The sequence below is a fragment of the Gopherus evgoodei genome, chromosome 20 (genome assembly GCF_007399415.2).
Source record: "Gopherus evgoodei ecotype Sinaloan lineage chromosome 20, rGopEvg1_v1.p, whole genome shotgun sequence".
Lineage (NCBI taxonomy): Eukaryota > Metazoa > Chordata > Testudines > Testudinidae > Gopherus > Gopherus evgoodei.
In genome coordinates, this window is record NC_044341.1 from 899,359 (window position 1) to 1,022,245 (window position 122,887).

Consider the following 122,887-nt stretch of genomic DNA (forward strand, 5'->3'; position numbering starts at 1 on the left):
AAGGATATGTCAACTAACTGTCCCCATGTGAATTCACCCTCCAGGCACTCAGACTCCATAGCAACAAGCAAAGCATACACAGAACAGATATCCTGCTGCCCTGCCTCTGGGGCTGAATGGCTACCCCTGGTACATCTCAATCTGAGGAATGCCCATACTCAGGCTCACTGGGTCAGTTTGGGAATCTCCCTCAGAACAGGAAGGGCCCTTTTGGAAAGTTATGAGATACAAGAAACCAAAACACAAAAGCCAGCAAGTTCGTGTGACCCAGGTGCAGTTATGTAGCACCTATGGCTTTCTTGGGGACTGCACAGTTATTTACAGGGAAGAGAGGGATATTTCTGCCTTCACACTACATCACTCCTCCTTAACCCCACTGTATAAGCCTGTGGCCAGGGAAGAGTATTATTTAATAATGTGCCCTTATGCAATGCCCCTCACAAGTGTTATAGTACTGTAAAATAAATATGAATAGACAGAACAGAGAAGTCAAGCAAGAGGAAAAATGGAAGGAGATGCAATGGAACAGACAAAGTAGATGCTTAGAGTGATCCTAGACTTTTACCATCTAGAACAACAGGATGAGAGAGCTGGTATGGAGCCTCCACCAGACCTAGGCAGACCACCATCCCATAGCCACAAACTTTACTCCCCTCTCCCTGGTCAGGGCCCAGTCTCCCCTTTGTCTGTGTATTGTGCACACAAAATGCCTATCGAAATGTAGTTACAAGCTCAGCACTTCTCTCTTAGGGTTTTCACCAAAGTATGTGGACACCTCTTCTGGTGTTTCCAATGTGTAAATACCAAAACTGAAGCAGAAATCTTGGATTTATTAAATAGGTGTTATAGATACAAATACCCATAAGGCTTACTTTGACAAAACATTGAACTGCAGTGGAAGTAAGCCTGATACTGACAAAATGCCAGCACTTCTCCACAAGAAACATATTCGTTATGTCAATTAGATCTACACGAGGACGTCAAAACCTATTTCACAGGAAAATTAACGTTTCCGTTGGAATTTGAATTTGTAAACAGCTGGGCTATTTACGGTTTCTTTCTTCACCTTCACTTTGGAAGTTTTGTCCTGTAACGAAAACAAACATTTCTTTTCTTTTCTATCAAATGATAAGAGAAACATACCTTAACGGGAGAAAATGGAAGCACTGGTGGAACTGGAGGTGCAGATTAGGTTCAGTGGAAACTGGGCAATTCCTCATCTTTAGTGGGCAGAAGATATTTTCATCTGCTCTTTTCATCTCTAACTGTGGTGCTAGCCATACAACCTGTTCTTTGACTGGCAAGTCCCCACTGACACAGGAAATCTCTTCAGAATTTTGAGGATCTGTTCCTAACCCACAGAGACCACAACCTCCTTGTACCTCCCTCCTGCTACTTCACAGCTCCAACTTCAGATTTCCACAGCGCTTTATAATAGACTGAACAGGCTACACAGAGAACTGACTCTCTGCCTTAAATTTATGGACCAAAGGCCCAAATGGGTACAATATCATATAAACGAGTTATCTGTGCTATCATTACAGCTGGGATGTTTCTTGGTAACTTCTATAAGGAGCTACCTGAAATACTCCACAAGTAAGGAAATGTGCGCACCCGCACAGAACCTGTTCTCAGCAGTAAGACCCTCAGCAGGCAGAGTCCAAAAAACAAGAGTTACGTCTTTGCTCCCTCACCAAGAGATCTTTGCGTGCCTGGATTTTCTGAGCAATAACAAACATCATCTTTTCACGCTCAATGCGCTGTTTCAGGAGGCTGTACTGGTGCTTCCTTTGCTGGGCTAATTTCTGAAGGAGGAAAAGAGCATTTTTTAGTACAGCAAAAGAACTAGAAAAATATATACTCTCGCTCAACTCATCCCAGGCTGCTTGGGATCACACTTAAGGGTGACTAATTGAGTTTTTGATTAAACAAAAAGCCACACAAGTTCCACGAACAAAGAGTTCTATTAAAGCACCAAATACCAATTTTGTGGTTGCTTCCACAAGGCTCATTGTTTAACTCCTTGACTCTGAGAGCTGTGATTTCCTTGCACGTACCACAATCCTAGCAGGGACCTAAGGGTTAATATAGGCAAGATAATTAGGACAACAGGCCTCCAGGTCTTCTCCGATGATATGTGACTGGAACCTTGGTTTCACAGCTCACCCAAAAGTCAATATACCACAGCAGTAAAGGACGTCCTACCTGTTTCTTCTTGTCCTTTGTGACTGAAGATGCTGCTGACAGTTTGACAGCTTTGAAATGCAGTTGTGTCTGAGACCACCAGTGCATGAGCTGCAGTCCTTTCTGAATGAAGGGCAGAGCTTGCTCAATCCCGAGAGAGAGATTATAGTCTATACCTGCTGAGTCTGATGCAGTTTACACTCAGCCACTCTATGGATCTTGAGGCACGGAAGCTAATCTGGAACTGGATAATCTTCTAGCACCACGCTGAGCATTAGCTCCATATGATCCAGAGTGAAAAGGGTCACCAAGACCAGTTTCTGAAGTGAAAGCATTGCATGGAGACCTCCCAGCCAAACAGTGACCCACCTGATTCTACTTCACTTGCGAGAGCTGATGGGCTCAAAGCACAAGGTGTTACGGCTGCAGGTGTGGCCTCGTTAATATCATTGAACAGAACAGGTCCCAACATGTTTACAATGTGACTGAGTCTTTGGAAGAGGAAAAAACCCATCTGTTGAAACTAGTCCAAGCACTTTAACACCAAGCCAGAGTGAGAGAGCTGGCAGGAGGGAGGGGAGTGGGGAACGTTATCTGACATCTGATTTAAGAACATGCTGCAATCTTATCATGAGCAATTTTAAACACCTTTATTTTTACCTTATTGCACATACTGACTCAAGCTTACAAGACTGCCCAATATATCCAAGCTAATTAGGAGGCATTTATACTGCTAAACCCATGCTTAGCTGCTTCTGAGAGAGAGAACTGCTATGAAATTAAAACATCAGGAGCAAAGCTGATGCTGTCTAAGCAATTCAAGCTGGAGAACAGAGGTCTGGGTGAAACATTTTAAATTAAAGAACAGCTAGGAAATGAGAATTCAGCCTAAATAGCTTCACGGGGAAGAGGAGAAGGCAGAGTACTGGATCACAAACCCCACTGTGTTCAAAGACAGAAGGAAAGAGAATCCAAGTATAAATTTATTAATTAACCAAGAGCCATAGAAATAAGTGGAGAGAAATCTCTGCATATATCCTGGGTATTAGTATTGCCAGGTGCAAAGGTAAGAGGCAGAGTCTGTATATTTGTATCTACTAGAGCCATCCCTTTCACAGGAAGCTTCTCCTTATCCCCACTTAGGGCTACAAGGTTTTTTGTCTTGTTTTGTTTTAAATGCTCAGATACAGCATTTTTGCACTTATTTTATATATATCTAAAACAAACAAATGAATGAAGTCTCTCCATACCAAGGCTTCTTAAAATCCTGGAAACCCAATTAAACAACATTTCTATAAGGAACAGAGACAGCAGTAAAATACCAAATCTGCACATGGAGTCACCAATGGCTCTACCTGCACTTCAACCTGTACTTCCCAATATCACTTTTGGAGTTAATACTAACGACTGCCTCAGTGGAAGAGAACTAACAGGGCCATAAGAAGAGAGACTCCTAAGAAAAAACAAGGTCCACCATCCATGCAGGACTTGTGCTACATCTTACAAGTGCCCTTAGCATCAATTGAAACTGCCTCTTTTAGGGAGCAAAACCATCAAAAGATAATGAAGCTTATGCAAGAGACACACTCAGTAGCAGAGTGTGCACCCATGCTATGCCACCTTACTTCATATGCTCTGCCATCCATCTCAAGCCTGATGTCCAGCACCATTTCTAACTCCTGTTCTGGTAAGGAAAGGATACTTGTTGTGCCCACTGTTCAGCAGTGCAGACGAGTGCCCCTAATTGACCAGGATGTGACTAAACTGCCCCTAATTGACCAGGATGTGACTAAACTGCTTTTCTGCTTCTGGTCTTAGGGAAGATTTGACTACAAGAGTCCAGATATGAAAAGCTGGCATCATGAGGACCGATGCCGATCAGTCCCTGACTCTTTGCCAAGGTGCCCCTCAGTCCCTGGTACCACCAACCAAAAGCCTTAGCCTATAAAAGCAAATGTGTTCAGCCAGAGAATGCTCCAATGGACTCTTCTAGTGTCCATTACATTTTAAAAAGTAAAGTGTAAGGACCCCGTTTGCTAGTGAATGCTAAATCATACAGAGTGGCTACACAGTCTACCTTTAAATGGGCAGGGTGAGTGGCTCCTTTTACTGTTTCCTTCTGCAGGGTTTCAATGGTAGGTCGGTTATACACTCTGTCCACTAGCTCTGGGGATGTGTTCAGGTGAGTTGCAACATCAAATTCTTGAACTAAAATATTTTTTAAAAAGAATTTAAGATTAGTAATGTGAGTTCAGAAACTTTCTTGTGATAGATTGAGCATTTCATCCAAATACATGGCTTATACTCGCTATGAGATGGAGAGTACCAAGTCACCTTTTGCCCTCTTCAGGAGTGAGGTCCAGCCCAACTCCTGAGCAAGTGGAGCAATCCATCTCTTTCACTGTTCAATAATGAGCCCCCAGAGCCTCAGACAAGTCACCATTTCTGAGAGAGGATCTCCCTCACAGAGAAAGGTGTGAAGGAACAACCACACAATTTTAAAGATTTGGACACAGCCCAGAGATGCTGAAGGGAAGTTCTTTTCAATAAATAAAGCCCTAATCTTACCTTCTTTTTTGGTATCAAAAAAGAACACGTGCTTGTTTGATTGCATCCCCTGAGCATCCAGCAGGTGGAGCTCTGATTTCATCCTTTCGATTTTCTGTGGGGAGGAGAAAAAACAGCTTCAGCAGTGGGCAATGCTTCCTTTGTGTCACAGCAACAAATATTCTCTCAATAGCTAAAAACTCTTCATTCCTATTAATTCTTTTGTAAACAGATAACAACCAGACGATTAGTCCATTGTTTACATTTGTCTCTCTTTAAGACCTTGTCAATTCAAGAAGAATTTAAAATAATTCTAAGTACTATCCCTCCCCTAACTCCTTGGTTACGTTTGTAATTTTACAATCATTTTCCTATGTTTCTCTCCGGATTGTTGCATGAGAAAGCCACACAAACAAGAGGAAACTAACCACACAGAGGAAAGAATAGAGGTGACTATCCTCAAAGTACTAGCAATGACACAAAGGAAACAAACTCAAAGTGACAAACACTTTTGTTTCTCTAGTCTCATTACAGAGATGTTAGGTGCTATTGTAACAGACAGAGCTTGATCTAAATTGACTGCATCCCTTTAAAACTAAACAGTTATTTCAGAATCAATAATCTTCAATTCATGCTAAATGTCAGAAACAAGGCCAAGCATTTAATCTCTAACATCTACATAATGTTTTACGACAGTTTATCCAATATACCATGCATTGTCTAAGCAACGGAGCAGTCTAGGACACAGTTTTAATCAAAGACACCCCATTCCCCCATACAATTAAGCTGTATTGACATTTCCTTCTGTCATTTCTTGTATGACTGAAATCTAGCATTATCAAACAAATGCCTATCAGGCAATGGGACAAATGAAGTTAAAATGTATTCATTATGAACAACCTGGACAGTAATGAGAGGATCAGTAAAGGCTATTACCTTGGCCTCTGCCACTCTTTTCATTTCTACATATTTGAGATCCTGTGTCCTCATCACCTTCAGCTGTTCCTGGGTCACCTCTTCCTTTGGCTGCTTAATTAGATGAACTCCATCCTAAAAGCAAACAAAGTACATTAACTGCAGAGATCACTACACTCCTAAAAGTAAGGCCTTGTCTACACTACAAAGTTCTGTCAGCAAAAGATATGCCGTTTTAATTAAAACCGTTGCTGCATGTCCATACTAGTTCCTTGTGTCAGCAGAGTGCATCCACACTAACAGCTCTCGCATCAACACAGAAAGAAGTGCACTGTGGTAGCTATCCCACTGTGCAACTGGCCAGAGGGAGCTTTGGGAAGGGTTTGCAATGCTTCACGAGGCAGGTATAGCATCACATGAGGCAGGTTTCTCAATCCCATCGTTCAAGGGTCATCCTAGCAGATTGTCAGTAGCTTTTCAACTGAAGCACGTGATGGGAGGGAGAGAGGAGAGTGGTATGTCTGGACCGGGGAGAAAGCAGGCTGACTGATCTATCCTGAGGCAGGGGGAGGGGAACCCAACCCCCCCCCCAAGCCAGCCTCTATGTTTGCTCAGGACAGCAACATGCTCTGCCTGCAGTTGTGGATTCCCTCCAAGTTTTCTCACACCCTCCACAGCTGCTGGGAGCAGCATCCTGAGCAGCTCTGTGAGCTCTCCGCACTGAGGACCTCCCACCTCTGCCCGCTGCTGTGCTCCTAGCACAGAGCAGAACAAGAGCATTCCAATTATTTGCTCTTGGCACGCTCAGCTGTAAGATACTTTCTGGAGCTTTGAAAAGGGAGGAGCACATGCCTGCAGATCAAAACAGAGAGCATTGTGGGATACTGGCAGAAGCCAATTCTGTTGATAAAACATACAGCAGTATCTACACTGACCCTTTGCTGCTTTAAACTTTGCAATAAAAGGCTTTATGCAGCTTGTCGAGGTGGTTTTAACAGCAGAGTTTTGACACCAAAAGTAGCTTTGTAGAATGTACACCTCCCTTGTTTTGTAAACAAAAGCTGCTTTTTGCTGACAAAACTTTGTAGTGTAGACAAGGCCTAAGATACTAGGGCAGAGGAAAAGCCCCTCAATGCCCTACTCCTCTAATAAAGACTCCAGAGGGTAAAATTAGCATCTCCTCTGATATCAGGAGCAAGCCATGCTGCAGGCAGGCACAGTGGGTACCAGGCTACTTATTTAAGCATTCATAATTTTTTTTTTTTTTAAAAGAGGAAGGGGACAGAAGAAACCCAGGCACCCATTACCCAAAGCAGAATAAGGCCACCCTGTCTGAATACAACAAACCAGATTCTCACCTGGAGCTGCACACGGGTCATTTTAAAATAAACTCATCAGGATTTTTCTCCAGGGCTTTCTTGTGAAGTGCTTTGAGCGCATTCTCTTTCTTGTGATAGTCACTGAAAAACCAGACAATATATTCAAGACCACCTGCATTCAAATGAAACAGTAAATACTCAATAATGATGCTAAATCTGCAGCAGCACAAAAGGCATTACAAATAGAACCAGAAATCCACAGACCATTTACCCACTGGATTTATTCCTTTCACCAACCTGTCAATATGATCATCTCCACATGTTCAGTGCTAAGTAGCCGCTGAGGCTCCCTCACCCCCCCCCCCCAAGTCTCACTGAGACAGGAACCCACAGACCTGCCAGAAGCTCAGCAACTAACTCCTTCAAACACAGAGTTTTTTTAGTTTTTAAGTTTCGTGGTAGTCAGAAGAGTAATCTTCTCCATCCATCTCTCTGCGATCTTAAATCTCAATAGTCTGGACTCTCAAGTATTCACCGGTGGACCCTGGAGCTGGAAGGCTACTGATGTCGAGGTGGAGACTCAGATGAGTAAAGCTGTGCACATGCATCACTGTTTGCAGGATCAGGGCCTTACGGAATTCCTAGAGGTAATCCGGAAACCCTAATCCCTGCGTTTACTCGTGTTGCTGTCTCGTGTGAGGCGCTGCACGGCTGGATTGAGCGCGGGACTGGGGTGGGCGGACCGACCGGAGCCGGACACGGGGGTGAGACCAGGGCGGGCGGACAAGGCCAGGCCGAGGGCGGACACGGGGGAGGGACCAGGAGGGGCAGGCAGACACGACCGGGCGGACCGAAGCCGGACAAGAGAGCGGGCAGACCGGGGTGGGCAGACAAGACCGGGCTGAGGGCGGACACGGGGGAAGGCCTGGGAGGAGCAGGCGGACACGGGGGAAGGACCGGGGCCAGGCGGATGGAGGCGGGCGGACAAGGCCAGGCCGAGGGCGGACACGGGGAAGGGAAGGGACCGGGGGGCAGACCGAGGGCGGGACCGGGGCCGGACAAAGGGGCGGGCCGGGGCCGAGTGGACACGGGGGGGAGGGGGCGGACACAGCCGAACCGGGGCGGGCGGACACGGGGAAGGGAAGGGACCGGGGGGGCAGACCGAGGGCGGGGCCGGACAAAGGGGCGGGCCGAGGCCGGGTGGACATGGGGGGGGGCGGACACAGCCGGACCGGGGCAGGCGGACACGGGGGGGGGGCCGCAGGCCGAGCGGTCCCTCGCAGCCCCCGCGCGGCGCACTCACTCGGCTCGGCGCTTGTAATCCCTCTTCTTCTCCAGGAGGCCCAGCTGCCGGCGGAACCGGGGCTGCGAAAGCAAAGCGAGAAGCGGGGCTGAGCGAGGGGCGCGGCCGGCGCGTGGCGGACTCGGGGCTGGGCCCCGGCGGGGGGTCTCGCGGCCTCACCTGCCCGCGCTCCCAATGCTCCCGCTGCCCGGCCTTGGCCGCTTTCCGGAAGGTGGCCGCCATGGCGCTGCCTCCCTGCTGCACGCGGCGCTCGGGGACAGGAAGCTCCAGCTGCGCACGCGCAGATCCCACACTGGGCGGGGCCGCCGAGCAGGCCCCGCCCCCAAGCCCCAGCGCTGGGTCCCGACCAGTCATCGTGTAAGACGCACACTGAGGCGTGGGGCTCAGGGGTCACTGGGTGCAGGGACATCTGGGGGTCAGAGGCTACGGGGTCACGGGGTGCAGGGACACCTGGGGGTCAGGGGTCACAGGTGCAGGGATACTAGAGGGTCAGAGGCTACAGGGACACCCAGGGGTCAGAGGTCACAGGGTGTAGGGATACCGGGGGGTCAGGGGGTTAGTGGGGTCAGAGTCTCAAGGGGAACTTAACTGGTGGGGTAAAAAGGGTCACAGGGCTCAAATGCCCTTTGCCTTCCTGGGTGGCCTTGACTCTCTCCCCCCACATCCAGCTCCCTTGGGTGCTCTGCTCCTCCATCTCACAGAGGAAGGTACACCACCATCTAAATGCTGGGAGTTGGCGTTAGAGAAACTCAGACTGGAAATAAGTGTAAATTTGTAACAGTGAGAGTAAGTAACCATGGGAACAACTTCCTGAGGGTCATGGTGGAGTCTCCATCGCTGATCATTTTAAAATCAAGATTGGAAGTTCTCCTAAAAGATCAGCCCTAGGAATATTTTGGGGAAGTTCCATGGCCTGTATTATAAAGAAAGTCAGGCTAGATGATCCCAATAGGCCCATCAGGGCCAGGGGTGTTAAAGCCAGGCTGGGTGCAGACCCACAGAGTTCTGTGGAAGAGCCATCCCTGTACCCCAATGTGACAGTCTACACTGTTAAGTATCAGGGGGTAGCCTTGTTAGTCTGTATCCACAAAAACAATGAGGAGTCCGGTGGCACTTTAAAGACTAACAGATTTATTTGGGCATAAGCTTTCGTGAGTAAAAAACTCACTTCTTCAGATGCATGGAGTGAAAATTACAGAGGCAGGCATAAATATACTGATACATGAAGAGAAGGTCACCTTACAAGTGGAGAACCAGTGTTAACAGGGCCAATTCAATCAGGGCACATGTGGTCCACTCCCAGTAATTGATGAGGAGGTATCAATACTAAGAGAGGAAAATTGCTTTTGTCATGAGCCAGCCACTCCCAGTCCCTGTTCAAGCCCAAATTAGTGGTGTTAAATTTGCAAATGAATTGTAGCTCTGCAGTTTCTCTTCGAAGTCTGTTTTTTGAAGTTTTTTTTGTTGAAGTATGACTACTTTTACATCTCTTATAGAATGTCCAGGGAGAAAAGTGTTCTCCTACTGGCTTTTGTATGTTACCATTCCTGATGTCAGATGTGTGTCCATTTATTCTTTTACATAGAGACTGTCCTGTTTGGCCAATGTACATGGCAGAGAGGCATTGCTGGCACATGATGACATATATCAAATTAGTAGATGTGCAGGTGAACGAGCCCCGATTGTGTGGCTCATGTGGTTGGGTCCTCTGATGATGTCACTAGAGTAGATATGGGGACAAAGTAGGCTGTTATGGTCACCACTTTTACAAAATTATGATGAATCTTGAACAAAGTATGTCTTGTGAGATATCACTGGAAAAGTCATAATCTGTTACATACATTTCAACAGGAATGTGAATCATCATTGTATATGAAGTTATGAGACTTTGCTATAGATTTGTTACTGAAACATGTTGTGAGTCTGGGAAACATCCACAGACCAGCTCCTTAGAAATAAGGACTTGTGAACACAAACCTTACATGTCAAGCGTCACCTACACAAAGGATGTAACAAGAATTTTCAATTAATATGAATGCAGGGCACATAGGCAATGGGGCTATCTAACTACATGACACAGTGAGGATTTTTCCAGCACCTGGAGGAGAGTATAAAATAAGGGACAGTGACATCACCAGGCCACCTCTACTATGGAAAGTAACAAGATTGTTTGGAATACATAGAAACATTTGAACTGGGTGGGAGTGGTCCTAACTGGAAAAACTTTCCATTTGACACAGACTGCTGTAGGATTTTGGGTAAGAGAAACTTTATCCCTTCAAATTTGACTTAGCTTGGTAAAGTTTAGGAATTAGACTGCAATTTTATCCTTTATTTCTTTTTGTAATCAATTCTGATTTTCTATGCCTATACCACTTATAATCACTAAAATCTATCTTTCTGTAGTTAATAAACTTATTTTAATGTTTTAGCTAAGCCAGCGTGTTTTTGACTGAAGTTTGGGGAATCTACTCAGGTTACAAAGGCTGGTGCATATTCGTACCCTTTCACAGAATGACAAACTAATTAGTGAGCTTACTCTGATCAAGGGAGGCTTGAGCAAGGTAAGACTCACATTTCTGGGGCATCAGGCTGGCACTACGGATATGCAGGTGTGGCCCATTTGTAATTCTAGAGTGGCTAGGCATAGCGTTCTGGGTGTGACTTGCATACAGGAGGCTGGGGTGAGTGGGCAGAGTGGCAGCTCACACTGCAAAACAGGGCATAGTGCACACTAGACTGGAGAGTTAAGGGGGCACAGCCATTCCACAGTCCAAAATGTACTCTGGGGCATGTCACACTCAGTCAATGGACTTTCTGCAGTATTGCCAATGCCAAAAGTTCATAAATCTTGAGTTGGTCCCCAAAGTCACACGACTGGCTTAAAAATCTTTAGGTTATTTTAAAGTGGCATCTTTTTATTTGGCTTCTGGTTTTTAACCTGTAGGTCACACTGGAAATCACATTTGCAAGCTCTTCTCCTCAACCATGAAGGCTGCCAACTTAATTGTTTCTCTTAATCCTAGCTGAGATTCTCAAGTAGTCACTTATCTCCAGGCACTGGGACTTTAAATAGAATATCAAATATTGTGAGACTTGTAATAAAATTGTGAGAATGGGTAATAACACTGTTTCTGTGACCTAATAGGGCTTTTAATCTCAACTTCTGTGATTCACTGTGGAGTTACACATCTTTTGGGAGGTTGGCAAACACCCCAATCCTCAGTTCAGCATAATGACACAACAGCCTGATGCAAGCCCCTTCATAGTGAAATGGTGGTGGGGAATACAGAAGATTTTGCAGCATGTTAAGGTATTCATTTGAAAAAAGTCAAAGAAATGGATTTTTGTTTTGTTACAGTGACAATGCCTCCCTAAATTAATATTATGTTAATCTGTGATAAAATTATTTTATTCTACTGAAAATATTTGACTTTGAAACTGTGTTGCACAGCTGTTGAAAGAATTTAATAGTTTAAAACAACTGTGATTTGGTGTGCTGTTTTCTCAGCATCCTACAGAAGAGAGTTTCGGCTCAAAAAGTCTCCTGAGGCCAGTTTAATTCAGGTGATATTTCACTAGAACCCAGACTTGTCTATAGAGCTAAAGGCAGTATCTAGAATTCAATGGTTTAGACAGGCATTGAGGAGGAGAAGGGATCACATCTGGGATCTCCACATTTGCATCTGTCTTGAGACACCTTGGAAGTGCTTTTCTTGTTCACAGTGGCAGCAATCCGTCTTCTAATGAAAGGGTGGGGCCTCCCGCTGAACACTCCCCTTCTCTATTTCTTCCCGACAGTTCCCTGTAATGTGGAAAGTATGCGTGTTTCCCCATTGCAACTTCTTTGGCAAGCATTGCCACATTTAAAAACAGCCTTGTGTCTTGATCCAATTACAGCACTCTGGGACCTTGGAAATTTTACCAGAAACTCTTATTTGGCTGTACCACTAAGATTTATTTATGAAAATAAAACTTAGAATACTTGACTAAAACTTCTGCAGATATTTATCTATTCCTTGCCAAGCTGTGGCAAAGTCAAAAATACTAGAAATAAGTTCTTGCAGTGTTAAACAACATTCTTTTATTGATTCTATTACTTGCTGTACTGAGATATGTATCAGTCAAGAGTCTGATATTGGCTGTGAGTGTTATGACAACATAATTGCATGTTACTGAAAACCTGAATTTTGACTGGTAACAGATTTGTCACATCTCTGCAGGTTCCTGTCTTCATACCTGATCAATGGGAGACTGGGAGCCTGAGAAGCAACTGGAAAACCACAGGTGAAAATAGACCCTTGAGTTTCTGCTTCTCTATAAACAATACAAGTGTTCCCCATAGCCACAGATACCATGGGCTTAATCCTGCTTCCACTGAGGTCAATTGTAAAACTCTCACTGACATCAGTATGTGCAAGATCGGAGCCCTCAAATACATACATATTTTCTGCCATGGTTTACTGTGGCTCATACCTTTGCTCTGTCCTGCCTTTCCTCTCTTCCACTAGTTGGAAGCATCATCTGTTCTCCTGATGTCATGCATGTTGGTGAATTCCAGGCCTGATGTGGCAGCAGTTGTGAGCACCTTGTTTTCTTGTAGGGAAGTTTGTCTCTTGCCTATTAAGACTGTTGAGCTCTCTCTTGCTGATGAAAAGATAGAGGTTTTGTTTTCACACCAACAGCACACTCTCTTTATAAAAGTAGAAGAAATGCCTCTGTTTAAAAAACAAACAAAAAACCTTATTGACAAGTATAGAGGCTGGGTGGCTCATAGAAATGGGTTATGGAGACTTCATTTTTTTAATTTTAAGCTTGATTCTGACCTGGATCAGAAGTGAGTGAATATTGTTACCATTTTCTGGCTGCAGTTGACCTATGAGAAAGTGGACTCAACCGAGTTCCAAGTGGGCATAACTGCTTGTCATAAAATTCATCACCACAATTGGATCTTCTGGTTGGCAGTCTGAGCTCAGACTCAAGTACAATCATTTTGGCTACACTGTGCACTAAATAGCTTTATTTAGATTTGACTTTAAGTCTATAAGCTTCTTGGGCAGGGATTGTCTTTATTTTTCTGTCTTGAACAGGGTGGGGAACATAGTCAGCATTTAACAAATACATTGTATAATGAAACGTGAGAAATCTGTGCAGCTGGTGACCATGTGAATCACTTACTGTATCCTGTGCCTGAAGTCCCTATCTGTGACATATGGATAGTACTTCTCTATCTCACAAGGCCATTGTGATGATAAAACCCATTAATGATAGTGGGGTGCCAGATATCTTAGGTGATGAGGGCCAGATAAATACCCAGATGGAACAAAATCCCCAAATTACCATTTAACCTTGACTTGAGCTGTAGTTCCTTTAAAAATTACAACAGACTTTTACCACACTGAGGAAAGATATAGTCAATGACTTAATGATGGAAAAACAAACCTTTACTATGATCCAAGTGACCTTGCTAGTCTACACAAAGAGTGAGTCACCATGGAAGGAGTGACCCTGGGTGTAGAACCCTCATATCTCAATGTCTGTATTTTGACCGATCAACCTTTTACCCGCAATTGGGAATATTGCAGATTATGTATTCCTTATGTCACCCGATCTTAAACCCAATTTTGCACCCTCAATAATCTGTATGTTATTCCCTGATAACCACAAACTTCTATGCTTAAACTCTGTACCGTTAATTTTTTTTTAACATGATCTTAATAACATTTTTAAATCTGTGGAGTGACTTAAATCTGAGATCTACTCAGTACAGCTCCAAGTGACTCAACTGGTAAAGACAGAAGACTCTGACAAAAGAGAAAATGGGGGGCTGCACTCCAAACTGATCTAAACCATAAACTTTGAGCTGCACAATTGGACGCCACTCTTGAAATGGCTATTTGCCTCCAGTATCCTAGTTCCAGACAATTTGGCTGCGTGGTCTATTGTATGTCATGTTCCCAGTGTATCCTATATACCAGAGCTAGACATGTACTAGAAAAAAAGACTAATGTGGCAAAGATTTTCCTTTCTTGTTACAATCCATCCACTTTTACAATGTTACCTTCTCTCATGCTGTGAGGAGAAATTGAAAACCAGCAACGCACAAACCACACACAAATTGGAGGTTTGTTTCACAGACGCACCAAAAAGATACCTTAATTTTAGAGAAGGCATCCAGCTAGAATTGTGTGAACCTCTTAACCCTCTGGTCTTAATGAAAAATTCCACTCTGAGTGCTGACCTGGGAGTGGGTGGGTGTCATATCTGACTTGCTTACTGCATTCCATTTCTAATAATTCATTGGCCTTTCTGCAACATTCCTTTCTTGGATTTATACCTTTTTATGGTCTTGATATTCATCTGTGGGGTTCCCTTTCTCATGGAACTAATAAAGTTGTTTTCTACTCTTTGTATCTAGATCCTCACTTAGCACAAAATGGCGCTGCCAGACAGATTCCTTGTTTGATTTACTTAACTCCACTATTCACATTTGAAGGTTTCTACACTTCCTAAGCACCTCATGACTATAATTTCAGCTTACTATCTGATATGTCCTCTCTCAGAGGATTCTACCATGCCTTTGCAAAAGGCAGACTCAAGGATTTAACAGGTCTCTTCATCTCTAACTACTGAGAACTTAAGTCCATTTAAAGATTTGCTTTTATCTTATAAGACCCTTTTGGATCTTAGAAATTTTGTGGTGCATTTTGTTCTTTTGAAGTGATGTGTGAGATTTCCTGTCAGCAGGAATCTGCTTCAGTCTGGTCTGGATTTTGGGAAGGGACCCCAGCTCTAGGGCTAGCTAGGGCAGGCCCCAATGAACAGAAGATGAGGGGACAACAGTGTCTGGTAAGTCCCTAACATTAAAATGCTTTTGTGGCAACATCCTCAGCTGATGTAAATCACAATAGCTCTATTTAAGTCAATGGAGCTATGTTAGTTTACAGCAGCTGATGATCTGCCCATTTATGTTTTAAAAAGAGAAGAAAAATTCCAAACTCAAGCAAAATGTACCTTGTGCAGCCTGGCCTGTGGATGGTATCCTGGTTTGTGTCATGCTTGAGATGAACAGAATGCACAAATTATTTCTTTCATCTGCCTTTAAATGTCAAAAATGAGTAATAGACAAAACCCTTAAAACATAAACTAATATGTGAGAGACCTAATTAATTTAGAAAAAAGTGAGAAAATTAGGTTTTTTAAATCGTATCTAATTTAATTAGAATTTTACAGTCCAGTTATCAGCAAAAGAAGACTCTGTTGTAGAAGCTGTGGGTCTTTGTGAACTGACAGGCTATGTGGTGTGCTAAGGGCTAGAAATAATAGGCAGATGAATGATCCTTTCAAAGCAAAATCACACAGACCATCCAGGTCTGTCAGATATTCTGTCCTATTCGTTCTCAGATGCTCCTGTTCACTGTAAAGTAAAGCAAATGATGAAACAATAAAAGGCACCCAACACAAACAGCAATTCAGCAAAACAGGGAAACAAAGACAACTGAGGAACTGTCTCTGTCCATAATAAAGGGAAGAACCAAGGAGAAAGCAAGTGGCCAGACGCTTCTTGTACGAAAATTCACATTTTCTGCTGTGGCTCTCCCTACAAAATCCAGGATCGCAAGAGAGTACTGTGATTCCTGGCTTGATAAGCACAACAGCTCCCAGGAGGTGGTGCTCCAGGGTAAGAGACGGAGGAGATTGGTGTAGATGTTTTCAAACTACCTTTAAGAGAAAGGATTCAATGCAGGAAAAGTTTCACCAGGCTCGTTCCCTTTCCAGCAGCCACTGGCTGCCGCCAGGACTTTCCCAAAGTACAGCAGTTAGTACATCTCTCTGGTGACCTCAGAAAAAGAACACTAGGAAGAGCAGCTCTGACTGAAGCTATTACTACCGTGAAGCCTTATTATATGTTGTTGTAGGCTTTTTGTAGCCCTGTTGGTCCCAGGAGATTAGAGAGACAAGGCGAGTGAGGTAATATATTTATTGGACTAACTTCTGCTGGTGAAGGAGACAAACTTGCAAGCAACACAAAGCTCTTCAATATGTATTTTCCTGCCAATAAAGTTTAAATGAACTGAAACTGAATTAAATTAATTCCTTGGTTCATCTATCATTTTTATATCTGCCCTCCTCCCTTACACAATTCTGGGTTGAACTCTCTTCCTATTTAAACCAAAACCATTGGGTATTACACAGAACTGATTCCTCAGGCTCTCTATGATAGTTTGGCTCTTTAAACACTGGCTGTATGTCCAAACAGAACTTAAAGGATAAAAGGAGACCGTGTCCATTTCCTGACCCTTGGAAGGAGAGTCCTGCTCTGCAGCAGATACACTATGTACATGTCCACTCTTTTTTTATAGCTGTAAATTACATTAACATGGTTTGTAAGGCACGTTGGAGAAGTATAATGACAAAACTGGATTAAAAAAGACTGAGACTAAATGAACTCATCGTTAAGGGAGTTTGAAGGACCCTAATGTAACCTGAATTCCTCCTATGGTTTAGAGAGAGCTGGTTTTGGCCTTTTGCTGAACTGAATTTCTTTGGAAGATAGTTGGAATATTTTCATAACGGTTTACGTCCATGCTTTGCAAATAATGCCAGCTGAGCCTCTGCTCTCACTCACTCGGGGCTATTTATGCAGTGTGGTAAGCCTATCTACTTGGCTTGGAGCAGGGACTACTTTAGGGAAACATCATAAAAGGCTGTGAAGGAACACAATATTATTAGCACCACAGATGTGGGGGGCACGATGAAATCAAAATGTAGGCATTTGAGTGCTTCACAGGCAATGGCAGTGCACACTTCACACACACTGCTCTCTACCAGTCCATCTATCTCTAGCCTTTTAGATGGTCACCCATTGCAATGGTATCTGAGGGGTTGCATCTAAACTCTGCTTAGAAGGGCCCCCTCAAGAAATTAAAAAGGGCAGAGGCTGAATGGCCCATTCAGTATCACTAGTGTGACTTCTCAGTGCAGGGGCATTCTGTTGTAAGGTGGATACCCACACACTAGGAATTGGCTGAGATGGAAACATCAATTTACTAGGCAGGAGGGGACGCAGACTGAGCACAATCAGAGGGTAACAACCTTCACTCACTCCTGATCTTGGGCAGATTCAAACCCAGGGTCTGGAGGTGACAAAATGCTCTTCAGCTCATCCCCAGTCCCCTGCACAACCAAGGCCTGTCTGCTGGCCTCATGCTGCAGGGAAGGCAAACTGTGAGACAGTCAAGAAGATTTGGGTCATGGTTAGGCTGGGGCCTGGGCACCTCAGCGACTGCTCTGCTGCCGTCCCTTCAGTGGCCTTTTCCTAACTGCCAGTGGGTGCCCAAAGCCCTAGTTTGCCGAGACCGATCACAGGATTTCAGGAGGGAGCCCCTAGGGTTAGGCGTATTTGTGCAAATTAATACCCTTCCCCCAGGGCCCTTGCACATCCAGCATCCCCCCTCTGGCCCTTCTCCACAATTCCCTGCCTCCCGCCCCTAGTTCCCTGCTTCCCCCCAATGCCTCCCGCCCCCAGGACTCTGCTTCCCCCCAATGCCTCCGGCCCCCAGTACCCTGCCTCCCCCCAATGCCTCCGGCCCCCAGGACCCTGCCTTCCCCTGCCCTTCCCCCAGGACCCTGCCTCCCCCCAATGCCTCCAGCCCCCAGGACCCTGCCTTCCCCTAGGACCCTGCCTCCCCCCCAATGCCTCCCGCCCCTAGTTCCCTGCTTGCCCCCAATGCCTCCCGCCCCCAGGACTCTGCTTGCCCCCAATGCCTCCGGCCCCCAGGACCCTGCCTTCCCCTGCCCTTCCCCCAGGACCCTGCCTCCCCCCAATGCCTCCGGCCCCCAGGACCCTGCCTTCCCCTGCCCTTCCCCCAGGACCCTGCCTCCCCCCAATGCCTCCCGCCCCTAGTTCCCTGCTTGCTCCCAATGCCTCCGGCCCCCCAGGATCCTGCCTCCCCCCAATGCCTCCGGCCCCCAGGACCCTGCCTTCCCCTGCCCTTCCCCCAGGACCCTGCCCCCCCAATGCCTCCAGCCCCCAGGACCCTGCTTGCCCCCAATGCCTCCCGCCCCCAGGACCCTGCCTCCCCCTGCCCTTCCCCCAGGACCCTGCCTCCCCCCAATGCCTCCCGCCCCTAGTTCCCTGCTTGCCCCCAATGCCTCCGGCCCCCAGGACCCTGCCTTCCCCTGCCCTTCCCCCAGGACCCTGCCTCCCCCCAATGCCTCCAGCCCCCAGGACCCTGCTTGCCCCCAATGCCTCCCGCCCCCAGGACCCTGCCTCCCCCTGCCCTTCCCCCAGGACCCTGCCTCCCCCCAATGCCTCCCGCCCCTAGTTCCCTGCTTGCCCCCAATGCCTCCGGGCCCCAGGACCCTGCCTTCCCCTGCCCTTCCCCCAGGACCCTGTCTCCCCCGACCTGCTCCGCCCAGCGGGCGGGGCGGGGCGGGTCCAGGGGCCGGGCTCCGGCTCACCCCGACGGGGACTGGGCGGTTGCCTCCGCCGCCCGACCCCGTCCAGCGCCGCGGCGGGCGAGGAGGAGCAGCGAGCTCGGTTCGGCCCGGAGCGTGCGAAGGAGGTGGGAACGGGGGGTGCCTGGGGCTCCGGCGGTGCGAGGGGCGCCCTTGAGAAGGGGGGTCCCTATGGGGGCGTTACGGGGGGCTCCTGGAGGGGGGTCCCCGTGGCCTGTGGGTGTCTGATCCCCTGCCCCTCCCCACCCCTTATCCCTGCGGGCGGGCGGGCGGACGAGCCGTGGCCCCAAGGGCTCTGACCGCCCCGTCCCCAGCCGCCTGGCCCCTCTGTTCAGGGCAGTGCAGCCCCACTCTGCACGGTGCCCCCACCCGGTCCCCAGCGCGGTCGAGTCCTCTCGCCGTCTCGGAGCCCCTGGGAGCAGAGCCGCTTTTTACAGATACTCGGATGGTCTGGTCCTGGCACGGGCAGCGGAGGCAGACTGGTACCTGCGTACACGGGTACTGGGGGCAAGGGTCGCACCCGGCATAGAGCCCTATCACCCAGCCATCGCTTTGCCGGCTTAGGTTGTAAACGCCTTGGGGCAGAGTCTGTGTCTCCTTCATATATTGTACAGCCCCGAGCATGCCATAAACTCCCTAAAGACAGAGACAAGCCCCTTCCTTGCAAAATACTTGAGCATAGGGCAGGAGCCAGTGGCTGGCGAGCTAGTGCCCCCCTTCCCGCTCTGTAAATTGGGGCACTGGCAACAAAAAATGCGAACTGTACCTAGGTACTGTATGTGCCTCCACAATGAGGCTGGTGTGAGTTCTTTCTGACTTGCAGAAATGCTGTGTCCTGGCTGTGAGCTGCCTCTTTGTTTTGGGACGCTGGGAACAGGGATTGGTATTTTTTTCTTTGTTCAGATTCCAGCCTTTTAGTCTTTGCCTAATATAGGTCAAATTTCATGTAGATGATGGTATAGGGTGACCAGACAGCAAATGTGAAAAATCAGGACAGAGTGTTGGGGGGTAATAGGAGCCTATATTAAAAAAAACCCAAATTGGGACTGTCCCTATAAAATCGGGACATCTGGTCCCCCGAGGATGGTAGGACTTTGAAAAATATATTCACAAGTTGCCCAGCACATGTGTGGGGTGAGGGGGGGCTAAGCCATCAGCTTCTGCAGAATCGAAGACTTTAGTTCATTCAAGGAGTTCCTTCCCCTTCTATGGTGAAGAAAACACTGTAAATATGACTAGAGGCAGTGCTGGCTTCCTGAGTCTACAGACCGCAACAGTGCCGCCACTGCTGCTATCTATCTTTGCCTGAGCTTTGAGTGAAATTAACAAGACTTGAGGCAGATTCTCTGCTGCTCTTCAGAACTGTGGTCAACAGTGAACTTGACAAGAATTTATGGCAATTTAATTGGGAAAGCAGCAGAGGCTCTAGGGAGGCAGATCACAAAAACCAGAGGCAGAGGGAGGGGTAGAATGTCAGAGCACCTCTTCTCCACTACCGAGCACCAGAGGTGAGCAGGGAAAGATGAGGATTTGATTTCAAATGTATCAAATACCTTCCTCCTGCCCTTCCCCCCAATGCCGTGCCTCCCGCCCCCAGTACCCTGCCTCCCTGCGCCTTTCCCCCCAACAATAGCCAACTCTGGGGATCTCTGCACCCTTTTGTTTCCCAGCAGTTGGTAAAGGGGACTTTGCTGGTGGATTGACTCTCCCCAGCAAGTAGCTCATGAATGTTGATGGTGCTCACCTCTTCCCTCTCTTTTCATATAGCTTCTGGTTAGTAAGTGTCTACTTAAAAACTTCAAGCTCTGTGTTTTCAGCATATTTCACAAGCGAGCTCAGTGGATAATTTTAACAGTTTGCAATATTCATGCACATCAACACTGGAGAAGAGAGTGTATGTTTATTTCCTGTTACACACATTTCTAATGCAACTGACTCTGGTTTTTCTTTTTCAACGGACTTTCACTTTAAAATCAAGCTTTGAATTTTATTCTTCTACATTTTTGCAACACCAGTGACTACCTGTGACACTCTTTTTCCTTGGAGCTTGAATGAACTCAGGAAAATATAACCAGGGATGAATTTGGCCCCAAATGTCTAATTCTTTAATTACAATCTGTGTTTCTATCCCAGGGTAAATTCTCAGTTAATAATTCACTTCTTATGAATTGTGACTTTGGCACTGCCCAGCCCTAGCAGGGAAAGTTTGGAAAGGAAAATCTTTTTAAGGTGAGTTCTCAGTGTAATTTTCTTAAAGAGAAAGTGGGAATGAAGGGCCAAGGAGATCACTATGCTTTAATTTTGTAATAAAAGGAAGATGATTACACTGGAAATCTGGATTTATTTTTTGGAATGTCCAATAAGCTTTGTGGCATTTTCTGAAAGGAATATGAGAAAAGAAAGTATCCAGCCACGGTTTCTCCCAAGAGTGCATGTGCCTGCTGTACTGTAATTGTGATTGTTAAAGTCCTGAGCCTTAAACTTCATCCTTAATGAAGAAGTCCTGAAACCAAACAGACACAGAAGCTAAATCTAAATCAAATGCTTAAACAGAGTTGCTCTGAGAAGGTGTTAGTAGTGGGGAGGCATTTTGCACACATCCGGACGGCACAGTGAAATCAAGAGGCTTTGGCCTTCCTATGACTGGTTATTTTGAGCCCTCAGTTATTTGGTTTTCTAAAATTCACCTTGCTGTTTCTTTTAAAATAAGATAACAGAGAATTTGCTGCTTTAAGCAACAGATCAGTATCTATCAAAACATTATTATTAAAAACCACTTAACCTCACCTACTGCTGTATTCTTAGCTCTTCAGGGAATGCTTTTGACTTGGGTCTGTCACCCCTTTTTCAGCTGGGAAGTGTTTCATGCTGTCTTTGAAATTACACATGTTACGATCCCTTTTCCAAGGGGAGTGACGGAAATCCCATTACCAGAGACATTTTAAAACCAGCCTGGACAAAGCAGCAGACGGCACGTTGTGAGGAACAGGCCTGCCCTGACCCGAGGCTGGCCTAGATGTGACGTAATGTTTTCCCATCTCTGACTTGTAGGCTTCTACACTGAGGTCTAGTTGTTTAGGTTTTTATTTGTTCTGTTTATCATTTTAATGCTTTTAAAACTGTAAGCCAAAGCCGCCAAATTAAAAAAAAAAAAATCAACTGCCCCCAACTGTTCATTTTTGGGAAAGCTTTTGATTGACTATTGCATGAGGAGTCTTTAATGTTAAAAACTTGCCTTCTACATGAAAACCTAAGTGATATGTTGAACTCGCAGCCCTCCGTGACTCTTTATCAAGGGACATTATAGCTTCTTGGTGGACCAGTGCAGCAGGCACATGACAGGAAAGAGGGAGTTTGTATTTTTGCCATCCTGTTCTTCAGTGGTGCAGTTTCCTCCACTTTGGGATGGGGACCATGTGGTTGCTTGCTCCATGCTCATGCTGGCTGGTTGCTTCCACGGAGCTCCTGATAGTGCTAGCTGCTAGCCTTGGTTTAACTTCTTCTTGTTTGGGAATCACACGGACAAAAAAAGTCACCTAGAATTGAGGAGTGGTGGAAGGAGGCTTCCGTGAGCTGTGAGCACTAGTGACTCTTTGAAACTTGCGCTGCCCGAGGATGCAAGGGGATTTGGGTTTTGGTCCACTCCGAGTGTAGGACTGCAGAGAATACAATTAATAGCTCTTCTGTGTGCAGAAGTGGCTGCTGGAGCTTTGGGAGCACAAGGCAAAAAGCACAAATGGGTGGGATGGACTCTGCTTCTCTAGGTGGGTAATGCTGGGACGATGCTGTGAAGACTGACTGGAGCTGGTGGGGCCTTAAGCTCCTTGCAGTGAGCATCCTGGTCTCAGTTGCTGGACCATCACATTCTCTCCAGCACCGATCACCAAGGTATTCTGGTGGCACTGGATGTTATATCTATGTGTTCTTCAGAATGTGACCCCAGGATCTTAGTGCTGACTGGTCGGCTAAAGGTCAGGCCGGTTCCCTGACCGCTGGCAGGATGCTGGGTCACCAGCCTTCCCTCCACCAGGCTGGCGATTGGCCCCCTGCAGGGTTTGTAGCCAGCTGCAGCATGCCTGCTGCCAGAGCTCTGCTTCCTATTTACACTGCAGCCCATTTCAGAAGAGATGTTGGGGTGGCCCAGCTGGCAGAGGATGCGGCAGGCAGCTGGAGTGGTTCAGTTCTCTGGAGTCATCACAGGCAGCAGTCTTCTTCCCAGTCTGCAGTACTGTAGTGTCTCTCCTCTTGCCTTTATGTTGTCTCAGAACGTTAGGCCTCTGCAGCTCTAGTGGTGTTCACTGATGGTCGATTTCATTTCAAAAGGGGTTTCGACATTTACAAGGTCAATAAGAAAAACATCCACCGTCACTCAGATAACCACTCATAAGGGCTATAAGTCTACCAGCTTCAATGCACAAGCCAACTCCAAATTGCTGGGGTCAAGAAGAAACTTCCCTACAGAGAAGTTACTGCTGAAGTGGCCGCTGCAGGGTTCATTGCACCTTCCTCAGAAGCATTTAATACTGGTCAAAATAAGACCGGTCTCCCTGCCACCTGGCTCGCCCGATAAGGTACTTCCTACCGCATGTTCCTAATTCCAGTTACATCCACCCCATTGAACGGCCTTCCACTTCCTGCATGCCTCAGGGCTCAGACTAACTCTTCCTCTTCTAGGGAAGATGCATTTGTGGCAGCCACAGCAGTGGTGTGGAAAATGTTTGTGGGACCAGCTGAGTTGTTTCTGTTTGTGCTCATGGGATTCCTGCTGTACTTGGCTTGCACAGAGCCATGCTTGCAGGGCCCTTGTCACCCCAGCAGCTTTGGGCAGAAGGACTGCAAGCCTGTGAATTGTTTGGCCTCTGCCTGGCCTTCCGTGTCAAGGATTCCTCAGACAAAGGGGTTATTTACCGACAACTGGGGACTGACTAATGGCTTTGAATAGATGCCTGCCCCTTCTGCTGAAGACGCCTGATTCGGCAGCTGTCCTAGTGACTCTTGTCGATTGCTCCAGTAAGGAAGCCATCAATCCTGGGATTGGGCTACTTTGGCATGTCTGCCATTCTTGACTTGCCAGAGCCCTCTCCCCCTCCCCCCCCCCCCCGGTCCCTATAGATTACCAGCTTGGGTTGGAAAGAGGGACGTGCTGGTGACAGTCACTGTTCCTTTGCCGATTGGAATGTCTCTCTCGTGTTTGCTGTATTTAGCTCATTCTGCCTATGTGAGACACTGCAATGAAACCAGACATGTTATCAGCTATCAAAAAAACAGCTATCAAAAAAACTTTAAACCAGAAACTTCAGCTCGGTTTTCTTGAATTTTGGAAAACATCTAAAAGGGGGCATCTGGGGTGGTGCAGCGAGAAAGGAGAGGTCTGCTGAGTCTAGAGCCTTACTGGGGTGAAAGGAACAGAGAAATCTACAGCAGCAGTCCCAAACAGCAGCTGGGAAGGGGAAATGCCAGTTGCTGCAGTGGCAATTAGAGAAACTAGTACCCAGGTTTGTGGCAGTTGGGGATTCCGTTTAAAGCCCGTTATTCAGTGTCCGAGTCCCTTCTTTAAAACCCAGAATCTTCAAGTAGGAGTGTTGAGACTTCGGAAGCTGGCAAGGCAGTCTGGTCACATGAGCTCTATCAATGTTAATAGGGGTTGCATGGCTAAAAGCCTTCGCTGATGTTGAAAATCTTTCTCCACTGAATAGTCTTAGTGAAGTAGCCATAATACTGCATTGGAGCTGCTGCCACAACCTCAGTGCTTAGATACTGCAGTGATAGGACCCCAGATAGTCACCCGAAGGCCATTTGCCTCCGTGACTCATAGCTGCTAGACTTTACCATCCCAAGCAAGCCGTGTCTTGGCTACAGTTCCATGGAGAAAAGCTCCACACTGGGAAGATGTACTTGCTGTGGGCAGGTCCTGGTTCTTTGTTCCTTCTTCCCCTTCTGACTTCTGTTGACGTTGTAAGATGTAAAATACAGTGTCAGCAGTTTACAAGGAGGGAGAGAACAATGTTTCCTGTTGAGAAAAATGTGGAGGGTCGGGTTGTGAAAGGAAAGGGGGAACTGAAGAATGTCACGTCTCCCACCTTCCTGTAACTCATCCTAAAGGAATCGCCTCTACTCGTGACTCACCATGTTGCTGGTGTCTGCTGATTTGGAAGGCAATTTAATTGATTATATTTTCCTTTATTCAGGCATCCCAGGGAGGGCTGGCAAAGGGCAACTGTTGTTAGCAGTTTCTGATTTACATTTCATGCCATTTAAAATCAAACCAAGTTACTTTTAAAATGATGCATTAAAACTGGATCCAAATAGCATTAGTTTAAATGCATTAGTATAGCCTCTTAGCCATAGAATCCAAATAGCAGTGAAACAAAGGAGCTGGAGTCCCTGCTTTTGTTCTTGGTGCAATCTCACTAAGCCTTTTAGTTGGTACTGTGCTCATGTTACCATTACATCCCTGGACATTTAAAGCTCACTCATACTATTTCTAAGCTAGCTGTGTATATAGCACCCTGTATCTTTCTCCCTTGTGGGAAATGGCTGTATTGTCCTCTGATAAAGTGTTCTGAGCTTCTCAGGTAGAAACCCAAAGATTTCTTCTTAAATCAGTGCCTTGAATAAACACCCAGAAACCCCAGACCCTTTTGTTTTTATCAGAAAGCTGACTTGAGTCATGGCGGGAGAAAACTTTATGTAAGTGTTCGTGCCCAGGCTGCCCAATGCCAGTTCTATTCAGGAATCCAGATCAACTTCTAGGCCCAAAGCTGGGAGCCAGAGCCAAGAACAAAATCTGAACCATTTCAAACTCCCTAATGTAGCTTTGAATGTCTAAGCAGCGAGCCAGAGCCGACCCGGAGCTGTTTGCAGCACCAACAATCCATAAATCCAGCCAGCAGAGACGCGTGTGCAGGTGACGGGACAGCTGGAGTTGTTCTCTCCACACGAGGGAGGAAGGGAACTCTGAATAACGCAAGGAAATGCCTAGTGCTGAAGCTGCTGCAGCCTGGTTTCCCTAGTGTTTCCTTTGCCACATGTTACACTTGACCCTGCCAGGACCAGCCAGTCAAGTAATTGTCTCCAGTGACAGATTAAACTTCATTGCCATTGTTAAGGGTCCAAGATTTTCCTTTTTTTCTCGGGTTAAAGAACTGCTTGGATGTGCAGCCAAAGCAAACATGAGCTAGTAAAGATGTGGCGCTAACCAACGATAAACAGTTCGCAAGGGCTGACCACTCCCGTTACAGAACGGAGATGGGACTTTTGCTACTAGGAGATGAGTAGAAGAAAGGTGGGAAGTGTGGGGATCGCCTTCCATCTGTTGCTATTAGTGGGAGTTGTAGATGAGCGTTAAGGGGAGAAGTGACCTCTAAGGTGACCTCAGAGTCTGTTGCTTTCATTGCATGATGCCATGCTGAGAGCTGGGGTCAAGTCCTGAGCTTGTACTCCCATTCCTGAGATTGGGAAGGCTGCCGAAGCAGCATGCTTGCTCTGGAGTATATCGGGACCCTCTCAGATGGGACCCTTGCTTGCTAAAAGGAAATGCTTTTTCACACAATACAGAGTTTGCCCACAGAATGCATTTATGCAAGATATCATTGAAACGAAGAGGTTAGCAGGATTCAGAAAGAAACTAGGCACTTCCGTGTGAAACATAAATACCTAGGATTGTAATAAATTAGAGGAAACACAAGAGTTTTGGAAGGGATATTAAACTCTTCTTCTTCAGGGAATGAGCCAACCTCTAGCTATTGGGGATTAGGAGGAAAACTTTCCATGGGGGTAGGTTATTCCATAGCTCCCTGCTGCAGGCTTTCTTGTACCTTCCTCTGAAGCTGCTGCTAGTGGCCACTCTCAGTGACAGGATACTGGACTACATGGACCACTGGTGTGAGCCAGTGTGGAGATTCTTGAGTTCCTTGTGCTACTTGCAGCCAGTGTAAAAGGAATCTGCACTGTAGATCAATGTTTCCCAAACTTGGGGCGCCACTTGTGTAGGGAAAGCCCCTGATGGGCCGGGCCAGTTTGTTTACCTGCCGCATCAGCAGGTTCGGCTGATCACGGTTCCCACTGGCCATGGTTCACTGCTCCAGGCCAATGGGAGCTTCAGGAAGTGGCCTGGCTGAGGAATGTACTGGTCACCACTTCCCGCCGCCCCCATTGGCCTGGAGCAGTGAACCGCGGCCACTGGGACCCACTATCGGCCAGACCTGCGGATGTGGCAGGTAAACAAACCAGCCCGGCCCACCAGGGGCTTTCCCTACACAAGTGGCGCCCCAAGTTTGGTAAACACTGATGTAGGGTCTTGGAGGTATTGAAGTGAGCATCTAGGAGACTGTACGGTGTTGGGTATATGTCCATCTGAAGACAGCTGAGCTGTACTGGCCCTTTGCATTCCTGCTTCTGTGGGTTGTGCTGGCAGGGCCCAGGTGCCCCCTTTGTGATACCAATCTTGAACATTTTGCCGTTCTCCCATAGACAAGGCTGTAGGACAAGCAGCAGATGAAAAGCAGCTGAGAAAAGTGATGTAACTTTAGAGGATTCAAAGGCTCTGGGTAGTAATTACTATTAATTATGCAGATACCTTCAGGACTGTGAACACTGTTCACACTTTTATCTCAAGCCAGCCAGGACTCATGTTGACAGCGCACCTGGAAATGAGGTAATTGAATACTCTGCCCACACTTCAGATTTTGCTGGGTTTGGGCACAGACATAGCATGTGTGTTCTGAGTTCCTGGGCAATGTTTGTTCCTCTGTAGCCAGAAAGTCTTACCATTGAAATGAGACAAGACAGAACACTTCTCTTCCTAGCCTGAGTAAGAGACTCTGGAAACTGCTGTGGTGTGGCTTTCCTCAGAAATTTCCTTTGCAGATGAGGAGGTTTTGCTGCCATTTGAAATACGGTTAGGAGATGTTTCCAGAGCTGTTCAAATCTGCTATTTATTTGAGTTGCTAGGGATGATGGTAACATTGATTGGAGAGGAACGTGTGTGGGATTGTGGCAGTTTGAGCTGGAAAAGGCTCATTAGGTAACATCCAGCCCATCCCTTACAATTTACTTTAGTGCTTTGCACTTGACTGCTCTTGGGCTGTTGCTGTTCTGAAGTGATTTCCACGGCGTGTAAGCTAACGAGGAGTGTGTGGAGTGGGGGTGGATACAGCACAGCCATTGGGATCACATTTGGTGGGTGAAGGCTGTTCAGTCCAATGCATGATCCCCTAAGACTCCCCCATGCACTCTCTTCCCCCTCCACCCCCCGTAACATGGCTGGAGCAGCCTGAAACTGACGCTTGTTCTGTGTTTTGTGCCCCTCCACATGTAAGGCCAAATGGGCTGGTTATGGTGAAGGCTCACCAATGAAAGCTTTCAGCCTCACACCACCCTCTTTCCAAACCCACCATGACTTTTCTCTGAAATGTGGAGGTTGGGAGAAGTCCCCTTTGTATCCACATCCACACCCCGGGGAAAATGCTAATCAAAGCCGTGCTCCTGACAACTTCCATTTTGGCTGAAACAGGTCCCCAGGAGCCTTGCCTTTGTGGAGATCGCCCACTGGTGGGAGTGCAAACCTAGGTGGTGCACACAGGCTGTGTAGATGTGCTCCGATCAGGGTGTAGCTGCAGCCGTGGGAGTGCGTGTCACCAGACGCAGGTATTGCAGGGTTGTTAAAGTAGCACCACCAGCCCTTCCATGATAGGACTGTGTCTGGATGTCAGCAGTGGTGGGAAATGTTCTAAAACTGTCCTCGTGTAGGCAGGGGTCAACCATGCTGAATTCCCCTTCCCAGACGAAGCAGCATGTGCTTTACACACTGGTCTCTGGAGAGTTGTGGGACTGAAACAAATTATTCAGATGCAGTAGAAAACACTTGGGTTTGCCTTAACTGATGAAGCAGTTTGCCAGCATTTAGCCTCGAGGTCCCCTGCCCCAGAAGGTTTCCCAGCATAAGGACTTGAGCTGGTTTCCCAGAAAGGCTCCTCTTGGATCTGTGATATTGGGGATGTTGTGGCATATCATTGGCCTTTTCATTTTTCCTGGAGCCAGCCCTTGTTAACTTCGTTCTCACACCATTGTTTAGTTTCTTTAAGATGCTTTTGCTAGTTCTTCCAGACTGTCACGTGGGAATTGCTTACTAGCAGGGATTTTTTGCTTTGACCCAAAGCTGCACACTGCTCCCTTCTGTACCACTGCCAACAGCATTTCCAGTCTCTTCTGAGCATATGTTTTGCAATAATACACAAACTCCTTGGCTCCCAAGAACTGCCTTATGGAAAGATTTAATATCTCTTAACAATGGAATTAAGATACTAAGAGTGAAAGCAAAGGCAATATCTTAGAGCCTGGAGGACTGTCCTGACCTTTCCCAAAGGCCTCAGTTCAGACACTGGTGTCTGGCTAGCAGATGGAAGATGTTTGAGTGGATTTTAGTCAGCTTGTGAAGTCCTCTGTCTGGTGACTGGGCTTACTATAAACGTGCTTTGCACATTACTGCCACTTGGTTTGTATCTTTCTGATCTGCAGCAGCCTCCTCTGGGAGCCTCTCCTTGCTGAGATTGCCTGTGCTGGAAGTCTCCCTACTTGCTTAGGTCTGGGTTCTAGCAGTACTTCTAGCATTAGCTGTGTGGGTTTTTGAGCATTGACAGCGATGTTCCTCGTAGGAAGGGTACTGGTTTCACAGATGGCTTCATCACTTCTTTTTGTCTATGACTGGAAAAGGAAGACACTCCACTTGCATCAGGGTTCAGCAGTGACCCCTGAAATTGTACCTTGCCTATTACCAGCTGTGGAGGACATCAGCATTAGTGCTTTCAGGACGATAGGAGAAAAATGCTCCAGGAAAGCGCAGCCCTTCGCAAAGGCAATTTAAGAATTATTATCCCTGCTTTACAATGAGGAAACTGAGGTACAGGGATTGGAAGAGACTTGCCCAACATTATGCAGCAAATTGGTGACACAGCTGGGAATATAATCCAGATCTTCTGACCCTCAATCTGTTATGTCAGTAGATCTCAGCCTTTTCCAGATTGGAACTCGCCTCCCACCTAGCAGCATGGCATGATCAGAGTCATTGTGTGTGCCACACTGAGAACCTCTCTGAATTAGGTCATAGCTGCCTATGCCTGGTGGAGATTTTGTTTGTTTGTTTTTTCTGTAGGGACAGAGAATGAATGATTAGCGAATTGCCTTCACTGCTCCTGGAGTGAAATGTCTTCCCCAGATCCTGATTATTGGAAGAGTGTTGCCCCAGTAGGGGTATAAATGAATCAAGAGATGCTGATACAGTTCCCAGTTGCTGCTGCTTTGTTCTGTTTATCCATAGTTTGAGTTCCTCAAGTTGAGTGCTTCCCTCTGGTCTAGTTAATAGTCCAAGTAACTCTTTGGTTAAAATGTTTTTCCGTTGTTGAGCTGCTGGCTGCAAGGCCCCGTGTTGGGGGAGCAGATGAGTGTAGTGTAGACATTATAGTGCTTGTTGGAGAAAACCATATGCACTTGACTTTCCTTCTCGTATGTGAGTGTATGGGGTATTGTGGTGACCCTTGATTTGGGGGCAGCAATTGCACTTAATGCCATTCTGAATGGCTCTGGCACCGTTTTTGGTTAGAAATATTTGCTGTTGTCCCTGTAGATTCAGAAACCTCATATACTAGACTGAAAATATTGCCACCAAAATCAGAGGCAACACATAACTTTTGATAGTGCAGGGGCACAATTTAAAGGTTTGGGGGGGGGGCACGTGTCACCTCTGGATGCTAACACACCCCTCCTGCATCTCCCACATCTGCTCCAAGCCAGCACTACCTTTCCCCCATTGTATCTACATCGCTCTCTACTGGGACAGGAATTCACCTACGGGGATAGATGCAGCAGCCTCTTCCCATCAGTTTGCTCTTTTCCAGGCTATGTGCCATGGGTTGAATGACTCCAATAAGTCCCCTGGAGCAATGGGAAAACTGCTGTTCAGAAAGGTGTGTATTTCAGAAACTACACTGGAAAGCAGTTGATATATATCAAGATGTGAATGGGGATTGGATGCAGGGGCCCAGTTTTGTCAACCTGCCTCTTCTTTTGGGGCCAGTAGCTCCCTTAGAATGAAGCTTAAGCACCACACATTCCCTTTGCCCTTCTCACGTCAGTACCCCAGGCAACCAGAGGAGAAATCCCCAGTCTCTGGTGTTAACAACTGAAGACCATCAGCTGGTTTGCTTGCTTGTGTTTGTGCTGCAATATCATCTCTTAAGTCCTGCAACTAATGGAACTTGTGATTTGGCAGGTAACATCTGACCTCATGGCAAGAGGAGACTTGGACTCACCCAGGCACGTGATTAAAAGAACTTTGAACATAATGTTTTAGGCCAGAGAATTTCAGACTCTTCTGAGTGTGCCCTACAGCCTGAGACTAGCGAGAGCCTCACACTTCCCAGAAAAATGAACAGCGACTGCTTTCCCCTTGTTGAAACTCCTGAGAGCCTCTTCCAGGCATCTGGGTCTAGATTAGCAAAATATGCAGTGATAGGTTCAGAATGAGTATTTGTTTGGTGTGTTTGGGCTTGGGGACCCCGTGTAATAATCTGAACAGTTGCTTCTGAGGATGTAGCCAGAGGAGCATCGTGTCTGTGAGATGATCCCCATGAAAATGGTGACCAGAGCACTGCTGAACCGAACAATCTAGTTCTTTGGAATTACGTTGGTTAGTACGTGGCCCAGGGCACCGCACGCTGAGCAGTGCAGATCCCCTAAGATGCAGTTCCCTCCAAGTTCCCCGTTATTGTTGAACCTCTGGAGAAGACCAAAGCTCCCTCTGAGTTTGAAACCCTCAGGATACAGGGCAGCTCCGAAGAGCAGAGAGCTTCATAGGTTGCTTCCTGGCTCCTGCTTGTGATTCTTGCTTCCCCTCCCCACACGAGTGTTTTCTGCATTACAGCCTAAAGAATGTGATTTTGGGATCTAGATACAAATAGTCTCGTTGCTTCTATCTGTGTGGAACTTCCTTCACTTCCACAAAGACCTGGACTGGGAACTAAGCCAGATTGCAAAGTCAAGCACTCAAAAGTTAGAAACACTTGAATTAAGGTTGCTCATGCAGTCTTACTTTGTCCCCCTGGTGTGTGTGCAGGATGATACAGTCTCCAGGTACACACCTGCTGTCTCATTTCTACACGTCCTCCAACTTCTGCAACAAAGGAGGCCAGGGTTGTACAGACAACAGCTTAATTCACTGCACAGCCCTTAGTTGTTCCCTGGGGACAGTTTGCCTCACTATATGGAATAAGTAAGGGTCCCATGTTAACAGTAGCCTGTGATCATGTAATTGAAGATTGCCTCATAATGTAAATCCACAAAAGGGCCAAATCAAGTGCATGGACATCTGTATTTCAAGCATTTCTGAACTTTTCAGTGCTTGACTTTGCAACCTTTCGGTTCTTTTAATGTGGGAAATTACATCCAATAAAACCAAAGTTTTAAAAAACTTAAAAGTTGAAAAAACAAAAATTCCATCGTGTGGAACCTTATTGATGCATCTCCCCTTTGCCCCCCATGGGTCATTAACAAGGTTGGGATCTTTAGATCCACTGCACAGTTTTCTGCAGCTAATGGACTAACTGGTAACAGTAGAATGTTGTTATCCTCTGTGTGTGCCTGCCATTCAAGAGGGATGGTGACAAATGCTTTGCCAGTGGGTTTCACAGCTATTTACTACTCAGGAAAGGAATGTTGAGGCTCAGGAATTCTGTATAGGTTTTATATGGCTATGATGAGTGCAGTATCCGAGCACTTTCCAGAAGTGCATTAAGCAACATGACTAACATCTGTCTCATGTCTGTTCTCTCATCCCCACCCCAGGGGAAGAAGTGTGTGCAGTGCAATGCCCCATTTTGGACATGTACACACAGATGTTGCTCTATGTTTGTAAGAGAACTCAAGGCCAAAGAAATTCACCCTGTGCTTGGAGTGGAAGGTGGTGAGGTTTGTGATGGTCCTTAGCCCCTAGGGAAGTTCATAGCACAGGCTCAGACTTGCCCTTGGAAAGATCTGTCCCCTGCAGAGAGACACTTTACCCTTGTTGTAGAAAGTTCCATTGTGCTAGAGGAGCAAAGTTGTTGACCATCATCTTCATTCAGGAGGAATAAAAGGCTCAATTCCAGGTGCTGAAGGGTAGTGTTCTCTAGGTGTTACACGCCCTTCTGCTCCTCTTCTCCTCCTAAGCTTCCTACCTCCCCAAGTACTCTTTCCCCTCCAGCTCCTGCCTCTGTCCCACTAGCCCCACATCTCTTCCCTCACTTGCTCTGCTCCTCTGCTTTTCAGCTGGGATGCTTCCTATGTCTCTAAGCTGCCTGTGCACGAGTGGTGGGTACTCGTAGATCCCTGAGTGCTGGGAGCAGCAATTACAGAGAAAGTCCTGCTCAGCTCCAGCAACCCAGGATGGAGCACACTCAGTCACCCTGGGGATGGCACATATGCCATATGATTGACATGTAGGAGCTGTGAGGGGCTGGAGTGTGTTCAGTGTAAACAGAATCTGCAAGCTGCAGGTTTTTTTCCCCAGAGACTTGTAACTTGGGACAAATTTATGTGAATTGTCCCAGGGACAGCAGAAGCCATATCCCTGACACCAGGGCACTCCCTGCTCCCCAGGCAAATTTCAGATCCTTGCTCCAAAACATGGCGGTGCCAGAGCTTACTGTTGTAAGAATTTTTTAGCCTATGCAAATCAGTGTAACATAAGAACGGCCACATTGGGTCAGACCAATGGGCCATCTAGCCCATTATATGGTCTTCCGTCAGTGGCCAATGCCATATGCTTCCGAGGGAATGAACAGAACAGGCCAATTATTGAATGATCCGTCTCCTATCACGCAGTCCCAGCTTCTGGCAGTCGGAGGTTTAGGGACACCCAGAGCATGGGGTTGTGTCTCTGCCCATCTTGGCTACTAGCCATTGAGGGATCTGTCCTCCATGAACTTATCCAATTCTTTTTTGAACCCAGTCATACTTTTGGCCTTCACAGGTTCACTATGCATTGTATGAAGAAGTGCTTCCTTAAGTTTGTGTTAAACCTGCTACCTAATAATTTCATTGGGTGATTCATGGTTCTTGTGTTATGTGAAGGGATAAATAACACTTCCCCTTTCATTTTCTCCACACCAGTCATGATTTTATAGACCTCGACCATATCCCCCTTGGTCATCTCTTTTCTAAACTGAACAGTCCCAGTCTTTTTAATCTCTCCTCATATGGAAGCTTTTCCATACCCATCATCACTTTTGTTGCCCTTCTCTGCACCTTTTCCAGTTCTAATATCTTGTTTGGGTTGGGGTTACCAGAACTGTATTCAGGGTATGGGCATACCATGTATATAGTGGCATTATGACATTTTCTGTCTCATCTGTCCTGTTCCTAACAGTCAGTTGGCTTTTTTGACTGCCACTGCACATCAAACAGATGTTTTCAGAGAACTATCCATAATGACTCCAAGACTTTCTTGAGTGATAACAGCTAATTTAGACCCCATCATTTTGCGTGTGTAGTTGGGATTGTTTTCCAGTGTGCATTACTTTGAATTTATCAACATTGAATTTCATTTGCCATTTTGTTGACCAATCACCCAGTTTTGTGAGATCTCTTTGTAAGTCTTCGCAGTCAGCTTTGGACTTAAGTTGGATCTGAAGAAGTGAGGTTTTTTACCCATGAAAGCTTATGCCCAACTAAATCTGTTAGTCTTTAAGGTGCCACTGGACTCCTTGCTGTTCTTGTGGATACAGACTAACACGATTATGCCCTGATACTTATCGGTAAGTTGTGTATTTTCCCCAGCCTCATTCTCTGAAATGGCTGAGCTGTTTTAGCTGAAACTTTACCCAAAAATTCAATGTGAGATAGACACATGGCATAGAAAATTTCAGCCTAAACTGTTTAAGTTTGGCAAAGTTACAAGCAACTGAAAACTGGGTCTTACCCAGCACTCTCCATTGTAACCTTAGCTATAGATGGCGCAGCTGGTGGAATTGTGGAAAGTCACTACAGTGAGTGGATTGCTGTGTCTGACTCCTCCCAGAGTTTTGATCCACTGTATGGCAGTGCAGCAAAGAGGGAATTATCTGGCATGCACAACAGTTTATTTGGGGCTGCAGATCTGCGCTGCAGCCTTTTCGGTGGCATAGGTGGTTTAGCAGCTCCTTGGCATAGTAAGTACACAGGGAAGGCATGCAGGGAGCTGCTCACAGTCAATAACCTAAACAGCGAGGCCAGAATTGTCAAAATGGGGGGCCTTCACTTAGGCACTAAAATCTCTCTCTTGACACCTAACTGTGAGGGCTTGGTCTTCAGAGGAGTTGAGCACTGACCCCTCCTGAAGTCAGTGCGAACTGTGGGTGCCTACCTTAAGAGCTCCAAGTTGGAAAGCCTTGGCCTGTAACCTTTCCTGGGCTCAAAGACATGTTTCAGATGTGCAGTGTTACAAGGGATGTGTTCTAGCTTGAGCCGCAAGTACCATAAACTGTGCCATGCTTCGGGGAGTGGTATGGCTCTGTTCCAGCCTCTCTCTCTGTGCCTTTTAATCTCTGCCATTTATGAGAGATGCATTTGCATTTTAAGCTATAGGATTCTGTGTCTCTGCCGTGCTTACGCTGAATTCTGAATGTACAGAATCTACTAGTGTGTTTCTCTGCCCCCCACTCTGTCTCACAATGTTCTGTCCCTTTGTATCCTGGAGTCCCAGTCTTTCCTCAGTTGGAGAACACGCCTCCTACACACTGCTAGGAACTCTTTGTAAAAGTGGCTTAAAACAAGCTCCACAGAGAATCTGCGTGATCCTCCCAAAAAGGCTTCTCTCCAAATCTCTCCTGCAACAGCTTTGTCCCTTCATTTCTCAGCCGTAAAGGCTGGCTGCTTTTTGTACTGTCTCTGGCTTAGCTGGCCAGTGCTCATTCGGCCACACTCTTAAGAAATCCTAGTAGAGAATTAAACCTGGCAGCTGCAGGCCTGTTACCTCACCCCACAAAAATGCTTTGTTATTGAGAAAATGGAAACGGTCTGAGGCTTCTGGGCTGAATAGAAATTATTGGGATCAGTTTTAACCTCAGCTTGGTCATGGCTGCAGAACATTCCCCGAGCTGAGCATTCTCTCTTCTAAACCCTCATCTTCAAGACACTGGAGAGCTGCAGGGGTTTCACTGGGTAACTGAGCAAACATTGGAGACCGTTACGCACTCTGCTGAAACCTCACTGAAATCTCAGGCTTTCTCAGCAAAGACAGCCGTGCCACCAGGTAACCCTTTGTAGCCTGTTGCCCAGAACACGAGTGTCCTGTAGAAATTATGCCAGGTTCATCTCCTATCTATCACCCAGACTGCCCCACTTGCTGGCATTCGCTTCCTGGAACGTTGGTCACTCTGCCTTTGTTAAAAAGGTGGGTGAAGGATATGTAAGCAGCCTTTAAAAAGCCTCAGAGAGAGGAGCTGTGGAAGTATGTGGAGCCTTCTGTGTTGTAGTCCTCTAGCACCCAGATCGAACCCACAGTTCTGAAGGAGAAGCTTTGCTGCTTTAGTAACCTTTTAGGGTCGGTCTCAGGAGTGTTCTCTGAACAGGGAGTTCTGAGGGGAAAAGAGGGAGAAGGAAAATTCAGTTTGAATTGTTTTCCTTGTATACAAGCTGCTTTCCCCCCATGTTGCTGTAAAGGACATGAAATGACTTTTTGGTCAATACTGGTTTGCAGGAGCAGCATTTATCTAAATACAGAACTCTCCTTGCTAACAGATCATACATACAGTTATACTGATAGCTTACAGCTCCTGTTGAGGAAGTTGCATACGCATTATTCACTTAATTTCCTAGTAGGACTGGACAAAGCAGCATTAATTCTTTGGATGCAAATTGAATACGTGATCCAGTTTTTTTTGTTTTTTTTTAAACCTAGTGAATCCTAGCAGGCCAAACAAATTTCTTCCAGCTGCTACAGATGTTTTACGTGACCAAATAGCTGAGTGCATAGAAAAACAAATATCCCTAAAATATTGCACCCATGATTAGCTATTTCATCATTTGATAGTGAAATGTAAATATGGCTTTGGTATTTTGAGAGTTTATTTACCCAAGCTTTTAGTGTTCCCTAGGAAATCCCATAACTAAAATGGCTCACAGCTTGTCATCTGGTGAGAACAGTGACTAGTCAGCATCTCCTCGAGACCCCTTGAAACTCAGAGTGGGTTTTAGAAATAGTAAATTTATTTAACTTGCGAACTAGGCCCAGCTGTTCAGGGCAGAGCCCAAGATCATGAACTGTTTCCATTCTAGACCCCTACTTTCTGTGGGTTTAAAATGTGGCCATAAAAATCCCTTCCAGGCTCAGCACTGGCTCTTGAGGTCTCTGGGAGATATTTGAAATACAAAATTCAAATGGTAAAAACAATTGGCAGTTTATTCACATAGAAGTATTTTACCCATGTGGCGTGGGTATGGTTGTGTGTGTGAGAGTGAGTGAGAGTCCGATAACTTTAAAGCAGCCTCAGTTCTGCAGGACCCAAGCCCACAATGTGGATTTTCCTCTCCCGGTTACGTTGCAAGTGAAGCTGTTTCTGCTGTGGTGCAGCCACTGGCAGTAGAGCATGCCCTTTACATACATTCTGCACCAGCAGTAAAGAGGGAGGAATGTAGGGTGACCAGACAGCAAACCTGAAAAATCAGGACAGATGGTGGGGGTAATAGGAGCCTGTATAAGAGACAGCCCAAATATCAGGACTGTCCTTATAAAATAGGGACATCTGGTCACCCTAGAGGAGCATTAACTTCCGAGTTAGCATGAAAATCTCTCTGTTCTAATGAAACAAAAGAAATTACATTGAAGTGCAGAAAGTCTCCCGAGTTAGGCAAACTTCAACTCACTAAAGCCAAGAAATTCCTCTCTAAGGTTTGCAGTTCTCCTATAACCCATTGTGCTGTTCTATACACAGGATGTTCCGCAGTCCCTTGGTAGAGTAAGAGGTAGGGGAGTGGCACTAAAAGCTTGTCTACACGTGAAAGTTAACCTCAGTTAAGGTAGGGTGTGAATTTATAGTGCAGTAGCTGTTCCTGAATAACTACATGTGTGGACGTTGTTGTTCAAGAACAAGAGAACCTTGTTTCTGTTTGGCTTAGCATGCTTTCAAAGCCCTAACTTTACAAGAAGCAGCTGGAGAAGATACAGTCACATATGAAAGACCCATGGCCCACAGTAACTTAGTTCTGTATGTGTGCGTTCCTCTTGCTTTTATATTTTATTTCTCTTCATGATGAGGGTTGCCTGGGTTTAGATCTGTAGCATATGTACATAGGGGTCTTTAGCAAAGGAGAAAATAGTCTATAGGCATTTTTTGTGATCTCTGTTTAAATAATTCCAGCAGGTTAGACTATATAGTGTATTTCTGGAACAGGATGGACAATGGCCTTGTGGTTTCAGCATTGGACTGGGACTCAGATCTGGGTTCAATTCCTAGTTTTGCCGCTGACTCGCTATGTTACGAAATCCCTCTGTGATTCAGTTCCACGGTCTGTGAAATGGAGACAAAATGCTCCCTGACCTCACAGGAGTGCAGTGAGGATAAGCGTGTCCATGCTTGTGAAACACTTGGATAGCACAGCAGTGGAAGCAATAATGTTATAAAGGGTGGAGAGATTTAAGAGCTGATTACATGTAGAAGCTGAGCCCCCTTGCACTTACATTCTTGAAATGGCCTGTGCTTGTATCAGCAGGGAGTTCCATACTTTTTAGTAGGGGAAACGCTCCTCAACTCAGCCTTCTCTGGAGGTTTGCTGCAGGCTTTGCCCACTCACCCATGTCCTAATGCTTGGTCCTGGAGGAGTAGAGAGCAGCATTGTTAACATTCCCGTATGCCACAATAGCAAATTATTCAGACTTACAGAACTACTGTGCACCAAGGGCTTTGAAGATCTTCGCATTTGTACTATACATCAGTTTAACCTGGGTATAGTTGAGTGGCTGCCATTAACTCAATGTATGCCTTGGTCCCCAATTCAGAGAGTTCTGGAGTATGCAGAATAATTGTGCACTCACTCAAGAGGCGTAATTAGTCTTGAGTGTACAATACACTGCAAGGAATTCCGACCAAGAGAAGCTACATTGTGTGTGCATTTTCCAGCCCTACACAAACCCATCATGTAAGCCAGTGAGAGATGAGCACTGAGCTTGAATGGACACATCGTGCACATCGCTCTGAGCAGCTGAGCGGCCCTGGGCCGCATGTGGGAAATCCCAAATGTAGTTCAGTCTGTTGAAGAGATTAGGCTTTACGTGTACAAACTTGACTCTTGCCACAGGCAGTGATGGAACTAAAGTGAACAGGACCATTATGGCTTCAGATCTTCAACATGTGGAAGTCTGAATTTTGAAAGAGTCTGCAGAGCTCTGGTTCTGGACAAGGGTCACTGGCTCTACATACCCCTCTGAAGAACCAGGTCCCAGGTAGTGCCTTCTGTTGAAATAATATAGGGCCTGATCCGGCGCCACTGATGTTAGTGGGAGTTTTGCCATTGACCTCACTAGAATGAGGCTCATTAGGTTAGTATGATGATTTTTGTTAGCAATTCATTTTAGATTAGGGAACCCTTCCTGTTTGCTCTCTCCCTCTTGTCTGAGTGCTAGTGAGAGATGAAAGGGGTTCAGAAACCCCCACAAAACCAGACCCACGGACTTTGTCTAATGTGGACACTTTTAGAGGAACTTTAACATCCAGCCTCATGTAGTGAAACCTGAACCTGGGGAGGAAACGCTAATCCTGTGTTGATGTCACCCTCTGGTTTGTGATGTGACTGCTTTTGTTTCTGGGCAAGCACTTAAATGTTTTGCTAGTGAAGTGGTGATTTACCGGTGAGCGGTTTTTCTCACAGCACCTGCTGTAACCGATTCCAGTATGAGTCATTGAGAGAGTCAGTCTGTCCGTTGCTCCTGAGGTCGTTGTGGCTGTTGGGATCGTGTTGAGTTTTAATCAGATCCATTGCATTCAACAAGCCAGCGGAACTTTCTGCTGCAGTGAGAGTATTGGTCTGGCTGAGTTATTGTTATTGTGGATGGCTTGCCACAAATACTGCATTCAGATAGTGTGTTCTCTGTTTGATGGGAGAACAGAGGGCTGGTTATTAGCATGCTGGGATCTCCATTACTCCCAGTGTTGAACTGGAGGTCCTGATCCTACAAACATATGAGCAAGCAAATAAACTTGGGAACTTTTTAACTGTAACCAAACTGCCTTGCTCTGTGGCCGTTCTCCACTGGCTGTTGCACCATGTGCCTTGCCGTGAACAGAGGAGGCATTGTCGTTTTCAATGTGTGAGCACAGCACGTCGTCTTTACAAATAAGAAAAGGATCATTTCTTCACCTCACAGGGTGTGAACCCTTCCTGGCCTTTACCTTGAGAACATGGCGAGCTGCGTCTCTCCTAGATAAAATGTTGCCCTATACATATCTCATTGTCCTGAAAAGTAAATCTGTTTCATACACATTTCCCTTGCTGCTTTTTACTACTACCCCTTTACATCTCAGTAAACACCAGGTCTGTACCATTGTTGTTACCTCAGTGTGAGAATGTAGTGCGGGAAACAGGCAGCCGTAGTGCGGGAAACAGGGAGCAGTCTGCTTTTCTGTTTTCATAGCTCTGCAGGGCACTTTAAAGAGAGATGAGAACATGGTCCCTGCACCAAAGATCTCTGAAAGAGATGAAGAATCAGTGCTAGATGCCGCTTGTTGCCCAAACACAAATGCTTTCTGTGGGTGTGGTGGCAGGTGGCTCTACTTCTGTGAGGTCATGCAGCATCTGGACTGCAGAGGAGCAGATACTGGAGGTTTGAATTCCAACTCCTTAACGTTAAGTGCAGGCACCTGGATATTTGTTGGTCTCTAAGGTGCCACAAGGACTCCTGTTCTTTTTGTGAATACAGACCAACGTGGCTGCTACTCTGAAATGTGTCCATAGTGGCTGTGTAGTTTTGCCTCTCAAGTTGGCAAAAAGCTCCCCCACCCCCGCTATAGATGCCAAAGTCTCCATCTCACGAGGTGCCGCAGCAGTGTCAAAGCAGTTGTGCAAGAAGTGACGTGCTTCCCACTTCCCGTTCTCAGAAATAAATAGCTCTGAGCAGCGTTTATCCAAAATAAATCTTGATAGCAAAAGCCAGTTTGCCTTTGAGTATTGGATGAGTTTTTGTTTACAATGCTCAGCATTTTAGACTAAATTTTAAAAAATAGTACAAACAAGAAGTGTTGCTAACAAAGGCGACTGATTTTCAAGCGTCTCAGGTCCGTACTGTAAGCGTAATTGACGCCAGATGACACTGGATCCAGCTCTCAGTGTCTGGATTGTGTCAGCCTTGCAGATGTAAACTCATTTCAGCTCTTCCCTGGCAGTGTAGTGGTGACGTAAAGAAACCGTCTCCCTGGTTCCTGTGCTTCTCTGTCTGTCTCCACTCAGTAATTTCCTGACCTGCTGCAAAGCTGAGCAATCCTGCCCTTGGAGTGTGTTACCTTTTTGCAGGAGAGCGGCAGCCAGGAACTCTGCAGCTGGCACGTGCAGTGACTCCCAGGCAACAGATGGTCTAAATTTTGGTTCAGACCACAAGAAGCCATTTATTGGGATGGTAACCCGAGCCTACTTCCCTTCCCAGGACTTGATACTTCACCAGAATTAGAAGCTGTAGGCATACTGGGGTTACAGAGCTGTAATTTCCTTTGCTTTTGAGGGACGCTAGCAGCTGTAATACATGCTTTCAGTAGAGACCTCCTTTACTCTTTAAAGGAGCCTCAATAAAGAGAGCTAGTACAGAGCCAGAGACCTGCAGTTACCAGCCAAATGGCAGCAGAGACCTGCTGGTGGGTAAAAGTTTGGGTGGAAGGCTGGTGTGCTTGAACACAAGACCTCTACCCGATGTGCCCACCTTTCTGTAGCTCATCAGCCGCCTTGTGCCCTGCTCTTCCCGGGCCCTGGGTGATTTCACGCCCCAGAGGAGCACAGCTCTGCCAGTGGCAATGGCACAGAGAGCAATGCACACTATTAGTGCAGGTCTGGTACAACTGGGTATTTAAACGAACTGTTCCTCCTCAGAAAATAAGGAGTCAACTCAGGAGTGACTATTTTGACCAAATTTGGGGGGGAAATCCATTTGGCCTTTAATAATAGTGCTTAAAAACTAGAATGCAGCTGTTTCAGAGGCCCTTTGATGCTCCTATCTCTCAAAACTTGTGTTTTGTTGTAAAACTGAAGTTGACCAGGCCCTTAGTCAACAAAAGAGCTCCCAGCCCCTCTGGAAATGATTTTTAAAAAGGGAGTTTGGATTCAGATGCAGCAGGTTTGCAGCGCTGCAGAAGTTGAATTGCTTTTCAACACATGCACACAGGGTGCCTGCAGTGCAGTTACAGCCACACGATGCAGCTGAGCCACAAACTCAAATGGATGTTTTTTCATGTGCATGCCCAAAGCAGCTCCTCACACGTGGGCGTGAGTGACATACATAATGCCTTCCATCCGCAGGTCCCAGAAGGCTTTACAAAAGCTGTGCTACACAACACCTCGGAGAAGTTGCTAGATAAGGATTGCTTCACCCACCACTGAAATGTTACCACCTCTGGGTGGAAGATGGCAGTGCCCAATAGCGTAGGACCAGAAGGAGAGCACTGCTTGTGATCAGAACTATAGAGGGATGTTTAGGGAACCAAAATCGAATTCCTTTATTCTGCACTATTTTCTGTACCAAGAGAAAGACCCGAGCAGTTGGGAAAACAGAGCAATTGGAGCAGAGTCTGATGCTCCATGTTTGGGTGCCTTGGGGTCTGTATGAGCTGCAGGATCCTGATGCACTAGGATGAACTGAGATTGCGTGTTTAGTTGCTTTCTGTCACTCCAGTGCTGGTGTCCCAGGGAGCAGATTTCCAGACATGGGTATCTGAATCCTGCCTTTCCGTGTTCAGGTGCTAAGCATTTGTATGTTTATGGGCCAAATTTTGCTTGGTTATGTGGGTGTAAATCCAGATTGACTCTGGATTTACACTGGTATAAATGAAAGCTTTAATTGCCTAGATAATATAATCTATGTAATATGCAAATTCTTTGGGATGGGGGCTTGTGCCTTCCTATATGTTTGAAAAACGTGCTGGCACTGCTGAACAATTTACAAGTCAGTTTAGCATTGTCACAGGATTCAGTCATTTTGTGTAGAGTCCCGTGTGGAACCAGGCTCTGCATTTTCACGCCTAGTTTCCTTAATAAAATCTTCCCCCAGAGGGCTGTGGTTGCATTCGCTGGGTCTCCTGGATATTGTCGAGTTCCCTCTTTTGTGCTGTGGGGGCATGAATGCAGCCTTTAGGAAGAACCCTTGGGGTCACTTCTGGCCAGCTCTGTCAGCTGGCGCATTCAGAACCAAAAGAAGCTAGAATGTTTCCTTGGTGACCGTGGCAGGCTCTGTCCAGTGTTTGGGGGGAAGGTGTAGCAGGTTTGTAGAAGCAATTGTGAGCCAGAGTTCCTCTCTGCACCATGTCTGTGGTATGTTTCCTTCCACACAAAAGCTTGGTGTGATTTTGTATTCTGGCCTGTGTCGCCTGCATGAAATGGACCCTCTTTCCTGTGCGAGGCTATAATCGCCCAGCAAATCATATGCTGTATGGATCTGTGATGCTCCAGGGCAAACAGCAAGGAAAAGATAGTCTCAGATTGCCAATTTCACAGGTAAAAACCAAGCAACGCCACCAGCTTCAGCTTAATCTTCACTTGTGCATGGTCTTTTCTGGAGGATCTTACCGAGATCTCATCCCTGCCTGTCAGCTCCATGCGCCTGTCACTCCGAATCACCAGGGGAAATGAAAGTTCATGTCTAGAAACCTCCACTTCCAAATAAAGACATTTCATTTTCCAGTGGGGCTTCTACCTAGACCTTAAAATGTCCTGGAACTAAGCTGCCGGAGAGGAGTAAATACCCTACGAAATGGCTTGTGTTGGCAAGGCTAAATTGTGATTTGACAAAGATCCTGACTCCAAGCCCCAGGAAGGAAATCTTCTGTGTGACAACCACTTTGCCCTCCTGCTTTCCCTTTGGAATGACATGCCAGCAGCAACACCAAAGACTTTTGTATGTTCCTAGGTTGTGACTGTAGTTACAATGTAAGGCGTCAGTGACCTCTGACACCTGGATCCTCTCCTTAGAGACTATATCTTGGAGAACTAGCTACAGACCCTGTTGCTGCCAATATTGTGCTATACAGCAATGTGCATGGGACAGCATCAGTGGGTCCTGGGATGGGAGCAAGTGCCTTGAAACCCTGAAAAGTGTTCTCCTCACTCTATGTACAGGGGGGTTCTGGTAAAAAGGAACATTTATGTTCTCCAGCTGAGGGAAGCCCTGAGGCTGTGTGCACCCACGTTTAAAATGCAGTCCACTACATAGCATTAGAGCAGGTGACCACCCAGGAACCAGCTATGTTAAGGAGGCCCAAGCTCTCATGACAGAAGAGACCTTGGTCTCTCTGGAAGCTTCTTGCAGACCTAGGGAATGTGACCTGGTGAATGTCATGATGCAAATCAGCTGCTTCTCGCAGCTGTAGTTTCCAAAGTCACCTGGATCCTGCCCTCAGCAGTGTTTGTGCCCTGCTGGGGAGTATGGGTAGTTAGTAGCAGAAATGCTTCAAGAACCAGGGCTGGACTTGGGAGGATTTGTAAGGAAGAGAAATATTTAGAATCGGGTGATGGAGTTGTATGGAAGCTGGTTGCATTTTAACTGCTCCTTGCAGAAGCTAACAGCAAACCATCCAACTGGCAGTCTTAGGCCCCCCCTGTTCCTTTCTTGTCCTATTCTGTGATGTTTCTCTTCCACCATCTTGGAATCTGGGTCTGAAATGAAAAAACTTCTCTCCTGACTGGCTTAATGAATGGTACTAGCATTTATTACTGAGAGGGTGAAAAGTCCTCCAGGCAGGGTCTGTGCAGTAGCTGTGGATGGAGGCAGTTGTTCTGGAAAGGAACCTGAGGTTGCCTGAATTGGCCTGGGTGGATTTTTGAAGTTTACACCATCATTTAGGCACTTCGGGCAGTTAGGCAAGTTTCACTGTGGTTTTCTTGGAAGAGAAAGCAAGTCAGGGCTCACCTTTTCTAGAAGCATGTGCAACCTCTAACCAGAGGGGAAGTATCCGAGACTGGAATTTTTGACATCCTTGTTACATATTGAACCAAAGCTCAAAGCCATCTGTTAGATTGGTTGCTAATGTGCATGGGAAGAAGGAGCAGGAGCTCAGAGAGCAATTGGGTGCTTGCCTTCCTGCTTTTGAAGCATTGCTACAAACAGGATTTTCCCTGAATTGTGGCCCCAATCCCTCTAGCTGATAAAACAATCAAACCAGTCCTCAGTCACTGTCCCTAAAACTTGGCTGTAGCACCTCTCTTTTGTGGTCTGCTCTCTGCCTGTGCCGCCCCTCCCACCCCCCCGGTTGCAGATGCTGCCTGTTCAGTGCAGCTTGTCTCTTGCAGACCAGTGTTGCGTGTAAAGGAAATGCAGCAATGCAGCTCGTGTCTGGTTCTCTTATCTCCTCCCAGCCCTTCTCTGTCCTAGATAATAATCTAAGGAGGAGTTTGAGTCAGAATCTCCTCTGGTGAATTCTGGGACCATGGATTTCTTAACAGTCTGGTTAGGTGGATGTTTTTCTGTTAAGAGGAGAGTTCTAATGTGTCTATCTCACTCCTGTGTTCTTGAATCTCCTCCTTCAGTGAAATGGCCCATTTGACCAATCCAAGCTTCTCAAACATTTCTAATCCTCAGCTCCCTGTTGAATGCACAAAATGTGCTTATTACCCCAACTGACTCAACTTTGTATTTGGCCATTAATCTTGTTTAAAACAATCTCTTGAGCAAAGCTCTGGCTGTGAGTGGTTTTCACGTCAGTGCACCAATACAAGAAGGTAGTTTTTAGTTCTGAATGTATGTTAATAACTGGGCACTTATTAACTATGCTTTGAGTCCAGGGATGGCTTTGTTCAGATCCTCGCAAGTAGGTGTATAAGTCCATATGGATTTATTAATATTAGGGCTGTCGATTAATCGCAGTTAACTCATATGAGTAACTCAAAAAAATTGATCCTGATTTAATCACAGTTTTAATTGCACCGTTAAACAATAGAATACAAATTGAAATTTATTAAATATTTTGGATGTTTTCTACATTTTCATATATATTGTATTCTGTGTTGTAATTGAAATCAAAGTGTATATTATTTTTATTACAAATATTTGCGCTGTAAAAAATGATAAAAGAAATAGTATTTTTCAATTTTTAAACAATGTGCCTGTTTTTTGGGAAACACACCTTGTATCTGGTGTGTGAAAAGAAAATGAAACTTCCACTTATAGTAATGTGTCGGACTCTAAAGAGAGGCAGGCAGGCTGGCCTTGGGGCTAGTGCACTGGGCTGGGACTTGGGAGATCTGGCTTCTGTTCTTGGCTTTGCCACAGACTCCTTGTGTTACCTTGAGCAAGTGTCGTCAGCTCCCCATCCATCAACGGGGGATGATACCCTTCCCCCGTCTGTCTCATCTGTTCAGACTGTGCCTGGTTTGAAGTCTCGTAAGATAGTCTGTGTAGAGCACAATGAAGCCCCAGTCTCTGACAGGCCCTCGGCACTGTTGTAATACAAATAACAATCTCGCCCTTTGCCCCCACCCTATCTATGACATTGCACCGAGATCCTGTCGAGTTCACCACACCTGTCTTTAGTTGATGTCCTTCCTGGGCCTTTCTGCTGTTGTACGTGGAAAGACGTGCTGTGTAAACGTTGTATGTACCATCACATTTCTCTAGTACAGCAGGGTGCATCTTTCACCTGCTGAGACTTACTCTGAATATGAGGAAATCCTCCATTCCCCTGCCGAGTGTGCCTTAAAATCTGGTGACAATCGGGTGCTCCCCTGTGACTTAGTGAACAATTCAAACAATCTCTGCTATTTCCTGTGCTCGCAGCCGTGGGCATTTCGATGCATGCCCGGCTGAGCAAGTCCAGGGCTGTGAGAGTGCTGCTTTTTCAGCGGAGGGTTTTCAAAATACACAGCGTTTCCTTGTCAAAATTGGCTATGCCCAGCGTTGGGCCAAGGCTGCTCTGAACTCATGCAAGGTTGAGTGGGGACAGTTGCTGCATTGTAGGGCTCTGGCTGGGCTCCCGCCACACATGGCACTTGTCTAAGGTGGATGTTTTCTGGGAGTTTCCCACTGTTGCCAACATTGGTGCATCCCCACAGGTGGGAGAGGAGAGGGGCACACAGGCTGCCAACGTCCTGACTCTGCTCCATCAGTACCCTCCTGCCAGCAGGCTGCCATCTGGCCCCTGCTTTGAGGGAATGCAAATGACACAAAATAAAACCCAGGCCCTCCCCATGTATTTGAGGAACTAACTGTTTGCATTGATGGGGCTGGGAGAGTGAGTCCCAGGGCCTGTGGGGATGAAGTACCCCTGGAAGTGCATCCCTGGGAATGATGAACTGCAGTTTCCCCCCACCCCATGACTTGCCCTTCATGCTCAGAATTGCAAAGAGCTCCTCAGAGGGCTGGGCACAGGCTGGAGAGGAGGTTTGATGGTGAGATCTAAAGGCAGGAAGTGACTCAGCGGCTCCCGGAGCAGGAGAGTGAAGTCTTGATGTAATGCAGCTCCCTAACCGCACTGTGTGAGAGCCGGGGCTGGCTCAGTCATCCTGATGAAATTCCCTTACCTATGCCTTTCTGGCTGACTGCCCCTCAGCTCTCCTGAAAGCAGGGCTTGGTGAGCCCTGGCTGGCGAGGGTGTTCCTAGCGCCAGCACCAAGCCCACAGCTGTTCCTGGGGACTCGGGAATGGGGCAAGAACCCACTCATTTCCCAGCCTGCCGCACACGCTGCTCCTGGCCTGCTCAGCTGGCCCCACCTCAGGGCCCTGGTCAGAAGCTGAAGGCTGCTGGGCAGGGGAACAGTGTCCAGAACAAGTGCTGGTGAAGTCAGAAGCCAAGCGAAGGCTTGGAAGATAGAGGCAGAGGCGCACATGAGCCCCGTAGGGAACCAAACATGTGACCACACATGGTCTCCTTGGCCTGAGAGCCTGCATGGCCTTTGCCAGAGCTCTGGGTGGGATGCAGTGTTAGCACAAGGGAGCTGCAGCAACCATGATACTGATTGAAAATCTTCCCAGCCTCACTGGGAGGGGTCAGAGCAGCTCCTTACACCACACAGCAGCTGCTCTTCGTCCTGGAGGCAGAAATCTGCTGGCAGACCCCAGCAGCTGTAGTGCTTCTGCAAAGCTAACTAGGGGAAACTATTATTCTCTTCCCCCTGCCAGTCTGGCATCCCCGGGCCCTGTCTCACCTACTCATCCTAATTTGGGAAATTGCTCGTCCTCCCTGCCTGGCTGCATTTCTGCTCCTGCTCATTTGTTTAGAAGTAAATTATGCAAACCCCGTTCAGGCAACTCTGGGCAGAATAGAATAGATGGAACTTGAAACATGAGCAAAAGCAGATCTATTCCTGTATCTTGGAAAGATGAACATGTTCCTAGGAATAGCTGTATGGGCTGCTACAGGATGGCTTCTGTATGGCAGCTGGTTGTGGACCTGATAACATAATACCGTGGGGAGTTTCACAAGGTTATTGGCTTTCTTGTGTAAGTGAAATCTCTAGCTGCAGGAGTTCATTGTTTTCTCAACAGTTTGATTAAAATCCTGGCAGATTACACATTGCAGAAAGCCAAACCGTGGCTGCACCTTCTTCTCTGAGCTCACCCGTCTGCCTCTCTATAGACCCTGGCATGAATATAACAATCCGTTGCTAAGCCACCTGCAGGGTCACAACAGACAGTGACACTGGAGTGGTGTTACATGGGTGTTACTCTCTAATTAGAAAGTGGCCTCTCCTGTGCATCATCTGCGGCTTGCTGACCTTTCTGGTACACTATCCTGTTCCAAGCTCTGTTCCAAGCTGGCCGTGCTTGAGGCCCATGTTTTTCAGAAGGTTATTTGTGAGGCAAGGCTGGGGGCCCACTCAGGAGTTTGGTTTGGCACTCCATGGTACTGGTGTGCAAGGGAGGGAGGAAAGCCAGTTGTCCCCACGAGGAGGACATGTTTGCCAGGTGGAATGGCACAGCTCATGATAAAAATAAACCCGTATTCTCACAAGTGACTAGAACCCTGTGTGATTTTGCTGTCTCCGTGTGCTGAATGGTTAGTTTTTGTCTATTGCATATCAGGTGTGACCTGGAGAGAACTGGGTTCTCCTAGTTCAGTGACAGGTATATTGCATGGGTCTCACTTGGGGCCATGGTGTTTGCAGACTCTGCTACTCCTGGAGCCTGGGGCACTGGTGCAGGGAGCAGCCACCAGCCTGCAGGCTCCTTTTTTGTTCACTATTAATGTAATAAAAGAGTCAATGTGTCTTTAGTTAAATCAGTCAGCTGTAGAGCAGAGCAGCTGTGCGAGGGGTTCTGACAAGCGGAGCCAGGAGCTGCAGTTCTCTGGCTGTTGCTGGGCATAGTGGGGTGACTACACCCAGGAAGGGTGTAAATCCAAACCAGGATGCCAGGTAGTGAGGCACGTCCCAGTCTGCGACTGACGGGAGTGGTCAGCCCGCAGGGTGCTTCTTGGTAGCATAGCAACAGATGCATCTGTAACAACCGTCTTGGCACTAGCCAGTGTTGGCCAGGTGGAGCAGGCTGGAGTAGGCTGAGGTGGAGGTGCTGTGCATGCATGACAGGCAGCAGGGACGGGGTGGTGAGGGTAACTTATCACTGGCCACTTCCTGTCGCCATATTGCCTCGGAGTCTGAGCGGCACCGGTGACCCTCTTAATGAGGGGAGAGGGATTCTCTCCTTGTGGAATATAATAAGGTTGAAAGCAACGAAAATGACTCTACACGGCCACTGTGCAACGTGCAAGCAGGCGGGCTCCCTGCAGGAGGGTTAACCCAGCCCCTGGCTCCGCAGAGCCTTTCTCCTGTTCTCTGCTTTATTTGGTGGCTTTGTCCTGACTAGGATCTCCCCTTCACCAGCTGAGTGCATGTTTAAAGTCTGTCCTGGCTATGCTTGGCTTTCAGAACCTGTTAGTTAGCACACATCTACAGCGTGCTTCTAAATCTTACTCTAGACCAACCCCGTTAAAAATGTTTTTACAAATCCACCTTTTCTCCTAGCCCGGACAAGCGCCGAGTTCCTCCCCGCATTGCAGTGAGTGTTTCTTCCCTGTGCTCATGTATTTGTAGAGTCCAAGGCCAGAAGGGACAATCATGATCATCTCATCTGACCTCCTGCATAGTACAGGCCCAAGAACTTCCCTAAAAGCATTCCCAGAGCAGAGCTTTTAGAAAAGTATCCAGTCTTGATTTTACAATTGCCAGTGATGGAGAATCCACCACGACCCTTGGCAATTGTTCCAGTGGCTATTTACTCTCACTTTAAAATGTACCGTTATTTCCAGTCTGAAGTTATGTAGCTTCAGCTCCCAATATTGGATGGTGTTAGACCTTTCTCTACTAGACTGAAGAGCCCATTATCAAAAACTTGTTCCCAGCGTAGATACTTACAGACTGGGATCAAGCGACCCCTTGCCCTTCTCGTAAGCTAAGTAGATTGAGCTCCTTGTGTCTGTCACTGGAAGGCAGGTTTTCTAATCCTGAATCCTCCAGTTTATCAACGTCCTTCATGAGCTGTGAACACCAGAACTGACACAGGATTCCAGCAGCAGTCGCACCAGTGCCAAGTACAGAGGAAAAATAACTGCTCTGCTCCTACCTGAGATTCCCATCTGGATGCATCCCAGGTTCACATTAGCCCTTTAGGCCACAGTGTTGCACTGGGAGTTTGTCCACCCCGAGTCTTTTCCAGAGTTGCTGCATTGTGTAAGGATGGCCGACGTTCTCTGGTCAGAGACTTACACGTTTACATTCAGCAGAATTAAAACACATTGTTTGCGCCCTGCTCACCAAGCGATCCAGCTCACTCTGTATCTGTGACCTGCCCTCTTCATTACTTACCACTGCCCCCAACTTTTTTGTCATCTACAAACTTGTTATGTGTGATTTTAAATGTTTTTATCTTATGTTTTTTATGCTGAGCTGCTTCCTGCTCCTTTTTCTTTGTTTTGCCCTTCTGTTCTCCCTGCTCTTGGGCTCTCCTGGCTATTGGAGCTCCAGTGTTTGCTTTGGCATCCTCATGTGTTTAGCACCTCTGTCCTACTCTGTGTGTGAGAGCCAGAACAAAGGAGCAAACAGCTTATCTAACACAAACACCCCTCAGCAAACTTCCCAGGCTCATTATCTGCTGCTCTCCCTTCCCCTCCCTGGAACGAGCTCCCTGAGCTCCCTACCCAGCCATGCTGTGGTCTCTGCTCGCAGACAGCCCTGGGGCTTGCTGTCCTGCCATTGTGCATTCTCTGGTCTGTCCAACCTGGAGAATAAGAGTTTAGCTCCAGTAGTGCAGTGCTGACACCCTTTTAGCAGTGCACTCTGCCTTGCAAGACTTCTGTGCGGCAGACATAGGTGGACGGACGGACTCTGGGAAGCAGTAACCCCAAGGAGGGGGAAAGTGGTGGAGGAAGTGCAACAGCAATTGGCTAGCCAGCACTAAGGCCACATGACATGGATGGGGACGAGGGTCTTGCCACTGGATGCAGTTCAGAGAGATGCTTATAACATCCCCTCTCACAGGGAGTCAGCAAGATCTGCACCTGGAGCCTTCAACATTGCAGCACAGGTGCCAGTAATAAGCTGTTATCCTCTAGTAAAGTAGCTGCTGGAGGTGGCTGTGAACACTCTGCCAGTGGGTTATGTGTATATTACAGATGGGGACAGTCCTTTGAGCAAGTTGTTCAAGTACCATTTTCAAAGGGCTTGTGCAGTTTGCATCTCTTCCTCTTCCCAGCACTCTTTCCATGTGCCTGCAAAGAAAGTGGCTTTGGGTCAGTGCTTTGGGTCAGTGCTTTGTCTATATTAAGGATTTTTGCACTGATGTAGCTTTGCTGGTGCATGCCAGCCCCCAGTGGAGATGCACTGTGGTCTGAACTGGGTCAAGTGGCACTGTCTCAGCCCTCCCTTACACCAGTGCAGTGCATTTACACAGGGGCTTGCACTGTTGTACCTATTCCTGTGCAAAATCAGTAATGCAGGCAGGCCCTTAGTGGCATTCTCTGCTGGCAACCGTCTCCAGTGTGGTTCAGGGAGAAAGGGGGTTGGGCAGGAAACAGCCTACGTTGAGAGGCCGCCAAACGAGAGACGCTATTTGAGACTGGAATGTCCCTGTCCCGGAACTCTTTTTTTGAGAGACATGATCAAAACCAAGAACAGAACGTTGGCGCAGCTGCAGCGGAGAGATGGAGTTTGATTTGGCAAATCACGCTCCAACACAGAAACACCTTGTCCTGGAGCTGAGATCCTACCAGTCTGGTTTTCTCCTGTCATCACTGGGTGCTGTTGGGTCTCGGGAAGGATTGCTATTTGAGATCAAAGAGCAGGAGTACACACACTTAGAAGAACAACAGCTCTGTTTCTCTAGGTCCTTATGAGAGCCCATTGCTGTGGCATCTGAGCGTCTTGCGATCATTCGTGGGCTTTTTTCTCACAGTATCTCTGGGATCTTGTTCCCCTGTTTCGGGGAAGTTGAGTCCCAGAGAGATGGTGGACCTGCCCGGGGTCACACAGGAAGTCTCTGGCATGGCTGGGAATTGAACACAGGCCTTTTGAGTTCTGCTCCAGTGGCATGGCCTACCCTCTGGACCTGCCTTCTTCCCTTTCAGTTACACTCCAAGCTGCTATTTCTAGGGCCACTGAGGTGCATGAAGCCTCATAACTCAGTACAGACAGCTCCCTGCCCTGAGGATTTTACAGTATTGTACAGGGAGGGGGGGGATCCCGGTTGTGTCTTGTGGTACCCCTTTGAGTCCCTCTCTCTGAGGTGTGCGGGGGGTAGCAATAGACTTTCTCTCAGGTGAAGGGATTAAATCACTTGGGGAAGCAGAGTCCAGCATGAACAGAGCAGGTCACTGGAAGGAGGCAAGCTCCACGCTGTGAGCCTTGGGGGCGCTGGACTTGTTGCACAGCACATAGGCGTGACTCACGTTGTATGTTGGGAAACAAGTGACAGTGCCCAGGGCCCTGCCTGAGCAGGACCATCTCCAAAGGACTGGGGCATGGGCGGCTTCGTTCAGCTTCTGCAGTGCCTGGCGGCAGCACTTCTAAAACTAACCTTCCTGGCTCAGATTCCGCTCTGGGGGAGCAAACCTTTTGGAGTGGGGGCTGTTCTCCCCAGGCAGACAGGGTGGCCCCCGTCAGAGCAGCTCAGGAAATGTTTCATTCGCCCAGACACGCAGCGATGTTGCTCACTGTGAACCTGGGTATCTGGCCTGGCTGCCTGGGTCTTTTTAGCAGGTATCGGAGGCTAATGGGGAGTTGCACAGCTGGTGACTTGGAGCTAGTCACGCCTGTTGCCATAAACTCACTGCCCCAGGATGCAGCTGCGGTGGGGAGGGGTGTGTGGGATGTGGACAGAGACGACTGGCAGAGCAGTTCCCTTAGTAGCTCTGCTATTGGCTGGCATATGGCGAGGGCTCTGTGTGTAAATCTCCCCACACTCCTGCAGCCATGTGCAGGGGACCCCATTGCTGCTGTTGTAGGAAGGGAGTCAGAAGAGCGGACAGGAGCTGAGGGGGAAGCAGAAGCGGGTCTGAGAAGGGCTTTGTTCCAATCTGTCTGTCACATAGCTGGGCAGGAACGTCACCTTATTCACCAGCAGCAGCGCTATCTCTGCGTGCGGCAAGACTCAGCAACAGCTGGGAAGCCTAATCACAGGCCCATGAATAGCCCTGATGACTCATGCTGTGCAAGCCAGAGCAGCCTTTTCCTTCCCAGTGCTGGCCCTGGCTGGTTTCAGCCCAACATCGGGAAGGCAACTGCCGCAGCCTGAGATGCAGAGGAACTTGCGATTGTTCCCCTGTCCTGTTCTGGAATTTATCCCTCAACGCACTGTAATAACTCTTCTGATCCACTGGGTTCGTCAAGAGGATTGCAAAGCCTGGCTCTCTGCAGCTAAACGGGTCTGGTATAAACACCATAGGCTTGTCTACGCTTGAAAGTTGATTCGGATTAAGGCTGGCTGTAAATTTATAGCTATTCTGGAGTAACTCCAGGTGTAGACAAACCCTTATACCTTGGAGAGAAATAGGGCCAGTAACAGCTCTCGTAAACCAGCTTCTCCCGAAGCAAAGCCAGAGAATGTCTTGTGCTTTCACGTGTGCAAACATGCACGTACAGCAAGGGGCTTGTACTTTGGAAATAGGCTCCCAGGGAGGATTCTGGGGATGTGACTTTGATTAGAAATGTCTTTGTACTGGCCAAATGACTGGGCACCTGACTTGTGCTCGATGCTCTCCTGTTCGTCTGCTTTAGAGCCATTTGGAAGCTTCAAAACTTGGGATGTTAGAAACTAGCTCAGGCAAAGCACTAGAAGATGTAGTGCAGGAACCAATCCTGTCCTAGGCTCCGGGAGGGAGGCTGATCACTGAGTTTGGGTCTGCGAGAGGATTGACTGTTTATCCCTCTGCCGGGCTCATGCACACACCCAGTTGGTCACGCAGTTCAGTCCAAAAATGTATTTGACCAAAAACGGGAACGATTTTGTGTGCAATCTTCTTGTGTGTTGCATGCTGTCCCGACAATTGCAGCCAGGAGCCCATGACCCTGCGTCATCCAGCGACCAGCTCAGTTACATGTTCCTCAGTCAGGCTTTCTCCGTGCAGGGCCTGGTGACAGGTATATGCACGTTCTGATTGCTGGCTCCGCGTTATGTGCAAGCGGAAAGTGCTCTCCACCCCACACCTGACCATCTCTGGAAATACAGGTTGTGTTGTTCATGAGCAGGAGCAGCGGCTCGTGCCCCATGCTGGCTATGTGTGGCCAGGCTCAGTTCAGTGCAATGCTGCCTGAGCACAATGAGCAGCCTGGGCACGCGCCCATGTCTGTGCCCCTCACCTCTGGATGTGGCAAGGGAGTTGGTGGAGGCTCAGCCCTTTGCATCGCTGAGGCTCTGAGCAGATGCTGACCTATGCGGTTTTCCCCAGTAGGTGTGGGAGGCTCTCAGGTCGACACCATGACGGAAGGTTTCGACTGCGACAACTGCAAGGAGTCCCTGTATGGGCGGAAGTACATCCAGATGGACATGGGTCCCTACTGCATCCCCTGCTATGATGCCCACTTTGCTAACACCTGCGAGGAATGCAAGGAGCTGATTGGCCACGACTGCAGGGTGAGTGAGAGGCCGGGGGCTGCGCCCAAGTGGAGCCTGCCCCCCAGCTCCCCGTGGGGGAGTGAGGGGCTGGGGGCTGCACCCAAGTGGAACCTGCCCCCCATGTCCCCGTGGGGGAGTGAGGGGCTGGGGGCTGCGCCCAAGTGGAGCCTGCCCCCCAGCTCCCCGTGGGCGAGTGAGGGGCTGGGGGCTGCGCCCAAGTGGGACCTGCCCCCCACCTCCCCGTGGGGGAGTGAGGGGCTGGGGGCTGCGCCCAAGTGGAACCTGCCCCCCATGTCCCCGTGGGGGAGTGAGGGGCTGGGGGCTGCGCCCAAGTGGAGCCTGCCCCCCAGCTCCCCGTGGGCGAGTGAGGGGCTGGGGGCTGCGCCCAAGTGGAGCCTGCCCCCCAGCTCCCCGTGGGCGAGTGAGGGGCCGGGGGCTGCGCCCAAGTGGGACCTGCCCCCCAGCTCCCCGTGGGGGAGTGAGGGGCTGGGGGCTGCGCCCAAGTGGAGCCTGCCCCCCAGCTCCCCGTGGGCGAGTGAGGGGCTGGGGGCTGCGCCCAAGTGGGACCTGCCCCCCAGCTCCCCGTGGGCGAGTGAGGGGCTGGGGGCTGCGCCCAAGTGGGACCTGCCCCCCAGCTCCCCGTGGGGGAGTGAGGGGCTGGGGGCTGTGCCCAAGTGGGACCTGCCCCCCATGTCCCCGTGGGTGACACCCCCCACGCTCTCTCCCAGGAGCTGTACTACGAGGATCGCCATTATCACGAGCACTGCTTCCGGTGCTTCCGCTGCGACCGCTCTCTGGCCGACGAGCCTTTCACCTGCCAGGACGAGGAGCTGCTCTGCAACGACTGCTACTGCAGCGAGTTCTCCTCCAAGTGCGTCGCATGTGAGAAGACAGTCATGCCAGGTACAGGCTCTGGGGTGTGGTTGTTGGCAGGAGACAGAGGCTCCCCTGGGCCTTGGCCGGCTCTGCTGGGCTGGCAGCTGCCCTCCTGTCATCCCAGCCAGGGGCAGTGCCCTGTGGGTGCTAGGCAAGAGCCCAGGGACATGTCGTACCTGTACAGAGAGGACTGGTGCTTGCTCCCCTCTGCTGAGCAGACACGAGGCCCTTATCGGGGACCCAGAACTGTGATCTCCTCTGCAGCTCTTGTCTATGGGCTCCGTGTTGGGGGAGGACCATGGAAGAGGAGAATGTGGGGAGGCAACTCCAGGGGCTCTGGAGCATCCCCTGCCCTGTCTCTGGGGGCCCTTGTGGCCTCAGACAGGGAGTGACTGGCTAAAGGCTGCTGGAGACCCAGCCTTTTGGGGCTGGGGCTGTGTCAGGCCCCTTGGGCATTGCCTGTCTGTGTTACCCCCAGGCCCTCTGGTGTCTCGAGCTCTCCCGTGCTGAGAGGCTTGGCTGGTGACGCTCCCTATGAAGGGAGAACTGCCCCATGTGGGGTGACTGTATTAGGACGTTGGGCAGGAACAGGCCTCCGGGCACTAGCTTTCTGTCCACAGGTAGGAAACGCTAGCCCTAGGCCCGCCTTCCCAGGTTTGAGCTGAGTTCAGGACACAAGGCTCCATCTCTGAAGATCGTTGTTGATTTGAGGACATGCCACTTGCTGAGCCTGTCTGAAGGTGCAGCTGCTGTCTCCCAGTGGTGCCCTGAGCCCAGACCTGCTTCATTTCTAGGATCCCGGAAACTGGAATACAATGGACAAACCTGGCATGAGCATTGCTTCATCTGCAGCAGCTGTCAGCAGCCCATCGGGTCGCGGTCCTTTATCCCAGACAAGAAGGATTATTATTGCGTCCCCTGTTATGAGAGCAAGTTTGCCCCCCGCTGCACTCGTTGCAAAAAGGTAACGCTGGCTTGCCAGCACAGTGCTTCCTTCGGTGACCCCGCAGGAGCTTCACTTCTCTTAGATGAGATCCTCCTGGGGCAGCTGCTGGTCTCCGTGGAAAGTGGTCCCAGGCATAGGAGGTGGGGTGCTATTCCATGATCCCTTCTGGGTGAAACCCAGCTTACTAAGGGCAGAATCGTGTCTGTGTTCCCCTGGATCTAGGCCGGCAGGACTGCACCCAGTGCGCTGCCAGCACCCACCCAGTAATAATAAAGGCGTGGATGTGGCTGGGCTCCCTCCCCTGCCCTTGTCACAGGGGATGCTACTTTCCATGCCTCTCCAGAAGGCTTTGTTGAGTGCTGTCGAGATCTGCAAGCTGAGGCATGTCTATGTGCCTGGTTTGGAGACTGGCTGCTGCCTGATGTGTCAGCATCACCCCCTGCTCTGGAGACAGCCGAGGGCTCCCCTTAGTGCCAGGCCCGCCGTGGCTCTGTGCGGCTCAGTGGTTGCGGAGGGTCCAGTTGAGTTCCTTTGCCTCGCTTGGGAAGGGGTCTCATGTTAACTGCAGTGCACTCGTGGAATGTGTGTTGGCCTTGCGTCCAGCCTCATCAGTGTCCCTATGGAAAGGGCTCCAGAGGCTGAGATCTTTATAACCGCCAGGCGCTCCGTGCTCCCTGGGCTGCCTGCAGCAGCTCTTCAGGGACGTATGGGTGTAACTGCTGCTCTCCCTTCCCCAGTCGCTGACCAAGGGAGGAGTGACTTACCGTGACGAGCCCTGGCACAAGGAGTGCTTTGTCTGCACTGGTTGCAAGGTTCCCTTGGCAGGCCAGCAGTTCACCTCCCAGGAGGACAACCCCTACTGTGTCAAGTGCTTTGGGAACCTCTATGCCAAGAAATGCAGCGCCTGCGCAAAGCCCATCACAGGTAACGACAGAGACTGGTGCACAGTACATGGTTCCTCGCGAGCGGGTACCGTGGCTCTGCCTGTGAGCAGAATGCAGAGCTTGCTGGGGGATCTCTTCATGGTGGTGAATTCCTCTCTGCAGCAGGCCAGCGTAAGGCCTCTGCATCCCACTGCAGCCCTCCAAGGCTCACTGATGGGCTGTTCAGAACTTCAGGCCTCCCAGGATGGGAGAACGTTATTGCCAAGAGTGCCCCGGGGGCGTGTGCAGGCTGCTCCTGGACTTGTTCACCGGCAGCCTGTTTCAGCTGCTCGTAGAGAGGCCATGCAATGGGAAGGAGTTGAATTGCAATGAGGAGTTTATGTTGCTCGTTTCCTTGCTCTCACTTCGTTCTTGCAAAGCTCAAGTATTGGGTGTATCCTACCCCTGTCAGAGCAGGGAACGTACTGTGCACACCCGGGGAGGACTGGCTGCATTTTGGTACCCTGCAACCTTCCTGCAGAACTCCCAGGACATGCTCCGTGTGGTGGGATCTGATGGCTCTGACTGGCCTCTTGTTTGGGGGCTGCTGGTCCCTCAGTTGGGGCCCTGGAAGGGTTCTCCACCCACAGTAACGTGGGAAGGTTTTGCAGCCCAGCAATGGGCTGGGAGGCTCCAGAAACTGGACTTTTCACAGTGAGGGGAGTGGGTCTCTCCCTCCACACACCTGCACCAGGAGGCTGCCTGGTCTCCTTCACTGACCCTCCCTCTGTGGCTTGGGTTTACTGCTCCCGGAAAGGCCAACGCAGCCACTGAGTCACTTGGTGAGTCAGAAGCCTGGTTCCATGGTTAGAGACGATGCTGGTTTGCTGCCCCGCCCCAGGTCCCCAGTGTTTATCTTTGTTGCTGTCTCTGCAATAGCATGTAGGAAACCTGCATGTCCTTCTGCCGTCTGGACAGGGGGCAGAACGTGGCTTCCCTCAGCCGGCTGGCTCCACTCAGGTCCTTCCCGAAGAGCTTTAGTTACTCAGTGTCGTGGACAGACCCCCAACTGGCTGCTCACGGCCAGTGCTGCCTGCTGCATAGGGGGCTCTGGGCTCCGGCCTGGGGCTTGGGAGACCTGCTCTGGCCTGGCTCCCTGCATGACATGGGGCAAGTCTCTGGGCCTCAGCTCCCCAGCTCTAAGCTAGGGCTGGTCCTTCCTGTGTATAAGATTGGGGGGGGAGTTAGAAACTATGATGTGGGGGGGGGGCATAGAAGCACCATAGCTAGTTGGAAATAGCCCCAGGCTTATCCCCGACTGGAGGGCCGACCCTAGGCCCTTCAGGAATCTGCCTTGAGTGCTCTGGGTAACCCTATGCTCTGTCCCCCTTCTCTAGGCTTCGGAGGGGGTAAATACATCTCCTTTGAGGATCGTCACTGGCACCACAACTGCTTCAACTGTGCCCGCTGCACCAGCTCGCTGGTGGGGAAAGGCTTCATCCCCCGGCACGACGAGATCCTCTGCCGCGACTGCAGCAGCAACCTATAAGCCTGGCAATAGGATGTGGATCAGGGGCCTTATCTGCTCTTCAGGGGCTTCGTGCCAGGCACCCTGGGCAGGTGGGAGATGTGCCTTTTGTTGCCCTGGAGAGGGCTGATCCCCTCACCACAGTGTGTGCTCAGGGTGCCTGTGCCCTTCCCTTGAAAGCTAGAATAAGCCACCCTGGGCTTTCTGCAGAGTGAAGCTAAATAAACGCCAAACAAAAGGAGCTTCCAAGTCCCTCATTATTTTCTCTTCCCTTTGCTTCCTAAGCGCTTGGGCGCTGGCTGAGCCGGGAGCCCCTGTTTGAGCAAAGGGGCTGGCAGTGGCCTTAGGCTCCATGTGCTGACCACAGCTTTGTCCCTGCTACTTCTTACTGGTTTTCTTCCCCTCCCCTGCATGATCCTCTGCTCTGAGTGATGGGCAGCAGCTCCTGTCCTGGGAGCCAGGCTCTCCTGAGGCTCCTGCCTCCCCAGGCTGGGTTTCCAGCACAGCCTGTTCCCCTAACGTGAGGGTAACCTGGCATCTCACTGGGCAAGTTTGCAATGCTTTCTGTGCTGTTCATTGCAGCCTTGGGTGTTTCTGGCTGGCTGTGAGCAGAGCATGCTGGGCTGAGCACATGGCCCACATTGGGGAATGGCTTTTTCTGATGTCTCTCTCCCCCCTTGTTCCTCACGTCTTCAGGGAGATGGTGTCACTAATATGGCAGGGGAACCTGAATCACCAGCTGGTGCTGAGGGCTCTGGTGCCCCCACCTTCCTGCAGCATCTCCCCTCCCCCTGCTCTGCCCCCAGCAGAAGGGTCCCCATCAGCTTCCAAGAGCTACACGAATGAGTTTATTTAACGCCGACTCCAAGAGCGCTGAGAAGCGGCTCAGGTGCTTTCGGAGCTAGTCTCGTGCTCTGTGTGCAGGTGCTGCCCGGCTGGCTGAGAGCCGCTTAGCAGAGCAGTTGAAAAGGGCATTTCAGAGGCAGCTAGAGCCATTGCAGCTGGCGGTGTTGTCTGCTCCTTCCCCCTTACCGGGTGCTGCAGACACAGGGCTGCCTGTTGCCTCTTACTGAGCTCGGCCACATGCCACGTATTTTGACCCCAAATATGGTGGTTTATCCTCTGGCGGTTTGTGCACAGTTGTGTCTTGGCTGCAGGCTCTGCTCGGAATTCAGCCCAGGGTGCTGCATGGGAGCTGGATGGGAGTGGGGGACGAATGGGGGCTGTGTTTGTATTAACAACAGGCAAAGCTGCAGATGAATTGAACCAGCCCCCAAGACAGCAGCCAAAGGCTCTGCTCCTCCTGTGCCCCCTCCCGCCAGGCGCTGAGCTTTCTTCATGCTCATTGGCTGCAGGGGGAGCTGTGGTTGCTCAGCATCTTGCAGGTCAGGTGCTGGTTGGGGCTTGCTGACCCTCGCCCCAAGTCTGGGCTTCTCATTCCCAGAGATGTAGGGCCCTACCAAAGTCAAAGTTCATTTTGGTCAATTTCATGGTCATAGGATTTTTAAAATGGTAAATTTCATGATTTCAGCTATTTAAATCTGAAATTTCATGGTGTTGTAATTGTAGAGGTCTTGACCAAAAAAGGAGTTGGGGGTGGGGGTCACAAGGTTATTGTAGTGGGGTTGCGGTACTGCCACCTTTACTTCTGTGTTTGGGGGGGGTCGCAAGGTTATTGTAGTAGGGGTTGCGGTACTGCCACCTTTACTTCTGCCCTGCTGCTGGCAGGGCGCTACCCTCAGAGCTGGGCACATGGCCAGCAGCCACCACTCTCCCCTTGCCGAGCTCTGAAGGCAGCACAGAAATAAGGGTGACAGCACCGTGACCCCCATAAAATAACCTTGCGACCTCTTTGCAACTCCCTTTTGGGTCAGGACGCCCAGTTTGTGAAACGCTGGTCTCCCCTGTGAAATCTGTATAGAATAGGGTAAAAGCACACAAAAGACCAGATTTCATGGTCCGTGCCATGACACCTTTTTCACAGCCATTAAGGGCCCTACAGGTAGGAACTGAAAATGAGGTGTCCAAGCCGGTGGAGCTTTGCTTCTCTGAAGACCCTGCTATGCAAAATTGCTGAGCTGCCTCGAGTTCCCCTAGAGCCCTGTCTCACTTGAGGTGCTCACAGCAGCCCTGCCCTGTCCTCCCCCTTCCCTCTCCCCCTCCTCAAGGTAACGGGATGCTTTTCTGAACACGCCTTCCTTGTGTTTTCCTTTTTGTACTTTTATCTGTTACTCAAACCCGCTGGAGGAACGGCTAGCCCCATCCCCAGGCAGGCTTCATTTACCAACAGAATGTTATGCATGTTGAAGCGTATTAGCTGTGTATTCAAATCCTTACTGAAACCCTTGTTTGAAAGCTTTGATGCGGGTAAGTCAGAGTTTGAGTGTGTGCTATTCTGAAGAGCTTGGAGCGGTTTTTAGAAAGGAAGCTTCCTATGTAAGTGTCCTACCCTCCGGTCTGTTGTATGTTTCTGTAAGGCTTTATATAATAAACCATTGTAATGACACCTCTCTCTGGCTGTATTTTCTCCAAGCAGGGGTGGGAGTAGGGTGGGGTTGAATTAACATCATCGCTGTGGGTCAGGCTGTCTTCAAAAGGTAAAATAGCTCTTTACTCTCCCTAGGGTTGCTCCCAAAGCCCTGAACTGGGGGCAGCCCCCTGCACTCCCCATGGTTCCCCCTCCCCCAGCGGCCTGCCAAGACTTTAACTCTAGGAAGATACCACAGTCCCCCCCTTAGGCCAGTTCCAATTTCCCCGCACTTCCGGCTTTTCGAGGATGCAGTGGAGACCCTCTCCTTAGATCCATCATCTGCCACGTTAAGCTTTGCACGTTGCTCAGCTACCCAGACAAAGCGCTTGGGCCCTTCCTGGGCTTCCCGGTACATGAAGGCTTCAAGCCTGGGGACAGGAGTTAAGTGGTCACCACTCTGACACCAGGAAAGTCTTATATGGGCTGATGACTTCAGTAGGTCCTGGACTGGTTCAGCTCCTCTGGACCCAGCAGTGCAGTGGATCCTGGGCTGGCAGGATCTGGCATTTTAGTCACTGGCATGTGACTCTCATGACACCGAATTAAGTGTTTCCACATTACAGAAAAGCCCCTTGTGTTTCCCTGCGTTCGCTCCATTTGACCTCCGCTCCAGCTCTTGAGGTCTTGTGGAAAGAGCCTCTGTGGGGATGTTGCTGCAGTCCCCAGCTGGGGTAACTTTGGTCTCCTTCCCGTCCGCCTTGTACGCTCATTACTCACTTTAATCTGCTGTGGAATCATTTATTCCCCTAACATCTGAAACTCTTTTCCACAGATTCCTTTACATTTACTAACAGCCATCGTGACTTCCTCTGGGCCTTTGCCTGGCCCCCAGCCTCCCTAGCATTCCCACTCCACTTCCCCCGAGCTGAGCTACCAGCTCTCCAGATCCCTGTGCGAGGGGAAGCCGGGATGAAAGAGACAGCCTCCGAGTCTCTGTGACCTCCGTGCTGGCTCTGCGCACTCACAGGCCTGCCTTGCTCGGAGGCTCCTACAAACGTTCGCTCTGGCGGGTGGCAAAACTATTCTTTCCATTCTGATTCTGTCGCTGCCGTTGTGCTGGGACCTGAGCTCTGGTTTTGCTACTAGGTCTCAAACAATGAGCAGACACCTCTGGCTGCAGAGGTTTCCTGAGGGAGCCTGTCCTCTGGCAGGAGCTCTGCAAGCCCATGTTTTCTGAAGAGCCATTTCCAGGGATTAACCGCAAAAGATTTCTTTACAAACAGGCCCCCAGGCTCCTCTTTCAGTCGAGTTTAAGAGCCTCCCGTTCTTAGCCAAAAAAGGAAATGACCCAGCTGCACGTAGGGCTGGAACATCTGGATTTTATCCCTGTCATGAATGGGTCATGGATACGCACAGCCCAGTGCCTGATTTACTGGGAGGGAAGGGGGATGATGTAATGCACATTCGTCCCCCACGGCTCCCAGAGAGGGTCTAAAACAGTCATGAAAATATCATTAAAGTGCAGGCTAACAATGGGGGGCACAGCTGGGGGAAGGAAGGAGGCAGAGCCTGGAGCTCCCTAGTGGGCAAGGGGGTGGGTGAGGAGATGAAACATTCACTGGCTGAACAGCCAAGCTGCGGCATCAGGGGAAGGGAAAAGCTGGGTCTGTGGCAGGAGCAGGGCAGGCTGGGCTCTGAGGCCACAGGGCAGGGTACAGACCCAGTAACATTGATCCTGCAGGAGCCTGAAAGAGTCTCACAGTCTGGGGTGAAAAAGTGGCCCAGGGAAGCCCCCAGCACTTCACATGCCCCTCTCTGTAGCTGTTCTCTGGGGAAACTAACCCCAGGCCCTGGCAGGGCAGCGGAGGGATGCTGACCCGGGGCCTGCATTGGGTTCAGCCCAAAGCGTGCGTCTGCCGTGAAGGAGAAATAAAGGAGCTGAAAAAGCCCCAAAGCCAGGGCCGCGGGCAGGAGCGTTCCCGCAGAGAGGCCGAGTGCAGAGACAGGGCAGCGCCAGCTGCCTGTGAATGACTCCAGGACAGGGTTTGAGGCAGCCGCCTGCACTGGAGCGGAACGGGGGAGCCGAACACTCAGCCGCAGCAAGCAGCCCTGTGTCTGTGAAGCACCGAGACCCAGCAGCAGTTATAAAGGTCCTCTGCACCCAGACTGCGAGACACCCCACACCCCAGCGCACAGCCCGGCGGTGAGGGCAGCTCGTGCTGGGTGAACCAACCCTCCCTGTTGGAGCACAAGCAGCTTCCACGGGGCTGGTGTCACTCACGTCGGGGCTTGGGAGGAGATGCAGAAACCTTGCTACTACTACCACGGTGCTTCACCCCACCAGGGGCTTGGCAGCTGCTGGGTAACTACCAGCTGGAGGATACGTTCAGCAAGAGGCCCCCACGGCGAAGTGCTTCTCTGCAGCATGTGCTGTGGGTCCCTTGCAGCTCAGCTGGGTGTAGCTCACTTCATCAGGGCCCTGCCCTTGCAGGGGCATTGGGCACTGACTCCCACGGTTCCCCCTCTCCTGCCTGTGGCGCGATGGTGCTGTCTCCTGGGGCTCATCCTGGCTGCTGGTTCAGTGCGCGGGGGGTGGGTAGCGCTGGAGGCCTGCGCTATACAGGGGTTAGACTGGGCCCCTTCCGGCCGCAGACCCTGACTGTTAGCCAGCTCCTGGGGCAGCAGAGGGGCTGTCAATGACTGCTCAGCCCATTCCCTGCTGCCTCCTCAGGGCTGAGCAGACGCTGTTCACACCTCCCATCTCGGACGTCACGTGGATTGGTTTGAGCTGCGTTCGTGCCCTTACGTGTTCGCGTCTCGCCAAGTGCCCCAGCCAGGCCGCGAGAGCTGGACAGCCCCAGCAGTCAGGGCTCGATGCTCCCCAGGGATAAAACGGAGACAACAGGCCACACTCCAGAACTGGCTTCCTCTGCTGGCCTGTGTCAAAAACGCTGGGCTCCCATTGAATTGAGGCTCGGCGCTAGTCCTGGTGAGGCCTGGCCAGGAGATGGGTCAGAGGCCTGGGCCAAGTCTGTTGGGCTCACTAGGCCAATGACCTAGATGGTCTGTGGGTTGTGCTGCCACCTTAGCTGCTGTGCCCCGTAGCCATTCCTCTGGGTGGGGGCCCTGCCATGCCACACTGCCCTGCTGCAGGCCCCCGGGTAAGAGAGAGGTCCCTGGCAGGTCACTTTGGCCATATGGGTCCTGGGTGAGTGGCTTGGGGTTTTGCCTCTCTTTGACTGGAGGGGCCTTGGTGTTTCATGCATTGAAAGCTGTCAAACTGCCAGTGTTTGCTGTGGTTCAGGATCTGGTGCTGATTGTCGAAATGTTTGTAGGAGAGAGAAGGGGGACGAGTAACTTCCCCCCACCCCAGAGAAGCAGGACCCCAATTCCCAGCTATGGCAATGCAGTTCAAGTGAACCCCTGGCAAGATGCTCAGTTCCATTCCTCACCCAGCACAGCCCACGCTCTGCACAGTGTCCGGGGGCAGTGTGGTCAGGGTGACCTGCTGCCTCCTCCATCTACTCCCCAGCACTCTGCCAGGGATGAGAGAGAACAGAGTCTGAAATGATTCGTTGTTGGACATGTGAACTCTCCTTCCAAATTAGACAGGACTAGACAGGCCCTTCGGCACCGGAGACAGTCAAAGCTCATCTTCACCCCCTGCTGGGGGTGACTATCTGGAGCAGGGCATGTGCCCCCCTGAAGGCTCCTCTGCTGCTAGGACTGCAGCCCACCGCTGGCCCTGTGCAGCACCAGGGACCTAGTGCACGGAGGAGGTGATGCTTTCACATTGGTCTGAAGCTGCCTTATGTCAGTGACTTGCGGCACCAAAATGTGCTGCACCGCTCAGTGACCTGTGCAGCTCTGTGACCTCTTGCGCCCTTCTTACACAAGCAGTTAAATTGCTGTTAACGAGGACAGTGAAACAACTCAGATGCCCAGAGCCGATTAACTTCTGCCTGAGATGAATGGGGCAGTTCACACCGCAGAGCACTTGTTTCAGGCTCGGCGCAAACTCAGGCAGGCATCTCTCATGCTTGGTTCACGTTTCTCTGGTTGTCTCAGAATTTCTTAGGGCAAGCTGAGATTCTGGAGCACAAGCTGGCACTTGAGAGAGGGGCAGATAGGCCACACCATCGTCTGCCCAAACCCATCTCCTCAACGTGCTGACAAGCAGCGGTCACACCAGCTTGTAGCTACCCTTGCGGCTCTGTCAGGAAGGAACTGATCAGCTACCTTCACAGCAAAGCAGCCAGGGCCACGAGGCCAGTTAGTGTGCTGTCCACACAGCCAAGCTCTCCAGGACTCTCAGACTGTTTCTGGCCAGGGTTTGTGGGGATGTGGGCAGTGCTGTTCTGGGGCATTTCAGAGGACAAGTACCCCTTCAAGCTTGATTCTCTTTGACGTGTGCAGGCCTGGGCCTTGACACCTGAGACTGGTTTGCTCTTATTGAAATGCATAGCCACAAATGTTATTGGCCATAAAAGTCAGCCATTGTGAAACCCCAGCTGCTGTATCGGAGCAATCTCTGCGTGCAGGGAATTCCACAAGCTGCTCATGTACTGGCCCAATGCCTGTTTCCATGCTCCTGCCGGTGAGTGAGATTCACTCCCACCTTATGGGTCAGGGCGACAAGCAGGGGCTTGGTTATGGTCCATTGACACGTTCCATAATGTTCAGTGCTGAAACCGAGCCCCCTCTAATGCCAAAAGCCTGAAATAAAAGGGGCAAACAGGTGGGTGGGAGGTCCCCGAATTCCAGCGCTTCCCCTTTTCTGGGGTGCCACATCATGCTGGCGAGAAGTAGAGGAACAGTAAGTGCAGGATCTTATCTCGGTGTTTATTTTTAGGTAGGCGCTTGTGTGGAAGAACTGCCATACTCAGAGGGTGTACAAGCATGCTTGGAGGGAGGGTAATTGGACAATCTTCTTCCTTTCCATATCATTCCCTCCCAGCTGAACTGGGTAGTCTCAAGGCAGGAGCACATTCTGATTGCTGTAATTATCCTTGATTTCTGGTGGTTGTTGCTTTTATAAACTTTCATTTAGCTCAGTCATGTAATATACATGGTAGCACAAATGAATCATTTATTAGCAAGTTAAAGTTTAATTATGGCTTTGCTTTCTCTGAGGGAAATCCTGGCCTGCTCCCTGCTTGGCTTTGGGCAAAACAGTAGTGCTGGATTGGAGGAAGCTAATTAAAATCTAAGTGAAAGTGGAACATGCCAGGCGCAGCACCTAGCGAAAGGAATTACGGGGCCAAAGCACAGTCAGCCTTTGGCAACCAGTGGGGCAGTTGTTGGGGTGGGGTTGCTGGGTTGATTTTTCCATGATTTTGTATTTAACAGTCATTAGTTAATCAAAGAACCAGGGATCAAAAGCGACAGCCGTGACCAGAGGTCAGAGCTGTCACCCCATTCACTCCGGATGTGTCTACACTGCAGTAACACCTCAGGGCTGGCCTGTGCCAGCTGCCTCGGGCAGGGGCTGTTTCATTGCAGTGCAGATGTTGAGGATCAAGTTGCAGCCCAAGTTCTGGGACACTCCTACCCTGCAGGCTCCTAGAGCCCAGGCTGCACAGAGCAGTGAACCAGCCCCAGTTCCCTGAGCCCCACAAGCCGGAGCCAACCAGGACAGGCCCCCGTTTCTAATCCCTGGCTAGAGGTGCCTTTGTGCTCATGGAGTGCAGCAGCCACATGTGCTCAGAGGGAAAGAGCGTCATGCGCCGCAGGCCCCCTACACTGGGTACGCCGAAACCCGGGAGGGCCAAGGGACCTGCACGCAGTGGCATTTTAAACAGTCCCTGGCTAAAGCTCTTTCCCTAGCCCCAGGCCCCCAGTGCCAAGGGAGAGTCTGGCACCATTCAAAGGGCAGAAACACAGCCAAGCTCTCCTGCATCTTGCTGCATGGCAGGGCACAGCCTTCCCTGGGGCCAGCACACCACCGGGATGTCTGCACAGGCCACCAGCCCATCGTCTCTGTGCACCCTGCTCCTGGGCAGAGCTCTTGCCTGCTGAGGGCAAGGGTCTGAGCTCAGCGATGAGCCGGAAGGGATCTCTGGGACTCCCAGGGTTCCCACACTGTACAGAGAGCAAAAGCCTTGCCTCGCCGGGGCCTCACTCCTACCCTGCCAGAGACAACAGTGGCCTTGGGGGTTGGCCTGGGTGCCAAATACTGAGTATTTGTGTTTGGTCTTTGCTACAGCAACTAGGAGGTAAAAATCCCATTGTGCCAGAGGGGGAGGTTCTACCCCAATGCAAAGCCCTCAGGTGTCCCCTGCCCCAAGTCTCTTCAATCAAATTTTTCACAGATGATCACTAATTGTGCGTTCCCCATTTTCTGGGTGCCCAGTGCAAGACATGTGGGGCCAGATTTGCAGAAGTGCTGAGCACTCAGCAGCAACTGAAGTCAATGGGAACCATGGTGCATTGACTTTATAACATGCTAGATAATGCTCAGTACTCTGAAAAGTCAGGCCCTAGTGGTGTCAAGTTAGGCACCCAAAAGTGGTGACAGCTTCTGACAATTTGGTTGCAAATCTCTGACTGTCTCAGTTCCTGAGCTGTACAATGGCGATATTAACTTACCATCAGCAGCTCCTAGGGTGCAGTAAAGATACATCCGTTAAAGTTTATGAAGCAGTCTGCAATGGCCAGGAAGAAATAAATCATTTTGTATTCAGCACAGGGTTTGGATGTGTGAGGGGACCAAAACCTCAATGAGGAAAGAAATATTGAATAACCCACTCACTGAATGAAGCAGGGGTCCTGGGGAAAAAGTGTGTATGATTCCATAGTTAGTCTATATCATGGTGCATATGCATAAGGAGGCCAAATTAAGTATACAGCCAATCTTAACGCTAGCATTTCTGAAAGTCTGAGTGCTTGACTTTAAAAGAACGGTATGGTTGCAATGTCATATGATACACTTATAAAAATACATGTGACAGAGTCTTCACGGTGCACACAGTCCATGGATTTGTAGATTTGCCCTGGAAGGGACATACCTGACCCTGCATTGTAATCTCTCAGCACAGCTGTAAATGACAACACGAAGTGCAAGGCCTGGACATTTCATCCCCTCTCTGGCCCAGCACTCGCCTTTCAAGTACATCCAAGAGCAGGAGCTGATTTTAAAAGCTACACAGCAGTGATCCTGTGACCAAGTGCAGCCCTATATTCATACCCTACCCACTGTTGTAATAATCTTCATACAAAATCTGCCTTGTGCAGTATATTTGAAAACTAGTAACTCACTGATCAGTAATATTGTGACCTGTATGTAGCAACATTATGTGTAAAGTTATGAAATTCACACACACACACCCTCTGATGTTCAAGGCATGTGTTCAGACTCACATAGCCCCAAGTAGATAGAGCTGATCAAGCAGGCCTGTCTTAAACAATGGGCTGTGTTCACCTCCATTTGCATATAAGCTGTATACATAGTCCTCGGACAGCAAGAGGAGGAAGAAAGACAACAAAGAAAATCTGCATTTCTGTACACACAGGTGAAAAGAAACATGAAACCCCCTTCCTCCACCACACTTCATTCCCCCTTACTCTCCGCTGGAAAGAACTTTAACTAGGGGTCACACTCAGGAAAATACTTTTCAAAGGGTGACAGAACTAAAAAAGCAAGGGTCAAAACCACCCCACGTTCTCGTTCCCTGTCCATCTCTGTCTTTCACCTAAGGGGGCAAAAGAGAACATTTGTTGAACCTTGGGAGCAGAACTTGACCTGAAACTTGGTCAGCAATGAAAACCTGTGGTAAGAATTTTACCTTGACCCCAGCTGAAGGTAAGTTTAGTACTAGGAAGCGTTGTATGATCATTTTTCTTGTAATCATTGCTGACTTTAATTCCTTACTACTTGTACTCACTGAAAATCTCTCTTTGTAGTTAAATAAACTTGTTTTATTCCTTAATCAGAACCAATCCAGTGTTGTGAACTGTGTGGGTAACTCCATTTAATGTGGCACATTGTTGTATCTTGACCCCCTTAGAGGGTCAACTGACCTGGCTGGATGGTGCGGAACAGACCTTTTGGGAGACAAATCCAGGACAGGGAATGGGGTGGGCTCGCCCTCCAAGGCTGCTGGAAGCCAGTATGGTCGGTTGCTGACAGGCTGGGGTCAGAGGTGCTTGACCAGGGTGGGCCCTGCCTGCTGTCTGAGAGCAGCCCAGGTTGGGAGCACAGCAGCAAAGCATTGTGAGGCACGCCAGTGGGCAGGGCAGGTGGTGACACAGCCCCTCACTGGTCTGGATTGCACCCCGGACTGTCATAGATCCCAACTGCAGCTGGGCCCTGAGCCTGGCCCAGTGCCTGGGGCATGTCTGTTGGCTCTGCCCAGAATTCTTACAAGCAACATATGATAAGAGCAGCCTGTTACTGCTAATCCCTAACTGCTACATGATCCTGCCCTGGCTGCCTGTATCCACTGCCGCTGATCCATGGGCCAGGGGCTCACGGTGCCAACCTAGCCACAGGCAAAGCCTCAAAGAATGCTGAACACCACCAGGAGGCAAAGCTGCGTAGGCCCAGCATGGATACTGGGTGCACAGCCCCAGCTTTCCCAATGGGCCCTGAAGCACACGGGATGTTTACTTTACTTCCAATTAGTTCAGGATAAAATTGATTTGAGTAATTAAAAACCCTGGTGTATTTCCATGTGTTCCCTCATCTTACTGCTAGCACTCTGCAGTTCCACGCTGCAGCCAGGGTGGGTGTTGGTGGAATAGCTGGGATGGGTTGGAGGGTGTAGGGAAGAGTCTGGCAGAACTGTGCACATGGGAAGAGAACCGGGGTACGTGCGTGGGGAGCAGCGGGCAGGGGCAGTTGTCTGTGAGCTCCCAGGGTTCTTTCCCAGGGTCCGCACCCCGCTTGTATGCATTCATGGGCCAGGCACATTCTACTAGCAGAGGCAGCACCCTGGCTCATTTGTCTGGGTTAGGAATAGGATTTTTTTCCCCCTCCTCCATTCTCTTCTCCCCACACCTTCCTTCCTCCCAAACCTCTGCCCCTTCCAGCTCACTGGACCTCCTGAGGCTGCTCTCAAGCTCAGGCATGTGCAGGATTTGATGAGTCTCTCGCTTTCCTTAACTTTGTCCTTTTCCTCTTCGCCTTTGTTTCTTGAGAAAGGTCATTGTGCCTCCGACGCTGGGGTTAGCCCTGATCCTAAATCCAGCTGGCAGCATCTCCCTGCAGCCTACGCCACCATATATGGTCAATCGTGGGGAGAGAACCAGTAGAACAGGGCTGGAGGTGGCTTGGATGGCAGCCATCCAGAGGGCTTTGACTCTGCTGCATTGCTGAAACCCCTCCGTGCTGCTGCAAGTGTGCACGCCGCACGCTGGAGCTCAGCAGTCCTGGTCCTGAACTGTCCAAAGCGCAACAGAGGAAGCAAGCACTCCTCTGCCTGGGGAGAAGGATGGGGCCCAAGAGACCTGCCAGGGCCCCATACAAATATAACTCTGAAAAACCACAAACCTCCATGTCCTTCAGCACCCGTCCTCCCCCAGCACAGAGGCCCTAGCAAACCCAGGCATGCAGAGCTGTCCCCACGCCCGCTCCCTCTCCCAGCCAAGGGCAGGTATCAAACAAGCCTGGCTATTTCTCCTTCAATAGAGCTTCCAGGTGAATGCGAAGATCTGAGCACAATTTAAGGTAAGGTGCCCAGGGAAATGACCCCATAAAATTGATTTGGGGACTCCCCCTCCCTGCACTTTAGGAGGCGCTAACATGTATTTTGAAGTGTTTGCCACAAGGTAACACTTCTCCATGTCTGAGCCAGTGGCAGAGGGCCCTGCCCTGAGCGCCAGGCCAGCTCTGACACACACTTGCCCGCTCAGGACCCAGGCCAAGCCCTGCCCAGCTGGGGGAACCTTGGGGCCAGTAACTAGTCTCTCTGCCATGGTGGTTAGTTCCCCACTGCACCATGGGAAAGGGGAAAGCCTGGCCATGAGGGGGAACAACAAATTGAGGGTTTGAGGGCTGCTGCTCTGAGCAGCCAAAGCAAAGAGAGGTTGCTCTGGGACTCAGGGCTTTCCCTGGCAGAAATTCACAGTTTTCTATCCAATGTGACAATTGGCAGATCAGGCCCCCGCTGCTGCTGGACCTCTACCATGTGCAGTCGGATGAGCTCATTCAGCTAAGCCCGCTGGGAGGTGAGCAGAGGCTGCATGCACCAGAGCAATGACCAGATGGGATCAAGGGTTTCAAGCTGGCTAGCTGGGGCACCGATAGTGCAATTTATGGGTGTAAAAGCCTCCGTCTGGGGTATCACTATGCAGAAGAGGACTCTGGGCTCCCCATTCCCCCCTTCCATGGTCTGGGGCCCCAGAATGGCCCATCCAGTGCTCACTGCTGTGGAAAAGAATCAAACCTGGGACCACTGTGAGACAGGGCCTAGTGCTGTGAATAAGGCACTGGCTTGGGACATGGGCTCGACTCCGTGTGTGACCCTCAGGAAAGTCACTGCCCCGCTCAGGCCTTTGCTTCCCTAGCTGTGTAAGGTGGATAATGAGCCCACACTCCCTCCCTAGAGACGGGGGAGACTAAATCCAGTCATGGTTTTGTTCAGGCACTAGTCTAAATCAGACAGAGAAGCCAATCACACTAAGAGAATCAAAACGTATCTCAGAGATTCTCAAACTGTGGTCCATGGACCCCCAGTGGTCCACGAGCTCCATTCAGGTGGTCCATGGATAGTTCCCTCTAAGGTGTGCACCTGGGCAGCTGCACACAAGAGAATGAAGGGACACCCATCTAATTAGTGGAGCCACACAGGCAAGGCTCCACTAATTAGGTGAAGAAGATGCACATGTGAGGTGAGGTGGTGGCCTTGGGGGGGAATAAGGGATAGGTAGGAGGAGGCAGTGGGAATTTGCGATGTGCAGGACTGTGGCGGCCAGAGAAAGAGGCGACTTTCCCCAGCTCCAGGGCTGCGGCTTCCTAGGAGACGGCACCTCCTTTCCAGCTTCAGCTCTGTGGCTGCTGTGGCACGGGAGACACCCACTCCCCCTTCCCAGTCCCAGCTCGGGGGCTGCCATGGTGGGGGAGAGAAGGAGCGACCTCCCTCTTTCCTAGCCACAACTTGGGGGCTTCAGCGGCAGGGGAGAGAAGGCACATCCATTGCATTCGAAAGGTAAGACTACTGATACTAAAATATGAGTTGTGTGCTTTTATTTGTAGAACAAAAAATATTAATAAAGTGTTTTTATATAGTGCTTTTATCCAAAATGCTTTACAATAGTTAGCTAACGGTACAAACAACATTTGGAAAGATCATTAAGCGGTCCACTGAGACCCTCAGCAATTTTCAAGTGGTCCATGAAAAGAAAAGTTTGAAAACCACTGACTTATCTGATGAGAGCAGCAGCTAGTTCCACCTTTAGGGGAGAGAGACAGTGCACAAGCTGTTCTCCAGAAAGGCGTCAGCCTGCCATCTGCCGGAGGCAAGCCAGACCTTGCTTTGTCACCCGCCAGTGTTCCACCAGCTCTAGAACCTACAATGTTCCCTTCCAGTGAATGGTCTGGGAGACCTGAGCATGTATCTGCCCTGCTAGCTACGGCTCCAAGGTAAATAGGCAGCTTCCTGCTCTGCAGTCAGGAAAGCCATGCTTAGTATTGTGGATTATAACTGGAAGATTTCTCACCCATTTCACAGTGACATGAGTCAACTTCAAGTTTCCATTCAAAATGCTGCTGCAAAGATTATTTTCCTGGCTCGTTGTTTTGATTGTCTTCCACCTCTATTCAGCCTAACCTGACTTGCCTTTTTTCACTGCATTAAATGCAAACTACCTGTCTTTATTTTTAAGGCCCTATCTGGTCTATCCCTTGCCTGAACTGTCATGTCTTATATGCTAGTGAGATGGGGATTCCTGACAATGCTTTGCCAATGATGCAGCCTTCATGGCCCATTTGTTACATTTCCAAACAGGCTTGTTTGCTTTTTACAACATTCCACACACCCTCTTGCATGGGAGGAGCTTCGAAAGCATCCGAAACATTGACTCGGTGTGCACCTTCAAATCCTTCCTTAAAACTACTCTGGGCTATAATGCCTATGGAAAAATGACAGCGGCTAGGCAGCTGGTGCTCTGTGACTGCTGCTTTTCATGCTGACCAGACCAATTAATTGATTCTTTCCCTCCCCATGTTGTATCCATCCCTTATCTCTCATACTTAGATTGTAAGCTGTTCCAGGCAGGGACTCTCTGTCTGTAACTCTCTCCACGCCAATGGGACCCTGATCCAGGACTGGGCCTCCTGAGCACTACAAATTAATAAATAATACAGTATTATCTGAGTCATTAAGTTACACACCGGTCTATAAGAACCCTCACACCAAGCGGTGCCTGTCCAAAACGCTGGGTGGCCCTGACATGTTTACAAACACAAGACTGTAAGAGACGCAAAACTGAAACCTACCAAAGCACCAGCACTTCTCTTTCCTCCTAGATGTCACCCATCACCAGTCATGTGATCAATGCATCTTCATCCCCCTTCCTTACTCCTGGGGAATTCTGCGCCGGCATATTAATGAGCCACAAATTTTTATAATTTTTTTATGCAGAAAAAAGCTTCTGCTGAAGTTGCTGCAGTTCCGCTTTTTGCCCAGCAGAGGGACAGAACCCAGCAGCTGCTCCCTGCCAGGTCAGGAGACGGAGCGCGTGGGGCTGCTGGGGTCAGACAGGGGCTCATAGGTGGGGTGACCAGATGTCCCGATTTTATAGGAACAGTCCCGATTTGGGGTCTTATTTTTATATAGGCTCCTATTACCCCCATCCCATCCCGCTTTTCCAGATTTGCTGCTGGGTCGCCCTACTCATAAGGGCTTGTGGGGAAGGACAGACTGGGTTAGGGGCTAACCAGCAGTGGAGGCACAAGGCCACGTGGTGATGGGGGAGGGGGTGCAGGGCCACATAGGGGCAGGGGGTGTCTGAGTGGGGGCACAGAGACATAGGGGGAGTGGTGTCTGAGTGGGGGTGGAGGGACATGTGTGCCTGACTAAATGGGAGAGGCTAGGGGTCAGCCAGGGTTTGCATGGGGGAAGCTCCCTAACGGGTCCTCCCCACCCCCCTAAAAAGAGACCTGTTCCATACTTTTCCCACCCACACTCAACAACCCTCCACACCAGGCTCCTTCCCAGCTATTATTTCCCTCTCCCTCAGCTCCTCCATTACCTCTGACTCCCCCCAGCCTTTGCACTGCTTCTGGGGTTTGTGGGAAATATGGTTTTGTATTGTAGTTTAAATAAAGTGTTACTCAGAGTTCTATATTAATATGCCTAGTAAGAAATCTATTTGTCAAAAAACATTTTCTGAATCTTTTGTTATCTGTATTGTTACAGACATACTTGCTGACAAGTATTTTGAAATAAATGACCCAAAATAACTGAAACTGGTGTGATTATATTGTGTTATTTTGACAAAATATGCAGAATTTTAAAACATAATGCGCAGAATTTTTGTTGCAGAATTTTAACTTTTTGGTACAGAATTCCCCCAGGAGTACCTCCTTTGCACTACCCACCAGATAAAAACAGCACCCTGGGCTTCTCATCAGGGCTTGCTCAGGCAGAGGGCTTTGCAGTGCGTCCACAATCAACAAATCTGGGCTATGTCACATCACAAGAAAGCTCTTGACTTTTATGTGTGCAGGCACTTAGTGAACAGACACCCTGTCAGCAGATGGGGCTCAGTCATACATACTGCAGGTCATGGGTTTTGTCATCCAACAGAATTCATTGTTGTGCATTGCAAAAGGCTTCCTTTACGCTGTTCTGCACCCATTGGACCTGGAGACAAGAGGAAGGAGGATAGAGCACCCCAGAGCATGGGGCCCATACGACAGATGCTGTGCCAGCGGCCCCTGGGCTCTCCCTTTTACAGCACTGCCAACCCCAAGTGTTCAAAAGTCATGAGTCAGGGCCAAATAGTCATGCGATTGAGACTGGCTGAAACATCATGAGATTTAAAGCAAACAGTTTGTGTGTGTGAGCGTAGGACATATTTATTTGGCTTCTGAGCCTTCAGGCCGGGCTCAGGCCATGTTTTCTCCACAGTCTCAAGGGCTAGAAGCTTATTTGTTTGTAATGAAAGTCGAGATGGTCATGTACACAAAGCTTTAGTGATCCTGGAACTATCATCACACTCATTAAATTGCGAGAGAGGGCTCCAGCCTGCAGCAATGGGGATGGGATGGACTAGTGCTGACGGCTGTATGCTGCGCACACAGAGTGCACAAGGGCACAGACACCCACCCACTGGGGGTGCACAGGCACCGGGCATATGGGGAACATGAGGCACACCTGGCACACAGAGTGCACAGGGTTCATACACGGGGGCAAGCCTGGCACACAGTGCACAGGATTCACACACTGGGGCACGCCTGGCACACACACGGTGCACAGGGTTCACACACGGGGGAATGCCTGGCACGCACATAGTGCACAGGGTTCACACACCGGTGCATGCCTGGCACACACACAGTGCACAGGAGTCACACATGGGGGCACGCCTGGCACACACACAGTGCACAGGGGTCACACACGGGGGCACGGCTGGCACACACACAGTGCACAGGGGTCACACATGGGGGCACGCCTGGCACACACACAGAGTGCACAGGGTTCACACATGGGGGCACGCCTGGCACACACACAGTGCACAGGGGTCACACACGGGGGCACGCCTGGCACACACACAGTGCACAGGGGTCACACACAGACACTCTGATCTCTGGGACCAGGACGGCAGAGCGCGGGGAGCGGGGTCATTACGTTTCCCCAGGCGCTGCCGGTGACTCCGGCTGACCCGCTCCAAGGAGCCGGCAGCGCCTAAGGCAGCGGGGCTTGGCCGGAGCATCTGCACCGCTCCTCCTGGAGCTCCAGCAACCCGTGTCACGGAGGAATCATGCTGCCAGCGGAGATTTCCGGTCGGGCCAGTGAGGGGGGTTCACTGGGAGGAAGGGTTTCCGGTCGGGGCAGTGAGGGGGAGCACTGGGAGGAAGGGAATGTTTCCGGTCGGGCCGGAGCGGGGGGAGCACTGAGCGGGAGGGTTTCCGGTCGGTGCGGTGAGGGGGAGCACTGGGAGGAAGGGAATGTTTCCGGTCTGGCCGGAGCGGGGGGGAGCACTGAGCGGGAGTGTTTCCGGTCGGGCCGGAGAGGGGGGAGCACTGGGAGGAAGGGTTTCCGGTCTGGCCGGAGCGGGGGGGAGCACTGGGAGGAAGGGTTTCCGGTCTGGCCGGAGCGGGGGGGAGCACTGGGAGGGAGGGTTTCCGGTCGGGGCGGTGAGGGGGAGCACCGGGAGGAAGGGAATGTTTCCGGTCGGGCCGGAGAAGGGGGAGCACTGAGCGGGAGGGTTTCCGGTCGGGCCGGAGAGGGGGGAGCACTGGGAGGGAGGGTTTCCGGTCGGGGCGGTGAGGGGGAGCACCGGGAGGAAGGGAATGTTTCCGGTCGGGCCGGAGAAGGGGGAGCACTGAGCGGGAGGGTTTCCGGTCGGGCCGGAGAGGGGGGAGCACTGGGAGGGAGGGTTTCCGGTCGGGCCGGAGCGGGGGGGAGCACTGGGAGGGAGGGTTTCCGGTCGGGCCGGAGCGGGGGGGAGCACTGGGAGGGAGGGTTTCCGGTCGGGGCGGTGAGGGGGAGCACTGGGAGGAAGGGAATGTTTCCGGTCGGGCCGGAGCGGGGGGGAGCACTGGGAGGAAGGGTTTCCGGTCGGGCCGGAGAGGGGGGAGCACTGGGAGGGCGGGTTTCCGGTCGGGGCCGTGAGGGGGAGCACCGGGAGGGAGGGTTTCCGGTCGGGCCGGAGAAGGGGGAGCACTGAGCGGGAGTTTCCGGTCGGGCCGGAGAAGGGGGAGCACTGAGCGGGAGGGTTTCCGGTCGGGGCCGTGAGGGGGAGCACCGGGAGGGAGGGTTCCGGCTGGCGGGCGCGCGGGGAAGATGGAGACGATCCTGGAGCAGCAGCGGCGCTACCACGAGGAGCGGGAGCGGCTCATGGATGTGATGGCCAAGGAGATGCTGATTAAGAAATCCACGGTGCGGTGGGGCGGGGCCGGCGGCTCCTCTCCCGGGGCCAGGGCCCCCAGCGCGCCCGGGGGGGCGGGGCAGTGACTAGCCTGGGGGCGAACCTGGAGCCACCGGACGCCCCCGCAAGGCACCGGGGAGCGCCCCCCCCCCCCCCCAGCGCGGTTTCTGGGCTCGTGGGCCCCCGTCCCTTGGCCCTGTTCCGTGGGAAGCCGCTTCCCCAGAGCGGTTGGATGTCGGATGTCCCAACAGCGGCGTTTGTCCCGCTGACCGAGTCTCCCCCGGCCAGTGGGGCTCAAACTTTTGTACTGGTGACTCCTTTCGCACAGCAAGTCCCTGAGCGCGACCCCCCCCCCCCAATAAATTAAACACACTTTTAATATATTTAACACCATTATAAATGCTGGAAGCAAGCTGGGTTTGGGGTGGAGGTTGACAGCTTGTCACCCCCCCCGTAATAACCTCGTGACCTCCTGAGGGGTCCCAACCGCCAGTTTGAGAACTCCTGAGTGCAGAGCAGAGACTGTTCTCAGCTGAACTGCAGACAGTAAATCTGGCTAATCTGTTTTCTGCTCTGTCTTGTAGTTACGTGACCAGATTAACTCTGATCACCGCACCCGAGCAATGCAGGATGTGAGTATCACCCCTCCGCTTTACCTTACAGCTGTGTACCATAAAGTTTGTGGACTGAAGTACAGGATGGTCGGGGGCTGTGGCTTACTTAAGCAATACATTGCAAATTTTATTTTTGGATGCGTGTAGCACATTAAGATTGCAGGGTACAAGGTCAAAGGAAAATGGCTTTCTGTGCACTGCTATAGCTATAGACATGTGCAAGCTGATAATAGTATTTAGTGGAGTATTGCTTACAGTTAAAGTCATAGGCTGAGTTTGCCTAGTTTTGTTTCTGTCTGCAAATTTAAAAAGTATACTCCTACTAGTTCCTGTGTTTACTCTGCAGAGATACCTGGCATTGAAGTTATAGGGTCTATTCTCCACCATGCTTGATGCATATGCATTACCTTTTATCAGAACTTGGGCACATGGAGCATGAGTTAGATGGATTTACATATCAGTTTTAGCATTAAAAGCCTTTAGGTATATTTTAAATCACAGTATTAATTATTTTCATTTAGGTAATTTACTGAACAGCAAAACTTAACAGAAGAGCATGAAATGACTTGGGTAGCATGTTATTGCATTTCCCTGAAAACACTTTCAGCTGCTAAGTTTCCCTATAGTGTTTCATTACTCTTCAGTGAGCATTCTTTCATTTCTTGGTCTGTTTGGCTCAAGTTTGTGAGATTATCCTTTCAAACATAAGCAAGCTTTGTCAAGCTTCCAAGAAAGCAGTTTGTTTTTCCTAATTTCTCTGCATGTTGTGCTGTATTGCTGCAAAGATACATGCATAACACTAACATGTTTTTGTTTTTTAGCGGTATATGGAAGTGAGTGGAAATCTGAGAGACTTGTATGATGATAAGGATGGGTAAGTGTCTGCAAAAAGACCTGATCTCACCTTTTTTTAAAACTGAAAGGTCTGCTAGCTAAATGCCTTCACATAGGGTATGTCTACACAGCAATTAAACAGCCCCTTAGCCCAGACCCTGCAAACCTGAGTCAGCTGGCACAGGCCAGTCGCGGGTTTTTAATTGCAGTGTAGACTTACCTGTAGTGCTTTGCAAAGCCACAGAAGGGAGTTAATGGCACTTCTTAAGGCCCTGTATAAAGAGAATGAAGCATTTAGAGCGATGGCACTTGTAAAAGAAGAAATCACCCCCCAAGCAAATGTAAGTTTTCTTCCAGGAATGTTATTGCACTTGCCAGATTTTAACTTGGAAGGAAAAGTCTAGTGCTGGAAATAAACCATTGACAACACATTTCTGATGAGTATCCTGACATAACCTTATCAGTACCATAGAGCAACATGTCATTATAAAGCTATTGCTAGCTTAAGATTTGGCTGCGAAATACTGTGAGATCCAAAGTGTGTGGGAGTGGGAAGGGGAGGGAAGGAATAATTGTGCCATAAATGTAGGCTTTCCAAAGCATCATGTTAGAGAAGAAATTGCCAGTAAAATGTTCCATTAAATAAGATGCAGTTAGGGCTGAGTGATCTGCACTCCCATTTGTCGGTTTAATGAACTGGATCAACAGAAACTACAGAATATACTGACCGCAGAGTTTCACTCCTAGTTCATACCAAAACCTGTACATGGTTAAAGATTCATGCAAATCACATTTCACTTGCTATGTGTTGCTTCTTCTGTAGAATAAGGGACAAGAAAGGGTGTTACCGGTTCAATACAGTTCAGCAGTAAATTTCTTCAGGGCTATGTCTCACTAGCCCTTTTGTTGGTAAAATTTTTGTAGGTCGAGATGTGAAAAAAACACACTCTGGCCGACGTACGTTTTAGGGACAGAAGCGCTGGTGTCTATGGGGGGTGATTTAATTATGTTGATGAGAGAGCTCTTTCCTGTTGGCATAGAGCGGCTACATGGGAGAAGGTCTGTAGTGTAAATATAGCCCATGCAACAGTTGAAAAGGAGTGTGTGTGGTGATGGTAGCAAATGTACCAGTGGAGTCATATTTCAGTGCTTGATACTGTCAAAGTAACTCCCTAGATTCACTATTGAATTTAATCCTGTGTAGATTGTAATGGGACGGGGGGAGGGGTGGTTGTCTCTTTTGGCTTGAGTGGGAGATTCTGAGAGGTTGAAAGGCAGTAATTGGGGACTGTGCATCTGAATGTAGGAAGGAAAGCAGAGCCCCAAAATCCTAAACCTATCTGAGTTTGAGATCTCTATGTAATTTTGGTTGAGAGATTGGTGGATGGGTGACAATTTTTCCATAGTTTAGGGAACCCTTGTGTAATCAGAACTAGAATCATGAATGAAACTCTCAAATTACAATATTGCAAATTGCAATAAACAATCCTAATCCTGCTCTCTGTTACCCTCAAAATCTGACTTTGTTTCTCCTGGACCCGCAGGTTACGGAAGGAGGAGCTCAGCGCCATTTCAGGGCCAAATGAGTTTGCAGAATTCTATAATAGACTAAAACAGATCAAGGAATTTCACCGGAAGCACCCAAATGAGGTAAGTGCCCCTGTACGCCATGGGAGAGATGGTATGTGAACCCACAGGACAGTGACAAGGAGTATATCTATACAGTATTGAGTGCTCTTGGATGTTTTGCATTATCAGTTTGGTGGTTCTCAACCTATCTCATTTACGATAAATTCCAAAATATTAAAATGCAGTGAATGGAAAGAGGTGGTTTTAAACCGAGGGCCGCGTCCAAGTTCCTGTGATAGAAGAGCCATTCCATGAAAGAGAGAGAGCAGCCCAAGAATGAGAAAATGTGCAAAATGCTAATCATGAATGTTGTGTGTTCAGTTTAAGAGTTGTGTTCTCCTCTGCTGTTGGGGAGGCATTCAGCATTGCCTTCCCTGTGCTGGCCAGATTTTTTGGGGGGCGGAGGATCCTCCTCCCCTCTGTGAAGAAGGCATTTTTAGGAGTTGTCTACATAATTTGTTCCTGCATCAATGAGAGAATAGTCATGGGGGAGAGAACCCCTGGAATTCAAAGACATCAGCACCAGAGTGCCAGCTGATGTAGGGGAATTTCAAGGCAATTGCTTGATAGAGTTGACTGCATATCTGTGCCTGCAGCCTCTGTGCTGAACTACAAAGATCCTAGCGCCTTGGCTTTTCCACACTCTGTGGCTAGGGAATCTCCTGTTCTCCATATAGTGCACTTTGTATATGTACTGATTAAATACAGTTGAACAGGAACTGAACAAGGCCCACAGTAATATCTCAATACAGTTTGTGTTGTATGTAATGGCAGAAACAAAAAGTTTGGAACAAGATGATCTTTGATTTGGCAGTGGGAATACTTCTGCAATAGGTTCATTATGGAAAGTGCAGATTTGTCAATGTGACTTCACGTTAATTGGTCTTGACTTTATCACAGCAGTGTGTGTGTATTTTTGCTATAATGTCTGATCTTTCCCGAAGATCTGTGTGCCGATGTCAGTGGAATTTGAGGAACTGTTGAAAGCCAGAGAGAACCCCAGTGAAGAGGCACAAAGTAAGTCCGTGGTTTCATATTTAAACTTAGATATAGCAAAAATGCCTTGCTTGCTTGTTTTTAGTTAGAGAGTTGTCTGGTTGGCTTTGCATGTCTCTGAATCTCTCTCCTTAATAACCCTCTGAAAGTTACTCTCAGATCAGGTGCCTATGTGTGTATTTTATCCACTCTGGAATGTTCTGCAGTAAAAGTGCCTCTCGCTTGAGGGTGGATCTAGTGTATTATTGTAAAGGAGCAGTTAGTTGATTATGTTTAGAACCTGCAGAAACGTTAAGAAACATCTCATGTAAGCATAGCTTGTATTCAGCTGCAGTTACAAGCTGTGCTTATGTGAGGTGGTTCTACCACAAGAGGAATACTTGAAATGAGAACATTCTGCAGTAATTCCGATCTTCAGTATTTCTAATAAAGCTCTTTGCATAATGTATCTTCTGTAGATCTAGTGGAGTTCACAGATGAAGAAGGTTATGGCCGGTACTTGGATCTTCATGATTGTTACCTCAAGTACATTAACTTAAAATCATCAGAGGTAAGAGGCTATAATTGCTTAGGAGACATACTCAAACATCTATTATTGAGTGGTCAGAGCCGAGCATTTCTGAGGTCATTTTAAATAGTTCATTTCCACCTACATGTTACATGGGTGCCTATTTTTTTGGAGGCTGTAGGTTAAGAATTTTTAAATTCTAAGTGACCCTTTCCTGGGCTCTCCCATTCGTGCAGGTGTATCTACAGCTGCTCTCACAGGCCTCTCCACTGATGTGGTCTTGAAAGAGGCTGTTCCCTTTTTTCCCCTCTGTTACCAAATAGCCCAGGGTCTCTAAGGTGGCATGAGAAAGAAAAAGTGGCATGCTGCAACCCAGAATGGAGGTATGGAAAGATACCATTTCTTGTCGTCCAGTGAGTGACTGGAGATATATTGTTAGGTTGTTTTGTGTGTAAAATCTGACTCCCAGCCTCTTTGTTTTCAGAAACTGGATTACATCACATACTTATCCACATTTGACCAACTCTTCGATATTCCCAAAGAGCGAAAAAATGCTGAATATAAAAGGTGGGCCCTTCATCCATGACAGACTGTCCAGGAGGAATTAAATTTCGTGATGTACATTCAAGACCTGGATGAAATAGTTTTCATAACCAGTTCTGATTTGTTGCTTTTCAAGCAAAGCTTATGCAAATTAGTGATTTTGTATTTTTTAAACAAATTACCGATTCTGTGCTGTAAGTGCAGGATTCATTCATCTCTGTAGAAGGAGCAACTCCGGGTTTCAGGGCTTTGTGTTTGTGATATTGCAGCAGCCTAGGGATATAGTTCCCCGGTGTTACAGGAGAAAATGTAGGAGTATTTCTTGTTACTTACTAAGTCATTGCTGTAAGAAGTTACGTGATGATGCTTCAGTGGAGCGGTACCAAGATACTTTTAATTTGGCATGATGAAGCGTATGAAACAATGTTAAATGCTGAGTATGGATAATCTGTGTGTATCCAGAATATTTAAATATGGTAACATATCAGCATGGAGCCTGTTGGCTCTTGCTACCTCTTGTTCTGAGCGTCTGTACGCTGACAGTGTCTTTATGCCAGGATCTCACTGCTGTAACACTAAAACAATGGCCTCCCAAATGTTCGCTCATTGAGACACAAGGTGGCGGAGGTAATATCTTTTATTGGACCAACTTCCGTTGATGAGAAACAAGCTTTTGAGATATACAGAGCTCGACTTCAGGTCTAGGAAATGTATTTAGCTGTTACACTTTGAGTACAAGGTGGAACAGGTTGTTTAGCATAAGTAGTTCACCCTTGACTGGTCCCTTGAAATATATGTTAAGTGGCCCATTAATACCTCTCCAGTTCTGGGGTGGAGAGGAGTTTAGTGGATTATAGGCTTTTTGTTATAAACTATAAATCCAGTGTGTGTATTCAGTCCATGATTTTTAGTGTCTAGCAAAGTTATGAATTTAAATGCCTAGGCTTCTCTTTTGAAGGTGTTGTGCAGATTTCCTTTGAGGAGAGGACTGAGGGTATGTCTGTATGGGTATAGAAAACCAGTGGCTGGCATGGGTCAGCTGGCTGGGACCCATGACTTTTATCCCTGTGTAGACCTATCCTGAGAGGTCAGATTATGAGTGATTTTCAGATAAGTTTCCTGTTTGTTTTTTTCTTCCAGTATGTGGGAGCATGGGATTAATTCTTGTTTGAGGGGGTCCCTTCTGGAGTATCTGAGGTGCAGTAGATGGTTCCTCAGTTTTTCCAAAGTCCTTCAGCAGAGTTGTTCTGCAGATATGGAGTTGTACGTGATGGTGAGATCTCTGGGGATGATGAGATTCCTTGCATTTGCTCAGGGAGTAGATGTTGCTGTTAAGATTTGCTTCCTTTTTGTTCATGTTCAGTTCAATATCTTCCATTGTTGTATTCAGTGTTGTAGCCATGTTGGTCCCAATATATTAGAGAGACAGTGCGGGTAAGGTAATATCTTCTATTGGACCAACTTCTGTTGGTGAGAGACAAGCTTTTGAACCACATGGAGCTCTTCTTCAGGCCTGGGAACGTTACTCTAGCATCACAGCTAAATACAAGATGGAACAGATTGTTTGGCATAAGTAGTTAACAAATTTCAAGGATCACTCATGGTGAAGTGGCCTGTTAATATATCTCCAGTCATTTGGTGAGGGAAATAGAAAGCTGGAGAGGGTTTAGTGAGTTATTACAACAATCTATAAGCCATAAATCCAGTGTCTCTATTAAGTTCATGATTTTTATTATCTAGCAAAGTTATGAATTTAAGCTCCCAGGCTTATCTTTTGAAGGCTTTGTGCAGGTTTCCTTTGAGGAGGAGAACCAAGAGGTCAAATACAGAGTGATTGCTTTGTGAAAAACATTCATTCACAATCAGGATGAAGATTCACTGGGGGGAATGTGACTGGGTACTCCTTAGATGTAGTTCTAACGTTTCATAAAGTAAGGACTTTCCGCAGAGTCCACCACCCTCTCTGAAATGTGCAGCAGGATCTAAGCTGTCAGTGTTTTGGAATTTTCAAAAGTGCTTAAGTTTTGGCCTCGCTGCTCCTTTGAAGTCAAGGGGAGTTTTATCATTAACTTCAACTGAAGCAGATTTAGGCCAATGCTGAGCACTTTTGAAAGTTGCATCATATGTCTTTTAGCTTTTATGGTTGTGAAGAGAACTGTCCCAACATAACTAATGCAGGGTTTGCAAACCGAATGTGAAACAATAGCTCTGAGGGTTGTGAGCTGTCTCATCTATTTGTCAAGTTAATGATGAAAATATAATGTTTTATCCATGCTCAAAGAAGCCTTGGTTAAATGTGGCTGTGTAACTCGGGTTCACTGACATGGTAGTAGAAATATTGGAAGCAACCAAAATCTTGTCCCACATTAGGGCTCCTGCTGATGCCATTAAAGTGTTAGTAGCACTATTGGAAACACTTCACTAAAATTCCCTACTTATGGACAGAGCCATGTCTGGGACAGACATGATAGAGTGATAGCTCATGATAGAATGTAGTGCACTGTGGCTTGTGTGTCTGGAATAACTCATGTTAGAGAACCATAGTTTAACCTTGGTAGATATCTATGGCTTTCTGGAACGTCTGTATCGGGAGGGATCTACCAAGGCAGGAATAAAACAGTTTGGGCCACAAGTATGCTTAAATATGTGAGAAATATGGTGATGTTTGTAGTATAAAGAAGGCCAAACATCAGCAATCCACATGCATTGCTAATTATTTTAGTGTAAACATCCAGCGAATGTTGTTCTCTCTTCTTGTTTCCCCCATCTGTTTCATGCTCTTTATTTTTTCTTTCTGAGTCCATACACTTTACAGGCAAGCTTTTCTGTGTAAATGTTGAGCCTTTTCAATTTCAGACAAATCACCTCATACTGAACTGCTGTTTACAAGACTAGCAGATGATGTGAAATTAAATTACACCTACATGTGTGTTTGTGAGACTGTCAGGTTGTATGTACTGTATTTGTCAGCTGTGAATCTTGCCTGTAATCTAAAAAGTCAAACAGATGATGTTTTATTCGGACTGAAGCTTCTGGTGAAATAATCTGTTACCCAGAAGTTGTTCTTAACAGCCAGGAGTTTGTTCAGTAGAAGAGAGATTTGTTGGGAAGGAAAGAAATAGTGGGAATATTCCCTGTATAATTGTGGGGCAAGGGGTGTCACCCTCATGCGCTTCAGTATGTATGATGCAAAAATGTCTAATGTGTTCATCTTGCGCAAACTCTGATACCAAATTACCTGAGCTGGCTCTTCCTCTGACAGGTATCTTGAAATGCTTCTTGAGTATCTGCAGGATTACACAGATCGGGTGAAGCCACTGCTGGATCAGAATGAACTTTTTGGGAAGATTCAGAATGAGTTTGAGAAGAAGTGGGACAATGGAACGTTCCCTGGTTGGCCGGTGAGCAATCATTATGCGCACATGAAATGCTGATATATTTCTCACAGCTTGGGTACAATGTCATGGTGTGTAAAATGGTCGTCAAGGTAAACAGTCTCACAGTGTAGTGTAGCTCGGTTGTGTCCCAGCTTACTGCTAATGTGTATTCTGTCTGTTTTTCCACTTATCTGGAGGTTTCCCATGTATTTGATTTATTCAGTTTAGTGCTGAGATCACCCCATTATTAATGTCATTGTTCTTGAAGTAGGAAGGATATTTTGGTATTGCTGCTCAAATGTTATGTAATGTCCTGAAGATCTGTTTAGCAACTTATGTGGCTTTTCTTGGCAGAAAGAGACCAGCAGTGCACTTACCCATGCTGGAGCCCATCTGGATCTCTCAGCCTTTTCCTCTTGGGAGGTATGTTCTCTGTGTGTTAAGCACTTTATACTAAAAATCTTGGTGGGATCCATCCACCTTGTTCCTTTTCAAAATTCTCTTTGTGGGAATGAGAGACTCAGGCCACAACCACTGTAAATGGAAGTTCACTGTGTAGGTGGCCTCTTCTTTCTGTCACTGGAGATACCAGTAACTTGGAAGCATTTTTCTCCATCATAGCTGTGGGCAAGCCCCTGCGATAGATGCCATTGATGTGGGTAGAAGAGAGCCACCTTAGTGCTTTCATGAGTAATGTTGGGTTTTTTAATGAATTAAAATGGACACATTTGGATCATATTGTTGTTAACACCTGAAAACAATGCTCATGTACATTGGTTTATTTTAATTGTACAGGAATTGGCCTCCCTGGGACTGGACAGATTAAAATCTGCTTTACTGGCTTTGGGTCTGAAATGTGGCGGGTAAGAAGCTGTGGCTTTTTTCTAGATTCGTTTCAGTTATTGAGCTGTTTGTCTCACCTTTCTGCATTGGACATCGGTTGTTTTCCAAAGATCTGTGTAATAATTCTTGTACAAGACAACACTGAAAGTATCGCGAGGAATTCTTATCATATACTTTGCTCTGAAGTCTGAAGTTCATAATGGACTAATACATAATGCGAAATAATAGGACCTCAAGAGCCTGATGCAAAAGCAGTGCCTAAGCCATGTTCGTCAATATGATGCTTATTCTTATTATCTCAGGACCTCTGAATGATTAATTTATAATGTAATTAAAAACATAATTATTTGAGCACAAACCAATCTATTTAAAAAATAAACCTACACCCTAGATTCACCTCCTTCCCTGTTTTCCCCCAGTACTCTGGAAGAGCGTGCTCAGAGGCTGTTCAGCACAAAAGGCAAATCTTTGGAAGCCCTTGATTCTTCCTTGTTTGCCAAGAATCCAAAGACAAAAGGAAGCAAAAGGTGAGTCCTCTAAAGTTTCATACCCAGGTTGGCCCTTCATTTAGACTAAGGGCTTGTCTACATCACAAAGTTGCAGCGCTGGTGAGGGGGTTACAGCGCTGCAACTTAGGAGGTGTACACATCTGCAGGGCGTCACCAGCGCTGCAACTCCCTGTTTGCAGCGCTGGCCGTACTCCCGTTTTGTCTCGGGTGTAGAGGATCCAGCGCTGGTAATCAAGTGTAGACACTTACCAGCGCTTTTCTTGACCTCCGTGGAATAAGCAGGTATCCCAGCATACCTGAGGAAGCCTCTCTGGTAATCAAGCAGGTCTCCTTCCCCGGTTTGCTCTCGCGTTCCCCGAACCCCAGTGCAAGCAGGTCTCCTTCCCTGCGGTTTGCTCTCGCGTTCCCCGAACCCTCGTGCAAGCAGGTCTCCTTCCCTGCGGTTTGCAGGGGGGTTCGGGGAACGCGAGAGCAAACCGCGGGGAAGCTGGTCTCCTTCCCCGGTTTGCTCTCGCGTTCCCCGAACCCCCGAGCAAGCAGGTCTCCTTCCCTGCGGTTTGCAGGGGGGTTCGGGGAACGCGAGAGCAAACCGCGGGGAAGCTGGTCTCCTTCTCCGGTTTGCTCTCGCGTTCCCCGAACCCCCGAGCAAGCAGGTCTCCTTCCCTGCGGTTTGCAGGGTGGTTCGGGGAACGCGAGAGCAAACCGCAGCGAAGCTGGTCTCCTTTCCCGGTTTGCTCTCGCGTTCCCCGAACCCCCCTTGAAGCCGCCCAACAGCGCTGCAGTGTGGCCACATCTAACACCACTTGCAGCGCTGGTTGCTGTAAGTGTGGCCACTCTGCAGCGCTTGCCCTATACAGCTGTACTAATACAGCTGTAACAACCAGCGCTGCAAAATTGTAGATGTAGACATGGCCTAAAAGTTTCCTGCTTGGCTGGTTACCTCCTTCATTATTGCCCCAGCGGCAGAGCTGAGATGTTCCTGGAGCTTTAGGATGCTCTGCATATTGGGGCCAAAAGGCTGAGTTAGCTGGTCAGTGGATCTAGTGTGACTGATCAGTACGTGTGCAGCAGAGGCTACACGGAGTGGTTGATGTTTGTTTTCCTACTTCCTTAGTAGCTACAAATCAAATGCATCTTTAGGAACCGGGTGCATGGACAGCATTTGCGGTGCTTGAAAAGAATTTCACAAGTTCCCCTTTGTATTTCCAGGGACACAGAGAGGAACAAAGACCTTGCGTTCCTGGAAGCTCAGGTCTACGAGTATGTGGAAATTCTTGGGGTAAGGTTTTTACTTTTTACCTTTTTTGAGCTTTACAGATGCAGTGCCTTAAAAGTTGTTGCAAGCTCATTCATGTCTTCAGTCTCATCCTTTCTTAAACACCATGCACAGAAGGGTTATTTTATGTACGGTGCTGTACAAAGCTGGCGGCGCTCCTGAGCAGGGGGTTGGAACTGCTTATTCTTGTTGTGTGTTAACCTGTCAGCTTCTAGTTAAGAATCCATCTCCAACAATGGTGCTGAGCATTGGGTCTGCCTCTCTTGTGAATGGCATATCGTGAGTCTTTGTAACCCAGACAGAACAGTCATGAGTGCCCTTGGGGCAGCTTTTCTCCTTGTAGAACTTAGATTTTACATCTAACCACCAGAGACAGCAAGCCCCTGTGAGTGCTGCCTTCATTCGGCTTCATGTTCTTGTCGCAGTTTTCAGTGGTCACTCTTAGAAGGCTGATTGCCACCATTGCCAAGCAGCTTGGAAGTGATTGTAATTAAAGCTTAACACAAGAAGGGTGAATACTGCTGTGATTTCCCCCACACGTTTTTTGGTTGGTTTGTTTGCTGCCACATATGCTGCTGTCTTTGGCTTCATGCATAACTCTTCATGCTTGTGTGCTTTCCTGCATCATAGGAACAGAGACATCTCACCCATGAGAACGTGCAGCGTAAACAAGCACGCACAGGGGAAGAGAGAGAGGAGGAAGAGGAGGAGCAGATCAGTGAAAGCGAAAGTGAAGATGAAGAGAATGAAATAATTTACAACCCTAAAAATCTGCCTCTTGGCTGGGATGGCAAGGTGAGACTGGCTCCCCAGGCACTCCAGAGCAGAGATCTTTCACTGCATCCAAATCACCTGTCTTGTAATCTGACCTAAGCTTTGCCTGATTTATTTTTCAGCCTATCCCCTATTGGTTATATAAACTGCATGGTTTGAACATCAATTACAACTGTGAGATTTGCGGTAACTACACCTACCGAGGGCCCAAAGCTTTCCAGCGGCACTTCGCAGTAAGTAACGCTTTGGCATTAGCCCATCAGTCGGTTTTGAGGTAATCCTAGTTATATGTAACTAATGGATGGAGTCTTGGTGATTGGAGCTGTCACCTTTGGGCTGGAAGGGCATGTTTAAATCCTGTCCCAGGAGGCGGTCCCATGCTTGGGGCTGAGACTGGAGGGCTGTACTGTTTGAGCTATAATCCATTTGAAGAGGCTCTTAGGTGCCATTTGCCCCTGGTGGTTGTAGGGTCTCCCTCCTCGGGTACCCCGATTCCAATGTCTAGCAGTGCCCGAGCTGTTGCTGAGTACCTGGTAGCTACCGCTTTAGATACTGGCAGTATGTTGACAAACACCTTACTGTAAAGTTCTCTGGCAAAACTGATAGAGGAAACAAGTTCTATAAAACCCAAAGCTAAGTAACAGATTTTAATAGCTTTTAAAATATACCTAGGAGCAAACCGATCTTTCAGGGGCTATAAATGTAAGTGGATTCTAGTTTTGTTAGTACTGAGATTCTGAGCACTAGGAGAATCCTACACTGAAAACCCGTGAGATGCTATTTTTGGATGCTGCTTCTCTCCTTGGGGTTAATAACGGTTTAATTATAACGGACCTAAAAAGGCATGTTTTTAACCCTGCACTTTTACCATATTTGCTGAGAACCCTTGATGGTGAATGTACCATTTAAATGAAAGTGAATTTTGTGCAGTGATGCTCAGGAGTTTATAGCACTGCATCTGTTGCACTTTATACAGTAGGGCAGTGTTTCCCAAACTTGGGACGCCGCTTATTTAGGGAAAGGCCCGGGTGGGCCGGGCCGGTTTGTTTGCCTGCCCCGTCCTAAGGTCCAGCTGATCGTGGTTCCCAGTTGCCGCGGTTTGCCGCTCCAGGCCAATGGGGACTGCAGGAAGTGATGTGGGCCGAGGGATGTGCTGGCCGCCCTTCCCGCAGCCCCCATTGGCCTGAAGTGGCGAACCACGGCCAGTGGGAGTTGCGATCGGCCGGCCCTGGTAAACAACCCAGCCCGGCCCTCCAGGGGCTTTCCCTGAACAAGCAGCATCCCAGATTTGGGAAACACTGCAGCAGGGGAGTCCCCACTCCTGCTTCTCAATGAATTTTTGTCAGAATCCTACAGTATTTCAGCTGAAAATCAGTCTTGCCCAAGCATGTGAATACTGTATTGTTACTGCACTCCTGGGGGGTGCCTAGCCTCGTGGAATCGTAAACTGCTTTTAAACTGTTGTTGTTTTTGTTTGTTATTATTATACTATAGGATCATAGCTTAGTTCTAAGATCTGATACTGTGAAATTCTCATACGCTGATTAGACACTATTAACTTGAAATGTGTAGTCAGTTTAAAAAAAAATAGTTTAAAAGTAGCTTTAAGTACTGCCATTCTAATATTTATGGATTTACAATCAAATTTTCCTTTTTCTATGAAACTTTTTTTTCCTTGTATTGTATGAAAAGCCCCCAATAAAGGGAAACTGACAGAATCTTGTATATAGTCAAAGGAAACAAACTGGAAAATATGGATAGAAATAGTTTTTCCTCTTGTTTTCTTTCTGTTCTAGTCTCCTTGGGCATTAATTTTTCAGACAGGTTTGACTTACTTTAACTGTGAGGCTGTGACTTTGTGGGCTATATATCTCCTGTATACTGATTTTTCTGCTCTGCCTCCAGGAGTGGCGTCATGCTCATGGGATGAGATGCCTGGGCATTCCCAACACAGCTCATTTTGCTAATGTCACACAGATTGAAGATGCAGTCTCTTGTAAGTGATGTTGGCACGTCTCTATTCAGAACTGAGAGCAGGTGGAGTCTGTTTTCATCTGTGCTGTTCTTTTGGGCACGTGGGGATCTGTTACCTGCTGTGATTGCTGGCTGAATGCCTCTTTATTGGCAATGTTCTCACTGGGGGGTGTAATTCTTTTTATATGGTGGAACCTCAATCATCCAGTTGCAATTAGGGGACACGAATCTCCTTCAGATAATCAAGAGGCTGGTTACGCTCAGTTGAAGTTCATGACGTTCTTCCTTTGTGCCTCCATGGTGAGGAGGGAGAAGGGAAAGACCTGATGAAATCAGCCAGGGCAATCCTGTAGGTAAATCCTGTTACAAGCACGAAGCGTTAGCATTTTAACTGGCCATAACTTAATGATGTTGGCTTTGGGTGCTTCAGTCAACGCCAGAATGCAAAGCTTCTGCTCTGGGCACGTACCGGCTGAGGGCAGCAGCCAGCACAAAGTTGCCTGGCCACACTCGAGATATGCAGAGACTGACTCTCTCAGCTCTGGAAGCAAGAGGGAGCCGACTGTGTCACCCCTTACTCTGGCAATTCTGGAGTAGGAAGGGAGAGTCGGATAGAATCTCTGCCTGGCACAGCAGTAAAGCCCAGAAAGAGGAGTTTAATTTTGCTGTTAAGGCTATGTCTATACAACAGCTGGGCAGTGCAATTCCCAGCTCAGATAGACGTAGGTTTGCTAGCTCGGCACAGCCGCTGCAGCTGCCCTGCTATTTTAGTGCACTCACTTGAGCGTTGCACCTACCTGCTGCTGTGTAAACGTAGCCTAAGTCAGTGTTTCTCAAATGTGGCCACCAGGGGAGTTTCTTGCTGCCACAGCTTCCAGGGCAGTGAGTGAAGGTGGGTGGCGGGCTGGAGGGAAGCAGTGAAACCTCCCCCAGGGCCACCAGCAGGGTTTGGGCCCTGCCCCACTCTGGAGCCACAAATGCCAGAAGAACCGGGGGGCAGTGAGTTCCCCTCCTTCCCTGGGGCAGTGAGGCGAGGGCTTTGGGCTTCAGCTCTAGGGTGGTGGGCGGCAGGCTCCGGCCCTGGCTGTGTGGCAGTGGGTGCCAGCCCTCAGCTCGCCACCCTCCCGCATTGCCACTGGCCCCACTGTCTCCCTACCCACCTCCCTATCCGGGGCTTAATTTGGCCCCTGGCTTGCCAGAGCTGAGTAAGTCTGCTGTGAAAATTGATATTTGTAATCGGTATGTTTGTTAATACCACTTTTCACAGCCTCCCAGTTAGCTAGTAAGTCTGCTGTGATTATTAACAAACATACAAATACCACTTTTCACTGCAGCAGGCTTATTAGCTAGCAAATCTTTTATTAAAAAAAACCAAAACAACCAGAAAGCAAAAGAGACACAACAACAACAAAAAGACAAGAATGTGCAAAGCGCCTTAATTGTGTTTCTATTCTGTTTAGGTCCAGTAAGAATAGAGACAACTGTACATTATTTTTATTATTGAATCTGCAAAGCAAACCAACCAGCCTTTACAGTGATTTGGACATGTATAGCCGCATGTTTATTTGTTTTTCCTAAAGTTAATTAAGTATTTTAGGAAAAATTGTCAGAGTGGCCACCAGCAAGAGTTGGTGGCTGCACTCTGGGGCGACCACAGAATTTGTGAGAACCACTGGAACAGGTGCCCATGAAACATTCTGGCTCTGATTCAGTGCAGCTGAACTAGGGTTCCTTTTATTTCCTTTCCTCTCCAAAGTGGCTTGTCAGCTCATCCAATCAAAACTCTCCCCCTTACACTTGCTACTTCAGCTTAAGAGCTTCTGTACCAGCTGGCTTGAGGCAAACTTGCCTCCCGCTTCTACGGGGGGTGGTTGCGGTGTCACTGAGTGCGGCAGGGTTGGGAATGGTGTCTGCAGTGGCTCTAGTGAGCTGACATTGAAGTGCAGCTTGTTTTACAGCAGATGAGAAATGCTGCACACAGTACAAACTCCTTAGGATGCAACTCAAAGCACATTTAGTGCAACTGTTTTAAGAAGCCCACTATGTCAGATAACCATAGTGTCTTATATTAACCATCAGCCCTGTCTGAAGCTCTCTGCTGCTCGGCTATCTAGCTGGCTGTCATGGCCAGCTTCTCTTGTTGAGTAATCTGTGCAGTCCGTGTCAGCCAGTGAGCTGAGGGGAGTGTGTTTCAAGAGCCAGCAGTGTACATACCCCGCTAGACTAAGTGCTGATAGTTCAAGGGAAGTGGCATTCTGATTCAGTGTTACTTTGTATTCGCAGTGTGGGCAAAGCTGAAGCAGCAGAAAGCTTCGGAGAGATGGCAGCCTGACACAGAGGTGAGCCGAGGATCAGTGTTCAGGTGTTGCCATTACTGTTTGGCTGAATCTCTCTTGTTACCTACATAACCTCTAGTCCCAGCAAAAGAGGTACCAGTTCCCTGGAGAATCTGTTGAATGCTGGGGAGTATGTTTGGAGATCTCCCTGCTTGAAACAGAGCTCCTGTTGGTAGAACTGTGTAGAGCTGCACATGCCTGGCTGGGAATATATTGCTTGTTAGTATGACACCGGCCCTTCTCTCTGCCTAGGCATCTTCAGAGCATCCCTCTGCAGTGTCTAAACCCTTCCCGTTTGGAAAGCGGGGGTAGGGGGGAGTGAGGTATCTAAATGGTGAGAGATTCCAGAGAGTCATTCTGTGAAAACTGTAACTAAGACTCTTCCATTGTAGACCAGAGGACCTACCATGATGGAGCAGACTGTTTATAGAATGAGCGTACAATGCAGTGTGAAATCCAATTTATTACAGAATTTGCCGTTGTCCTGCTGAGTTTAGCTAAGCTGTGATAGAGTGGACAGCATACTGCAGCAGGCAGTGTAACAACTTAGCATGCTCCAGCCAAGTCCTCATTGCAAACCAATATTTATCCTTCTCTGGGAGTCTGCCGAGAGACCCTGTGTGCAGAAGCGGGGGATCTTAGTCTGTTTTAGTTTGAGGGGCTGACAGGCTGCTGTTGGTGGAGCTAAATCAGTTACTGTTACACTCTCCCATTCTTATTTCATGCCGTGCCCAGATACTACCAATGTTCTCGCTTCCCTTCTAGGAGGAATATGAGGATTCCAGTGGGAATGTGGTGAATAAAAAGACCTATGAAGACTTGAAACGTCAAGGGCTACTGTAACTTTCTCTGGTTGGAGGATTTGGCTCCTCTGAGGCCCTTGGTGAAGCACTCTGAGCCCTGTGCTTTCTTCTCTGTACTTTTGCATTTTCTGTTCTGCATGAACATACATTTCAAAGACACTTTGTAGAATCACTTTCTTGTAAGTCCCTTCTTGTGCAGACAGAGTCGTGATGGTCCAAAATGTATTTTATACTAAAAGATACTGCAAAAATAAACTGATTTTAGTGTAGGAAGTCCTGAGTAACTTCTCTCCTTTTGTAGCCTGGTAAGGAAGAGTTCAACTCGATGAAAATACCAAGAATCTCTCATGCATACAGCTATTAGAGATCCCAGCTCCCAGTGTAATAGCGTCTCTTCTCTGATGCTCCAGTTCTTTGAGCTGCTTTGGTGGGATTGACTTTTTTAAAAACCATCTGTTAACATCCCAAGTTAAAGTGAGCACTAGGTCCACGGGACTCTGAGCTGAACTGTGTGAATAAGACTCTTGTTTTCCCTTTCAGTCCTGGTTTCTATCTATGCAGTTACTGTAGGAGGAATTGGGCACTAGGAAGCTAGTGAGCTACCCAGTTTGCAGCAGGGTAGTGTGAAAGGCGGTTTCCAGTTCTGTCAGCATTCCTGAGTTTTTAGGGGCATTGCTCTTCCCTCCCTTTCTTGATCAAAAATATGACAGCATCGGCTGCAATGGAGTGAGTGTCTGGAGGCTTCTGCACTGATGGTGGTTAGGCGGTCCCCTTGACCTTGTACTGCAAGAAAACAGCCATCCGACTCGTATTATATTACTTAACCACAGTAATGGCAGCATATGAGTCAAGTGTGTAGATTCCTTTTTCGTCCTGCTCTTCCTGAACATGTAACATGAACTGCTGGGAAATGGAACATTCTGAATATCCCCATCGCACGACATCTGTTCGGCTCCAAGCAGTGTTAGCATCAGCCCATTCCTGAGCACTGCTGTCAGTGGACTGTGAGGCTGCTTGAGCTGAGGAGGGAGGTGCAGGAGGCTGGGCAGGGGTTTGCTTGGAATGAATAATGGGAGGGGCAGCCTTTCTTTTCCCAGGGATGAGGCAGCTTTAACCTCTCCTGCAGTGGGGAGAGCCCAGGTCAATATTTGGTGGTCAAGTGTTTGTGTCACACAGTGTATGTCCATGAGAATAAAAAAGAAATCTCTCATCTAGCCCTGGGAACAATTCTGTTCCTAGGAGGTGGGAGTGCTGCTGTCCTGAGACAGGCAGCTGGGGCTTGGATTCTACACCTGCAACAAGCAAAGGATGCAAGGGGGGCATTGTCTCTCCCTGATAAAGCTGCTTGCATCAGGTCCCTGCTTGATAAACTCCATTTTCAGTATGGCTAACCCTATGCCTTAACCTCTGCATAGGGTTTTGCTTGGGGGCTAGTGGTGTGTTTTTGTTGGGTGGTTGCTGTTTGAGAGTGTGGTGGCAGATTGAAATGAGGAAGACCCAATAGAATGTCCTAAACTAACCTCAATTTCTTGTTCCATTCCCAGAGAGCGAAGGTGGGTGTCAGTATGACAGGCTGACAACATCCCAAACGAACTCTATTGAATGACGTTAAACCCTACTTAGGGTTAGTACCTTTGGGGGACGTTGTATTGTAAATGCAAATATTATGTGTGATTGTGAGATTGGTGGGGACTTCTTTCGAAGGGAGAGGAGACTAATATCCTCACTGGAAGGGATTGGGACGTTCAGAGGTCTTTGGGGACAATATATGTGAAGTGGATTTCCTAGGAAGTACCTTTCGTGAGGGAAATGCACATTCTCTCCTCCAAGGCAACCCTTTTAAGATGAGGCCTGGGGAGAAGGATTCATTGTATGCTAATTACCTGTTACAGGGGTCTTTGGTCTGGAGTTTCCAGATCTGTATAAAGGGCCAACTGAACGTGTTATGAGTGTGCTTGTTCTGAGCTGAGGCTGTGAACACAAAGAATTCCCTGTGTTAGGATTCAAAGGAAGACTGCTCCTGCCAGAATCCATATTAGGATTTGGGGGTGGAGGTCTCCTGGTAAGCTTATTTGAATATGTGTGGGTTCTTTCACTGTTTTTATTGTTTCTCTGTATTGCTTAGGAGTACAGTAGGCTTGCATAGAGAAACCTTGGTGGTGCTTGTAATGTACCAATTGCACTGTTAGCTGTCTCTGAAGAGAGAGCAGGCCGTTCTGTTTGGATGGACTGTCTTTGATGGGGTAACCCAGTGAAGGCCAGGGAATGGTGCTGCCTGGAAATACCCTGGTCAGAAGGGAGAGTCATGGATTTCCATCTAGGAGAGGCAAGCACTGGGGAGCTGGAAGCCAAGAGCGGGTGCCTTTGCTGGAACACAGCAGGGAAGTTCTTCAGGTGCTGTGGCCCTGAACTGTGACAGTCGGCTCTGCAGTTTCTCTGGCAAAGTGGCATCATTATCCAAATATGCAGTCTGCCAGACAGTGTCAGTTTAGCGAGTCCCAGCAAGCTTTTGCAGAATTATTCAGCAGAGGGCACCCCAGCCAGAGTCTTGGAAGCTGATCCAGGCCAGTCGTCTCTAGCATGTAACTTGTGCAATTTCATCACTCTGTTTATGGACTGACCAGAATTCTCAAATTGATTTGAGAATTTCCTGCAGAAGCTTGTGACTTTCTCCCCTATGTGAACTGCTGGCCTGTGTTTGAAATTCCTGCTGTTGATTGGCTACATGTGTGGTTTGGATTGTTCTGGTACTTGGCTAGAATCTAGCTGCTAGATGATGTAACGGCACAGTACAGATCTCAAACCCTTGCGCGAGAACGTAGTTTGAAAGCTGCTCTCAGTGAGGGCTCAAGCTTCGCCATCCATTCTAAAGCTCTTGTATTTGGGGAAAGGTCAGGCTGTTCAGCAGGCTTTGGAGCAGGTCTGAGCAAAGCCCCTCAGTTACCAGGGGAAAAGGAGTCTGTCCTGGAGGAAACTTGGAAACTACAGGAGGAGGTGTGGTTAAGCCAGTGAGATGCCCTATGGGTCTCATGCAGTGAATATGCACAGCTCAACTTCCAGGTTGTTTGGACCATGGTTGAATGGAGTAATTCCCTAATCTCGGGTGCTAACCCCTCTTAAGATACATCCAGTATTGATCCCTAAACAGGAACCCTTAATATCTGTGTGTTTAATATGGAATGATGTGCTGCCAATAGAAACAAAACTGGCACCACTGGCCTTCCTCTCCGATGCCACAGTGTGTGCTGCTGCCCCTGCCTGTGTTGCTTTCCATTGAAACAGGGAGACTAGTCACATACTGTGCTTAAGAGAAACAGGCTTCACACCAAGCTGCTCTGTCACCTCCCAGCAGATGAATGGATGGAAAGGATCCAACCCATTTTGGATTACAGGGAACAGGGCTAGAGTGGAGGGTCACACTCGGTTTGGCACTGCCTAGCCTGATGGGCTGGATCAGTGTGTGACAGAAACAGGAAAAGTTCATACTTTGGGGGAGGGGGGGGAAGAGTCTCCCTGTAGGGGTGTCTCCATCAGGAAATGCCAGGACATGGGCTGCTGCTGTTCCAGAGAGCTGAACCCTCAGCCCTTCTCCAGCCACTGTGATTCTGCCCCAGCTTCGTGACACAAGATGCCTTGGGGGAAGTGCAGAGCATGACTGTACCAGTGATTAGCTGCTGCCCAGTGCTCACAGGTGAGGCAGGACTATGGAGAATCACTGGAGAGCATGTTCCTAGGAGGTGGGAGTGCTGCTGTCCTGAGACAGGCAGCTGGGGCTTGGATTCTACACCTGCAACAAGTACAGGGTTTCCCTTGGGCTCCTCTGCCTGCCAGGCATGCTTGTTTGGCTCATTTTGCTCAGTTAAAATCCCAGTGGCCAGAGCTCCTTGGGGTGAGCAGGTCTGGGAAGAAAGGGAGTGAGTAATCAAGGCTAATTGGGTCTGGCTGGGCAGGCTGATTACTGTAATTACTCCAGCCCTGTTCCTGGCCCTGAACAGAGGTGAAATCTAGTGTGAAGGTGGCCTCCCATGTTGGGGTGGGCAGGCATTGGAGATGGCTGCAGATGAGCTAGGGAAGAGGCACCAGCCTGCCCCTGTGCTCAGATCCCAGCAGTAGCTGTGCTGACACAAAGGCAGTTTCCGATGGGGGGGCAGGCTGGAGCAGGTGAGGGAGCAGTCCCTGTGTGGACTTCGCTGCAGTCCCTTAATGTCAAAGCAGCAGAGCCCTGGATAACAGCGCGAGGTTTGTATCCAGCGGGGAAAGCCCCACATGTCATGCCAAGAGCAGAGGAAAATACCAGCTTTAGCTAAGCGCCCCTTGGTAGCGCACACAACGGCATCGCAATCCCAGTGAGGGGATGGGGGCTGAGCACAGAGCTGGGTCACAAATTCTAATCCTAGCTCTGTTCCGGACTTGCAGTAACTATCTGTGATCAGGGACAGGGCAGCCCTGCATCATGTGTGCTTGAGCCCTACTGCCTGTGAGCTCTCCTGCACCGCTCCTTCTTCCGTCCCTAGCCTTCAGCGCTGCAGCCGAGCCTGCTCGTGCCTGGGCTGGCCGCAGAACCGTTGTGCCAAGCAGCCGAAAGAATCTGGGTCCGAAATCTCACAGGCTCAGAGTACTAGGAACAGCTGCCCCATGGGATGTCTCAAGCTACTGCAGCAAAGACCTTCCCATTCCCCAAAGTGCCTGGGATTAAAACAATAGGGCTCATCTGCATCCATCCCCTCCACTCCAGAGTAGGGAACAGGTAACCTAATAGCATGTGCACCTAGGACAGTGATTAATGGTTGTCAGGACAACCTCTTCTGCCCTGGCAGAGTGTACAAAGGCTGGAGCTGGCTGGGGACTGGTGAAAAAGGATCAGCTGATCAGGCAGTTGCTATGAGCAGAGAGCCACAAAATTGTTCCCACTACTCCCCTCTCTGCTGATCGTTACATTCAGCAGCACATGTGGGTGGTGTCCCCAGGGGCTGCCCCTGATAATGGCACTTGGTCTCCATACTTAGACTTCTGGGTTTTATGAGAAATGCAGCCGTGCTCCGTTGTGTCTTAGCCTCCGACTGCCAGAAACGGGGATTTGGGGACTGGGGATGGATTGCTCGGTAATTGCCCTCTTCTGTTCATTCCCTCTGAAGCATCTGGCAGAGGCCCCTGTTGGAAGACAGAATACTGGGATAGATAGACCATTGGTCTGACCCAGTGTGGCCATTTTTATATTGTACGAGCCCTGGAGAGCTCAGTGTGCTGGGCAGCAGGTGGAAGTGGGGAGAGCCAGCTGGGGCCACCACTACTTCTCCTTGAATGAGAAGTCCCCAGCCCCACTCTAGAACCTGCCTTGGGAGAATGGCACCTGCTAAGCCCTAGGGGCTGCCTATTAGCTCCTTTGCACTGTGTCCTCTGAGAGAACATGCAACTGGATGTGAGTGAGCCTGTGGGTCTGGTTCCTCCCTGGCTGTGGGTCAGAGGGCGAGCTCTTCGGAGCAGGGCATACTGTCTGTCTGTCTGTCCGCCCTAAATCCTAGCATCATGGTGGGGTAGGTGCCTCTTACTAGCCCTCTTTGCTCTGAGTGCACAAGGAAGCTGAATCTGTCCCTTCAGCCCCCTGGCAGGTGTGGAGGACTTCCCAGTTCCGTGGGTGATCTGACAGTAGATTCCCAAGTGAAAGGAGCTTGAAGTGCTGCCATGAGGAGTTGTCCATGTGACTGGCCTGTCCCTAACGGAGAGGGTGGAGCTGGGTGAGAAGATTGCTTGTTACAGGCCACGTGAGGCTGTATTAATCTGTGTAGGCGCTGGAAGAGGGGCTGGCTCTTTTCCAGGGCAGGTTGCCTGGCCTTGGCACTGAGTGTGGGGGGTTGGGAGCCAGCTTGCCTGCCCAGCCGTGTCTTTGCCTCATATGGAGACGTGCTCCATTTGGCCGAGTTGTGTTCTTCGTAGCCCCCGTCTTGTTCCCTCTGATTCTGTGGAGGGGGGATGGAGTTGGAGGCAGGAAAAGTGGTGGCGTAATGAGATAACAAACTGGCCACTCTTCCTGTGCCATGCTCTGCCCGTGCGGCAGGGTGGATCCCGTAGTGCCTGTTACTGTGCTCAGAATGGACATGCTGCTGTTGGCAGGGAAGTAAAGCTGTCTATGTAGGGACCCATGAAGTGGATGTGGAACCTGCCCTGCCTCCCTCGCTCTCCTGTTGACTGCTGGGCCCATAGGGTGGAGGGAGATAGAACTCACTCACTGGCTGTGCTGCCCTGACTCTTCCCCACCTGCAGCCCCTCAGGAATTTTGCTGTCACACAGGTTGGCTCATGCATCATGTCCACATTCAGAAAACTTTCTCTCTGGTTAATGCAGTCCAGAGCTGTGCCCGTCTCCTGCCCCTGGACCCTGCAGCCTTCTGCATCCCTGGGAGCAGCAGGTAACAAACACCTCTCACTGGCTAATGGTTTGAGCCACTCTTTCTGGGCGGGGAGGTGGGGCTGCTTGGCAGGCACCAGAGTGAAGCACCTGTGCTACATGCATCTCAGGCAGTAATTAGTGCCGAGCACAGGCACCCCGCTCCCCACTCCGGCTCCCTGCAGGGCGATCACAACTGCGGAGAGCAGACAGGCAGGGTGAGTTGATGCAATGGGCTGACCTTCCCCTGTCCTGCCTTGGGGGGAAGCCCCCTTTCTTGGGTGGCTGGACCTGACCCTTACTCATTGTAATCTCTCCTGGAGCCAGGTGTGGCTGTGAGGAAGGAGACTTCCAGCACCTCTGTGCGTTATTCAGGGGTGGCTGGTCTTTCGGTAAGAGCCTATGGGGAAGCAGGGACCAAAGCTATCAAAACCCCACCAGGCTTCCCCACTGGAGCTCACCATGCAGCCCCAGAGTGCCAGAGATCCTCTGGGTGCATTGCCGTGGCCCCAGGACTTCGACTGACTCTGATCCTAACAGAGCTCGGCTCAGCATGAGCCCAGAGCTGATTTCTAGCCTGCTCTGTTCCTTCAGAAAAGTTAATCTGATCGCTCCCTGCTCTCCTCCTGAAGTGAGCTCCAGCCTCCACCCTGGAATGGCCCAGGTCTGCTGCCCTGGCCCAGATGCAAGAGCTGCTTGGGTTCTGCCTTGTTTCGAAGGCTGAGGACGGGGTAGGAAGGGGAACCTCATCTCATTCATACTGGACAAGTGGCTGCAGTCAGGGCTAGCTGGAGTGCATGACTCTGAGGCAGTTCTGCCAATCCTCGCTGCTCAAAAAGGATGAGCCAGGCCCTCAAAATCAAGAGCTTTTTAAAAAATTGGGTTCTTTTTATTTCTGTCTTGTCTTTGAGCCTGTAGGATTCACAGCTTCCACTTCTTTCATAGGTGGGAGGGCTAGAAATTTACTGTACATGAAAGCTGAGATCCTCCTGTAATTGCTGGACTTCAGGAGCTGGGGGTTTATGAGAAACTCCAAATACAGCCAGACTCCTGATAAAATCGTAACTGGTGGCAACAGGCTTGCCTGGTTCCCTAGAAGCTGGGGGTGACCTCTGCCTGCTGTGAGTGGAGGCAGGGATGGAGGCAACCAGCAAGACTTGTAAAAAATAAATAAATAATTTTCAGTAGAAAATCTCGTGCTAGGCTCCCTGCGATCAGTGTGAGGAACCCCAACCCCTCCCCCTCCCCGTAGGACCAGCCGGGGCTCCAGGTGTGCTCCAAGGAGTGAGCTGGCAGTAGGAGGGTGATGGGTTTGTTCCACACACAGACCTGGTGGGAGCATCTGGACTTGTTCTAAGGTGACCCCTGAAGGGCTGTTTGAGGGGGGCCCCCGTTCCCCAGAATGCACCGAGTGACGGTGCTGGGAATCTGCTTCAGCATCTCACAATAATAAACCAGTTCTGGCCACAAGCGCTGCTATCCTTCATCAGAGCAGTGGGCCTGTCTCGCCTCATTGATCCACTGCACTGGGACCAGTGTCCCTGCCTTGCTGGATCTGAGTGATGGTCGCTCGATCTGGTATCTGGCCGTGTCATGGTGGATCGGGCCAGCTGAGCTGGCTGTGTCGCTCCAAAACTGCTACACTGATGAGCAACCTGTATCCGGAGCTAGCCAGGGTCGCACTATTCAAGTCATGGTCATGAAAATGCACGGCTTGGGCATGCCAGGGGGTAGGAGACAGCTTCTCTTTATGCCTGTCGCTGAGAAAGGGACTGCAGGAGGGATGTGGCCATTTACCCTGGGGTCAGTCCAATGTTCTCCAGTTTCGGCAGCACAGTTCAGCTCTCTACAATCCGACGCATTTCCCTCTGTCAGTGGAGGCTGTTTTAGCTGTGAATGTTCCACATCAGTTATGCCCCAGAACGATTAGGCCCATGTGCTGCTCTTTGCTAAACCACAAGGGGCCAGGAGGGGTGTTTTTGGAAATAGGCATTTTTCTTGCTAGTATTTTCCCATGTCCATTTAAAGTGAAAATCACCATGTGCAGGGGCCTGGCAAAGGCCTGTGTGCCCCTGACATCCCACCTGAGCCTTCTGCACGGGGCAAGTGGGAATGTCAGCCAGTGAGCAGAGCTAAATCCAGCCTGCCATGGCCTGCCTGTGCCCGGGTTCCCTTAGCCTCTGGGGCTAGCGCTGCCACCTAATGAATTCAGCATGGTTGTTATCTCCGGGAGGGGCTTTCAATGGGGTAACAAAAGGGGAAGGGCCAGAATGGGACCTAGCAGGTTTAATGAGCTGGGCGTAGGGCCGACTTTCAGATGAAAAGTAAACTGGGGCCATGGCCCCTTGTGGCCAGCACAGAGCTTCTGGCTCTTGGTTTGATAGATAGCTGATATTTTACTGATGTCCTAAAGCTGGGGCCCAAGGGTCAGTCACAGGAGCTTTAAATCAGGTTTGCGGACTAGTGAAAGATGAAGCTGCTGTGTCAGAGATGAGTGTGTGCTCAGAGGTGGTTATGCTCACTCCTGTCTGCTTTGCACAGCACAAGACCTCCCATCAGCCCATCCACCAGGAAAGCGGCTTTGGCAATTGGAGAAAGGTGAAAAGTCAAGTAAGCTCTTCAGGAGAGAGGGGGAAGTGATGCTGCTGATTCTATTGATTCATAGGGAAGGGAAGAGAACCCAGCTGTAAGTCCAGTGTGTTCCATAACTCAACTGGTGCTGTAACAAATGGCAAGATCTACCCCATCCTGTCTTCTAGCTCACTGGAACTTCTCGTGGGAGCTGGGGTGTGTAAGTCCCAGTGTCCTGGCAAACTGCAGGCCGGGTAATTACATGCTGTTCACGTAACTCCCCTCTGCGGCAGTTTTACGTGGATGAGGGAGGGACTTGTCTTCCCTTGCTGCCCTGGACTCTTGTGCTGCTATTTGCTGTGAAATGTGTCTCAGAGCTGGTTGCACTTTAAAGATGGGTGAAGTGATTCCTCTAGGGAGAGTTCTTCGCAACCCTGGGGTGGTTCTTCATAAAGGCCCCTGGGTAAAGATGAGATCGTTGCAGTCTCCAGTACTTACTCTACAAGGATTCGTCCCTGCCCAAGGAGAAATGTGATGGGTGTTTCCCTAATGCAGGGTTCAGAGGGTTGAGCTGAGTGAGGAGTGCAGGATCACCAGCCCCCTCCTTTCCTGTGTGGGAGCCCTTAGCATCATAGTTACAGGCTCACTCATTCCTGGGAAAGAGGCCCCTCTTTCTCAGCTGTTCACATCTTTATTTTGAATAGCAGAAGCTAATTGCTGCCCAATGCCTATCAGCATAGTAACCCATAGGCGTTGCCACTCACCGGGTCTGTTTGCAGCTTTACGAATTACCTGTGAGACTCAGGCAAACACAATGTCGCTATATCAACCGAGCTGCACGGGGGATCCCATGTGTGTTTACTTCATTTGGAGCCCCTGGATGATGCTGCTGGCTGCTTGCCATGGCAGCCTTGATGAGTTTGGGGAGCCTTACGGGAAATAAAATGTTGCTTGTGCCAGGTTTGAAGTGAGACTCCAGGCTTGAGCCTGCATCCTTCCCAGTGCTGCATCTGCTAGACCCTCATGTTGCTTAGCTGAACAATCTCTGCCATCACCACATTCCTAAATGTCCAATACAATACTCCAGCCCCCTGGATTTGCACAATGCACTGTGCCACTCCCCCAGCTGCAGTGTTACAGAGGACAAGAATCTGCACTGAGACACCCCAGGATCTATCTAATCCCAACTCCTGCTCTTCGTCCATGTAGCCCAGGCAGCCTCTGAGGTGAAAAGCAAAGCGTGGCTCTGTTGCTGTCCAGGAATGTCCTACTGTTGGTGTTAGTAGGGGGGAAGGGGCTGGGTCGTTAGCCCAGAGATCGAGAAGCCCCACTGGCCACACAAGAAGAGAACTCAGCATAGGCCGCCTCAGCGCACGTTCCTGATAGGGAGCCCCCGTCCTCTGCCGAGCCTGAGGGAAGTGGGGAGGAGGTGGTGGCCGTGAGTGAGGAAGGGCTTGGCCTGACCTGGCTGGAGATGCCTTGCAGGCCCCAGGCAGGACTGTCCCGCTGGCTTGGAGGCAGCCATAGCCTGTAGCAGGGCCATGCGGTTCTCTCTGGGATCAGTGCCCCTTGCCCATGCAGCGCTCTGCTTGGATTAACATGGTGCCGCAAGGCCGCAGAAGCTCAGGCCCTGAGGGGAGCTCTGGGAAGTGGGCAGATTCTCTGACCGTCGGCCTCCATGGAGGCGTCCGCTGAGTCCTGCTCCCTGAGGCCCGTTTCTGCTCTTGTTGACTTGCTGTGGCTGCCACGGTGACTGGAAGGGCCCCTGTTGCTGCGCTGAGCAGGGTGGTGGCAGGGGCATTTCTTGCAGTTCTGCCCCTCGGCTCAGGAACCAGTGAGGGTGACGAGGGTCCCTGGGTGAAGCGGGAGCAGCAGCGTGAGAGGTGGGAGCTGCACCGGCAGGCACAGGTCGGGGCAGAGACCCAGGCCTGGGCTCCATTAGGCGCCAACAGCTTGAGCCCACTGGGGAAGCTGAATTAAGACGTTCCCAGGCTCAGCAAAGGGAGAGATGAGCTGGATGGCCGGGTGCAGAGCTGGGGCGAGGGTGAAGGGGAGCCGGGGGAACTGAGTTGAGCTGCCTGTTCTTGCTTAGTCTCCTGGGTGTTTCTGGGAATACCTCTGTCAAACAGGATCAGGTTAGAGCCCCTGTGAAAGGGAGAGCTGCCTCTCTGGTGCGGCAGTGGGGGACTTGTGCCCCCCAGGAGGGCTGATTGGGAAGCTGGACTAAATGTCTGGTGAAATGAAGAAAGGGCAGAACTCACAGCGTGAGCCGTGCCAGAATCATCCGGGGAGGCTGGGGAGCTCTGGGGTTTGAGGGGCTGGTTGAAAGTGCACCTTGGAGAATAGCTAGTGATGAGTCTGAGGCCTCCTGGGTCTCTGGCTGAATTCTGATTCCTGTCTGCTACCTGCCCATGTCTGAGGCGTTCTTGTGTGTATACTGGTGAACAGTGAGCACTGGCCTCCGCCATTCTAGGCTGACACCAAAAAGTTAGCTTAACATAGCTACAGCACTCGGAGGGGTGAAAATCACACCCCTGAGAGCCACAGCCATGCAGACCTAACCCTTGGTGTCGATGCACCTAGGTCCACAGAAGGGTGCTACTGTTGACCCAGCTGCCATCACTCAGCGGGATGGATTACAGCAACAGCATTGCAGAAAACCCCAATTGCTGTCAGCGGCCTGGCTGCAGTGCCCTGGCAGTGCGGTGTGGCTGTAGTGTGGACATGGCCTGGCTTAACCATGGTTAGCTCTGCTAGTCGCACGGTTTTGCTTTTGTTCCCTGGGGTGACTCTCACAACTAGTCAGCACTGTGAGTTGTGACCATATGTAACCCTCTTATGGGTGGGTCTTATTTATCTCTGATAGATACCCCAGGGCCAGGGCTCTGCCTCTTTGGTAGTTACTGCCATGGGGAGCTCTCCAGTGTTGCTAAAGCCGCATTGACTTGCCTGTCTGACCAGCCTGCAGCCCCCGAACTGTCCCCCCGGTAGCACCTCTGTGTAGTTAAATCCAGGACTCGGGTTGTGATCAGGGCAAAGCTGGCTCTTCTCAAGCTCTCTGCTGAGCTGGGCTGCAGGAGCAGTTCTGTGCTGGCTCCTGGGAACATGGAGCAGAGCGGCCGGCAATGGGCACTTCTCTTTGGAACCTGAGCCCAGGTGGGAAGGTGCTGCAGGGCTGTCCTGCCAGCTGTCTCTCCAGCACCCGCTGCAGGCCAGGAGCTTCTGCTCTGCTCCCTGGGCGGAGCTGCAACACTCCGGGAGGCGCTGACCCCACTTCCAGCTGCAAATACCTGGGTGTAGCCACAGGTGCCACATAATCAACACTGAGCAACAAAGCCCCTTGGCGCCAGCCGCTGTTCAGTGCAGCAGCCTGGAGAGGGCAGCCGTGGCAGGGCTGGTGGGAACAGGAAGCTCTTTCTGAATGAGATCAGCTGCTGCCCCTTTGGCTTAGGCCTCCTTGCAGCGTTAGCCTGATGTTAAACTTGTGCCCCTACGTCTGTCTTCAGCATGCTGCAGATGTGAGACTCAGTGTGGACCTGCTGGAGGGGACGGGGGGTTTTGGCTGCTGGCCCAGGCTGGGCGCTGTGGCAGACTGGGAGACAGTTTAAGACAGTGAGCTAGCTGGAGGGTCAGCGAAATGATGCCATGAAAAAATGCCCTGTGCTGACACTGGCATGTCGTTTGGTTCAGAGGCAAAGTCGACTGAGATAAGGAGGCTGTTAACCTGGAACGCGGCCCCTGACAGCTGTCACTGGGCTGTATGATGTACCCGCCAGGTAGGGCAGGCTCAGTCACAAGGGCTAGGAGTGTAATGTCAAAGGAGAGCTTGGTTTTCCACATGATGCTCTGGCGAGTGGTGGGGCAGGAGGTGCTGGACTCTGGAGATAGTGAGGCTCATGAGGACAGCTGACCACAGACAACTGAGAGCTCAGACCTGTGCTTCACTGGCCCAATTCCTTGGTGTTCTAAACACACGGCCTGGGGAAGGGCCATGGCCAGCCATGGAGAGTTACTGAAATTGACAAGATCTTGAGATGCTCTGAATTGCCCTCTTGGGAAAGTATAAACCTGAATCCCGCTGGCCTTGGAGCATTATGGCTCACAGGGAGCTGCAGCCAGGTCAGCACGGAGCAGTTTGTATCATGGGTGCAGGCTGGAGTCTATGTTCACACCTGGGTCCCATGGCAGTGAGATGCGGCTCTTACTGTCTTCCCTCCCCGCCCCCAGGGTTCTGCTGGTGTGAGCGCCTCCCAGGCTGAAGATGGCAGGTGGGGAATGTCAGATCGCTCCAGGCCGAGGTAAGTGACTTCATTTCAGGAGCAAATTCCAGCCTGTTAAAAGCAAACCTTCTAAATGACAAAATGTTCCTGCCCTGCCCCCTCAGACATCTGCCTCCAGGCTGCTTTGGCTGCTGGGTAGCTGGTGCTGGAACCACTCATGAACGAAACCCAGTCTCGCCACAGGGCATGTGCCACACAGTGCGAATGGGAGGAATAAGGCAGCGCAGAAGCTGAGTTGCCTCCAAGGGGGGGTTCTTAGGGGAGAGTTGAAAACCCAGGGCTCATGTACCACAGAGCTGGCTCTAGCCGTGTCCCAGAGCAATGCCTCAGTGTGGTCAGCAGCCCAGGCATTGCACAAAGCCTCTGGCCATGTGATTTAAGCTAGTCTCAGTCTGCGGTTCCTGCACCCTGTTACAGTGTGTGCCCCACACACGGCCGCCACGTGCACTGTCTAGTGTGACCGGGTGGACGTGCTGGTGTGAGCCTCACTGACACGCTCTGGAGGGAGCAGCTGTTAGTGGTGTGGCGACTGCCGGGGTCTCAGAGACAGCGGGCAGCTCCCCCAGTGCTGTGGGAGAGGCTCTGCTACCAGGGCACTCTGCATCACTGGACCAGGCAGCTTCGCCACTTGCCCTGGTAACTCAGCAGTGCGACGAGAGGTCTTCTGCTGGGCTGAAGCTTTGTGATGATCTGCCATGCTGGTAACTCTGCTCTCCTGGCAGTGCCCAGGCTGGTGAGAGCTGCTTCCTCTGGCCTCTCAAAGGGCCCACAAATAATATCCTCTCCTGGCTCACCTGGGCCCTTACAGTTCTAGACAATGGCTGTGTCGCTTGTGTTGCATGAGGAATGGCAGGGTATTCACTCCCCTGGCCTGCACTGGCATGCCCCAGGCAGTGTCACAACCCATGCACAGTGCGCTTCTGCTGGGAATTGATGGCCCAGGGCTCAGGGCTGCATCCTGCTAAGTTACCAGAAGCAGATGCTGCTGCCTTGGTGACGTTTCCTGTAAACTGTGCGATGCCTATAGCTCACCCCATCCCTTGAGCAGTGAATACAGCATTACTGTTCTGTGTCTGCGACACGCTCCCTCTGCCCTCCACAGGCATTTGTCTGGGATTGGGGCTATCCTGGAGGTGTTAGTCCTGGATTCTGGGTGCCCTTCATGCTGCCTTGACAAGTGATTAATCAGTCTTCTTAATGAGCAAAAATAGTGAATTGAGAAGAGAGCAGTCCAAGGACAGTCAGTTCTAACGGGTTTGTGCCAGAGGAGGGAGTATGGCTCTCTAGGTAAAGCTGCTGTCTCCAGAGCATGCTCAGGTTCCTGCAGCATTTCCTGCTCACAGGCTGTGCCCACTGACTCAACAGGGTGACCACCCCCCCCCGCCCATGCACAGGGCTGTGCAAACTCCTCTGGGTGGGAGAGAGGGGAGCGCTGTGCCTCCCAGACACCCTATTCTGCCAGGACTTTTAAAGCTGATGACTCAAAAGTCTTGGCCTTGGAGCCCAAGAGTCAGAATGTTGACACTTCCTTAATGCAGCATATTCAGCGGCAGAGTAACTCTGGCAGCAGGTGTTACAAGCTCAACACTGTACAATCTCCTCTCTCTGTTCCAGGGTTCCTCCTGCTCTGCATTTTGACTTTGCATTTTAGCTCTTGGAATCCTGTTGCATCAGCAGGTGAGGTGCAGACTGGCCAATGGGGACAACTCTAGGCTCCTTTTGGGGAAACTGCGTTAAACATGGCAACAGCAACAGGTTTTGTTTGGACACTTGCCCCACCCTGTCCGAATTGTTTGTGGTGGGGGCACAAGGGAAACCACACACAGGAAAAATCTCAGTGTTTCTAACTCGTGTGCCGAGCTCTTCTCTCCCTGCAGCTGTGCTGCAGCTGCTAGAGCTCCAGGAACCCCAGGTTTAATCTGCCTCCCCAGCTACCAGCCTGTTCCCTTCTGCGGCAGATCTAATTCTAGGAAAGACTTTTCCTTAGGCAAAGCGTCACTGGTAAGCAGGGTTATGGGGCCAGGCTCACCCCTTCAGTGGAGGTCCCAGCGGTGAGGGAGGAGCTATAAATCAGCCACACATTAATCGCTGATGCTAGTATTCATGCAGTGGAGTGTTGTCCACACATCGTCTCTGGCTCCCCAGATACGTTTAGAGTATTTCCCCTCTGGTACCTTCCATATCCCACACATGATTTCCCTGCCGATTTCTGAACAGCCCATCAGGCAGCGTGCTATGCAAGGGGAGGGCTGCAGCTTCTCCGGACACCTAGCTCTCAACTTGTTATGAGCACAAGATACGTTTCCCTCCTGATGACTTATCATTCGGAAACCTTATATCTTCCAGAACTGAGCTCTACTCCTGCCATGTTTACGGTCATCACCCCCTCTGTTCTGGAGACTTCCCCTATTTCCAGCACATCTATGGTCTCCAACCACTCTGCGAATGGGACAGAAGACACACCTGTAAGGAAACTGCCATTAGCCAAACACTGTCCAGGGTTTCTGCCAGGAGCCCAGAGAGGCAGGAGGGGTCTGAGTGGGGAGTCGAGAGAAGAGCAGAGTTCCTTTGCAGCTCTGCTGGGAGGGCTGGGGCTCCTGGGGGGTGGCTGATAATTAAGGCTTCCCCCAAAGGTGGATTTTCTGGTGCTGCATGAGACCACAGAGTCCATCCGAGGGCAGCTGAGCATACACTGCTGGAGGCAGAATGAGCGATCTGCAAGGCAGCAGCAAATGACAGCTGAGGGGAGCGCTGCTGGGTGCATTGCCGGCATGGGGCTGGCATGGGAGGGGTCGGGCAGGTGGCAGGTCAGTAGCGAGAAAGGTGCCCTCAGAGTGTGTGTGCTCTTTCCACAGCTCACCTGCCAGAGTTTTCAGTGCTCTGGAGAGAGATGCTACCAGGACAAAGCTTATGCCAATGACACCGTGACCTGCCACAATGAGTCTCACTGTGAGGTAGGGGAGTTCTCTGCTCGGGCACTGTGCCAGTCACCTCTGCTGCTCCTTGCATGAGTGACCAGCTCGCACCAACGCCCTGGGTGCAGCACTCCTAGACAGTGGGAGAGCATCTTGGCTGATGTCTCGGCTCTGCCTGCCTGAGGGGAGAGAGATCAGGCAGGTGCCGTAGAAGTGGCAGCGTAAACAGACCAGGAGCTTCCCAGGTCCTGGGTTGCTGTGATGTGTTTTGGGGGCGGGGGAGGAGGATGCAGTCTGAGTCACAATATTTCCCTCCCTCTCCAGCCTATTACCTGGTAACCCCGGGGCTCATAACCCATGCCCAGCTCCTGTTCTTGTTCTCTCTCTCCTTTTGCACAGTCTGTCACTTATTCTTGCTCTGACTGGTTTTGTCACACTCCTAACCCTGGTTTGTGGTTTGTCCGTCCCCTTCCCCCCATCCTGTCTCCTATGTTCTGACACTTGCCTTTGCTTAGTGCTCGCAGGAGCAGCCTGGTGTCTCTCATGCCCTGCTCCCCGGGATAGAACTAGCTCGCCTTAGAGCTTGCCAATTGCTCCTTGCTGTCAGAGCCATCTGTCGGCTGTATCGGGGTGTCCCCCCTTCTGGGGGTTCCCCCAGGCTCCAGGCTGCCCAGAGCAGTCCCTGGTGCAGTTTTTCAGGCTGTTCTCAGTGGCATGGGGGAGTGCAGAGATGAGCCCACCCCACCCCATGAGCTCCTTGGCTCCCCAGCCACCACCCCTTTCATGCAGTGCTGGGCGCGTGGGCCGAGTGTGGCTGATAGCATCTCGAGTACATGGCTCTGGCTCTTCCCTTGTCCCTGCAGCTCTATCGTCTCACCCGCACAAACTACACAGCCAAGTGCAGCAGTGAATGTGGGAGAGGGAACGGCACTGAGATGTGTGTGACCAACAGCAGCGTGAGCATGAGCAAGTGCATCCTGGAGTGCTGCAACTCGCCCCTGTGCCTGCAACTCAATGCCACCGCCTACGGTAACCAGCCTGCTGGGAACAGCCCGGCCGCACTGGGCTTCTCACTCTGAGCAAGAGACTTTGCTTCCCGGCAGCAAATAGAAGGGTTCATTCTATGCCAGTGACCAGAGACTGATGTGTGTTGTCTCTCCCATAGGGCCCTGCTGCATTGTGGCTTTTATTTCTCTAAGACAGAGGGCGTAGGGCTGGAATGGAAGGGGTGGGCCTGGAGCGCCTGCCACTTGAGTGGAGGAGTGGGTTTATTTTGTACTCTCACCCTCTTCCCCTGCCCTTTGGCTGATGCATGGTGTAACCCCGGCCCTCTGCCCGAGTCTCAGACCTGCTCTCATGAAAGTCTATGCTGCTAACCCTGAGTGCTCGGTTCTGTGTGTGTGGTGCGGGATCAGAATCTATCTCGCTGGGACTCTGAAGCCCATAGAGGCCGTAGAGTAGCTGAAGTTCCTACATGACAGCAGTCTCCATCCAACACGTTTTTCTGGAGGCAAGACACAACAGCAGAGGCAGCTAGAGCCAGCCCTTCCAAAGGAAGCCATGGGGAGCAGTGATGGGTGCCTGCCATCCAGGCCATAGAGTCTGGCTCAGGAGCCAGCTCTGGTGCTTGTGGGGGGTTGGATTCCCAGTGGCTCTGGTTTGGCCAGAGGGATTACGTAGGAAGCCTCTTGCAGGATAACTAACTGAATTACGATCGCTGGTGAAGGCCAGGCCCCAGATTCCTAGGAGCACTGTAGCTTTCTAATGATGCTTTCTCTGGAAAAGCCACCCTGCAATGTCTTGGCAGGAGTGTCTGATACCCACAGCTGTAGAGGTCACGCAGTCCTAATGGAGTGGGCAGAGCTGTCTTAGCGGCTCAGTTGCGTGCACTTGGGGTTTCTCTTACTACTGCCTCCTCTAGCTGCATCGCAGTCACCCATTCGCCACCTCAAGAGCCTCCCTGTATCCTGATTTCCCTCATCCCATCCCACGGGGTGAACAAACTAGTTCTCTCTTCTTCCACTATCAGGATCGTGCAGCACTTGCTGCTTCTCCCTTCTAGTCAGGCCAGCAAGTTGGGTGAATTCCAGGTTTCCTCCCTGGGAGTGACTCTGCTCTGCTGGGTCCTGGGGGGGCACACAGGCTCATAGCTGGACTTAGCCACCTGTTCAGATTGCCATTAGGAGTGTGACTGGCTCACTCAGCCACTCCTCAGACCACTCACTGCCGTTGTGCCAAGGTGAAACTTGTGGCCAAATGGTCACAGACTAACCTGTGGAACTTGCTGCCACAAGATGTCAGAGTCCAAAGATGTGACAAGACTTTTTCTCAAAGGATTAAATGCTTCCCTGGATGATGAAAACATCCACAGTTCCATTAGCTGGGGCAAAAAATAGAAGGGCTTGGGATAGAGAACAATTCTTACCGGAGGAAGAACTAACCTGCCTACAAGGGACATTTCACAGATTTCCATTGTAGGGGTTCCTTGAACTTGTCTCCAAGGTGTGGTCAGACCAGATACTGGGCTAGATGGACGCCTGGCCTGGCCTGGCAGTTCTTAGGCACCAGACACACCTGAGCTGTGGTAGGCAGAGCAGGGATTGGTGGGAAGTAACAGATGTGGTTCATGGTCTGGCATGAGGCTGCTGAATACCCATCTCCTGTATTGAAGTGCCCTAATGGAAATCCCCAGGTTAAAATAACTCTAACAGCTTCTACTGGGGCGTGTCAGTCTCTGGCCATGTTCTGGATTCTAGCCCTGGGTCCCAAGGCTACATGGAAATGCAGAGCAGCAGGAGGGCATAGCCCTGTCTCATCAGTTTCCTTTCATGTCTGTTTCAGGTGACTTGCCACCCACCACCACTCCAGCTCCCACAACTACCACCATGAAGCCCCCTCCCAAAAATGTAAGTATTGCCTTCCAGCATGACCAGACAGCAGAACTGTGTAGGCATGCTGCCAGTGGGAATGCTAAGCTGAGTAGTGTTGCCTTGAACTGTGGTGTTCCACCCCAGAAATGGCTGCCTTTTAGTGGTGGATGAAATGTTCCCCATGCTATCTGCTCTCAAAGGTTAATATGTAGCCTCTGTGAGAGGGAAGAGATTCGTATAGAGCCAGGCAAGGATACGGTCGGTAACAAGCCCAGCCAAATGTTCCTCTTCCATGTGCTGCCAATCCAAGTAGCCTGGAATATTAGTTGCAGGATGAGCCCTATTCACAGTGCTGTGGTGAACGGCAGGAAGGTCCTGGGGCACTGGGAGGAGATACTGAGACTGCTATCCTGGGATCCGTCTCTGGGGCCAAAGCTCGTACACACCATGTCTGAGGGAGGGGCAGAACACACACACACACTCTCTCAGTGGACTAGTGTTCTGTAGGGAACTGTCATGCACAGCCCCGGGAAGATTGACTAGAGAGATCCATAACAGGACCCTTTCATCTCAGTCCTCTGATTCTTGGAAGAGATTCCCAGATGATGTCTGGGAGTTCGCTTATCTCTGTGGGACCCTGCAGAGCCCCCTCCACAAGGGTGGAGGCAGAGGAGGGTTTGGCATTTGCCAGCTAGGGTGCAATTTTAGTGAAGCTTTCTGCAATGTTTGGGGGTTGGGAGTTGATTTTTCTTTGATCTTTTTGTATTTGGGGTGTCAGTGAATGTTGTAAAATGTGACTGCTGGCCCCTGAAAGATGGTCTTGTCAATGCAGATTTGGGCTTGCTGGAACTACCTGGACAATGCCAGCCACTGCGCAAGAGCCACCTGGCTCTTGGAGGGCAATCTGCTGATCCTGGGGTCCCTGGGACCTCTTGCTTTCCCTGTGTGAATTTTAGCTCCTCACACAAGTGTCTCATAACAACCAGGCAAAAGGAAAGTGACTTAAACATCAGACCTTGTTCTGGTAGCTCTGCTCTCTGGATTCATGGTGCCTTTCCTGGCTGTCTTGTAGGGGAAAGTGTGCACAACCTTCTCCTGTAATGGAGATGGATGCTTCAAAGGCAAGAAGTCTGCTGCTGAATGCATCGTTGGATTCAACTTCTGTGAGGTACTGGATTTGTTGGTCAATTCTTTAACCACCCTGAGCTGTGCCTCTTAACTAGAGCCGTGAATGGAGCAGGACAGAAGGGCTCCAGGCCAGGTCTCAGCTCCATCTGTGCTGCCATTTCACAGCTAATGCTGGGCTCTTGATAGCACTTTCACCATAGAGATGTTTGTGGATCTTGTGCCATTTTGACAGCTCTGGAGGGCTTCATCCACAGAGCAGCTAAAGCAGAGTTAGCAAACTTCCTGGGACAAACACCTGGGGCAGGGAGTCGTTGAGTCTCTGTGGTTCTCTTTGTCCTTGACCTCTTGCAGATTCCAACAAGGGCCTCGGCTAGAGTCTTGATATGGGCACTGCAGCTGACTCTGTGCATCCTCTGCCTCTGAACCAGGAGGATGTGCCTGGGGGTTTGAGTGGGTCTCATTAACATGAATGCAAGAACCCAGAGGGTTGCTAACACCCAAGACTGCTAATGTCTGTCTCCTTCCTGCAGATGAAGAAGACTGGCTCAAATTACGTGGCTGGATGTAGCAAAGTCTGCAAGACCGCCAGCCCAGCCTGTGGCAGAGGAGCAGCTGCCCCCTGTTACCAGGAATGCTGCCAAGCTACTCCTAAAACTAGCTGCCTGAAACTGGATGGCAAGGTGCACGTCAGTGGCGCTGGGCAGGTGGCTCTGGCCCCAATCCTGAAACTCCTGGCCTGTGGTGTGGGTCTTGTCATACATTACAGCCTCTCCACTTTCCTTCAGAGTTAAGCAATGACCCTCTGAGCTCCGCAGACTGACTAGGGCAGGATTCAGGGGCACACACAATATTGGCTAAAACTGGCATAAGATCTAGGGTTTCTGTACCTCTTAATTCGGATAAGATTGGCTAGAAAGTTCCATCTATTGAATCAGCGTCACAGGAAGGGAGCTCACTGGAACCCACAGGCCTTCTCCTCTCTGTGCAGGCCTGGCTAGTGCCCAGGAAGTTAGTGGGTAGCACCATGGGTGTTTGTGAAATACAGAGCCAGTGCTTGCAGCTGACTGAACAGGTCGGGTACGTCTATGCTGCAGTAAAACACCACTGCTGGCTTGTGTCAGCTGACTCCGGGACCCTGCGAGGTGGGAGGGTCCTAGAGCCTGGACTTATGCCTAAGCCCAGTCTCTACACTGTGAATTTTACAGTCCCGCACCCTGAGCCCCATGAGCCTGAGTCAGCTGCCGCGGGCCAGCCACAGGTGTCCTACTGCAGTGTAGACAGACTTTTAGTCTTTCCCATGCGGATTCTCCAATTTGATACAGAGGAGGGTGAAAAGTACTGGCCACGGGGATGGATGTGGGGCTCCCGGACCTGTGGAGAGGGTCGGCATTGTGCCACATGCTTCCTTCTAGCCACAGGAGTGATGTCAGCTGCTCATCAGACTGATTCCTGGCTATGCTGCCTCCGCAGAACAGATTAGGAGCTGGCTAGGGGCTGTGGGGCAGCCCTCAGTGAACCCCCCCCCCCGAGCGCTAGTGCCAGCACCTCTTCCTGACTCATGGGGGTGAAGAGGGCAAACTCCAGCCACTCTGGGAATTACTCTTCCCCCATTCACACCTTGTTTGCATGTAAAGCAGCTGTCTGTGTAGCAGGGAGGGTGACTGAGTGAAATCACCGTCTCTGCACACACACATCCCCAGCCCTCCCCCAAAGTGGGAAAACACTTCAGTGGGAGTATCTGAGCAGGAAGAGCTGTCCCTTGTGCTTCTGAAGAGCAGCTAAGGTGCCTGTGCCTAACCAAGGGAACACGCTGATGAAGGGGCAAGGCAGGACTTGGGGCTGTCTACACTGGGCACTTACACTAACATGGCTACGTCTCTCAGGGATGTGAAAAACACCTCTGGGAGATGTAGCTCTGCCAACCTAACCCCTGTGTAGACAACGCTAGGTCGATGGAACAATTCTTTCCTCAACCTGGCTGCAGCCTCTCGGGGAGAACCAAGGGGAGAACCCCTCCCGTTGGCATAGGCAGTGTCTGCACTGAAGCGCTACAGCGGTGCTGCTACAGTTTAAGTGTAGACACACCCTTGGATTCTAGCCCAAGAGCTGCCCTTGCCAGTAAACCAACTGGCCTGAGCTGTTGGCTGAAATCATTGGCATCTTCTTAAAGGCCAAATTTGTAGAACCTCCTGTCTTAACATCTCCTGAGGCTAGGCTACTCTCCAGCATCCTGGTAAACGCTGCTTCACATCAGGGATTAGTCAATGGACCCACTGACCCCTGCAGGCAGTAGTTAGTTCCCCAGCTGTACGTATTCACCACCCATTCATAGGCCAGAGAGCACAAATCTGATCTTGACTTGGTCTGAGGTGACAGCCCTGCTGCTGACAGCCACTGGCCCAGCTGATTTAAATGTTGGCTGGTATTAGTATATCTGATTCTTTGGTTGATCTAGGTTAGTTCATATTAGTAGTTCTGAATAGGAATAGGTTGCTGTTTCCAAGCTCCATACATGACCTCTAAGCCTTGTTTTAACTTCCCTGGTTAGTTCCTTTTTGGAATCTTTTATGTTTTTAATGAACCTTAAACCCTCATGATTGTGCCTCTCCCCTGTGAAATCCAAAGGGGAACAGAGCAGACACACAGCATATGCATTAAGCAGGCTGCAAAGCTGCACTCTTCCCTGCCAAAAACCTATAGGACTATGTGACTTGCAAACAAAGTGAAGCTGCTTGGGGCTACTGCCATGTGACTTTACTAGCCTGAGATTTTGGATTACCTGGAATGAATGACATCCTGCATGGGCGGTGTGTATAATAGGCTTGGGAATGCTGTGCCTCCCCAAACATCCCTGCGTGGCCCTGCTCATGCTCTGCCCCAAGACCCCCTCCTGCTGCTAGTTTGCCCCAGCTCAGGCAGGCTGCTCCTCTTCTGGGAAGCCAGCTGGGGACAGAGCAGCTGGGACTTGGGGTGTTTGGAGCCACCCAGTGCTGGGGGGAGGGGGGGCTTGGCGCTGGGAATGTGCGCTGCCCGCCCTGTGCTTTGGGGCTGACGGGGGTTGTGCACCACCCGCCCAATCTCTGGGGTGAGAGGGGCCATGCACTGCCCACCTGGTGCTCTGGGACTGGTGGGGGAGGAGGTCACACGTGCCACCCACCCAGTGCTCTGGGGCTGAGGAGAGGCTGTGCACTGCCCACCTGCTCAGGATCTTGGGCTGGTGGGGGGGCCACCTGCTGGGTTCTCTGGGGCTGGAGGTACTTGGGTGACCCTGGCTGGCGGAGGTGGGGGGACTGGTGGCTGTGACGGCGGGGGCTCTGGACTTTGGGGTGGGAAGGGGCGTGGGAGAGGCAGGTCCCCAAGCAGAAGAGGTGGGCCAGGTCAGGGGCTATCCTCCCCAAGCCTATGGTTCACCCACCGCCCATGCGTCCAGGTATAAGAATGATGGGTGGAGGAAGCTTCTGAAAGGGCAGAAAATTCTGCCATAAATCCAGCCACAAGCAAAGTCCATCTGGGGTAGTGACCTGCTTGCAATGTAGCTTTTCTGAGCACTCACCTCAATAATTAGCTTATAACCACACTGATGATGGAATGTCTCCTGCCGGGGCAGGCTGAATTAGTAACACCATATTTCTTCTCTAGAATCTTACCCGAGGAAACAGGGTTTCTCTAAAAGTGGGACATACACCTTAGGAGCCTGTTTGCCAGTCCCAGAGTCTTTACTATCTAAAGAGTGACTAATAAAGGTGGAGCAAGGATCATAAGGGACGGTTCATTCTAACCATGCTTTGAATCCAGGATTCGTCTCTGTGTAAAAGAATCTGCTGCAACCTACTGTTGCACCAAATGTAGCTGATACTGATCGAGTGACTGAATTATGTTTGCTGGAAACCACAAGGCAGAGATTGCTGGTAACTGTGCTGCTGATAGTTGTGCTGACATGAGCTCTGTTGTGATTGTTGTACTCTGTTATTCTATTTTCAGAATCTGTCCTTTGAAGCGGCGTTAAAAATAAATATATTTATCAACCTCCGTGTTTAATTATTGGAGGCGATCTTCTGCCGTGGCTGCAGCCTGCGTCAGGGCTTGTCTGCTGGGGAGGTCAGGGAGACAGTGACTCAAGGCAGTTGGGGAGTGCGGGAGGGTGGTTGGCAGGCCCTTGGGTGATGAATGTGGCTGAAACAACTTGTACAGTAAACCCTTCATTGCTGTTGCAGCCTAAACTAGGAAGTGCCCAGCAACCTCCCTCTTGCTGGGGTGGGGACTTGGTTATTATTTTCAACCAAACTCTTTGAAGTCTCCAGTGTGCCCTTTCCTCTGTGCAGGACTCCTTGTTCCCATGACTATCTTGCCTACTCTGTGCTGGGACCCCTGCAGCCTAGTCCACAGCCAATCTGTTCTGATGTGTTTACAAACCCCAAAGGTGGGGGGTTATTTGTTATGGTCCTCATAAGCAGGGCACTGCTTAGTGCTAATGGAAAAATTCAGGCTGTGCTAACTGCCTTTGAGAGGAACAGATCCTGCCATCTTTGTTTGGGTGCAAACCTCAGCTGCTGGCAGATCTTGATGCTCATGTTTATACTTGAGCTGGTATAAATTACACACACAAACGTCCCCTATGGCATTTTACAGATACTTCTTATGGTTTGCGATCCCCAGGCCAAGCTTTCCTTCCAGTCTGCCCCCTCCCTTCCCACTGTTGTGAGCTTCTGCTGAGGAGCTAGCAGGAGCCTGGGCTCTGGAGTAGCAGCCGTGCTTGTCTCCTACAGCCAGGTATGTTCCTGCAGTTCATTTATGGAACAACTCGGGGCATTAGCTTAGAAGATGGATATTTATACCATCATCATTCCCAAAACGTGGAAAAGACGAAACATGAAATGGCGCCACATTCTCAGGCTCCTGGAAAATGAAAAAACAGCTGCAGAATTGTAGGAATTCAGTGTCCCTCTAGAGCAGATGGAAAAAAACATCTACAGCAGCCTACTGGCAAAACAAGTTTTTTCCTAATATCCTGACCCCTCTACCTCCACTCCAGCCTGGGCCGGCTCAGCAGGTGCTGCTGGGGGACCAGCCTTCCATTTATAACACTCTATACAATGCGCCTAATTCCTTCAAATAAATCATTTCCCCCCCAACAACATTAAGCAAATGGAGTATTTTGGCCAACTCCTTTCTACTCTCCCCCTCCACAAAGGCTGTCTCACAGGCGTAGCTGGTGTAACCATTCTGTCTGCTCCAGCAGCAGCCCCCTCATCTCCCATCTTAGCAGTGACTCCCCTCCAGTCAGATCCCTGTCTGTCAGACTGGGGATGGTCTCACATTTGTGTAATGCTCTAAGTCAGCAGCATCACACATGCGGAATGTATAGAAACCACTGAAGAATTAACCCCCTCCCCCTATTTCACTCATGATGGGAGCATGGGAGGGAGGGTGTAGCCTCAGCCTCATGAGAGAATGCTCAGAACAAAGGCAGGTGTTTTGTTGCATAACTGCTAGGCCATGACAGATGCAGCTGGAACTCAATCGTGACAATTGTTAATTGAAGCCATGCTCTCCTGTCTTTAGTATGCAGAGGGTTTGGTTTGGTTTCTTGGGCCTGGTCTACGCTAGCAACTCATGTTAGTATAACTACATTGCTCTGGGGGAATCCACACCCCCGAGCAGCACTCTGTCAAGGGAAGGGCTTCTCCCATCTACACAGCTATGGCCTCTTGGGGAGGTGGAGTTCCTGCGCTGACGGGAGAAGCTCTCCTGTCTGCATAGGTTTTGTCTTCACTGAGTCAGTACAGTGGTGCTGCTGTATTGGTTCAGCTGCGCTGCTGCAGGATTTTAAGTGTAGACAAGCCCTTGTTCCGGCACCTTCTCCGAGAGAGACTCTGCACTGATTGATTTGCATAATGAAGCAGATGCTTCACATTTTGCTCACATCAGCTGTGGCACAAGACATTGCTGCATTTTAATCAGAAATGATTTGTTTTCAGTAAGGTGCGGCTGAAGGAGATGGTCTTCTGAATTTTGCCATTAAATGAATCTTTCCAAGGCTTTGCTAGTCCTGGAGTCTCTGTTGCTCTGATTAAGATTTTTTTCAGAATGCTCTGTAGAAATGAGATTTACTTTAAGCAGGGATATTGCTCCCTTTAGGTCTGATTTCTCCAAGCATGGGCACTCAGCACTTTCAGCAAATTCACAGGTTTCTTTGAGTCTCGGGCTTGGCACCCAAAATCACTAGCCAGTTTTGAAAATCTTCTCCAAATTCTCTAATCAAAGCAGGAAATAAAATTTAAGAAAATACCTGGGTTTGGAGACTAGTTTATATTTAATACCAGAAAAGGAAAAAAAAACATTTTTGGAGAAATGTTTTTGCTCTTTTATAAAGGGGAAACTATCTGGTAGTTTAGGCTTGACATTTGAATTTTATTTTTTTTAAAAGCTTTTTGTGATGTTTGTTTATTTATGTACTTGTAATAATGGCTCTTAGTCTTAACCTTCCCCTGCATTGTCTGAAATCCACCATTGCCGCCCTGGGCCAGTGCCTGAGACACAGGAAGTGAAAGTGAGTCTCCTCTGATTGTCCAAGTGGAAATGCAATCCTGGAGAAAAATCACGGTGATTATCTAATGACTCTGAAGCTTTCTGATAACTCTGGGAAGAACAACATATTTATTTATTCATGTGTGATCTGTACGATGACATAATACATTGTTTGTTATGTAATTAATGGGTTACATGTGGAGGGTTTAGTGCAGGATGGCAGGAGAAAGCAGCAGGAATGCTGGGAGTTGAAGGAAGACTGCTGATGTCAAATGGCAGCCTGCAGCCAGGTACCATACAGTGCCCCGAAGGCTGATCACCTGTCCCTGTGAGACAGGCGCCACGGAGAGGTGAGGCTGGGAAAACATACACAGAAAAGGGCTTGGCTCTAGGCAATTAACTGAGAAAATAAGGAAATAACTTGAGAAAAGCAAGGGGCACAGGCACCAGCTAACCTGGTGCAACAGAAACACTGGACATGGCACATGCTCCAGGTGCCAGCAGGTGATGGGACAGTGTTCTCAGAGAGAGGCCATGAACTGAAAAAACCCACTTGCTGTGACGTCCTGTTTGCTCCACTGAGGGGCCGACAGCAGTGAGAAAAACCTGCTGACGTGTCAGGAGAACTAACTCCAAAAGGGAACAGAAATCCATCTGAAATCACTGCAGATCCCCCCTCAGTCTGAGCACGGATCTGGCCAGTGTCTGGGAGACAGAACAAAGATCGGCCTGTTCCTTTGTGAGGTGAGGGTCTGAAGGGCTCACAGGAGTTGGAACGCTGCTCCCATTCAAATCCTGCTCCTGCTTTGATGGCCAGATTCCTGATGTGGAGATCTGGGACACCAAGAAGGAGGAAGAGGCCAGAGCAGATGGAACAAGCCAGAGAGGAAGTGGGAAAGCAGCCAGGCTGGAGCAGGGTGGAGAGGAAGTGGGAAGGAGGCCTGCAGGAGAAGAGGGGGCTCCAGCTGCAGAGTGGGCCAGAGCTGCGAGGAGTCTGGCAGCAGACATGATTTCAACATTCTCGTGATACAGTTTCAGAAAGCAAGTCTGGCTGAAGCTGTTTCAGGCGACTGCTGGAGCATCTGAGGTGGAGTGATCCCGTCTGCATCTCCAATCTGAACCCTAAGTCGGAAGGAGGCAGCAGGGGAAGGATCGGGTACAAATACAGCAGCTGGTACGTATCTGATTTACATTGCAAAGTCTGCAGATAGCCATCTATTACCAGCCTGTATTCGGTATGCTGCCAGGTAGCATGGCTTGGTCTGTAGTGCAGACAGGGCCTGTTTCCCTGCCACAGGCTGGGGCTGAGTCACTCCGCCTGTGCTGATGCAACCCCGAGCCACGGTCAGATCAGCATGTCCCACTCACGGACTGCACAGTCTAGTGCGGCAGTATCTTCATTGCTTGGCACCACCTTGTGCCCTGGTTGTTGCACAGCTGCATTAAATCAGCTTGGCGAATTCACATAGTAATTCACTGACAGCAGCCCTTTGTGTTCCAGGCCTGGAGGATG

General features: G+C 49.6%; 4 protein-coding genes and 1 long non-coding RNA gene across 8 annotated transcripts; 4 read left to right on the plus strand and 1 right to left on the minus strand.

Annotated features, from left to right (window-relative positions):
* Positions 1-810: 810 nt before the first annotated feature.
* Positions 811-23,274, minus strand: UTP11 (UTP11 small subunit processome component). The gene is given in 10 exon segments (XM_030538733.1): positions 811-1,087; positions 1,695-1,805; positions 4,262-4,392; positions 4,753-4,846; positions 5,668-5,781; positions 7,005-7,036; positions 7,039-7,106; positions 8,269-8,330; positions 8,428-8,517; positions 23,269-23,274. Coding segments are annotated over 9 exon segments (759 nt in total). The 5' UTR covers positions 8,491-8,517; positions 23,269-23,274; the 3' UTR covers positions 811-1,003.
* Positions 11,141-15,920, plus strand: LOC115637475. The gene is made up of 3 exons (XR_003997269.1): positions 11,141-11,581; positions 12,492-12,555; positions 15,673-15,920. It is a non-coding gene; the product is annotated as an uncharacterized LOC115637475 (long non-coding RNA).
* On the plus strand, positions 18,738-60,702 carry FHL3 (four and a half LIM domains 3). 2 transcript variants are annotated; one of them, XM_030538731.1, is made up of 6 exons: positions 18,738-18,836; positions 54,804-54,985; positions 55,696-55,870; positions 56,638-56,807; positions 57,527-57,713; positions 59,050-60,702. In XM_030538731.1, the coding sequence occupies exons 2-6, from the start codon at positions 54,830-54,832 to the stop codon at positions 59,199-59,201; spliced, it is 840 nt and encodes a 279-aa protein (XP_030394591.1). In that variant the 5' UTR covers positions 18,738-18,836; positions 54,804-54,829; the 3' UTR covers positions 59,202-60,702. The 2 variants fall into 2 exon arrangements, with proteins under 2 accessions (XP_030394591.1, XP_030394592.1); XM_030538732.1 differs by having other exon boundaries at positions 18,739-18,836; positions 54,801-54,985.
* Positions 60,703-77,496: 16,794 nt separating this feature from the next.
* SF3A3 (splicing factor 3a subunit 3) lies at positions 77,497-94,971 on the plus strand. The gene is made up of 17 exons (XM_030539090.1): positions 77,497-77,693; positions 78,267-78,314; positions 79,118-79,170; positions 80,675-80,780; positions 81,704-81,776; positions 82,214-82,305; positions 82,748-82,830; positions 86,069-86,207; positions 86,538-86,606; positions 86,979-87,046; positions 87,446-87,553; positions 88,745-88,814; positions 89,442-89,606; positions 89,708-89,818; positions 91,491-91,581; positions 93,843-93,898; positions 94,661-94,971. Exons 1-17 carry the CDS (start codon positions 77,598-77,600, stop codon positions 94,736-94,738), a joined length of 1,506 nt encoding a protein of 501 aa, XP_030394950.1. The 5' UTR covers positions 77,497-77,597; the 3' UTR covers positions 94,739-94,971.
* Positions 94,972-96,213: 1,242 nt separating this feature from the next.
* On the plus strand, positions 96,214-118,838 carry LOC115637746. Of its 3 annotated transcripts, none has more exons than XM_030539316.1 (9): positions 96,214-96,322; positions 107,881-107,951; positions 109,548-109,610; positions 110,280-110,398; positions 110,789-110,887; positions 111,712-111,877; positions 113,690-113,754; positions 114,791-114,886; positions 115,377-118,838. In XM_030539316.1, exons 2-9 carry the CDS (start codon positions 107,915-107,917, stop codon positions 115,635-115,637), a joined length of 906 nt encoding a protein of 301 aa, XP_030395176.1. In that variant the 5' UTR covers positions 96,214-96,322; positions 107,881-107,914; the 3' UTR covers positions 115,638-118,838. The 3 variants fall into 3 exon arrangements, with proteins under 3 accessions (XP_030395176.1, XP_030395177.1, XP_030395175.1); XM_030539317.1 differs by lacking the exon at positions 96,214-96,322 and adding an exon at positions 107,110-107,171; XM_030539315.1 differs by lacking the exon at positions 96,214-96,322 and adding an exon at positions 107,128-107,429.
* The last annotated feature ends 4,049 nt before the right edge of the window (positions 118,839-122,887 follow it).

Coding starts and splice junctions, on each gene's coding strand:
- FHL3 (XM_030538731.1), top strand. CDS start 54,830: ATGACGGAAGGTTTCGACTGCGACAACTGCAAGGAGTCCCTGTATGGG. Junction 55,871..56,637: donor TGAGAAGACAGTCATGCCAG/GTACAGGCTCTG, acceptor CTTCATTTCTAG/GATCCCGGAAACTGGAATAC. Junction 57,714..59,049: donor CTGCGCAAAGCCCATCACAG/GTAACGACAGAG, acceptor CCCCTTCTCTAG/GCTTCGGAGGGGGTAAATAC.
- SF3A3 (XM_030539090.1), top strand. CDS start 77,598: ATGGAGACGATCCTGGAGCAGCAGCGGCGCTACCACGAGGAGCGGGAG. Junction 79,171..80,674: donor TTGTATGATGATAAGGATGG/GTAAGTGTCTGC, acceptor CTGGACCCGCAG/GTTACGGAAGGAGGAGCTCA. Junction 81,777..82,213: donor CCCCAGTGAAGAGGCACAAA/GTAAGTCCGTGG, acceptor TATCTTCTGTAG/ATCTAGTGGAGTTCACAGAT.
- LOC115637746 (XM_030539316.1), top strand. CDS start 107,915: ATGGCAGGTGGGGAATGTCAGATCGCTCCAGGCCGAG. Junction 111,878..113,689: donor ACTCAATGCCACCGCCTACG/GTAACCAGCCTG, acceptor TGTCTGTTTCAG/GTGACTTGCCACCCACCACC. Junction 114,887..115,376: donor TTGGATTCAACTTCTGTGAG/GTACTGGATTTG, acceptor TCCTTCCTGCAG/ATGAAGAAGACTGGCTCAAA.